The 132,836-nt window shown below is 43.6% G+C and overlaps 1 protein-coding gene across 1 annotated transcript; it reads right to left on the bottom strand.

Annotated features, from left to right (window-relative positions):
- Positions 1-12,002: 12,002 nt before the first annotated feature.
- LOC135226954 (probable E3 ubiquitin-protein ligase HERC1) lies at positions 12,003-105,401 on the bottom strand. The gene is made up of 7 exons (XM_064266637.1): positions 105,357-105,401; positions 102,591-102,716; positions 86,192-86,372; positions 72,708-72,930; positions 61,861-63,751; positions 37,550-37,702; positions 12,003-12,188 (listed from the first exon to the last, which is right to left on the bottom strand). Exons 1-7 carry the CDS (start codon positions 105,399-105,401, stop codon positions 12,003-12,005), a joined length of 2,805 nt encoding a protein of 934 aa, XP_064122707.1.
- Positions 105,402-132,836: the final 27,435 nt, after the last annotated feature.

The following is a 132,836-nucleotide window of genomic DNA, read 5'->3' as shown; positions in this document are numbered from 1 at the left end:
CATCACCTGTCAGCTTCCTTTGTAAGCTCATTTAAGGACAAACTGCAGATACACTAAAAAAAATACAGGTTCTGACAAAGGAAAAGCCTATTTTTGATAGCTGCTGTGAGTCCTCAAACCCACCCATTTTCCCTCGTGAAAAGGCATGGGACCTGGCATGTAATGAGAAAGACAGACAATATGTGATATTGTTACATCTAAAGGATGAAGAAAATAAGGAAATTCTGAGGTAGTTGCTGAATGGACATGAGATAAGAGCCCTCTTGTCCTGAGTCCTTTATATTTTATCACCGTGCCAACATCCATTATTCTGACCAAGAGCAACTGTAAGAGAATTATTTGACATTGGTTGATCTGTTTTATGGAGCCCTGGGGTAACCCTGAGAGTTTAATTCCTTTGAGGTTGAAATGCAGTTACCATTACCAAAATTAGGTTTTTCCTACATCAAAATATGTTTTCTGGGCTCGACCTGTGTCGCCCGGTGAAATGTCCCTATAGCACTCATTTCTAGGTATAAATAAATGCTAAATATACCAGAGAAAAAATCCATATGGAATGCTGGAGTTACTACCTCCAGCTCGCTCACCCTCATAGGGTGTCGGTATAGCACAGGGGCGAGTGGAAGCCACTACCACAGATACTTTGCCAATTAGAAGTCTCCTCTCTCAAAATCCCTCTCTAGAGAGGTGCCGTTACAACGTCTACCTTCCGCTCGCTACTACTACCTCTGCCAGAAACCCTCATTCCTGAAATAGCACTCTCGTGTCTGCACGCGCCGCTTTTGCTGTCTCCAGGAAGTGTTTTCTGCGAAGCATCATGTCTTCCCTTGATCAAGAAGCTTCTTCACTTAAGTTGAGTATTCCATTTATTGTTTTTCAACACGTTGGGGCAACGATGCATCCATATTTGGCCCTTATTTTAAGTCTCTTGTTCTTGGGAGCCGGGTATGACGCTCTTACAATCCGCCATTTTGGATGCATGGTTGGTGGCGTGCGCGATTATATAAATTTTTATCTCGCTGTGTATTTTATTCACCGTTTAGCACTTCCCTGTATAGGCTACTGTTTTCGTATTCTTTATCATCATTCTCACTCCTTACGAATACTGAGTGCCTTGTTTTTACGGTTTTATCCTTACGTTTTTAGCCTATTATAGGGCCCGTCTCGCTCCTGACGTATACTGAAGCTTTGTTTTTACGATTTGATCTTATGTTATTAGCCTTTTTTAGGGCATTTTTCATTATCATCAGTCTCTCAGGAGCGCGTTGGTTCCCTTTAGTGCGTACGGTGATATGCTTCATACTACGTTATGTGCAAGTATTGTGTTTTAGGTGTCCTAGGCTAGCCTAGCGGTACGCCAGTTTGTTTTTAGAGGTGAAGATTCCTCATTCATTTGCGGTGCTCATGCATGTATATTTCTAGTTTAATTTTTGATTATAATCTTGTATTGCTATTTGATGAGGTTGGAAGTTCTTCACGATGTCCTTCCCTGGCCTATCCGACCAGACCTAGGCTAGGTTTTGGAGGGTAGGCTAGGCGGGCTGAGTTTATCCCACCACCCATAGTGGCTCCCTGTACCGCTAACCCGACCAGGCAGAAATGTTTGCTTGGAGGGTGGCCCAGGACTAGAGAGATCCTCTCTTGTTACGTATGTAGGGGCTAGGCCTATCTTACCTGACCAGATCGGTACATTCGATTTTGGAGGGTTGAGTTAGGTTCTAGGCGTCCTCTTCGTGACGTCCTTATAGGAGCCATCCTAGTCTACCTGACCGGATCTGTACCGATTTCGGAGGGTTAGGCTGGGATCTTTGCCAAGTGCGGTTTTCTCCCCTTTTTCGTCAGTACTTCCAATAATTCCTCATCAATTTTATGATTAATTTTTGTTGAGTGTAGCCTGGGCCATTGCTCCCTTTAGGGTGTCAGTTGGCCTACCGTCTTCTGCCCCCTTTAGTAGTAGGCTAGTTAACGGCTTCTCGAGAAGTGGTATTCACTAATCAGTTCTGCGGCCAGGCGATCACGGCTCCTCCACTTTCCTCCAGACATCCCCCCCCCCCCCCCCCCCCCCCCCCCCGACCCCCCCCCCCCCCCCCCCCCCCCCCCCCCCCGTTCCCGGACTCGTTTCAGCGCTGCTCTGTTAGCTCTCGGCACAAGTAATCCTACCGATGAACTACCGCTAGAGCGTAGAGCACGGTCCTGGGGATTAGTCGGAGGAAATTGGGGGATTAGTAGATTAGGTATCTCTGTTGGTATGTCTCCGGCACTGTGTTTTTACTGACGAGGTGTGGTCTACCATCACATACGCCAGGAGGCTATAAGCCGGGATTTACGTAACGCTGCTCCGCCGCTCTGTTTTTCGTACTTCTCCAGTGTTATCGCTGCTTCCCCACTCCAGTGGGGACGGAACTAGGCTTAGAGATGCGTTTCTAATTAACTTGGAACTGCTACTCTTCTCCGGTGCGATCAGACTCAAGCTTAGGTTTTACCTATTTTCCCTGTTCTGCTCATATCAGTCCAACCCCACCAGTTATAGCTATTGTGATAACGAGATTATGGATTCTGGAGTAGGCAGAGACATTCAGAGGTTAATTTTAAGAAAATTATTATGTAGCCTCTGTTGGTATATCTCCGAGCCTGTGTTTATTCCGGCGAAGTGTGCCCTACCATCACATGCGCCAGGATGTACACACCGGAGTTCTACTTACTGTTGTTCTCGCCGCTCTGTTTTCCATCTTCTGTGTTATCGCTGCTGCCCACTCCAGTGGGGGCGGAACTGGGCTCAGAGAATGTGCTTCCAATTGGTTGGGAATTACTACTCTACTCCGGTGCGATCAGACTCAGGCTTAGGTTTTGCCTTGTTTCCCTGTTCTGCTCGTATCAGGCCCATTCCGCAAGCTATAGCTTTGGCCATACCCAAAGTATGGATTCCGGAGCAGGTGGAGACATCCAGAGCTTTATTAATAACAAGTAAGTTGAAGATTATAGTTATTACCTTTACCTGGTTAAGTAACTAGTTTAAGTGTACACATACCGCCGGAAATAACTCCAGTGGCATTATTTGACAATACTCATGTATCTTTCCAACTTACAGATGGTTCGCTGCCAGGAGGTGGTGGTGTGCCCAGCCGTCCTGTATAAACCGTATAGGCATGAGGTCTGCCAGTCTCATGCCAGCTGCGCCATCCACCTGGAGGGATGTGTGGTCTGGCACCCAGAAGCCTGCATGGTGTGTTACGGCCTAGTTAGGAACGTAAAAGATGAGTCGGTAGGTAGTATCCTCGCCTCATTGTTACTCTGAATTCTATGTTACGCATATCGGTTGCGAATAGTCAAACTAGATAATGTGGAAAAGTCCCCGACACTGGGGAATCTGATTTGATTATCTCTTACAGGTTGATCTGACGCTCAAGGCCTCCTCGATGTCGACCCTTATGGCCTGGGTAGGGGGGGCTTGGGAGGAACAAGGGAGCCGGCCAACCCTACGTGCTGTCGGAGGAGATGTGCTCCCTCCTCTACCCGAACGCCAAGGTTTCAGCAGCAGTAACAGCGGAGGTAGCGGCTCCCATCATCAAACGGATCCGCCAGGAGACCCAAGCCCCCCCCAGAGGACCAAGAGGGCTTGTGCGATGTCATGACGGAGGAGGTGGCGGCCATCAGCCTCCACCGGGAGCCCATGGCCATCGAGGACCAGGAGGAAGGTAGGGAGGTAAGTGAGGCAGGTTGTCATGGGGCTAATGTTCTCTCTTTCAGCCCAACTCCTTCTTCTTCTTCCTTTCAGGGCTTCCCTGGGAAGTCCACGACCCTTTGGAATAGGTCGGGCTCGGTAATCCCCAAGGTGAAATCCTTGAAGACGAAGTCTCTGCCAGAGGCAGTTAGACCAGCCAAGCCTTCACCGGCAGGCTTTGCCAGGTCGTCATTGGCTCCCAAGCCTTCGACTTCCTCGGCCAAAGCTACTCCCCCACCCAAGGGGTCGAGAGCTAAGTCTTCTAAAGCCAGACCGACGGAGTCTGGCTTTGACCAAGAGGCTTTCGCCACTCTTCTCATGCAGAAGATGAGCGAAGTAGTGGACTCAAGACTTCAATCAATGTCCACTCAACTCGCCTCAGGTCTAGACATATCCGGACAGTCCATCCTGTCTCTGACCCAGAGATTACAAGCCCAAGAGGAATTGGTGACCGGATTTCTCCAGTCCAGAAGCACACCGCAGTCCTTTGCGGTGCCGGACGCATCCAAGCTCCCACCTTTTGAGAATAGCAACCCGTGGCGGTTGGCTCTACATGCTCCATTTTCAGAGGGCAGGCTTACAATTGAGGGTTGTGGAACCCGACCCGTGGAAGACTATGAGTTCTTCCCGCCAAGCCTACAATTTCCCTTCCCGGGCTATGCTAGACTAGCCGAAGAAGCGTTGGTCAGGGTAGACAAGGTCCCGAAAGAGACAGTGATCTACCCTAGAGATCAGGCTCAGTCGGCATGGGTCCGCACCCTTACGGAATGGGAGTGTGTCAACACCAAGTTAACGCCCCACAAAGGTTGCTATACCATGTTTGTAGCGCCGGATAGCGTCCCGACTCCTTGCACATCAAAGATCGCAGAATTGACACTCAAAGCCGGAATGGAGGATAAATCCATGCCTCAGCTAAAAGAGACGGAGGCTACCTCTTTGCTCTTTCCCGGAGATCTGGAGTGTTGGGCTGGCGCTCCGGCAACGTTCACGGAGGGCAAACTCGACCTGGAGTGTGCCTCCACACAATTCAGTGAACGTTTGCCTAGAATTCCAGATACCATGATTAAGGCGGAATTCGAAGCAAGATGTAGGCTGAGCAGGTCAATTAACTCAGTCACCACTGCTGAGTTGACAGCTTCTTTGTAGAGGAGCCGCTATTCCGGGTCCTGACGAAGTCGCTGCTGCAGGCTTACCAATCGGACCTGTATGATTTCATAGTGGCTAGACGAGCCTGCAGGAAGCATGTCTTTGCTAATGTCTCCATCAGGCATGAGCCTAACAAGCTCATAAAGGCATCGATCTGGGGGGGCAACCTCTTTCCTGAGGATGTAGTTAACAGTGTCCTCAGCGAGGCGGCTAGGCCTAACCAGAACCTTCGTGTCCGCTGGGGACTTCCCTTCAAAAGGAAGTTCGAGGCCCCTGGACCACAAGCCAAAAGTAGGAAGAGGCCTAGGAAGTATCAGCCTTTCCAGACCTCTCGGTCTCAAACAGTGGTACAGGCAGTTCCTGTCTCCCAGATGAGCAAGCCTTCAACATCTAAGGCACAACCACAACAGCAGTTTGTTCTGCTGCAGAGTCAACCGACTCAACAGCCTTCGAGTTCGGCTGCTCTCGTGACTTCCCCAGCCTTCAACGCCTCCTTTGAAACACAAGGGGCGTTTCGAGGCTATAATAGGCACGCAAGGGGTAGCAGAGCCAGAGTTCTCTCAAGAGGCAGAAGCTTCAGAGGAGGCAGAGGAACTAAGACCGCAACCAGTCAATGAGTCTCTGCAGGTAGGCGGGAGACTGTACCTCTCCCGGGACCATTGGACCTTCAGTATGTGGGCCCACAGTATTGTATCAAAAGGTCTGGGGTGGAGATGGAAGAAAGGGCCTCCTCCACAAGTCAGTTTCCATCAGATTCCAACGACAGTCCTTTTAGACTATGCCAAAGACCTTCTTCAAAAGAAGGCAATAAAGAAAGTCAGTCACCTGAAATTTCAAGGACGTTTGTTCAGTGTACCGAAGAAGGACTCTGACAAACAAAGTGTGATTCTGGACTTGTCCCGTCTCAACTCATACATTCAATGCGACAAGTTCCGCATGCTAACCGTCTCCCAGGTGCGGACCTTACTTCCCTGTGGGGTAGTCACCACCTCTATGGATCTTACAGACGCTTACTATTATGTGCCGATAGCAAGATACTTCTCTCCATACCTAGGATTCAAACTAGGAAAACAAGCTTACTCGTACAGAGTCATGGCATTCGGGCTCAACATAGCGCCCAGAATATTCACCAAACTAGGAGAGACAGTAGTACAGGAACTAAGAGCTCAGGGGTTGATGTTAGTAGCTTACCTAGACGAATGGCTCATTTGGGCAACCAACGACGAAGAATGTTGCAAGGCAACGGCCAAAGTAATAAACTTCCTAGACTACCTGGGTTTCCAGATAAACAAGGAAAAGTCCCGTCTCATTCCGGCATCTCGCTTTCAATGGTTGGGAATTCAATGGGACCTAACCACACACAAACTATCTCTTCCGCCAAAGAAGTGCAGAGAGATAGCGAAAGCTACGAGACAATTCCTCAAGAACAAACGGGCTTCTCGTCGTACCCAAGAGAGAATCTTAGGTTCACTTCAGTTTGCTTCAATAACAGATGTTCTGTTGAAAGCCAGACTGAAGGATATAAATCGGGTTTGGCGGAAAAGAGTCAACAACAAGTTCAGAGACAAAATCTCCTTGATTCCGCCAATACTAAGGAAAAGACTCTACCCAAGGACAGAAGTCTGGAGTCTTTCCAAATCAGTGCCACTACAATTTCCCCCGCCGTCTCTGATAGTCCACACGTATGCCTCTCTGAGCGGATGGGGCACTACCCTCAGTACAAGAAGGTTCAAGGAACGTGGTCGACAACATTCCGCCAGTTCCACATCAACGTACTAGAGGCAATGGCCATTTTTCTGACCCTGAAATGACTAGCTCCGGCCAGGAACATTCATATCAGACTAGTCTCGGACAGTGTAGTGATAGTTTATTGCATAAACAGAGGAGGCTCCAAGTTGAGCCAAATAAATCATGTGATGATTGCAATTTTTTTGTTGGCAATGAAACATCATTGGCACCTGTCAGCTACTCACCTTGCAGGAGTACGAAATGTCATCGCGGACTCACTGTCCAGAACAACTCAGCTGGAGTCAGAATGGTCCTTGGACACAAAATCATTCCATTGGATTTGACAACAAATCCCCGGCCTTCAGGTAGACCTGTTCGCCACGGAGTCCAATCACAAACTTCCGTGTTATGTGGCTCCCAATCTGGATCCTCTGGCTCACGCCACAGATGCGATGTCCATAGACTGGAACAATTGGCAGAAGATTTACTTATTTCCGCCAATAAACCTCTTGCTGAAAGTTCTACACAAAGTCAGATCTTTCAGAGGACAGATAGCATTGGTAGCACCCAACTGGTCGAAGAGCAATTGGTTTCCTCTTCTACTAGAGTTGAAACTCCGTCCCAGACGGATTCCCAACCCAAAACTGACTCAAATAGTACAAACTCGAACTGTGTCAGCTTCCTCAAGAATTCTGAATGCCCTAACTTTATGGACTTCATGAAGTTTGCGGCACAGAAGGATGCTAGTATTGACCAACTAAACACCCTGTTCGTGGAGTCAGACAAAAGAGAATCAACACTCAGGCAGTATGATTCGGCAGTAAGGAAGCTAGCCATCTTTCTAAAAGAATCAGATGTCCAGAAGATGACTACGAATCTGACAATTTCATTTTTTAGAACTCTGTTTGAAAAAGGCCTAGCTGCTAGTACCATTACTACGACTAAATATTGATTTAACAGATTCGTACTTCTCGTCTATCCCTAGAGCATGTGCTCGTCTGAGACTGGTAGACCGCCCTTACACGGTATCCTGGTTTTTAAATGACGTACTCAGGTTGGCTTCAGATACTGATAACGAATCATGCTCATATATAACCCTACTCAGGAAAACATTATTTTTAATGAGTCTGGCCTCAGGCGCCAGAATATCTGAACTGTCGGCTCTCTCTAGAGAACCAAATCACATTGATTTCCTCCTGTCAGGAGAAGTTCTGCTCTCTCCAGATCGAAAATTCTTAGCAAAGAATGAAGACCCACAAAACAGGTGGTCTCCATGGAAGATTGTCCCTCTTCCACAGGACCCATCATTATGTCCTATTATTACATGAAAATCTTATCTGGGCAGAACTTCTAAAAAGTCTTCAGGTCCTCTTTTTATTAGAGAGAAAGGTGGAACCATTTCCTTGAAGGCCATCAGACAACAAATTCTTTATTTTATTAAACAAGCCAATCCGGATTCAGTCCCTCATGTCCATGATATTCGGGCAGTGGCTACCTCAGTTAATTATTTTCATCATAGGAACTTCAAGGATCTTAAATAATATACGGGTTGGAAATCCCCGACAGTATTTAAACGCCACTATCTGAAAAATCTAGAGGCCCATAAATATTCGGCAGTAGCTGCAGGGAACATTGTCTCCCCTGATACGGCCTAGTTATGTAACTCTATATCTGTATTTTATTATTTTGCTATTATGTTTTGGTACTCACTCTCACCTACCTGCCTTGCTTGTAATCCCTGCCTTTCTGCCTTTTGTTCTGGAATGGATTGCTCATCAACCCACTCCTGTACATGTACATAGTTCATTATTATATTTGTTTTTATGTTCATTACCTGTTGCTTTTTCCCAGGATAGTATGGATTTGGTCATATTAGGTGCTTTTTACCATTTGTAATTTGTTATTCTTACCTTGGTTATTAAAACAATAATTTTAAGAAAATTTTTATTTTCCTTTCATATAAATTTTTTGTTTACCAAGCTTGTATGACCAATTCTCTGCTACTATTTCACTGGCCGACACAGGTCGAGCCCAGAAAAGGGATTTTGACAAAGGAAAAATCTATTTCTGGGGGAAGACCTGTGTCACCCAGTGAACCCATCCCTCTCTGTTCCTTTTCCCCACCTTTTAGCTGGCCCAAGCTTGGGTGCGTATTTCAGGAATGAGGGTTTCTGGCAGAGGTAGTAGTAGCAAGCGGAAGGTAGACGTTGTAACGGCACCTCTCTAGAGAGGGATTTTGAGAGAGGAGACTTCTAATTGGCAAAGTATCTGTGGTAGTGGCTTCCACTCGCCCCTGTGCTATACCGACACCCTATGAAGGTGAGCGAGCTGGAGGTAGTAACTCCAGCATTCCATATGGTTTTTTTCTCTGGGAAGTTGGGGTCCACTCGTGTTGGACAGTGGAGGAGAGGCTAGAGGAGCTTCTCTCAGCCCAGCTATAATGGAGTCCTGGGAAGTAATCCTGTCCGACAGACGAGAGATCATTTGCTCCATGCTACTCTTTAAGGACCCAACCAGGTCACCCACCTGTTGCAACAGGCCAGCATTGGAGTCCAAAGCCGGAGCTGCTGCGGAGGTGGAGGGGAGGCTCTGAATCGGAACCAAAGGTAGCGGAACTGGTGATTCTGCCGGAGTGCGAGATCTCTCTCTGGAGGATTTACTCCTCGAGGACTTAGAGCCGGAGCTAGAAGCTTTAGACCTGGATGCTCCGGGATTCCCAGCCGGAGACTTACGGGAGGAGGATGAAGCCGAAGTCGTCTTCTTAGACGACGACGACGTCTTAGTCAAAGTCATCACCTTAGACTTGACCTTAGGTCTAACCGAAGCACCAGGAGGAGAATATATTTCGTCACCCGTAAAGCCTTGGAAGGATGGAGAGGTTGCAGGAGTAGAAGAAACAGTTACGCCCAAGGGTGACCCTTGGGTGTCCACCGTACCTACCTCGACCAACAGGTCGTCTATACCTACCATAGGTTCAACATTAATATCTAGGGTCGCGACATCCGTAGAGATATCCTGGTCCTGATCAGTTAATGAGGTGGCCAGCTGTTGTTGGATGAAGGCGATAGTCGGATCCGCTTCTACCGGGTCGACGTATCCTGTCGCCTTGCCTCCGGGGAAGATTAGTAATGCCAACCGCTTCTCTAGGATGTAGGGCTGTCCCTTGGCGGCGTTTTTCCCAAAACCGCGACCCAGGCCCGCAGGGTAGCCAGTGCGGTATCTCTTACCGCCGGAGCCTGGAAGAGAGGGCGTAGTTTAGATTTAAGAATCACTTAAAACTAAAACTTAAAGTATAACTTAAATTAATTGCCTTAAGTTAATATGATGAAAACTTAAGCGCTAAAAAAGAAGCGGAGCAGCTACTGGAGATGTAAAACTTACCCCTTCCAAAAGCTGGCTCACCAGATCGTAACATATGGTACACGTCTCATGGTACCAGACCTGGATGTCCCCGAGCGGAGTCGCGCATGGAGCATGGGACCGGCAAACTTCGTGTCCACAAGGGTCCTGAAGTGTGGCGGAACATCCCGGATGCTCACAGTGGTGGCCTGTAAGTGGGGAGACACATGAGTATCTTAAAAACATCACTTACAGTCTAAAGGACAGAAGAGCTCCGATGCATGCCGGAGCTCGGAAAAAATTTGGGCATAACCCCTCCCTGCATCGCCTGAAATAGGCTATAATCCCGGAGAGATCCGGTAAGATATGTAAGGGAGGGGGATGGTTTAAGGTTCTTAAGATAAACTTAAAGATAACTTAAACCTAACACACAAGCAACCCGGACTAAGTCCAGTGCGTAGCGGAGTGTAGTAACTCAGCAAAACGGTAAGGTTAGTAGAGACCCACTGTATGCTCCGGTCCACCCTACTGGGTGGACTAACAACTTTCCGCTGGATACCAGGACTCCGATCAGGAAGGAGCCCTAGTAAGATGGGAAAGAGCGAGAACAAGACACATACCAGGCTCAAGCTAGCCCGGAGCGACAAGGTAGCGCGGAGGGTGGGCAAGGCCAGTACCCCCCACTCCGTACCAACCGGACCGGACCGAGAAGCCGGAGAGGTCGAGACCAGTTCTGGGTCTTGTCCCGAACCCGCCCTAGCCCCTCCGCCTGAGGGGAGAGAGGGAGGCAGGCTCGGGTATGAGGAGCGAGCATGGGCAGACCGACCCGCCCCCGCCCGACTCTATGGAAGAGCGGGAGGGGGGGGGAAGAATGACTGGACAGGCGTCTGGCTGGCCCGTGATCACGAAGTGACCACTAGGCGGTAAGACCAAAAACGACAACTAAGCCTAGGACAACCACTGATCAGGGAAATGCTATCGGGAAGCATACTGAACTGAAAAGCGGAGGCAAATAAGCCCACTGGGCCGAACCAACTGATCAGAGAGATGCTATAGGAAGCAAACCGAACTGATGAGCGGTAGTATAGGCTCAAAGAGCCAGGACCTAGGCTAAGCCAGACGCCTAACTAACCTAACAATAATAAAATACACAGTTATATAAATAAATGAAATGAAAGAAAGAAAACAATATAGCAGGAGAAAAATCCAGGAGTGTACGACTAACCGAAGGCAAGTCTACCACTCAAAGCTAGTCAGAGGCCGATACTAAGAACCTGACTAGGGTCTGGATAGAAGAAGCCTACGTAAGGTAAATACATGCATGCATGACAAACTGAGTAGACCGTACCTAAGTAAGACGGCGGATAATCATAAAGAGCGAAGATAAATAAGGGGATGTTCTAGGTATGGGAGACCAAGAACGAACCCATCACGAGGCAGAACCATGCTGCCATGCTTCCGACCCCGAGATCGTATTTATACCTAAAAAACGGCAAATACTGTCTCAGGGCCGGAAAAAACCAACTAACCGTAAATACTGAGTACTTAACTTAGCTGCTGCGATAGCTGCACGCTCCATAATAGAAAATCCAATGAAAGGGCACAAAAAACACAGGGAGGAAAAATATCACAACCGACTCGTGTGTGCTAACTTGAAAGGATGTCACCAGAGGCGCAGCAGTCGGCAGCATGGGATGGAGTAGTAGTAGTACGAGCTGCTCACTCTGTGGGTCGGCTCCCCTCTTGGAGGGATTTTGTAGTGGGAGATTTCTATTGGCATTTGGCTCGTGGTAGTGGTCTCACTCGCCTAGTGTTCATACCGACACCCTCCTGGAGGTGAGCGAGTCAGTTATACTGACCTTTTTTCTTTATTTTATTTATTCTCTGGTATGTGTGACATTTTACCCTAGAAATAATAGATTAAAGGATATTTCGCTGGCGACACGAGCCAATCGCCCAGAAATAGATTTTTCCTAACGTCAAAATCCCTTTAACCACAACATTAGTAATAGTATATCAGTAAATTTCCCTTACAAATAATTAAACCATGACAAAAAAAAATTAAGATTTAGATTTTTACATACATTGTATCTTTTCGAGGGCTGGAGGTATGTGATGGGCCTTTAGAGTTTGCTGTGGTGCTGGCTTTAGACTCTAAGTGAGATTGGGGCAGATGTGGAGATATAAGGCTTCCAGTTGATGAACTCTTCAATTCATCAGTCTCGTGATTATAAACAACTTTGGGGAACTCAACCTGTAATTAAAAGATTTAGAATGAAGTATGAGGAACAGACTCTCTCATTTACATAGGTTACCAATAAACAAAATAGCTGTTTCAGCTTTCCTGTCACATTAAGAGGCATAAATTTTTATATCTGATATTTTATCGCATTAGCCAGTGTTAAAGATGCACATTACACTAATCTATTCTGCAGTTATGGTAATACTGGGGTATGCCGACAGTGAAAACCGCCATTAACCAAAACTTGGCAATTTATGGCGCCATAAGAACCCTTAGGCGCCAATAACCGGAACGCGGCCAGTTATGGCGTCATAAATCGCCAATTTTATGGCGCTAGACAAGCCCCATAAAACTGGATTGCAAATAACCATACCATGTCTGCCGATAACCGGGGACTGCCTGGATAACACTTGTTAAGTACAGAAAATAGCCCTTACAAAGACTGCAGCTGTTTTAGTGAGTTACATACTAAAAACAATGGGTTTGAAATTGTAATACTGTTTATTCTCAGAAAATTTTATATTGGATCTCAAATCCTAAACCTGACTTTAGTAAAAGCAAGAAAACAAAATGTAAATGCACTTGATATCCTGCACAAGACTAAATTGTCTTGTAAAATGCATTTTTCCGAGATATACAAACTTTCAACTTATAAAAGAATAACCTTTAAATGAAAGATGGTTTGGTGTGGCAATTATTATAACTTAAAGTTTGTATATCTATGAAAAATGCAATTAATAATTTTTAAAAAAGTGGATATCTGCTCTTACAAAGAATAAAAACTTCATCTTATGTCAGAGTCACTAATTAGGTGGGAGTATTGCCTTATGGAGGAATTATATGATAGTTACATTTGACACCGTCTTTGAGAGAGAGAGAGAGAGAGAGAGAGAGAGAGAGAGAGAGAGAGAGAGAGAGAGAGAGAGAGAGTGGCTGGCTATTTGGTTGTTGTCTCGTTAGGTTGTTTGTGTTTGTATGGGTAGTTAATGAGTGAATTGCTTGTTGGCGGGCGGTTATGTTCACCTGCGGATTCAGTTGCGAGTCCGTCTGTGACGATGAATCTGTGTTTGGCAATCAGTCAAGTAAGGCAGTTTTTTGGACAGAGATAAGGCAGAGTCTATTGATGGTCAGTTGTTGTTGTGTGATTTGATTGATTTTGGCATTGTATAGTTGTTAAGGATGTGTCTGTCTGGTTGTTGTTGAACTGAAGAGTGTCTGTTGTTTTGATTTTGTGTTCACTGGTATCTGAGAGAAAGGGTGAGGGAATGCTTGGAGGAAAAAAACTATTATTCCTCCAAGGGGGAATGCAAGAGAAAGATTTCTTGCTCAGCCATTAGCTAAGACGGAAGGCTTTGCCTCACGCATTTGTGATGTCAGCGCAGTGTGTATGATGATCAGTATCATCACCATCATCATGCATATTATTCAGATCTGCAAAGTGTATTCTGAATGATCGGTATCATTATCATCGCCATAGGTATTATTCAGATCTGCGAAGTGTATTCTGAAGGCTTCTGCTCAGCCATTAGCTAAGACGGAAGGCCCCGCCTCATGCATTTGCGACATCATAGCGCAGTGTTTATGAATGAACGGTATCATCATAATCGCCATATGTATTATTCAGATCTGCGAAGTGTATTCTGATCATCTACATCATGTATGTATGCATGTGCCTAGAAGTCGAAGAGGAAGACCTATTTTCTCGAAACTAAAAAGCTTGCCCTCAAGTCAAAGACGAAGGAAGGAGCAACTTCCATTTTGGCAGTAGTCAACAACTTGAAATCCGTCATTGCTGAACAAGGAGTAAGAATTTTTTTTCTAGGTTAACTTGTTTTGACTAACTTTTGGCATTTGATCATTTATTTTTTCTTTTGTTGAAATAGGGTTGATGAAAATGACTAGTAAAAGTGATTAACAGCGAAGCAGATGTGTTTGAGAGAGAGAGAGAGAGAGAGAGAGAGAGAGAGAGAGGAGAGAAGAGGGAGAGAAGACGAGAGAGAGAGAGAAGACAGAGAGAGAGAGAGAGAGAAGAGAGAGAATCGTTCGATCTAAACTTTTCAAGAAACTGTCATTTCATGTTGAATTTTGAATTTTGATCATTTCTTTTTATGAAATTGTAATTTCATATCAAATTTTAAATTTTCATCAGTTCTTTATTGTAGAATAAATTTATATAAAAATGATTACATAGTGAACATGCCGGACAAAGAGACTGAGATATGCGCTCATAACCAAATTTTGTTAGGCCTAACAGGAGTGAAGACACGCATGATCGGCCAGTCCCCGAAACCTCAAATGGTTCACAAAGCCTTCCTTCAGCAGAAGAACTCTTCACGGAGGAAGAGATAGAGGAGTTTGGAGTTTGAAGGTTTTCTGGCAGAGGATAGGTAGAGGAAATTCCATCCAAAAGGTTTTTTAAAGGAAATGACTGCATCATGCAGTAAACTTGCACCCAATGGTGGCATTGTTTATGTGTGGGAGATTTCACCATCCTGTGTGTAATTTTAAACTTTTTCAAGTTATTAAAACCTTTTTAATGTTTTATTTATCCATAAAAACAATTTCATATTATAAAAAATTACAGTACAGTACATAAAAAGTATTGAAAATGGGCAGTATAAAAAAGTTTGATCGGGTAAGTTGCCGTTTGCCTCGGCCCTAATGGAATTATTCCCATAAGGTATATGTTTCGAAATCTGCGAATTTCCAATTCTGTGAGGCCGTGGATCGACCAAATTCTCCCGTAATTGGGGACCGTACTGTATACACATTCATGTGGTTCTAGGAGTACTGAAAGGCATTCTCCATCATAACCCTGGGATCTAAAACTGATGATAAAGTGCCAAATAGGTTGATCACCGGTTTCCCAAAACTCAAAGAGCCCTTTCCTAACATGAAGATGTAGGGACCACTCAGTCCTTACTGCTTGCCCCCTGAGATAGTTGATCCACCATCATAACTCTCCTGCCCAGAATTTACATATCTGACAGTCTGATGGTTTGGCAATCTGCCCATTCATGCATATGGTATGCCAACTCACAAAGGGAAAGGGAGACTGTCCTATCCATAGTTGCTGAGGTGACACCACTACGTGTTTTCACTCACCAACACCAGTGAGTAAACCTTCAACCTGTCTTGGAATGCTTGCTATAATAACACTGTTTTCAAATCTCATGGATATTAATGTAAAGATTTAGTTTGTCTACAGTACAGTCCTCACTCCCTAATTGGCCAACCCTCCAAGTGTGTGTGTGACATCCCTTCCTAAATGTTTCCAAGAACAGATAACCTCTAGAGGAGAAATTTCAACAACTCCCGCTCTGATGGTCATGTCTTCCAGACGATCCCCACCTCCAGGTTATGGGGCAAAGGTTATGGGGAGTAGGGTGTCTGAAATGAGAGGTCCTGCTACTTCAAGCACCTAACAGGTGAGTGACTTGTCAAAGCCAAGCTGGTGAGTCCTGTCAGAACAAGGATAGCACTGTGACCTCCCTGAGCAAGCTGATTTGACAGCCTACATGAAACTCTTGCTGATCCCAGATCTATCACCAGGCCCATGTACTTCATCTAATGTTTTAGCTGGAGGTCCAGTTTATCAGAGTTCATTATGATCCATAGACCATCATTGAAAGTGAGAAGAAAATACTAAACCCTTAAGTAACTGCACCTTCATGGTATCATAACAAGTGAATTACCCTCAACAGGTCCAAGCCAACAGCAACATGAAAACCAAGTGAATTCCAAAGAGGCCATGACCAGTCTGAAGTATAGCACCTTGAACTGAAATTCAGTCCTTCCACTCATGAAGGAAAGGTATCTCCTGAAGTTCTGATGAATAAGTGTCTGAAAATATGCACCCTTTCACCTATAAAATTCATGAAGGCACTTGTTCAGCAGACAAGTATCTAGCATCGAGTAGTTTTTTTTTCAAAATGGACCTTATCTCAACTGACAGCACCTGAAATAAGGGCATTCCTCATAGGCAGGCCAGGAAATGGATAAACTGAAGAGTTAGGGGGTGCACTGCAATCACTGAAAGATAGTCTATGACCATCTGTAAGACAGAGACTACCCAGTGCTCCAGCCAATCACTAACATGTTGCAAATGGCATATGCATCCTGCAATTAATTGCAGTGGGAGATCAATAATAAAAGAGGAGGGAGGTACTGAGAAAGCAGTGAGACAGAGTGAGAGAGGCATGGTAAAAATGGAATATAGCCACCCACACAGACTTGGCTATTATTACATCCAAAAGCTAACAAAGGCATCTTCAAGTGCACCATACAATGGTTGATGAAGTCCTGAGTGTCAGTCTTCCTTTTCTCCCCTAGGGTCTCAACCTTGTTCTTCAAAATGATCACAGCAGAATTTAGAAGCAACCATTTCCACATCTGGGGAGGAGGCTAGTAAACAACAAAGCTCTACAAAACCAGGCTGTCCCTCTGGTTCAAGTATACTTACCCCTAACACCAACGGTCTCCAAGACTTTGTCATGTGCTCCGAGGAGGAACTAGACAGAGCTGTCTGCCAATACATGGAGCCAGATGTTCAACCACAAGGTTCAATGGAAAGTGGCCAAGGCAATCAGCTCCATGAATGTGGTTCCAGTAAGAGACTGTTAGCCAACCCACAGACTGATATATCCTATGGTTTCTGAGTACTCCCATACATAATACTTCATCTTATGCACCAATGGAGGAGACAAATGCTTTGAGGGCTTACTGGAGAGAGAGAGAGAGAGAGAGAGAGAGAGAGAGAGAGAGAGAGAGAGAGAGAGAGAGAGAGAGAGAGAGAGAGAGAGAGAGAGAGATTTTTCATGTTTAGAGACCAGAGAATTTACTAACTCTAGCACCCCACAAAAAGGGAATAGGGCATCCAAAGAGATGGCAAAGTCTCGTACAGCAAATGCAAAAAATTGACCAACCACACAGACTGTGTAAACTGGGGTTACCATGAGAGCCTCCTTAAGGCTATTACACTAACAAATGAACTTGGTGACTTAAAAGAAGTTTCTATGCAACTCTACCTAATTTGGTCCATCAGAGAAGGGCCCTCTAGACCAACTGGTTTCAAACCTGAAATAAATGGCCCGTCCACCAGAATTAAGGGGCAGCTGCACCAGACCAACCTGGGGAAGGTTTGTAGGAAAGAGGATAGCAAACCAATGCCCCCAAAATTAAATTTTTATAATAAAATTAAGTTATAATTACACTTACCAGTAATTAAATAGCTAAGCATTTCACTTGCCTGGCAGTTAAATTCTAAAATTTGCGGGTCGTGCTAATTTTGCTTTGTTTTGGCTAGGTAACAAATGACCCAGCCCACTTTCAGGGAGAGAAACCACTTGGCAGAGAGCTCAGTTTGTTTTATGCCCTGAAAGAGAAGTCAGCTATTTGGGTCACATAGTTCTGAGAAGAGGAGACATTGGCAATCCTGCACCACTCTTTGAAGATCTTCCACTTACTCTGATAGACATCATTAGAGGATTGCCATCTGCATCTAGTGACTGCCTCTGCAGCCACTTTAGAAAATCCTTTCTTTCTAAGGAGATTCTTGACAGTTTGAAGCCTGTCAGGGCCAGAGAAGACAGACCTTGGTGGAACCTCTGGAAGTATGGTTGTCTGCAGCTACCTCTTTTGAGGAAGCAGCCTTGGGAAGTCCACTTGGTGGTTGATGACATTGGGAACCATTCCTTAGCAGCCAGAAAGGTGCTATCAGAATTAAAGAGACATTCTGGTGTAACAGAAACTTGGTTAACACTTCGTCTTATCAAATTGAATGGGGGGGAAAGGCATAAAAATCTTTGTTCAACCAGTCCAAGAGAAAAGCATCTACTGATGAGTCCTGGGGATCTGGTACTGGCAAACAATACAGAGGAAGACAATGGTTCCAAGACAAGGCAAATAGGTCCATCATCGGTTTTCCCCAAATCTTACACAGGTCTAAGCAGACCAGTGGATCCAAGCTCCATTCCGTCGAGAGGACTTGTCCCCTACGGCTTAGCTCGACTGCTAATACATTAATCCTTCCTTGAACAAACCTGGTAATTATTCCAGTGTCGTTTTGGTCTGCCCAGAAGAGTTCTCTCACTACCTTTTACAGAGAGAAAGACCAAGTCCCTCCTTGCTTTGCTATCTAAGAGAGCGTTGTCATGTTATCCAAGGGGACTACAATTGTCTTGTTCTTTACTTCTTGAGAGGAGGACTGAAGGCCTAAATGCACAGCCTTTAGTTCTTTCACATTTATATGAAAAGACTTTAGTTCCGGGGACCATATCCCTGACGCCTCGCTCTTCTCTAAAAGAACGACCCATCCCAGGTCCGATACATCTGAGTAGTAGTTCAGGCAGGGGCTCAATGGAAAAAGGGACTTTTCTTGCAAATATCTCTCCTTGAAGTTCCACTGGAGAAGGTCCTCCTTTATTCCTCTTATCACTGGACACCCATACAAGTCTGGAAGGACCTTCCTGTTCCAGCTTGCTTTTAAAAAGTACTGTAAGGGTCTTGAGAAGTAATTTGCCCAGGTGTACGAACTGTTCCATTGACGATATAAAACTGAGAAGGCTCATCCAATTGTTGGTTGAGCATTCTTCCAAAGAAAGAATCTCCTGGACCTTCTTTAGGCAAGATTCTATCCTTTTCGGTGTTGGAAAAACCCAAAAATCCTGAGATACTATTACCATCCCCAAATATTTAATTCTCTGAGAGGGGATTTATTTGGGTTTCTGGTGGTTCACTAGAATACCTAATTCTTGTAATAACAAGAGTGTTCCTGAGATCCTCCATGCACTGACTCTCCAAATGGGCTCTGAGAAGCCAGTTGTCCAAATACAGGGAGATTCTTATCCCCTGTAGGTGCAGCCACTTTGCGATAGGAGCCATCACTCGTGAAAACCTGAGGTAGCGTCATAAGACCGAAGCAGAGAGCCTGAAATTAATAAGTCTTACCCTCGAAGACAAACCTGAGGTACTTCATTGAACTAAGATGAATAGATACATGGAAATACACATCCATTAAGTCTAAGGACATCATCCACTCTCCTGGGTGAATGAATGACAGAACTGACTGGTTTGTTTCCATCTTGAATTTTGTTTTCAAGACAAAGATGTTGAGAGCGCTGACATTCCAAGACGGGCCTCCAGCCCCCTGTTGACTTGGGGACCACGAACAGACAGTTCTAAAAACCTAGAGAATGAAGGTCCTGCACTGGCTCTATTGGGCCCCCTTTATAGAAAGAGAGAGAACTTCTGCAAGCTCTGAAAACCTCTCTGACCCTTGTGAATAAGCAAATTGACCAAGGGAGGCATTTTCACAAAGGGGATGATGTAACCTCCTTTCAGAACCTTCACTATCCTGGCTTCTGCTCACTTTTTCTGCCTAACTTCCCAAAATGAGAGAAGTCTGGGTCAGACTCGCACACGGAGAATGGTCTCCTCACTTGTGAGAGGGACCTTTAGCACAAGTTTTCTTGACTGCATTCAAGGCAGAGCGAGTACTTCCTCTTAAATGGGAAAAGGATCTTGGTCTGGACTGAAAGGACTGCAAGCTCAAAGGAAAAGACTGCTTCATACTTACAGCAGGAGTCTCCTTTGGTCTCCTGGAGGACTGAGCAAGAAGATCCTGACTGCTTTTCTTCTGCAACTCAGAAACTATGTCAAGGACTGTGGACTGGGGAAACAGGTTCTTTTTATCCAACGGTGAACACAGGCAGTTCCCTGGTTTTCTGGGGCTTGTCTAATGCCATAAAATCAGTGATTTATAGTGCCATAACATGCCATGTTCCGGTTATCGGTGCCATAAGGCACTGATAATAGAGTTATGCCATAACATACCTAACATAGGCACCATTAACCAGTTATCGGAGCCATAAATGCCATAAACTGCAGTTTCGGGTAATAGTAGTGGTTTTCACTTATCAGGGACTGCCTGTACAACAACGCCGATCTTTGGGTCACCATAACTCCCTAAGAGGTATGCAAGCACCAGAGCTGCCTCTTCTTCAGAGTGCCCGACATACAAAGGGAGGAAGCTAGCTCATGGGAGCTGTCTGTGATTCCTGTCAATACAAGCCAGAAAGTTCAATACTTCAAACACTTTGAGGATGTTCTTCAGGATATGCGCTAGTTCTGAGGCCGAAAACAAAATCTTCGCCAAAGAATAAGCAGAATGTCCAGCCGAATCTACTAACCTCGAGAAGTCTCCTTGGGAAGAGGCACAGACACCCAAGGAAGGTGCTTCCTTAGTAGTATACACGAGATACCTCCACCTTGATATCCTAGAGGGAAGAAAACAACAAAATTTTCTCCCTTGATCCCTCTTTTGCTAGTCAAGCTTGTATGTCCTTCAAGGCTTTCTTTGCCAAAGGAGAAAGAACCATTTTCAGTATGTTGGAGGAAGCAGAAGAAGGTATATCCATCACTAAAGTCGATGTGGGCAATGAGGGAGTTGTAAACGAAAAAAAATATGAAAAGAGGCCAAAAGGAACTTCATTAAGGCAACATACAGTGAAGAGGCAGCTTCATCGTCTACCTCTTCCTCTTCAGATGAAACAGGAGAAAGACCTGGTGGGAGCCTGAGTCATATCTGCAACCAGAGGAGCCTGGGGTCAGAGCTACTATGTTTGTTCGTATGGTGTTTGTATGTTACATGGAACCAGTGGTTATTCAGCAATGGGACCAACGGCTTTATGTGACTTCTGAACCACGTCGAGAGTGAACTTCTATCACCAGAAATACACATCTCTAACTACTCAATGGAATGCCTGAGAATCGAACTCATGGCCACCGAGGCAGCAGGTCAAGACCATACTGGTCATGCCACTGAGGCACTCAGAGCTACTATGGGTGCCTGAGGAGGTTTCACACCTATGGGCACTTGCAGTGTCCTACCCACTACTGGCACCTGAGCCGAAGTGGACGCTTGAGACATCGTGAGTGTTTGAGGCGTCGAGGGAGCTTCAATAAGTAAAGTCAAAATGGTATCCAGTTTCAACTGAATAGGGTCCACTTTGGTTGAAACAGTGGGAGCTACCGGAGGAGGAGGCGCCGATGGGCGCTCAGGCACAACAGCACCTTGCTGTGACTCCACACAAGCAGGCTACCTGGCACTTGTTGATAGGACTGCTTCCGACAGTGCAGGAGCCTCGAGAGCTGCAGGAACAGGAGCTGCAAGTACTGAATCCTGATGTTGGGCAGTTGAACTACGATGAGTCTTGGGAGCTGGAGGAACATCATCTTATGAGAGGCAATCAGAAAAAAATTGCTCTAAACTGTCCCACTGGCTGCAAGATGGGTGCGGTACTCTATACCTCTTTACAGGAACCACAGGAGGCACTGCTACATCTGTAGGGGCCCTCTTAAGAGCCCGAGACTTACTGCTTGAGCGCCACTGACCTTTCCAGTGGTTCCCAGTTGCAACCTGGTTAACTACAACAGGTTGAACTGAAAGGGGCAGACCCTACCAATCTCCCTTGGAATACCAGGTCATTGGCATACTCCCCAGTACATGGGAGTACTGGGGAGTATGCCAGTGACCTTAGCCTGGGAGAGTCGATGGGACAAACAGCCACCTCCATCACTAACACTGCACTGTCACTTTTTGCCTTGTCCATCAGGATTTTCACTGATGAACCAAGTTGCTCCATCATCTGAACTAACAGTGAAGAGCATTTTTCAAGCTTTCTTCTAGACTGGCGACGGGGTTGGGATCTGAAGTGTGGGAGCCTGAAACTTGAGAAGGTGGTACAGAAAGAGAACTGGGAACTGGGGCTAAAGGAATAACAGGAACATTCGAATCTAACGATCCCTGACTAGTTGATTTTGAACTAGCTCTAGATAAAGCCTTTCTCTTTCTATCTCTATCCAATTTTCTTAAAGGAGATTCTAAGTTCCTCCATGTTCTCACATCCTAATCAACACATTCATTACATCTTATATCCTCAGAACATACTTGTTCACAAGTTGAACACCAGGTGTGTGTATCGTAAGACTCTTTGGTCAATCTAGTCTTACAACCATTCACACAACACCTAGAAAAGTCGGTAAGCAAAGAAAAAAAAAAAGAAAAAAAAAAAAAAACCAGTTCTTCAAGTAAAAACAACCTAAATCTAAATAGATATCACCGAACTGGCCAACACAATGCAAATAATACTTCACCAAATGGTGATAAACAAAAGGAAAAGTCAAGAATTCCAGAGAATGCAGCTGACAACCAATGCAGCCATTAGCCGGCAAGTGGTTCCTCTCCCCAAAAGTGGGCAGGGTCATTGTTACCTAGCCAAAACAAAACAGAAAATTAGAACAACCCAGGAATTTCTAAATTTAACTGCCGGGTGAGTGAAACTCTTAGCCATATATTTACTGGGTAAGTCCCATAATTAAAAATGGGTGAGTCTGCCGGTCTAAAGGCCTAGAACACCAAGACCAAGTGATCTCATTTACCACAAAGGAATCAGCTACAGAAACAGCCCAGCCAGAACTGGTAATAGATGCCAGACAGCCAAATCTAGATGATCTTTGCCCCTCACCTGTTGCAAACAGATCCGCCTGGCCAGTAGGGATGCAAATGCAATGTATGCACCTAGGTACAGGGGCATGATGATTGACACCACAATACAGTGGACCCCACATACTTCCGGTCTCCGGATTCACGGACTCATTTATTCGCAAATTTTTCTGTGTGAACCCATCTAAAAATTATTCATGGAGAACTCACCTAAGCAAGTTTTTTTTTCAATAATATTCACTAATTGATGTATTTTGATGTTATTTTCATGACTAAATACATTTTAATGATACAAAAATGATTTACTAATTTTCAAATACCAATACTGATTAATAGTATTAAGTTTAATAAGACTAAATTATATTAAATAATAAAAATAATCATTCTCTATCTCTCTCTCTCTTACTGAGATGATGTTTTTTGTATGATGAATCAATTATTTACTAATAATAAAAATAAAAATAATAATAATAACAATAATTAATAATAATAATAATAATAATATAATAATAATAATAATAATAATAATAATAATAATAATAATAATAATAATAATAATAATAATAATAATAATAATAATAATAATAATAATAATACATGCAGTAAACCCCAGTATTCATGGACTCCGGATTTGCGGACTCACGTATTCGCGGATTTCTCTCTGGAACATATATATACCCCCATTTTTTGGGGTAAATTCACTTATTCATGGTATTTTTCTGCGAGAAATATCCACAAATTCCTGGGGTTTTTATAGCTTTTATCATGAAATATAAATTTTCATAAAATTTATTATTTGGATACTTACCCACTGTTAAAGTTAGCTATATCTCCACACCGATTAGGCGAGTCAGCACTCAAACACAAAATTGAATGGCTGCCTGGATGACTGTCTAACTTACCTGTTCTCCACCAGGTGTGTTTCAAATGTTTTAACCCTTGTCTGAATTCTCCTTGACAGCCCACTAAGTTGTGGGGAGGTTTGGTGGGGTCTACTTCAACAGTAGGTAAGTATCTAAATAATAAATGTTATTATGAAAATTTATATTATTTGTGATGAATCTTACCTACTGTTAAAGTTAGCTGATTCCCACATTAAGAAGAGAATGATGGGTAATGCAGCTAGACAAAAATCCTCTCTGCCATTTGAGCTAAAGGTTTCTTGTATGAAACCCAAAACATTCTCACCTGATCTGGAATCCTTTCAGGATTTTACTACCACCAGAAGTTGGATTCCATTCAGGGAGCAATGCTCTCATACATGTGCAGAGCAGCCTTGCAGAGAAAATTGCTACAATTCAGCCAGAATGAAACAGAAGCAGTATGGGGGGGACCCCTGTGCCTGGGTCCAAAAGCCCTATAAAACGAGTCACTTAAAATAAATACCTTTACAATATTAAGGTACGCTCCTACACAAAATTTGTACCTTCACACTCCCCAAAATATTAAAATCCCGGATTTAAACTAAAGACCCCAAAGAAATGCTCTTTCTTCGGTTCAAGAAAAGACTACCCACTACCAGTAGTGGTCTGTTTTCAAACATGATTCTATATACTTAAGGTAGTGAGCGGGTAAAACCAAACTGCACTTCTACTGAGCCGTCAATCCTATTCTGAAGCGACAAATTGACTTAACACTAAATGAAGTTACAACTCCTGCTCACATTATTAGGAGGGGACATTCTAACATCTCTAAGCAATTAAGGAGATGCATAAGTCTGAATTAGGCCAAATTTAAGAAATCAACCACTGCTCAAGCCTAAGGGCCATCAAAGTAGTAGTAATTGTTCAGGTGTTCCTGTTCATCTACATGCTAGTAAGTCTAAATGAGTGCTCCTTAAACACCACAGCAACTGCCAAACTTACAAATGTAAAGGCCTTAGTAGGGAGTTTGTTCTTTCTGAATCCCCAATTGCCAAAACACTGTCCTTCCATACAATGAATGCTCAAACCAATATTTGTTCATTTCACTAAAAGCAGCAAACTTTCCACAAAGACTTTGTTTCTGTTGAATATTCTATGATGCATGAAAATGTAACGACACAAGTTGAAACTCTTTGTTTGTGTTACACAACAAAGGGAAAACCAAAACCTGGACTTAGGCTTAAGGGGGCTGGCCGGAACCCCTATATATGGTGGTATAGGGCGAAAAATGCAAAGTCATGAAAAAATTCATGGAGCTTCACATGGCAATTGAGAATACGTATACGAAATATTTCGTCAAAATTCCTCTTACTTTCGTAGTTACAGGGTAATTAGTTATCGTAACTCAATAAGCCTAAAACATTGATCCGTACAAGAAAATGCAATATTTCTTCTATTATCGTAAATTTTGATAATTATTGACAAAGAAATTGGGAGAAATGGCATCTGTAGACATTCCCTGAGTTGAGAAGGAGACTTCAGGCTCAGCTACCAAGTCCAGTCCTGATTTAGTGCGATCACAGACTTCAAGTAGTCTACACGTTCCATTTCACCTCTGCCATTCGCCCGCTTTTACATATGTTTATGTATGTTTCGGCAAGAATTTCATCATGCCAATGAGGAAAAGACAAGGAAAACATCTCGCTAACATACAGACGAAGAAAAATCGCTCAAGTATTATTACAGAATATCATAATATATGCGTAGTTAGTGAAGAGAGAGGGGAGGGTTGCTTAGTAACGCCCCCGTCTTGCTTGACAGCACACGTCACACTATGCCCAAGGCTATGATCTTTGAGCAAAGAGATCTTCATTTATGATAAATAACAAAGTTTTGGTTTTTCAATACCCAAAATGGAATATGAAATTCATAATAATCATGATTTATTAAATTGTCTTTGTAAAAAAAGAGTACGCCTTCGAGTTTCACCTCTTGACATTCTCTTCCATTTTACGTTTGTTTATCTTTGTTTCGGGCAAGAATTTCATCATGCCAAAAAGCATCTTGCCTCAAGCAGTGCCCCAGGCTGCGATATATGAGCAAAGGGATCATCATTTATGATTAAATTATGATAAATAAAATAGTTTTGTTTTATTAATACACAAAGAAGAAATATACATTCATAATAATCATTATTTATTAACATTATCTTTATAGAAATACGAAGGAAAACTTTGAACGCCCGTATCTCAAAACTATACTTATTGACCTTCAAAATCTATCTTCTCACTTAGTTTTAAAGCTATAACATTGGAATTTGGTATATAACTCAGAAAGACATTATAGAACAATCAAATAGAGCCCTTTTTTCCAATTTTTGTTTCGTATTTTTTTTTTATAAATTTTTTTCTCCTGATTTATAGGGTTTATTTTTTTACCATATTGAAAAATTCATATCTAGCAAAAAAATGACTTTTAGAAAAAAAACTCTTCATTCGATTGGAGGTCTACATCAGGTCTATATATGGTAGTAATTCCAGGTCTTAATATTAAATATCAAGGGAGGAGATAGAATTTGAAAAATGGTTATTTTCGGGATAAAACGCCCTGGCTTCACAAAACCGAAGGTCAGAGGCGAAAATCATATGCGGTTTGGAGATGTCCCAAGTCACCTTATCAAGTGGTATGAATATCAAAGTCCTGTCCTTAAAAAAGGGCATTAGCCGGCCGGCCCCATTAAGAACAAAATGGGCAATTCTTGGTTACGGATTCCTTCCTATAGTCTGGGAGGCAAAGATGGTTCTGGATTACTTACAAATTTAATGAACATTATTTGTAAGTTGTAATTCTTATGACGAAACTGTACATTAATTGAGCATGATTACCTGAAAAAATCCCCAGTGAGGCCATGTTTCCTAATAAGGAAAAGCCCTTACCATATAGGATGTTTCCTTCAGGCCTAAAATTCTTCAAGAAGCACGAGCCTATTCATCTTTGACTGACAAGCATGCATAATTAAGCATCATCCCCACATTACTAGATAAGAATGGGGATATAGAGAATTTAAAAATATAATGCATAGAAATTGGGCCAGAAGAAGCAACAGGGCTTTGGAATACTGTTGACAGAGCTGGCCAACTTGAATCATTGATTCAGTAAAAGAGTGTCTTGCTCCTTAGGTCGACACCTTCCACCAATGGGCAACAGAGTCCCTGACAAAACTTATAGAGGGTTGTACACTAACCCAAACAAAATGTACAGAATAGCAATACTTTCTTGTAAATATATCTTGAAGGAACTTCTGTGACTAAGGATGTATTAGTAAGTGGAATACATTCTGCATGTGTACCACAAGTCTGACCGTCCTTTGGAAAGTCGCTAAAACCATGCTAGAAAACCAAAAAGTATGTGAGTGGACGCTTCCTGTTATTCAGTCTCAAAATGTCCAAGAATATCTCCAGTTGCTTATGGAGCTCGTCCTAGAGAAATACCTCATATACCATCATTCCCTCTATATACAACCTCCTACTAAAAAGAGAGAGACTTTTGAGAGATTTCTGCTGAAGAAGACAAAGGAAGCTATAAGAGGGAGATTAAACCAGTGGAGGACAACCAAAAAAGAATCTCAACTCCCCTTCACTGTCTCCACCATGTAAGGTACTGGTCCTAAGTCTCTCCATGCATGTCAGGAGGTTGCAACAGTCCATATCCCAGAACCTGAGGTCTGCACTTATCCCCGAAAGGTATAAAACAAGACTACCAATAGTTACTCCCTTATTGCCTTAACCTGAGCTGCATAATCAGACAGGAAGCAAAAGTGTTCTCACTTCTTCCAAACAGAGTGAGTACAAGCATGAAGACATTCAAAATGAGTTAACTCTCTTCCTTGCTCAACTCCCACTAGCGCCAAACCCTTAAAGCTCACTTCACAAACTCACTGGGTTGGCGCCTTCACTTCTCTAAGCTGAAGCAGAGACGAAACAACATAGTTACTGAGTAGTAAAGGGTAACAACTCAACAAGCTAGACTGAAACTCCATAAGCATGTTTGTCAGTCTTGAGTTCATTTCCCCAACAAGAAAGAGAAAGAAACTGAACCTTCCATTATAGATGGTTAAAGCGCCATAAGCGTTTGTATCACAAGAGGCAGTCTTTGGCTCTCCACAACTTTGTAAGAAACAATACAAGTAAAGGCAGACCTAAAGGGAGATTTGAGCATCCGAGAACTAGAAAAGTTACGGAATGCACTCAAATAAGAGAAAGCGTTGGTTCTCTTCTCCAATATTTAGAGAGCGCCGAAATATGCTAAGACAAGCAAGACATATTCTCTATGTGGCCTTTTTCCTCAACTAAATGAAAATACAGCAAAGTGTAATGCTGCAACAAACGCCAATCATACCAAACATGTTCCTCCAACTCCATTTCAAAATTCTTCCACCAGCGGGCGACAGGAGGAGACAGCTGCCAACAGGAGGTAAACAAAAGAGCTTAAAAGATTGCTCTTTCTTCGCAACCCTTGGCGACAGAAAGGGACACTTGTTGATGGGGGCGACAGCAGCCAAGTGCTGTATCGCATGCACCACGACTTGATAAAAGGAAGACAGTCTTAAGCGACTCAGGAGTCAGGACTCAGCTAAGTCCACATGAGTCAATTACGTTCATACAAGTCAACAATGTCTCACGAGTCAACTACGGGAAAGAAAAAGAGGCGCAAGAAAAGGGGAAAGATTGGAAGGCGGTAGGAAAGGAGTTACGACGACTCTCCCGTCTCGTCTAAAAGCAAATGTACATACTTTAAAGCATTAAAAGCAAACGTACATACTTGAAAGCATTTCTATACTACACATCACTAGAAAGCTCTGAAGCTAGAATAATATCTAACTTGGAGAGAACCGAGTGCTGTATCGCATCCACCACGACTTGACAAAAGGAAGACAGTCTTAAGCGACTCATGAGTCAGGACTCAGCCAAGTCCACATGAGTCAACTACGTTCACACAAGTCAACAATGTCTCAAGAGTCAACTGAGGGAAAGAAAACAAGGCGTAAGAAAAGGGGAAAGATTGGAAGGCGGTAGGAGAGGAGTTACGACGACTCTCCCGCCTCATCCAAAAGCAAACGTATATACTTGAAAGCATCAAAAGCAAACGTACATACTTGAAAGCATTTCTATAAAACACGTCACTAGAAAGCTCTGAAGCTAGAATAATATCTAACTTGGAGAGAACCTCAGATTCTATAGACACTGTAGACTTGAAAGAGAAACATTAATTGAAGCCGCAGTAAGAGATTGGCTAATAGCTGAAGAAAAAGCAGGCAAAGAAAAAACAAGCATTACGAAAAAAGAGGAATAGGATAGCCGACAAGAATTTAGAATACCCAAAACATGAGTGATCGGTTAAACAGTTGACTGAGTCAACATAATATTGGTATGTGTAAAACTCACAAGATACATTATCTTCTCAATAACTGTCTATACTTAAATTATATATTAATAATCCTATGCATGCTAACCCCTCAAACTAGGTGTTGATGATGGCAAAATGTGCCTATGAAGCGAGGATTAACATTTACCAAATCGATCCTTAGGTGAATGCTTTAAACGAGATTCAGACTATGAAAAGGGCAAAGCAGGAATTGGAGTTGGAGAGCACCAAACCCCGTCATCCCGAAAACAGACCATGTTGCCTGGCAGCGAACACCACCGTTGCAGGGCAGTCCTAGGCTGGGGCTACATACAGATGAGGAAACCAACACCTTACTTCTAACAGGGGAACACAAAACAGATTGCACACTATTATGAACGGATTCAGAACGTTCCCGTCACAAACTCAGTTCAACTTGTATTAGAACTAAAAATAGGTTTGATGTTATGTTCTAACTTCTCGATACGCTTTTCCTGAACCGATTGGGGAGCAGAAGGCAGAGCTACAAAGGAAGTCAATACTACCACTACCAAACTGCCTAGTAGCAGGGATAGCTGCAGATGAAGGGATACTAGGTAGGATAATTCTGACAGGTTTAAGTCCTGACCTAACTAATTGCTTTTGTAATCTATTAGTTTCCCTTCTTTCATATATCTGACATATTCAGGCATAAATTTATCAGAAAAATTCCCTACATTCTTCACACTGATTTCCAAGATCACACTCGGTACTAACCTTGCAACAGTACAAACCGAATGTTGATCTACTGCAAATTCCAACACCCTGCTGACAACAAAATCATTCCTACATAGCCTGATGTTATTGGTTTTTCCTCCAGTGAAAGATATCCTAGGAAAATGAAATAACAATACCATAAACAGGTGTAAAACTTCATAGAATACTAACAATCGCCTAACCGCAATGGCGGCAAGAAGAATTTGACGAGCTGAAACACTCGAAACACACCTGGTGGAGAACAGGTAAATTAGACAGACATCCAGGTAGTCATTAGATTTTTCGTTTGAATGCCAAGTCACCTAATTGGCGTGGAGATAAAGCTAACTTTAACAGTAGGTAAGATTCATCATAAATAATATATTTTTGTGATAAAACTATTAAAAAACAAATAGGCAGTTTTAAGCGATTTTGATGGGGGTTTCAACTATTCGTGGGTTCTAGCTATTCGCAAGTGGTCTGGTACCTATCCCCCATAAATATGGGGGAACACTGTAATAATAATAAGTGCCTAAGAAGAAGGACTGATAAAAGTAGACGAAGACCCATAAATAAACAGGCACCCTCAAAGATATTGTCAAATGCAACTACCATATCACTCTTCCATAACAGCATTTTTCAGCCTTCCTTTGAACAAACACTGGGCTCCTTTACAGAGAGGGGAGCAGATATACCCTCTTTCAGGGTCTAAGAATGCATGACAGTTGGTGCCATAAGCCTAGTTCTTTTTGACATACGTATTACAAATTGAGCTATGGATGCCACTAGGAACTGAAAATCTTATTACATTTTAGGATGAACAGTACAAGAAAAAGGATAAGGATGGAGAGAAGGGTAGGAGGATTGTGTGTATGCACCAGTGTGTAAGGATGCTCTGGTGTTCCCATCAGGAACACTTATTGACTACTTGTTCCACATCAATACTTTCACTAAATACTTTTTGTTCCTATCTACAGTGAAACCCTCGTATTCGCAGACTCCGGATTTGAAGATTTCTCTCTGGAACATATACCCCCATTATTCACAGAGAATTCACCTATTCGCTGTATTTTTTTGAGATATCAAAAATCCTGGGGTTGGTTTTCTTATCAATTTCATCATAAAATGCAATTTTGTGATAAAACTATTAAAAAACCAGGTATAAACTTTTTTAGTGGCTTTTTCTTGAGTTTTACCTAAAAAAATAGGCAGTTTAAAGCATTTTTAAAAGGATTACAACTATTTGTGGGTTCTAGCTATTTGCTGGGGGATCTGGTACCTATCTCCCATGAATACAGGGGGAACACTGTACTTCTCTCCTATTCCTATGCTTAATATGATATTGTTATGATTCAATAGTTTTGTCCATACTTACCCGGCAGATAGTATATTCTTAGCTATAGTCTCTGATGTTCCAGACAGAAATTCAAATTTTGCGGCACACGCTACAGGTAGGTCAGGTGATCTACCCTCCTGCCGCTGGGTGGCGGGACTAGGATCCATTCCCGTTTTCTAATCAGATTTTCTCTTCCACCTGTCTCCTGAGGGGAGGCTGGGCGGGCCATTAATCGTATATATCTGCCAGGTAAGTATGTACAAAACTTTATTGTATCATAACAATATCATTTTTGTACATGCAACTTCCCCGCCAGATATATACTTAGCTGATTGGCACCCTTGGTGGAGGGTAAGAGACAGCTAAATAGTATAAATATTAAAAACAGGAAACAACACAGTTGTAGGTCAAAGACCTTGGTTCTTACCTGATTGGGCAGAAGACTTCATGGATACTGTCTATGAGTCTGCTTTGCCTCAAGAGTTTCAGTGAGGTAGTGACCTATGACCGAAAACTCTTCTGGATCTTGTCAATGGGGCTTCCCACTTACATGACAGAACCGTGTTAGGATCTTGGTCAATGGGGGCTAATCCACTTACATGACCAAACCTTTGTCTGCAGTACAATCAAGGAGCACAAAACCAATCCCGACCACCTGACCATTTCTAACCCGTGTTAGAACTACAATTGAAAGAGGTTCCCCAAACCTTCTTTCAAACAACAATAAAAACACACCACCAAATTAAAATACAACTAACTAAACCTAACAAGGATTAGTCTCAGCTCCCTGTCCCAGCCCCGAATCTGCAGATACGTAGGGCCCCAACGAGAAGCACTTATCGTCAGTTACTCTTACGTCTCTTGAGTAGTGAGATGCAAATACCGAGTTGCATCTCCAGTAAGTAGAGGCCAGAATGTCGTTCAGAGACATGTTTTTCTGAAACGCCAGAGATGTCGCAATGGCCCTTACTTCATGCGCTTTCACTCTCAGGTGTTTAAATTGTTCTTCATCGCATGTCGCATGCGCTTCTGTAATGATGCTTCTCAAAAAGAACGCTAGAGCATTTTTAGAGATGGGTCTACTAGGGTCCCTGACAGAACACCAGAGACTATCCAGGCTTCCCTTAAGTTTCTTTTATCTATCTAGGTAAAATTTAAGTGTTCTGACAGGGCACAGGGATCTCTCTGTCTCTCTTCCCACTAAGGGTGAGAGACCTTTTACCTCGAAACTTCTAGGCCATGGTTTCGAGGGATTCTTATTCTTTGCTAAGAATAATGGTTTAAAGGAGCAGATTGCCGAATCCCCTTTAAACCCTACTCTCGCATCCAGCGCTTGTAACTCGCTGACCCTCTTAGCCAGAGCTAAAAGAAACAGAGACTTTCTCGTCAGATCCCTGAAGGACGCCTGTTGAGGAGGTTCGAACCTTTTTGATACCAAGAATTTCAAGACTACATCCAGGTTCCAACTAGGAGGTCTAGAGCACTTTCTCTTGGTAGCTTCAAAAGATCTGATCAGGTCATGCAGATCTTTATCCTCCGCAATTCTCAGGTCTCTGTTCCTGAAAACTGCGGATAGCATACTACAATACCCCTTAATCGTAGAAACAGCTAGGTTACATTCCTCTCTTAAAAAGAGAAGGAAGTCGGCAATCATGGTCACAGAGGTATTGGATGAGGATAGCTTCTTCGACCTACACCATCTCCTGAAGACTTCCCACTTCGATTGGTAAACTTGCAAGGTTGATGACCTGCGGGCTCTGGCGATCGCGCTAGCAGCTTTGCGCGAAAAGCCTCTCGCTCTGACGAATCTTTCGATAGTCTGAATACAGTCAGGCAGAGAGTGGGGAGGTTTTTGTGAAACCTGTCGAAGTGGGGTTGCCTGAGCAGATCTCTTTTGAGAGGAAGAGATCTGGGGAAGTCCACCGTCCATTCCAGTACCTCTGTGAACCAATCCTGAGCGGGCCAAAACGGAGCGACCAGAATAAGTTTTGTTCCTGTTGAGGAGACGAACTTTCTCATCACTTCCCCTACGAGTTTGAATGGGGGAAACGCGTAGGCATCTACTCCTGCCCAGTCCAGAAGTAGAGCGTCTATTGTTCCAATTCGTGGCAAACAGGTCTATGTGTGGTCTGCCCCGAAGGTTCCACAACATCTGGCAAACGTCTAGATGGAGAGTCCATTCTGTGGGTAGGACTTGATTTCTCCTGCTCAGTAGGTCCGCTCTTACGTTCTACTCCCACTGAACGAATCTGGTGAGAAGCGTAATATTTCTTTCCTCTGTCCAAAGTAGCAGGATTCTTGCTGTCTCGTACAGGGAGAAGGAATGCATCCCTCCCTGCTTACTTATGTATGCTAGGGCCGTGGTGTTGTCCGAATTGATCTGGACCACCGAGCCTCTGACTTCTGGCTCGAAACTTTTCAGAGCTAGAAAGACTGCCAACAACTCCTTCTTGTTGATGTGCCAGTTCACCTGGTCCCCCTTCCAGGTGCCTGACACTTCTTTCGCCCCTAGTGTTGCTCCCCATCCCGACTCTGACGCGTCTGAGAACAACACTAGGCGCGGGTTCGGTTTTAAAAGTGACAAGCCTTTGTTTCTCCTGAGTGGGGAAAGCCACCAACTCAGATCCTTTTTCACCTCTGTTAGGATCAGGAAGGAGTCCGCAAGGTCTCCTGACCTTTGATCCCACATCTGTTTTAGATAAAATTGTAGGGGTCTCAAGTGAAGCCTTCCTAGAGAGAAGAACTGTTCCAGCGAGGAAAGTGTCCCCAGCAGACTCAGCCACTCCCTCGCGGAGCTTCGTTCTCTCTCTAAGAAGGTCGTCACCTTCTCTATGCCCTGTTCGATTCTTTCCGGGGATGGAGACGCTAGAAAACCCCGAGAATCCATCCGAATCCCCAGATATATGATGTTCTGGGTGGGGATCATCTGCGATTTCTAGTGGTTGATTATCAGTCCAAGGGGGACTGGGCCATTCGTAAAGTCAAATGCATGTCCTCCAGACATTGGGTCTCCGACTTGGCCCGAATAAGCCAGTCGTCCAGATAAAGAGATATTCTCACCCCTTCCAGATGCAACCATCCGGCTACATTTTTCATAAGCACGGTGAATACTTGTGGAGCTGTCGACAGACCGAAGCACAAAGCCCTGAATTGAAAGATCCTTCCTTGTATCATAAATCTTAGGTACTTCCTGGAGGATTGATGTATCGGTACATGGAAGTACGCGTCCTGAAGGTCCAGGGAAACCATCCAATCTCCTGGACGGAGAGCAGCAAGAACCGAAGAGGTTGTCTCCATGGAGAACTTCCTCTTCTCTACAAAGCGATTCAGAGCGCTTACGTCCAGAACCGTTCTCCAACCCCCCCGAGGCTTTCGGCATGAGGAACAGGCGATTATAGAATCCTTGGAAGTGGGGATCCTGGACTGGTTCTATGGCTCCCTTCTCCAGTATCTGATCTACCATCAGAAGAAGGGTTTGTCGCATAGCGGGGTCTTTGTAATTGGCTGCAAGTTCCCTCGGGGTTGAAGTTAAGGGAGGTCTTTCCATGAAGGGGATGAGATACCCTTTTCTTAAGATCGAGAGGGACCAGTTGTCCGCTCCTCTCTGTGCCCAGGCTTCTGCGAACTCGAGAAGCCTGGCACCTACAGAAGTCTGGAGGAATTGAATTCTATTTAGCCCTCTTGAAGGGCCTGATAGAGGATCTACCACGCTTATCCTGATATCTTCTTCTGGAAGGGGGTCTTTGTGAAGGGGCCCCCTCGAAAGGGTGCTTGAGAAGGAAGTTTCTCCTTCCTGACGGAGGAAGCAGTTGGTCTAGCCCTCCTTGCAGACTGTGCCAACAGGTCTTGAGTAGCCTTTTCCGCCAGGGAGTGAGAGATATCCTTAACCAATTTGTTCGGGAACAACTGGTTAGACAGAGGGGCGTAGAGCAAGGACGCCCTCTGGACCTGAGAAACGGATCTGGTAAGGAAAGAGCTATAGACTGCTCTCTTCTTCAAAATTCCAGCCCGGAAGAGAGAGGCCAACTCCCCCGATCCGTCCCTGACTGCCTTATCCATGCAGGACAGAATGCTTTTAAGTTTTTCAGGTCCCAAAAACTCTGGATCCAGAGTCTTCCTGGCCAGTGCCCCAAGGGACCAATCTAAAAAGTTAAATACTTCTAATACTCTGAAGAGTCCCTTGAGGAAGTGATCCAGTTCCGTCATTCCCCACGTTGTCTTGGCCATCGGGAGGGAATACCTTCTTGTGGAATCCACTAAGGTAGAGAAGTCCACCTCGGCCGATGAGGGGAGTCCCAACCCCGTTGGCTCTCCCGTCTCGTACCATATCCCTTGCCTGCCAGAGAGCTTGGAGGGAGGACAGGAAAAAACTGTTTTGCCTGACTCTTCCTTAGACTTAAGCCAATCGCCCACGGATTGCAGTGCTTTCTTCATCGAAATGGTAGGTCGCATTTTGAGGAAGGAGGAGCTCTTTGAAGTCTTCGTGCTAGAGAAAAGAGACCGAGGAGAGGGAGGAGCAGCTGGGCTAAGAGCATCGCCGAACTCCTGTACCAGCAGGGCTGCTAAGGTCTTGTAGTCGGAAAGAGCTGCAACTCTTGGGACTTCCTCTTCCGATACTTCTTCGAAGTTTTCTTCTAAGTTAACACAAGGACGTTCGTGTGAAGCGACTACCTTCTCTGCACATCTGAAAGGGGAGACACGTTGAGAAGAGGCCGAGAGTTTGGCGGGAGAAGGACGTCTGGTCGGAGAGTCGCTTCTCTATGCAGAAGAGCGCCTACTAGGCGCCAAATGTCTGTCTGGCGAGTTGCGGCTGCCGGAAGGAGAGCGCCTGGATGGCGAAGATCGCCTGGATGGCGCTGCGCGCCTGGCTGGTGCTACGTGCCTGGCTGGCGCCAAGCGCCTGGTCGGCAACGAGAGCCTACTAGGGGAGGAGCACCTGCGTGGAGAATCGCGCCTGCTGGAGGACGAGAGCGCAGCTGGCGCCTGCTGCCTGGTTGGCGCCGAGAGCTTGGCTGATGCTGCAGGCCTACTTGAAGCCAAGGGCCTACTAGGAGAGGCGTGTCTGTGAGGAGAGCTTCCCTCCTGCGAAGATCGTTTGAGAGGAGGGTATAGCCTAACAATTGTAGAGCATCTGTCAGGCGAAAAGCGTCTATCAGGGTGAGAGCATCTGACAGGGGAGAGGCGCTTGGAGCTTCTTGGTGAAGGGCTCCTGTCCCGAGATGCACTCCTCTTGCGAGGAGGGAGCCTAGACTTCTTAACCGGGAGCACAACATCCTTTTTGCGGGAAGGGTCGCTAACCAGAGCGCCCATCAGGAACGAAAGTTGTTCCTGCAGGTTTACCAGGAATTGTTTGGTAGTCATCTGATCGTCCTCTGAAGGCGGCGAAAGAGGCTTAGAAGAGGAAGGAAGAGCTGTACAAGAAGCAGGACTGACTGGAGCTCTCCTGGCTCTCTTCCTGTCCAGAGGGGACTCCTCTGATTAGAAAACGGGAATGGCTCCTAGTCCCACCACCCAGCGACGGGAGGGTAGATCACCTGACCTACCTGTAGCGTGTGCCGCGAAATTTAAATTTCTGTCGGGAACGTCGGAGACTATAGCTAAGTATATATCTGCCAGGGAAGTTGCATGTACAAAAATGTGCTTTAATATCATTAATATATCAAGTGCTATGCTCAGCACAGCTATTTTCATAATCACAAACTTTACCCATATGGATATGTTGGTCACTTCATGTGACTGTCGTGCTCAGTCCAAGACAAATAATGACTGCACTGATCATGACAGCAATATCTACTTTCAGAAATTACCTTAATAGATGACAAAGAAATTCTATAAAAAAAAATTAGGACAATGCCAAACATTCAGCACTGCACATGATAAAATATCCAAATCTTTCCCAAAGAGCCAGTGGTCTCAAATTGGTGTGTAAACAAACTACAAACAAGGAGAAGTCACGCTATCACTGCCTAAAAGAGGGAGGGTACACATTAGTGAAAACAGGTGGGTGCAACCATTAATTATTTTTTCAACTGCTGAACAAGACAAGGCTTGAAAACAGAGGGCTATATGAATGTTAGGTAAGATTCATAGAATTAAAAATAATAAGCCTGAATCTTCATCCAGATATGGATATACCTTTAAATCCAGTTAACTCTTCCTTGAACCAGAACTCACCCTTTCACAAAAATTCAATACTTTTCAGAGACATCTTGTGGACAGACCCAAACAACGATAGAAAAACAAACTTGGTGAGTCCAAACTGATTGTCACCAGTAATGAAAATATAAAAATAATCTAACTCTATCTGAAAACTATTCTTTTTTATAACCAACTTCAAGTACTGAAGATTATTCTATCTATTCAAGAAGAACTCATTGTATTCATAATTACCAAATTCATAATGATCAATCTGTAGCACTTACTGTTTTCGATTTATTCCTTTTCAAAGCCAACAACACTATCTGAAGGTGTTTATTAAGCCTAGCAATCTCATAATAAACAAATAAAATGTATGACCCTTTCAGAAACAAACCTCCTGTGTTAGTCCTGCTAACCGCATAATCTGTGTGATAACTTGAGCGGTGATGCCAGTCATCTTTGACACATCAAAAGGTACAGGTTCAACTGGTTCCAAGGAGGACACAGGTACATCACTAATACTTGTGTCCCAATCACACCACTGGACCTGAAATAAAATTGGAATTTGAAACTTCAAAATATTACTTAAAAATAAAAATAAAATACTGTGAGATAAAACCACACAAAGCTCTCCATTAATGGGTTGCTTAGAGTAAGAAGAATGGGAAGAGTATACAATTGTGATGTGCAAAAAAAGTGGTGCGCTTGAATTATGGGGAGTGCTGATGCCATAAGGCCCCATTATAAAGGAAGTGTGTGTTACTACTTTATGACTGAAGGGATTTGCTTCAAATTTTTACCACTTATTCTACAACTAATAATGAAAATTCTCTCTATTGGAAATATAAAAATTCAACCTCTAAGATCATTTGTTTTGCAATAGAAAAAAATCATGTCACTTTTCAAAATTAATATGTAAAACTCAAAGTTGCATAGAAAAACAATTTTCCCCAAGACACAATTAAGATATTAAGATATTAAGTTAATATGAGCAAAAAGTCATTACTGGAAACAGGCTCATTTTTGGAAGCCAGGCCCTAATGCTATTCAAATGCTAATATCTCTAAAAGTATTGAAGATAAAAGAAATATTCTTTCAGCAGATAAAACCTTACATCTTTAAATTTCATCCCATACAAGATTTATCTTTAAAATATCATAAATTCACATTTAAATGATGTTTTAATTAGTGCATTATAATTTTCTAAAAAAGGGATTTTGACGTAAGGAAAAATCTATTTCTGGGCGATTGGCTCGTGTCGCCAGCGAAATATCCTTTAATCTATTATTTCTAGGGTAAATGTACTAACACATACCAGAGAATAAATAAAATAAAGAAAAAGGTCAGTATAACTGACTCGCTCACCCTCCAGGAGGGTGTCGGTATGAACACTAGGCGAGTGAGACCACTACCACGAGCCAAATGCCAATAGAAATCTCCCACTACAAAAACCCTCCAAGAGGGGAGCCGACCCACAGAGTGAGCAGCTCGTACTACTACTACTCCATCCCATGCTGCCGACTGCTGCGCCTCTGGTGGCCATCCTGAAGTTAGCAGACAATCTTGGGCGAAGGGATGGGTAGGGTGGGATTTCGCTGGCGACACGAGCCCAATCGCAGAAATAGATTTTTCCTTACGTCAAAATCCCTTTTCTGGGCTCAGCTCGTGTCGCTGCGCGAAATCGTACCAGAGAAATAGACAGAAATTGTAAACAAAAGTAATAAAATAAATCAGAATAGGTCTCAAATAAAAGATAAAATAAATATAAAGGGAATATAATTGCTAAAAAGATACATATACACAGTGATATAAAATAGAAATATGCTTAAATTACGCTTAATTCTAATCATGTTTCTTAACATAAGGTAATTTACATATATACAGGTAAAATGGCTTACATGTATCAAATGATATCTGTGTAAAAGAATGTATCAAAACATAATAGCAATTAACATAAACAGATAAATAAAACAATCAACCATGATAATATATAAAGGAATGTATATGACTTAATATACAAAACCCGTAACCATTATGATATGATGTATCCCCTAGCATAAAAATAAGGGGGTAACATCCATGAGATCAATGTTTATAATCATCTGTGAGTGTCCCTAGCAAAACAAAAAGGGGCACCCACTACACTATCATAAAAGCAGCTAAGACACAAGGTAAATGCAAATGAACAAGGCAGGAATAGACGAACTGTTGGGTGAGGCAGGTAGAAAGGAGGACTGAATCTTCTACTACAAATTAGCTAGAGTCAGGGGAAACTATGTTACCCGCTGCTACTGCTGGGAATTTCAGAGCTTCCAAGGACTTAAGGTAGTGACGTTTGAACACTGTCGGCGATTTCCATCCGGTATACTTTTTCAACTCATCGAAGTTCATATTTGTTGGAAAATATTAATTGAGGTGGCTACTGCCCTGACATCATGTGCTTTCGGGAAAGAGTCAGGATTGGCTTGCTTAATAAAGTACAGGATTTGTTGCCTGATGCCTTTAATGGATAAAGTTCCACCTTTTTCCCTCTTAAAGAGGGGACCCGATGAAGATGAGGAGGTCCTGGACAGAAAGGCTCCGTAAGGTTGAAACGGGTGGCAAAGGGATACATCTTGTGGAAGGGGTAGTACCTTCCAAGGTTCCCACCTCATCAAAGGATCTTCATTCTTTGCTAAAAAGCTACGTTCCGGAGAGAGTAGGACTTCCCCTGTGGGAAGGAATTGAATATGATCCGGATCCCTGGATAAAGCCGACAGTTCTGAAATTCTTGCTCCTGAAGCTAAGCTTAATAAAAATAGGGTTTTTCTTAAGAGCATTATAAACGAGCATGTGTCATTATCGGTTTCTGAAGCCAGTTTTAGAACATCGTTTAAGAACCATGAAACTGACGTAGGCCTTACAGAAGGCCTAAGTCTAGCACATGCTTTAGGAATAGACGAGAAGTAGGAGTCCGTCAAGTCTATGTTGAATCCAAATTGAAATATCTTTTTCAAAGCTGACTTGTTTGTCGTAATCGTGCTAGCTGCTAAACCTTTTTCAAATAAGGATCTGAAAAAGGATATAGCTGAATTAACTGTCATGATTCTAATTATGTGGATTCTCTCAGGAAGATTGCTAACTTTTTGACAGCAGCATCATACTGTCTCAAAGTTGAATCCCTTTTATCGGATTCCAAGAAGAGAATATTCTGAGGGTCAATATTTGCATCTCTTTTTGCCGCAAACTTCATGAAATCCATAAAGTTAGGGTTTTGAGAATCCCTGAGGAAGCGAACACAGTCTTCGTTTGTACTGACTGGGAGAGCCTGGGACTGGGGATCCGAAGAGGACGAAGGCCCAGCTCCAAAATTAGAGGATACCAGTTGCTCTTCGGCCAGTCTGGGGCTACTAGAGCCACTTGACCCTTGAATGTCCTGAGTTTGTTTAATACTTTCATGAGAAGATTCACTGGAGGGAAGACATAAATCTTCTTCCAGTTGTTCCAGTCTAGAGCCAGGGCGTCCGTGGCATAGGCCAGAGGGTCCAGGTTGGGGGCTACATAACACGGTAGTTTGTGGTTCGCTTGAGATGCGAAGAGATCCACCTGTAGCCCTGGGACTCTTTGAAGGATCCATTGGAACGAACTGTTGTCCAGTGACCATTCCGACTCTAGGGGCACTGATCGGGATAGGGCGTCTGCTATGACGTTTCTCACTCCAGCTATGTGAGTGGAGGAAAGATGCCAACTGAACTTGTCTGCCAGGGAGAAGATGGCTATCATGACATGATTTAGATGACGTGACTTGGAGCCTCCTCTGTTTATACAATGCACTACCACTGCGCTGTCCAGGACTAGCTTTATGTGGGAGTACTTTGGTGGGCGCAACCTTTTTAGAGTCAAGAACACTGCCATTGCCTCCAGCACGTTTATATGGAACTGACGGAACTGAGGTGACCAAGTCCCTTGAACCTTTTTGACCTGGGAATACCCTCCCCAGCCGCTTAAGGACGCGTCTGTGTGGATGGTGATCCCTGGTGGAGGGAACTGAAGGGGTACTGACACTGACAAATTCTTGACTTTCGCCCACGGCCGGAGTCGATTCTTTAGAATCAGAGGCACTGAGGATAGTTTGTCCCTGGACCTGGCATTTGCTCGCGAGCGCCAGATTCTGGTTAGGTCTTTCAGTTTGGCTTTCATTAAGACGTTCGTCACTGATGCAAACTGGAGAGAACCCAGGATCCTTTCCTGAGCTCTCCTTGATGCTAGTTTGTGACTTAGAAATTGCTTGACTGACTTCGCTATTTCTTTCCTTTTGGTTGATGGAATCGACAGAGTGTGGGAGGATAGATTCCATTGAATGCCCAGCCACTGAAAGTTTGACTCTGGAGTGAGTCTTGATTTGGTCCTGTTTATCTTGAAGCCTAGATATTCCAGGAACTGAATCACTTTCAGTGTAGCTCTGTTGCATTCCTCGACTGTTGGGGCCCAGATCAACCAATCGTCGAGATACGCTACTACCATAATCCCTTGTGATCTGAGTTGTTGCACTACCACTTCCGCTAGCTTTGTGAACACTCTGGGTGCCACGTTGAGTCCGAAGGGAACTACCTTGAAGGAGAATGTCTGGTCTCCTATCTTGAAACCCAGATACGGACGGAAGTGTCTTGCAATAGGGATATGATAGTAGGCGTCTGTAAGATCGATAGAGGTGGTGACGGCCCCACGGGGAAGTAAGGTCCGCACCTGTGAGATCGTGAGTATCTTGAACTTGTCGCAGCGGATGGCTAAGTTTAAGCGGGACAAGTCTAAGATTACCCTTCTTTTTTGTGAGCCTTTCTTTGGCACGCTGAACAAGCGACCTTGAAATTTTAATCTCTTGACTCTCGCTATAGCTCCTTTCTGAAGGAGGTCCTCTGCGTACTCTGTCAATTCTTTGGAAGGAAGTTGACGGAAAGGTCTGGCTGGAGGTGGGTTCGTCAACCAGCTCCAACCCAGACCTTTTGACACTATGCTCTGAGCCCATTGGCTGAAGTTCCACCTGTGGCGAAAGTGAAACAGCCTCCCTCCTACCTATGAAGTTCTTCATTGGTTCTGGTAACCGCCTCGGCCTCCTCTGAAGTGCCTTCCCCTATTAAAGGGGCCTGCCGATCCCCTTCCACGAAAGGACCGCTTACCTCTGCCTCCCTTACCCGAGCGGTCATACTTCTGCGAAGCTTGACTCTCGAAGGCTTGATTGTAAGCTGGAGAGATGGCGTAAGAGGTGGAGGGCTGAGGCTGAGGGGATATCACATAAATTGGCTGTGATTGGCCCTTAGAAGTGGAAGGTTGGGCTGTCTGCACTAATGGCACCGCTGGAACTTGCTGAGGAAAGCGTGGTTGCTTTTTCTGGTAAGGTTGGAAACGCCTGGGTTTCCTCTGTCCCTTACCTCTAGCTGTCAGGTCTTGCCTCCTCTTAGCCGTAAGGCCCCAACGGTCCTTAAGGCTCTGGTTCAACCTCGTAGCCTCTGCCTGGACTTCCTTTACCATAGCTTCTGGGAAGAGATCTGCTCCCCAGACGCTAGACGAGAGTAACCTATTCGGCTCATGCCGAATGGTTGCCTCTTGAAGGACATGCTTCCTACAATTCGTTCTAGCAGTGGCAAACTCAAACATATCTGACTGTACCGTTTGAGTCAGGGCTTTGGTCATGAGCTTAAAAATCGGTTCCGATCCATATGCCATGGTTGCTACCTCAGTCATAGCTATAGAATTAATTGATCTGGCTAGACGCGATTTCGCGTCAAATTCAGCCTGAATAAGGCTATCTGGGAGCCTGGGTAGCTTTTCACCAAACTGCTCCATAGCACAGTCCGGTTTGAGTTTGCCAGCTGAGAATGTGTTCGGCAAGTCTTCCCACAAATCTCCAACTGAGGGGAGTAACGGAGATGTGGGATCTGCTTCCTTTAACTGAGGTATGGGTTCCCCCTTCTGGGCCGCTGGGATGGTCGACCTCGCGATCTTGGTCAGGAACGGGAGCGGGGTACTCTCATCCATTGTGAAAATGGTAAAGGGACTCTTAAAAGGTTGTATCTTGGTATTAGAACAATCCATGTCCTCTAAACACCTGAGCCATTCTCTCTGAGCCTGGTCTCGTGAATAGAGGACTGTCTCCTTTGGTACCCTATCGTCCCGAACCATAGCCGAAGGTGTGAGCCTTGCGTAGCCTATGAACGGAGGCTGGAGGTCTTCCGGGTAGAACTCGAAGTCCTCTATTCTTCGAGTCCCAAACTCCGGAATAGAGATGAGACCGTCCTGTAAGGGGGCGTATGACGCTACTCTCCATGGGTTGTTCATAGAGAACGGAGGTAGTGAGTCATACGGAGGGAGCTGAGTTCCACTTGTGTTGGAAAGTGGAGGAGAGGCTAGAGGAGCTTCTCTCAGCCCGGCTATAATGGAGTCTTGGGAAGTAATCCTATCCGACAAACGAGAGATCATTTGTTCCATACTACTCTTTAGGGACCCAACGAGGTCGCCCACCTGTTGCAACAGGCCAGCATTGGGGTCCAAAGCCGGAGCTGCTGCGGAGGTGGAGGGGAGGCTCTGAATCGGAACCAAGGGTAGCGGAACTGGTGACTCTGCCGGAGTGCGAGATCTCTCTCTGGAGGATTTACTCCTCGAGGACTTAGAGCCGGAGCTAGAAGCTTTAGACCTGTCTGCTCCGGGATTCCCAGCCGGAGACTTACGGGAGGAGGATGAAGCCGAGGTCGTCTTCTTAGACGACGATGACGTCTTAGTCAAGGTCATCACTTTACCCTTGACCTTAGGTCTAACCGAAGCGTCAGGAGGAGCATATAATTCGTCACCCGTAAAGCCTTGGAAGGATGGAGAGGTTGCAGGAGTAGAAGAAACAGTTACGCCCAAGGGTGACCCTTGGGTGTCCACCTTACCTACCTCGACCAACAGGTCGTCTACACCTACCATAGGTTCAACATTAATATCTAAAGTCGCGACGTCCGTGGAGATATCCTGGTCTTGATCAGTTAATGAGGCAGCCAGCTGTTGTTGGATGAAGGCGATAGTCGGGGCCGCCTGTGCTGGGTCGACGTATCCTGTCGCCTTGCCTCCGGGGAAGATTAATACTGCCAACCGTTTCTCCAGGATGTAGGGCATACCCTTGGCGGCGTTCTTCCCAAAACCGCCGACCCAGGCCCGCAGGGTAGCCAGTGCGGTATCCCTTACTGCTGGCGCCTGGAAGAGAGGGCGTAAATTAGATTTAAGAATCACTTAAAACTAAACTTAAAGTATAACTTAAACTAGATGCCTTAAGTTAAAGTTAATGATGAAAACTTAAGCACTAAAATAGAAGCGGAGCAGCTACTGGAGATGGAATACTTACCCCTTCCAAAAGCTGGCTCACCAGATCGTAACATATGGTACACGTCTCATGGTACCAGACCTGGATGTCCCCGTGCGGAGTCGCGCATGGAGCATGGGACCGGCAAACTTCGTGTCCACATGGGTCCTGAAGTGTGGCGGCGCATCCCGGATGCTCACAGTTGGTGGACTGTAAGTGGAAAGACACATGAGTATCTTAAAAGGCATCACTTACAGACTAAAGGACAGAAGAACTCCGTTGCATGCCGGAGCTCGGAAAAAATTTGGGCATAACCCCTCCCTGCATTGCCTGAATAGGCTATAATCCCGGAGAGATCCGGTAAGACATGTAAAGGAGGGGGGGGGGGGGGGTGGTTTGGTTTAAGGTACTTAAGATAAACTTAAAGTTAACTTAAACCTAAAACACAAACGAACCGGACCAAGTCCAGTGCGTAGCGGAGTGTAGTAACTCAGCAAAACGGTAAGGTTAGCAGTGACCCACTGTATGTTCCGGTCCACTCTACTGGGTGGACTAACATCTTTCCGCTGGATACCCGGACTCCGGTCAGGAAGGAGCCCTAGTAAGGTGGGAAAGGGCGAGAAGACATACAGGCTCGAGCTAGCCCGGAGCGACAAGGTAGCAACGGAGGGGGGGAAAGGCCAGTACCCCCCACTACGTACCACCCGGCCGGACCGAGAAGCCGGAGAGGTCGAGGCCCGTCTGGGTCTGTCCCGACTCCCTAGCCCCTCCACCTGAGGGGAGAGAGGGAGGCAGGCTCGGGTATGCGGAGCGAGCATGGGCAGACCGACCCACCCCCGCCCGACTCTATGGAAGAGCGGGAGGGGGGGGAAGGGTGACTGGGCAGGCGTCTGGCTGTCCCGTGATCACGTAGTGACCACGAGGCGGTAAGATCAAAATAAGACAACTAAGCCTAGGACACACCAACTGATCAGAGAGATGCTATCGGGAAGCAACTGAACTGAAAAGCGGTAGAATATAGGCCCACTGGGCCAAAACCAACTGATCAGAGAGATGCTATAGGGAAGCAACCGAACTGATGAGCGGTAGTATAGGCTCACTGAGCCAGGACCTAGGCTAAGCCAGACGCCTAACTAACCTAACTATAACAAAATACATAGTATAAATAAATAAAAATGAAAGGAAGAAAGCAATATAGCAGGAGAAAAAATCCAGGAGTGTACGACTAACCCGAAGGCAAGTCTACCACTCAAAGCTAGTCAGAGGCCGATACTAAGAGCCGGGACTAGGGTCTGGATAGAAGCAGCCTGCATAAGGTAAAAGACATGCATGCATGGCAAACCTGAGTAGACAGTACCCTAAGTAAAGCGGATAATAATATAGAGCGTACATAAATAAAGGGATGTTCTAGGTATGGGAGACCGAGAACGAACCCACCACGCGGCAGAACCATGCTGCCATGCTTCCGACCCCGAGTTCGTATTTATACCTAAAAAACGGCAAATACTGACTGAGGGCCGAAAAGAAACAACTAACCATAATTACTGAGTACTTAACTTAGCTGCTGCAATAGCTGCACGCTCCATTATAGATAAATCCAACGAAAGGGCACAAAAAACACAGAGAGAAAAATATCACAACCGACTCGTGTGCGCTAACTTGAAAGGATGGCCACCAGAGGCGCAGCAGTCGGCAGCATGGGATGGAGTAGTAGTAGTACGAGCTGCTCACTCTGTGGGTCGGCTCCCCTCTTGGAGGGTTTTTGTAGTGGGAGATTTCTATTGGCATTTGGCTCGTGGTAGTGGTCTCACTCGCCTAGTGTTCATACCGACACCCTCCTGGAGGGTGAGCGAGTCAGTTATACTGACCTTTTTCTTTATTTTATTTATTCTCTGGTATGTGTTAGTACATTTACCCTAGAAATAATAGATTAAAGGATATTTCGCGCAGCGACACGAGCTGAGCCCAGAAATTGATGATTTCAGCACCAAATCTGCTAGTTTTCCAGAATACTAGGATTAGTTAAACCAATTCTCACCTCTGCTACAAAGAGGCATTTCACATTGTATTGTTTGTCATATTATTAGCAGTTTGATGTTAGATGACTATTTGAAATGCAATTAACGATAACATTTATGTACTAGAGAGCTCCAAGATACCTCATTGACCCTTTGATGGTTCAACTTGAAGCTTCACAAGTTATCACCTTTAGGGCACCCTACTGTTATACGTACTACACTCTGTAAAAAGTTTCACTGAATTTGGTTCAGTCTTCTTTTAGGAACAAGAATTTATTTTTGAAAAAATTACAAATTTTTTTAATCAATTTGTATTTTTCATAGCTAACAAACCTGAGGTCTTAACAACAGGATATTCCCAAGCACTAGCTGGTAACTGGTTAAAACTAATCAAAGATTGTAAGCAAGGAATCTGTGAGATCTGGCAACTCCTGCGCATACGAGGTACTAGCTGGTTAGAGACTGTGCACCGCCTCGTGATGTATTTAGTCTTTCCCCAACCCAGGAACTATAAGAGAGAGAGGGTCGGCTAGAGGTGGGCAGTAAACGTGAAGACCTCAGGTTTGTTAGCTATGAAAAATACAAATTGATTAAAAAATTTGTCATTTGTTCATATGTGGAATAAACCTTCAGTCTTAACAATAGGATACACTTACACTTTGTGGAAGGTACAAGTATCCTAAACTGGCTGGGAGTTAAGCCACCTGACCACCCCTCTTATAAGAGTGAATTCTAGAGAAGGTGGTCTCATGCCCGTGAGAAGATAGATAAACCACTATCTAACAACTCAGCCGTCTGGGTTGAAGTACAATGATATATGAGCAGATTCATTGCAACCAGGGAACCAAAGAGGATTCTGACTGTTCAAGTAACAAACTATATACTCACGGGGTTTGTTACCACTCCTCACTCTCCCTTGCTGTAGAGAGAGGAGTATTTTGCTACTGAATAGAGGGTTTGGCATTTCAAAGATAATAAACACACCAACTTTCAGTATGGCTACCTTACTCACCTGTATCAGACCAGTCCAACATATGACGTGTCTATTCCTCAACCTGCTAGTATGAAGAAGAAAGGAAAAAGAGAAAGAAAGAGACCAGCCAACTCACTCATTCTCTCTTCCACACAATCATCATAGGTAAGATACAAAATAACCTATTAGGGGTAATTGATGAATTACATAACTTGTTGGGCAGCCACCACAGGACCCAAGGAAAACGTGTCAAAAGATCTGTGCACAACATCTTTCAGGTAAAAGGAAGTGAACGTGGACTGGTGCAACCAGAAACCAGCGCTTAAAATTCTGTGAACCCGTTCATGTATGTACTTCCTCCCGCGACCGTGTACGTGTTTCACTGGCATACATGTACGTGATCCAGTACGCTGTTTGAGTCGGGACAGTGTATAAGTGTCGCTGCGAGATGAGTTTTGAGAACCTTCGGTCTCAGTGTCTTCCAGTTTTAGACCATACACACCAACCAATATTGTCCAGAATGTTGTAATTCCTGGGGAAGCTTCATCAGCAGTTTTACAGGAGGAGGAGGATACTGCTAAACCATCTTCTTCACGTCATCGGTTGCCTGTGCTGGAGCAGGAGGAGGGAGATAACCAAGAGTTTAAGTCCTCATTCGCAGAGGTTGTTGATCTCATTCGTGAGCTCAACAATCTTGAGGGTAGGGCGCAAGCTCAATCTTCTATCACCGAAATGGGTATAGAGGCCTTACTGGGTGCTAAACAGGACTCTAGAACCTCTTTTGAGCTCCCTTGTTGGGTCACGCTCAGTCCATCCTACAACATGTGAACGCTTTGGTGTCGAACCAAGATGGCTCTCTGCGTTCTAGTAGGTCATCTGAGCTTCTTCCCCCTCCTCTTGTGCAGCATAGGAAATACTATTCCATTAATACAGTTCAATTGATGCCCCATCACCATAACCTGGATGTGATCCGTCTTAAACCTGGCCTAACTCTCGAACAGGTTAGGGCTTAAGGCCCTTCCTTCTCTTCACAAGTTCTCAGCTATGGAGACTACTGTGGCTTCCATCTTCCAGACAGTCTCCCGGCTGCTCTTGTGGTTCACCGCAATAGCCAAGATTGCTTCAGATAGGACTGAGGGAGGTTTAATGAGTTCTTCCTCCCTCAATAGACTGTTACAGTCTGGAGCTGAGGCAATTTCTTACCTGACACACCTTAGCTCCAACCTGTGGGCCAATCACCTCCTGGCCAGGAGAGATGCAAAACTGTCCAGATGGCAAATTCAGTGGACTCTTGAGTCTTTGTCGTCTCTCAGAAAAGGGATTTTGACGTAAGGAAAAATCTATTTCTGGGCGATTGGCTCGTGTCGCTGCGCGAAATATCCTTTAATCTATTATTTCTAGGGTAAATGTACTAACACATACCAGAGAATAAATAAATAAAGAAAAAGGTCAGTATAACTGACTCGCTCACCCTCCAAGAGGGTGTCGGTATGAACACTATGGCGAGTGAGACCACTACCACGAGCCAAATGCCAAAAGAATTCTCCCACTACAAAATCCCTCCAAGAGGAGAGCCGACCCACAGAGTGGGCAGCAACTACTACTACTACTCCATCCCATGCTGCCGACTGCTGCGCCTCTGGTGGCCATCCTTTTCAGTTAGCGCACACGATTCACACGTGCCCTTTTTCACTCAGTGTTTTTTGTGCCCTTTTCGTTGGATTTATTTACTATGGAGCGTGCAGCCATCGCAGCAGCTAAGTTAAGTACTCAGTGTTTATTGCTATTTGGTTTTTTCCGGCCCTGAGCCCGTATTTGCCGTTTTTTAGGTATAAATACGTACTCTAGGTCGGAAGCATGGCAGCATGGTCCTGCCTCGTGGTGGGTTCGTTCTTGGTCATCCATACCCAGAACATCCCCTTACTTAAGTACGCTCTATTTCTATTATCCGCTTTGTTTAGGGTACAGTCTACACGGTTTGTCAGGCATGCATGTCTTTTACCTTATGTAGGCTTCTTCCATCCAGACCCTAGCCACGGCACTTTGTATGGGCCTCGGCTAGCTTTGAGTGGTAGACTTGCCTTCGGGTTAGTCGTACACTCCTGGATTTTTTCTCCTGCTATGTTATTTTCTTTCTTTTGTTATTATTCATTTGATTTATTTATATCATATTTGTTTTGGTTAGTTAGGCGTCTGGCTTGCTTAGCCTAGGTTACGGCCCATAGGGCCTATATGCTACCACTCTTCAGTTCGGTTGCTTCCCGATAGCATCTCTCTGATCAGTTGGTTATGTTCTAGGCTTAGTTGTTTGTTGTCTTACCGCCCCGTGGTCACTACGTGATCACGAGGTAGCCAGCCGCCTGTCCAGTCACCTTTCCCCCCCTCCCGCTCTTCTATAGTGTCGGGGGGGGTGGGGGGGGTGGGTCGGTCTGCCCATGCTCGCTCCGTATACCCGAGCCTGCCTCCCTTTCTCCCCCCAGGCGGAGGGAGTAGAGGGACGGGACGGACCCAGACTGGACTCGACCTCTCCGGCTTCTCGGTCCGGTCGGGTGGTAGCGTGGGGGGGGGACTGGCCTTTCCCCCCCTCCGTTGCTACCCCGTCGCTATCACTTACAGGCTAAAGGGCAGAAGAACTCCGTTACATGCCGGAGCTTGGAAAAAATTTGGGCATAACCCCTCCCTTATCGCCTGAATAGGCTATGACCCCGGAGAGATCCGGTGAGACAGGTAAGGAGTGGGTTGGTTTTAAGGGTACTTAAGATAAACTTACTAGTTTAACATAAAAGATCTTAAACCTAAAAACTCGACGTACCTGACTACGTCCCGTGCGTGGCGGAGTGTGTAACTCAGCGAGACGGAGTGGTTAGAAGGGACCAACTGTATGTTCCGGTCCACTCTGCTGGGTGGACTAGTCTCTCTCCCCTGGATGCCAGGTCTCCGGTGGTAAAGGAGCCCTAGTAAGGAGGGAAAAGAGCGAGAGGACATACAGACTCGGGCTAGTAACGGAGCGACGGGGTAGCAACGGAGGGGGGGAAAGGCCAGTCCCCCCCTCACGCTACCACCCGACCGGACCGAGAAGCCGGAGAGGTCGAGTCCAGTCTGGGTCCGTCCCGTCCCTCTACTCCCTCCGCCTGGGGGAGAAAGGGAGGCAGGCTCGGGTATACGGAGCGAGCATGGGCAGACCGACCCACCCCCCCCCGACTCTATAGAAGAGCGGGAGGGGGGGAAAGGTGACTGGACAGGCGGCTGGCTACCTCGTGATCACGTAGTGACCACGGGGCGGTAAGACAACAAACAACTAAGCCTAGAACATAACCAACTGATCAGAGAGATGCTATCGGGAAGCAACCGAACTGAAGAGTGGTAGCATATAGGCCCTATGGGCCGTAACCTAGGCTAAGCAAGCCAGACGCCTAACTAACCAAAACAAATATGATATAAATAAATCAAATGAATAATAACAAAAGAAAGAAAATAACATAGCAGGAGAAAAAATCCAGGAGTGTACGACTAACCCGAATTGAGTCGCAGTTCCTGTTTCCTGTTGCCTAGCTCCTGACAAAACTGAAGAAGACCATCTCTGTCCTGAAGCAGTTTCTCCCTGGAGCTTGCTAATACAAGCCAGTCATCGAGGTACCTTGACAAGCGAATCCCTTGAGCGTGTGCCCATTTCGATATGAGGGCAAAGACCCTTGTGAACACTCGAGGGGATGTGGTCAACCCAAAGCACAGGACCTTGAACTGAAAGATCTGCTCTCCCCATGAAACTTTCTGGACAAAGGGTGACTAGGGATCTGGCAGTAACCATCTTCTAAGTCAATCGACAGCAAGAAGTCGTTGTCCTTTATCGCTGCCAACACTGTTCAGGGCTTTCCATCTCGAACCTTGTCTTCCTGACAAAATGATTCAAGAGAAAGAGAGGAACAAAAATGGCTTCAATATGTTTATGGCTTTAGGTTCATGTGATGGGAGGAGGGCAAGCTACAATCGTGTAATTATGTACTTGGTAATCATGTATAAAAATAACTTTTTATAATAAAATTAGATTTTATATATAATTACCAAGTAATTGCCTAGCTATAGTTTCTAGTTTTACTGGCAGCTTTAAATTTAAAATTAGTAATAGCGCTCTATTATTTGCTGGTGCAGGTTAGTGCACCACCCACATTCGGGGGAAGAATAGGTACTATGTAGCTAATAAGCTCAGTTTGTTTACACTCTTTGTCCATTACGTGGGGAGTAAGAAGGGCTCTGATTATATAACACCTTGGTAAGTATATATAAAATCTAATTTTCTTATAAAAATTTAATTTTTGTATAAGCAACTTACAAGTAATTAATAGCTGAATCCCACACTGATAGGAATGGGGCTCATGGACATGCACTACGTACTTTAAAGCATTCATAAATGAAAATGAATTGAAATAGACAAAAGCTAGCATTTTGGGAATGCTTGTTGTAACCTTGCCTGGTGAGAGAGCTAGAGCAGGAAGATACTTGCCTCCAGTTGTTGTTCATCTCGACCTGTAGGGACATGACTGTAGTATCAGTTGTCCCTACTTCAGTGGGAACTTTGCAGTCAAGAAGTACTAAGATAACCCCCAAAGTACTAAAGACCAATGCCCTTGCCCTGAGAATTTATCATCAAGCCCAGCTCTTTGGCTAACAACGGTTTTTTGGAGGTCCTCCAAACACTTCAACTCTGATTGGGGATTCACTGTAATTTCATCATGGCCGTTTCATTGCAGTAATTTCATCATGGTAATTTCATTGCATGGTAATCACATATTAGACATTTTCATTGCAATAGAATTATGTTCCAGTACATTAAAGTATATTACAGTGTCAGTAATTTAATCACTTGTTTTTCCATCGCCCAGTAAAAACATCACAGAACAATATTTTGAAAAAATATAATGATATTCAAAGGAAAAAATCAGATCTCAAGATATAAAGAGGGTACAAAAAGGTGATATTCATAAAAAATTATTTATTCATCTACTAATAAAAACTAATACATGTTATGTAAAAATATGTAAAGAAATGCAAAGGTAAACTGAAAACAAAAAAATATTCTACAAAAAGACATTTAAATGATGTCATCAATACTCAAAAATACAAATCATGTGCAATCCCCTTAGCTACCCCTGAAGATTTTCTAAGTTGCTGACTATGTGTTAGATTCTTACAGTTCTACCCTCAAACATTTTTTTTTAACAATGAGGAATGTTTGAACCAGCTGTATACTGTTCCATTATTGCTTCATTTTATTGATGTTCTTTCTTCAAAATTTCTAAAAATTCCCAGATCATACGATGACATGCACCAATCAATGACAGCCTTCACAATATTTGTTTGTTTTAAAGGCACCTTACTTGGTATTGTGAAAACAATTCCATAAAATATGATCAAATCGAAGAAGTCAATGCGCTGAGCAACTGTTTGGCTGTCCAATTCACGTACCCTCTATATAGGTAATCTAAGACAGGCTGGGGTTCTTCAGGATAACATTATTAATGATTAAATATTTAAATGAGCCTACTAGATCTAAGACTGGCATAAATGCAATTGCTGCAATCGTACACATTTTTAATGCAAATTCAGCATCAGTTTTGTACAACTGTTATAGACCATTTGATTGAATTGCTCAAAATAAGCATTCGGAAGCATGAAAAAACCCACTTTTTAATTTTATTGTGAAAAATTACTCTGAAAGCATAATTGCTGTGCGTTCAAAATTAGTCATTATTGAGTTTGGTGATAAGGCTGGCTCTAAGGCTTTTATTTCTGAATAAAGCTTCTTGTGACTCTCCAGTTTGTTTCGCCATTAAAACATAAAGAAGAGGTAAAACATCACCATTCACGATACCATGTATTGTGTACAGCTGCTTGAATAAAGGGGGTACTACCCTGAAAGTCCCATCTGCATATCAAATGTTTGCACTGGATAATACTTGTAGATTTCTTTGAGTTGAAAATAGAAAAATTTGGTCTGGTCCACTGTCGGACAGAAGAAAAGGTTGACTTGCATGTGTTACCTTGTAGTCAGGAGGCATGCTTAACTGGAGTAAATATACTGGATTTGCAGGGGCCTATGGATTATTTAATGGAGATGACTCAGAGTTTTGAATTGGCCTGTATGAACACATGGTTTCAAAAGTTAGATAAATGCTTGATAACTTATGAAAGTGGAGGAGTGAAAAGCCACATAGATTACATCCTGGTTAACCCTTAAATGCCTATTGGACGTATTTTACGTCGAGATAAATTGTCTTTTGGGTGCCGACCAGACGTAATTTACGTCGACATAGAAAAGTTTTTTAAAAAATTCACGGACAAATACTTATAGGCCTACCAGCCTAAAACTTTTGAATCACGTGCCTTGGGGGATGCTGGGAGTTCACGGATCAAGGTGTTGTTTTGTTTACAATCGTTACGCAGGCGCGCAAGCGCGAATTTCTTTCTTATCGCACTAAAAAGTATCAGTGACACATCTCGGAAATTATTTTGTCACATTGACATAATTTTTGCACCATTTTAAATTAGCCGTTACATGGAGCATTATATATGAAAATGTGTGCATTTTCAAGTAGAATACAACAATAATATATTCATGATTGTAGCTTTTATCAGTTTTGAAATATTTTCATATAAATAATGATAAGTGCCAAAATTTCAACCTTCGGTCAACTTTGACTCTACCGAAATGGTAAAAAAACGCAATTGTAAGCTAAAACTCTTATATTTTAGTAATATTCAATAATTTAACTTCATTTTTCAACAAATTGGAAGTCTCTAGCACAATATTTCGATTTATGGTGAATTTATAAAAAAAACTTTTTCCTTGCGTCTGCGCGGTAACTTCTGAAAAAATCATACATGCGATTGTGGTAATGTTTGCACCATTTTAAATTAGCCATTACATAAAGTTTTATATATGGAAATGTGCGCAATTTTGTGCACAATACAACTAAAAACAACCCATGGTTGTAGCTTTTATCAGTTTTGAAATATTTTCATATAAATAACGATAAGTGCCAAAATTTCAACCTTTGGTCAACTTTGACTCTACCGAAATGGTCAAAAAACACTATTGTAAGCTAAAACTCTTATATTCTAGTAATATTCAATCATTTACCTTAATTTTGCAACAAATTGGAAGTCTCTAGCACAATATTTTGATTTATGGTGAATTTATGAAAAAAAAAACATTTTCCTTACGTCCGCACAGTAACTCTTCCGAAAAAATCATACGTGCGATTGTGGTAATGTTTGCACCATTTTAAATTAGCCGTTACATAAAGTTTTATATATGAAAATGTGCGCAATTTCATGTAAAATACAACCAAAAATAATTGAAGGTTGTAGCTTCTCTCATTTTTGAAATATTTGCATATAAATCCCAATAAATAGAAAAAAACAACGTTCGGTCAACTTTGACTCTACCGAAATGGTCAAAAAACACAACTGTAAGCTAAAACTCTTACAGTCTAGTAATATTCAGTCATTTATCTTCATTTTGAAACAAATTCGAAGTCTCTAGCACAATATTTAGATTTATGGTGAATTAAAAAAAAAAATTTCCTTCCCTCCGTGCGCGGATTCTCCGCCGCAAATCTCCGAAATGCGTATGTCGCATTCTCGGAATATTTGCTCAGTTTCATATTAGGCATTTCATAGAGTTTTATATATGAAAATGTGCATAATTTTATTTAAAATACAACAAAAAATAGTTGAAGGTTGTAGCTTTTCTCATTTTTGAGATATTTGCATATAAAAAAATATATATATAAAAAAATTTGACATTCATTCAACTTTAACTCGTCTGAAATGGTCGAAAACTGCAATTGTAAGCTAAAACTCTTACAGTATAGTAATATTTAATCATTTATCTTAATTTTGAAACAAATTAGAAGTCTCTATAACAATATTTAGATTTATGGTGAATTTTTGAAAAAAAAAATTTTACATCTGCTCATTACGAATTCATGCATCATTTTGTGATAATATTTTCTCTGTGTTGCTTTGATCGTTTTACAATGTGTTATATACCAAAATGATCGCAATTTAGTGTACAATACAACGAAAAAAAATTTACTCATTAGCTTTAACCGTTTTGCTCACAGCGCGATTTGAATACAATTATATATGAAATTTTGTTTTCGCTCTATCACTTATTGCATCATTTTTACATGATAATGATATTTTTTTCATTTCTGATGGTTGCATACTAAACTTCAGGCAATGACAAAAAAAGGAGCCAAAAATGAACTCTTTAATCTTGAAAACTAAGAGCTCTGTGATTTTTTGAAAAAAATATTTTTTCCGCTTCCGCACTCACTTCAAGACCCCCTTAGGCATACGGGAGACGATATTTATTATACCCCTTAGGCGTTTAAGGGTTAAAGGAGCCGACAAAAGCAATGTGACAAGCTGCAAAGTGATCTTGGGAGAAGCGAGTATTAAACAGCATAGGCTGGTGGTGATGGATTTTAAAATGAGAGGTAGAAAACCCGAGAAGAGAAAGGGAAGATCTAGAATTAAGATTTTGGTCCTTAAAGGAGAAAAGGGGGAGCAATTTAGGAGGACTGTGAGAGAGATGGCTGGAAAGGGGGAACATAGAATTTGGACAGGGTAACAGAGTGGAAAATATCTGGGCAGACATGAGAGAAATATGTGTGGGGGAGGCAGAGGACTTGGTGGGAAGAACCAGCAGATATGGATGGTTGAGAGGAGAAAAGTGGAGGTGAAATGGAGAGGTGCAAGAATCAATTAAAAGAAAATCAAAAGCATTTAAGGACTGGAAAGTAAGGCACGCACAGGGTGCAGAGGAAAGGTACAGAGAAGAGGAGAGAGAGCCAAGAAGGAGGGTAGGTATGGCTATTGGAAGGGCGGCAGAGCATTTAAAGGAAAGACTAGGAACAAAAGAAGGCTAAAAGGACACCTATAAGATTTCAAACTTGAGGACAAGTCAGAGACAGGATGTGGGTAATTGGGTGTCATTAAGGATAGTGATGGAAATATATTGTATAGGGATGGCAACATTAAGAAGAGATGGTGAGAATATTTTGAACAACTGTTAAATACTGACAATGAGAGAGAGGAGATGGGAGAAGCACAGTGGGTGGAGGGACCAGTGATGAAGATACAGGATACAGAATGAAGAGCATTAAGGAAAAAGAAGAATGGTAAAGCACCAGGTCCATCGGAGTTCCAAATTGAAATGATCAAATTATGTAATAAGTACAGAGTGGGAGAAAGGGATGCTGAATTTATTAAAAGCTATATGTGAAGAGGAAGAAATGCCAAGGGACTGGGAGGAGAGTCTAATGGTATATATATATACAAGCAGAAGGAGTGACATGGCATGGATTGTGGTAACTACAGGGGAATTAAACTAACAGAACATGGATTGAAAGTTTTAGAGAGAATACTGGATGAGAGATTAAGAGAAATTATAAAGATTGGGAAACAGCAGTATGGATTCATGAGAGGAAGAGGGATGGTAGATGCCATCTTCATAGTAAGACAGCTACGGGAATAGAAGCTGGAGGGAAACCAGGAGCTCTATTGTGCATTTATAGACCTAGAGAAAGCCTAATATAGAATCCCAAGAGAAGTGATGTTTTGGTGTTTGAGGAAAAGGAAAGTCCCAGAAAAGTTGGTTAGGCTGGTCGAGATGATATATAAAAGAATGAGCACAAAAGTAATAACAGCAGTTGACGAAGCAAAACTCTGAAGTTAGTGTTGGATTACACCAAGAGTCAGCATTAAGCCCATTTTTGTTTGTGCTGGTTATGGATGTTAAGTGAAGAGATCAGGAATGAAGAGCCGTGGGAGTTATTGTTTGCCAACGATCTGGTGATTACTGCTAAAAATGAGAAGGACCTACATAGAAGGGATTGAGAGTGGCAGGAGTCTTTAGAGAGGGGTGGCTTAAAGGTGAATGTGAATAAAACAGAGGTTTTGCTGAGCAGTAGGGGAGATAAGAGCCAGAATAGTAATACAAGAAAGAAGAGGCTCGATTATAAAACAGAATCTACTTTAACCTAAAGTTGACAGTAGGATAAAAGCTGCATGGGGAAAGTGAAGAGAGGTAGCTGGAGTAGTATGTAATAAGAAAATGCCAATCAAGCTAAAAGTCAAGATCTATAACACAGTGATAAGACCAGTGTTAATGTATGGAGTGGAAACATGGGCTCTAAGAAGAAAAGAGGATGTAAAGCATGAGAGAACAGAGATCACAATGCTGAGGAGGATTATGGGAAAATCGCTGCTTGAAAGATTGGAAAATAATGAAACAAGAAGAAGGGTAGGCTTAGTAAAGATTAGAGGTGATAACAGTCATGGCAGAGATGGTATGGGCATGTGTTGAGGATAGATGAAGAGGTGGGAGTGAAGAGGGCTTGGGAAGAACCTGTTAGAGAAGAAAATCGAGGGAGAGACAGAGAATTAGATGGCGAGATAAAGTGAAGGAAGATATGGAGAGAAAAGGTTTGGTGAAGGATGATGCCTCTGACAGGAGTCAGTGGAGAAGGCGCATCAGGCAACCAACCCCGTAATGTAGGGATAACTGTGGGAAAGAAGTGGTGCATATTTCTAACATTTCAAATATTCCTTCTTAAGTACTGGAGGGTTGGTACCTGACCAGCAACTGCTTGGGATACCCCAACGTATGCCTGGGTTGCGATGCAACGTGTTGTTTCCCCGAGTTGAAATGGCTTTTTCTTTTTGGTATTTCTCAATCTAGTAACTTTAACTAACATGATCATCACTGCCTGCGTGACAGTGTTCTCCAAAGCATTTTGTACTAATGGATTCTCCATCTTAAGAACTCTTTGTGTGGCACTTTGCTGTATAAACTTCCAAATAGTATTTTCTCCACGTGTCCTCTCTCTCACAAATATAGGTTACTATAATCAATGAGCTTTTTCTATTTTCTTTTGCTTAAGATGTATTGAACAGTCCTTTTGAAGGTTGTGAGTGTGTTCTTTTTGAGAAAAATAGCAAATAAAATCCAAAAACTTAAGAAACAAATTACTTATATAGATAAAGTAGTAACCAGGACTTGAGCAAAGCAGCAGGTGAATTTGAATGGTTTAGTAATTAGATAATTGCAAACTGCTGGATGTAAATTGTCTTTTATGGGCAATTAGATACCCTCGTCAACGACTTCAAAAGTTGTGAACTACTGGACTATCAAGGGGAATTGCCCATAATTTGTTTTATTGAGTATTCGAATGCTTTAGTAATTAGAACATCGTGAACTACTGGACTATATACTGGGAACTGTCCATAAACAAGCTTTTTTAGTTTACCTTTGAATCTCTACTTTTTTTAGAATAAATATTATTGTGTGATGGTTTTATGCTGCGATGAAAAAACAAGCGATGAAATTACTGATGATGTAATGTATTGCAACATACTATTTATACTGAAATGAAAACATCTAATATGTAATTTACCATGCAATGAAATTACCACGATGAAATTAAGGGACACCCTGATTGGGCTCGAAGTAGCCAATCTTCGAGGTAGAGGGTTATCCTTCTCCCATTATATGCAGCCATTTGACAAATGGGGCAAGACCTCGTGTAAACACCTGTGGTACCGTCAAAAAACCAAAACACAGTGCACGGAATTGAAACACTGTGTTCCTGTAAACAAATCTTGGGGACTTCCTCGATTCCTGATGTATTGGAACATAGAAATATGCATCCTGCATATCTATGGACATTATCCAGTTTTCCTGGTGAATGGATGACAGAGGGATCCGGTTTGACTCCACGCTGACGTCTAGGATGTGCCTCCAGTCCCCTGACCTTTGGGCATTACAAACAGGCAATTGTAAAAGCTGGGGGAGTTCACATTCTCTACTACTTATATTGGCCCTTCTTCTTTGAAGGGGATAGGGTACTCCTCCCCAAAGATGTTGACTATCCATGGCTCCACCCCTCTCTCTCCACTTCTTCCAAAAAAGAAGTCTGACCCAGGGCTGTCTCTAGCTTTGTGGCGGGCCCTAAGCAAGATGCTGTATGGGGGGCCCTAGATAGATAGGGAGGTAGGTACTTCATTCATCCCTGAGGGGTTTGTCAAACTGTGATGAAGCGATTCCTAGCCTTTCAGATGGTCTACTAAGATGCAAGAAACAATTACGCTTCACATTTATTTATTTCACATCTATTTCAAAGTGCAATGATAATAAAAAACAAAACTTAAAATAATGCTTAATTAACATCACAGTCACACACTTACCAGAAAAACAACTAATAATTCACATTATTCATAGTAACAATGTATTGTCCTCAAAATGTCTGCTTCCTGGCTTTTTTTACTCACAAAGTCATCAGTGATGTCCTCATATGACACCTGCTTGCCCACCTCATGGTTGATGCTGATTATTGCAAGACCAGTGAGTCGATCCTGTCCCATGTAAGACCTTAGATAGGTCTTGATGAGCTTCACCTTTGAGAAGCTCCTCTCTGCTGAGGCCGCCACAGTCACAGGCAGAGTGTAGGCGATGATTCTCAGGGTAACCCACAGATTGGGATACAGTTCCTCCAAATGTTTTTTGTGGATAAAGGTGAGGAGCTCAAGAGCAGTCATTTCATCTGAGGGTAAGCTTGGCAAGGTTTTGACTTCCACAGCCAGTTCCTTTCCATACATGTCACTTTCACTTCCAGTGTTTAATGTCATGCAGAGGTTGTCACACTGGTTACTCAATGTCTGATCATCCAATTTTTAAATTTTCAAATTTAAAATTTTAGAATGGAAATTTAAATTTTTCATTGGGGGGCCCTAGGTGGCTTGGGAAATTTAAATTTTCCAAGCTACCCTGGTGGGCCCCAGTGGCTTGGGGGCCCTAGGCAATTGCCTACCTAGTCCCCCTGTGGCTAAAAATGGCCCTGGTTTGGCCCCTGCCAGAGTTCTGAGGACGGGATCTTCACTTACGTCCTGAAGCTTTGGATGATGATTTCTTGATTGACTTGGAGATGAAACTGCTTCCAGAGCGAGACCTAAAGAGGGATCTTTATTGACTGCCATGAATGGGCTGCATCTGAAGGGGAGATGGTGTCGTCCTGGACGGGTGTGTCAAAACTTCCTTAAGACACCTAGAGGATTGGAACAGAAGATCCTGTGTGTTCTTTTTCTTGAGATCTAAAGAAATCCCCAGAACTACGTCCTACGGAAAAAGATGTTGACAATCCAAACGTGGGAAAAGAAGGGCTGACTTCCAAGACAAGGTCATGCCATTAGAAGTGTAGGAACACCAAAGTTCCCTCTTCTTCCACATACCCATTGTATATAAGGAAGCCAACTCTTGTGAACTATCCCTGACACCTTATTGATAAACAGCAGGATCCCTAACTAGTCTGATGAAAATTCATCAGTAAGGACAGGGCAGTCCTTAACCTTAAAAAGAGGGAAGCAAAATATGGCTTTGCCCTGAGCACTCTTTCCAAAAGGCCAACCATCAATCTCACTCAGGAGCTGTCTGAAGAGAGGGTGAGTGATGAGCAGAAGCAGTAGGTGGAAGGCCAACTGAAGCAGCTCCACCTACCAAATTTCAAAATTCTAGCTGCTGATTCTAGAAACTTTTAGCTGTGTAATTACTGGGTAAGTTACTTATAAAAAAATGAACATTTTTACAATAAAATTAATTATTTGGATACTTACCTACTGTTAAAGTTAGCTTATATGTTCGTGCCATTAGGTGCGATCAGCATTCAAAAATAAACAAAATGATGTTTGGCTAACCTGCTAGGACTGTCTCTCTAATCACCTGTTTCCCACCGAGTGGCATTGAAATGTTTATGTTCGTCATAATTCATGATAACCACCAAGATGTGGGGAGGCTGGGTGGGTTCCAATTTAACAGTAAGGTAAATATCCAAATAATTTTCATCCTCTCATCAGATTACTTACTATCTTCACATCAAGAAAACCACACTCGTGCCTCAACAGCTAGGCTAACACATATGGTCACCATGCATAACCAAAACATTCGGTTTCCATAAACTCTTTCATATAAAGCCTGTTGCTTTCATTTCTACTTGCTGTAGATGACATAATGCAAAAAACAGAAAACAAGCACAATACCATACAGGAGAAAATTAGCCAGAAATAGTCAACATTGTCTACTGCTGTATCACACTGTACATATAAGGACACAGCATAAAGAATTCTGACTTTAACATAAACATTCCAATGCCACCAGGTGAGAAACAGGGGATTACAGAGACAGTCCTACTGGGTTAACCAAGTGTTATTTTGTTTTATCTTGAATGCTGCTGCACCTAATGGTGCAAGAAGCTAATTTTGACAGTAGGTAAGATTCATTCCAAATAATATGCAAGTATTAGTAGAGAGATAAATACAAGAGACTGAGTAAATTTTACCTTTACTGTTGGATGTCCATGTCTCAATGCTCCTAAAACCATTGCTCTTCGACCACTTCCCTTCTGAATACACTGGCTACCCACACGGAGGCCACTATCAACTCCTCCAATAACAGCTAGAGCTGGATATACCTCCTTACATAATTGTTCTAGGTTCATCTCATGAACAAGATTCTGATTACCCGATTTTCCTTTAGTGATATTTGCTTTCACATCTGGACTGTGGCCTTGCTTGTTTTCTGTGCCCACTCTGGGAATATTTCTGTTATCTTCGTCAGAACTCGAACTAGTCTTCTTTTTGTGTCTTTCCTCTTGCTCCAGTCTTTCATCTAAAGTCAGAACAAGTTCTTCCCTTGGAGGAATTAGTGGCTTCATATTACTATCACTACTGTCATCTGCACAAGACTGGAATTCAAATGCAGCATCTTCAGAATCTGACTCAGTTTTTGATGCAGTGTCAGCAGCACTTTCATGACTAATGTCCTTTGGTTGAGGAATTAATTCTTTAGTTTGATTGAGACGTTCTATAATGCAATCATTTACTTGCTGTGTCCAAGTGGAAGATTCATGCAGCTGTCGTAGCAGTGTGATATGAGCTTCTGCTAAAACTGCAGCTTGCGGTGCACAGAAAGGATCACCGGGATCAAGATCTCGGGGAGATCCACGCACTTGCATGTCTACCATCTTCACCTTCTCACCAGGATTTGTACTATAAAACATCACACATGGATAAAGTTCAGCAGCTTCAATATTTTCAAAGGCAAGACGGGGTTCTTCCCCATTTTTTCCAAAGCTGAGAGTCCGGGCTTCCATATCAAGCACAACCATTATGTAGTCACCCTGTGTGAAACCAGGAAGAGAAACACTAAGCTCACCATTATGATATAAATTTCCAGAATAAGCTCTATACAGCCACATATCAGATGATGTCCTGTGACTATAATCTCGTACAGGATACTTTGAAACGCCAACACATGTACCTTCATTGCCTCGATTCTCTTTAACAATCAAAAACTTCCACTGGTAGCACCCTGAGGTGATAGGTGTTGACCCTAAGCCATAACCCCGGCCACCTGGACCATGAACCAGAGTATGACCTCCTTCAACAGAACAGCACACAGACTTATCTGGGTCAAAACCTATTTCTTGCACAGGTAAGTTATCATCTGGTGAATCTGGTCGTGACCATTCATCACTGATTTCTGGGCTTGAAAGTCTGACAAGGTGTCGTTGAAGTTCAGTAAGCAACTGACTTGCTTTAAGATGAGCTTGAGCTGAAGGAATGACCCACATATTAGCTGCCAGTTGCATAAAAAGCTGTCTTACCACTTGTTCACGTGCTTCTAAGTCAAGGTCAGAATGAGGTAACGTTGCACCCAGCAAAGTTAATGCTAAAACTCTAGTACGTACACTAATCACCTGTGGAAGGTGTGTTTCTGCCTGTTCACCTGTCACCAGCAATAAAAGACGTACCCAAGGCTGGCGTCCCACAATTTCCCGGACTCTTCCATTAACACAAAGCCTACGGACAAAAACTAATATATTGCCTAAAGTCACTTCTAAATGTCTTCGTTTCCTAGCATCTCCAGTATTATTAGAATGATTACCACTAAGCCCAGGAAGTCTCAATTCCAGCTTTCTTTGTCCAGGTTTTTTACTTTTCATTGCTTCAACCTTCACCAATTGTTCTTCTGACTCAAATTCCTCTTCCTTTTTTCTTGGATCTATAATTTCAGGTTTTTTATCATGTGAGGACTGGGTCTCATTCAAACCACTCTTCCACATTTCCTCATGTGTTTTTATAATATCCTTAGCAAGATCTTCTACTTGCAAATAGAGCAAATTCATAACTTGTCCAAGAACCAGCTCACTGATATCTTCAGCATAATACCTGCAATAAGAAAATAAAATGTTAAGATTCCCACAAAAACTACCACAACCACCATCACCTCACAAATGGTATAAAAGTAACAAATATAAAACACTAACAGTTTAAGATGATCTGTAACTAAATTCCACAATCCAACTCTACAACCTGAACCCCTTGTGCAAAACATAACAGAAGTTTATGTAAGTAATTAATATATTTTTGATCTGCAAGCTCACTTGCACTGTACTGTATGCATACATGTCCCTAAGATCACCATTAAATACTAATACATCAATACTTCTCCCAATGTTGATTTAATTGCTAAATAAAAATCTGCTGGCATGGAACAAAAATATAAAAAGCTGAAATAATATTTATCATTCTTGAGAATAGAACCCCCACCCCCAACCCCCTGTTAACCAGGGACTGCCTGTAGTGAAGTTGTAATGTCTATTAATAAACTAGAGGCAAAAAACTCTAAACATGCTGATTGAGTAGTAACTTACTCAAAGACATTTACTAATGAGCAACGTAAGAATGTACCCAATGTTTCTGTCAATCATTCAAATTTACCAGATCTGCTTAACATTTAAAAAGATAACTTTGTTAAATTGTAGCAAGAAGAAAGTCGTTTGAGTGGTTTGTCTGAAAAAGCTGTACAGAAATCTAATATTGAGAAAGTTCCTTGCTATCGTATTAAGAATGGAACTCATGCTATCGTATTAAGAATGGAACTCATGCACTTATATCAGCCTGCCAAATTGTCAGTGAAAGAATCTTGGGTGGACTATGAGCTGGTTACAATTCTATCTTCACTCAGAGGATTCTTGAAATAGATCACTGTGCTGATTCTCATTTAGGGGTAAGTAAAACATATCACAGATACAGTGGTCCCCCCGTATTCGCGGGGGATGCGTACCAGACCCCCCCGTGAATAGTTAGAATCCGCGAATGTTTGGAACCCCTATGAAAATGCTAAAAACAGCCTATTTTGTTAGTTAAAACTCAAGAAAAACCCACTAAAAATTTTCATACTTGGTTTTTTAATAGTTTTATCACAAAAAGTGCATTTTATGATGAAATTCATCAAAAAAACCAGGAATTTGTGGATATTTATCATAGAAAAATACCGCGAATGTGTGAATTTTCCGCGAATAATGCAGGGAAACGTTCCCCAGAGAAATCCGCGAATGTGTGAGTCCGCGAATCTGGAGAACGCGAATACGGGGGGTCCACTGTAATCTTGCAATTTCTATTGACCAAATTGAATTATGTAAAAAGCTTTGTACAGTGTTGCCATATCTGCACCACTGAAAACTATTGCTATTCTACATGAGGCATTCAGTTAGGTTGTAATTGATTGTGAAGGACCTTTGCCTAAAACCCATAAAGGTAATCAGTATCTGTCCAACTACAAGATTTCCAATTGCCATTCTTTTAATATCATCTCCAGCAAACGGATCATAAAAGGCCTTGATGAAGTATTTACTGCCTTAGATTTTCGTACAGAATTACAATATGAGAGAGGAACAAAGTTCAAATGATGTTTTCCACACTGTCTTGAAAGAGCTAAAGATTGGGATGAAGAATCTGGATCTTTTGATTTTCGTCATACACAGTGTCCCAAATGAGTCCATTGGGGTTTCTCTTTTTGAAGTGCTTTTTGGAATAAAATCTACAGATAGGCTAAGAGCTGTTAAAGATAATTCAACTGGTGAGGTTGAAGTAGTCACTCCTGGTTCAGTTACTAAGTAAGAACAAAACATGAAAGTCAAATTTGACAAAATTCATTAATTTGCATCTGATAATTTGAGTCATACAGAAAAAATAATAAAAAATAAAGGGCAAACATTCAAAGTTGGTGGCAATGTTTTAATGTACTTTCTGATTTCAGGAGCTCCTTTACAGCATAAGTTCTTGTGACATACTGGGTTACAAAAGTGATTACAGTAGCCGGACTGTGAACTTAGTCCATTCCAGTAGGCTGGTCGAAATGCTATTTGTTCAAAATAGAAAACAAATATCCCCATGTGAAATACTGTAAAAGGAATCAGGATACAGGTAGTCCCCAGTTATCGGCGGCCTCGGTTATTGGCTATCTGGTTTTGTGGGGATTGTCTGGTGCTGAAAATTAGCAAAAATCAGCGATTTTCAGCACCGAAAATACACAGATTTTCAGTTATCGGCTCCAATGATTGAGTACTGGTGTCAATACATACCTAACACAGGCACCAATAACCGGTTATTGGTGCTATACAGTACCGAAAATTGCCATTTTTCAGTTATCAGCAATTTCCATTTACATATCAACAAGCCATTGGAACGGAACCACGGCAAATAAACGGGGACTGCCAGTAGTTCGTTCTAGCCCACCCAAAAAGTCTCACTTATAATATTTGTTCTATTATTAATGTGTTTAAAAGTTAAATTAAGAGTGTAAAGTAATAAAAGAGTATACATTATACAACTTAAAATCTTCGAAAAATGTTGTTTCCATGTACAAGCTAAAAATTTTTACGAACTGTTTGGTGAAAAAGGCAAAAGTTAATGACACAATCAATTATGTAAGTGATTACATAATAAAAATATGGAATGTTATTCCATATATATAAAAGACTAAAACTAAAGAGGTCAACCAGATTGCTTGCAGGAATGTGATCAGACCAGAGACACTAAGATGACGTATACAATTAAGTAGGCTAAGGTGACGTGCCATCACCTGCAGTCATTCATTTGTTTGAAAACATTAGTCCAAGCTTCCTCCTTGAGACAACTACCGCGACCCATAATTCAAACGGCCTACGTGATCTGTAGTGTGTCTCATATGTATGTATGTTCATATGTTCGAGCTACTATCTGCTTCCTTTATGACTTGTAACCGAGATGGTAGTTGAAACAGAACAGAATTAGCCATCATCATTGGCAGAAGCGATCAAGCCATCGTCATTAGAAGACCTGTACAATCGTACCTGATCTTCACCATGTAATCTCAGAGAATATAAGTATTTTTTATACTTCGTGTTTTCTACTAGAACCTCACATCAGGAAGAAATCATCATGAGTTTAACACATCATCGTCATAACCAAAGAAGATAATACCGACTTCATAAGTGATCTACAAACCCCGAGACACTCCAATGAATATGGAAGTGCATAACCAACCAACTTAGCGTAAGATTATCGCAAGTCTAACATTACCTCATAGGGCGCCTTATTATACAAGGCAACAGCCCTAATAATTACAGGCAGTCCCCGGGTTACGATGGGGGTTCCATTCTTGAGACGCGTTGTAAGCCGAAAATCGTCGTAAGCCGGAACATCATCAAAAATCCTAAGAAAACCTTACTTTTAATGCTTTGGGTACAATAAAAACTAAGTAAACTGTATTGTTATTGTATTTTTCATCAAAAAAACCTTCAAATATTGATTATTTTGCATTTTTGGTGTCATATTTCTTCTGCCAGATGAGTGTTGTAGGTGGCCTAACCCTGGAACATGCATCGTAACCCTGGAAATAATTTCTGATGGATATAATTGAAAAGCGCCTTAACCTCGGAACGTCGTAAGCCTAGCCCGTTGTAACCTGGGGACTGCCTATTCACATTTGCAAGACTACTCAAAGGAATTGATAGTATGTATGCATCTGATTGTGTCTGTGGGCATGTATATGAGAGAGAGAGAGAGAGAGAGGAGAGAGAGAGAGTGAGAGAGAGTGGGATAACTGTGTCCGGCAATGATTCCCCACGTGTTTATGACTGTTGATGTGTTTTTTACACTTGGATCTTGGCAAACAGCAGAATTTAAAAATTATAATTTAATAAACATGAGGATTTTGCAAACAAGTACATAATAAGTAAAGAATGCAAGTGAGAAAAAGAGGAGATCAAATAACTTTTCACAAGGAATTCATTTAAACAAACAATCCAAGGCACTCAGAAGCTGAACGCGGCACCAGTGAGTTTCCCGAGGTGGAGGCAAGTTACTTTTACACTGCTCAAAGTCATAAAAAGCAAGTGTCACTCAACAGGTATTTTACCATAACAAAAAGAAGTAATTCGGGCGAATTGAGTGAAAGTGAAAGGAAACGGGTGAGATGTAATGAAAGAAAAATCTTCCAATCCTGGTACAGCTGGGAAGTCCTATCCCCTCCCTCTCCTGAACACTGTCAAGTAAGACTCTTTCTATTTTTTTATTATTACCATATTGCACTTGACTGTTTTTATATCGTATGATTATGTAAAATTTATTGTGAAATTCCCTTCTTTTGTTTTTTTATTCGAATTGTTACTGCTTTTATGTACATACAGTACAGGCAGTCCCCGGTTATCACTGGCCTTGGTTATTGGCGATCCGGTTTCATGGGGATTGTTTAATGCTGAAAATGGCTGAAAACTGGCCATTTTCAGCACTGGTATGCACTGATTTCTGGTTATCAGCACCAAAAATAGAGTATTGGAGCCAATACATACATAACAAAGGGCCATTACCGCCAAAAATTGCTGATTTTCCATGATTTTCACTGATCATCAAGCCATCGGAACAGAACCCCCCTCCCCCCCATTAACTGGGGACTGCCTGTAATGTTTTTACTGTCTCATCTTCTCTCCTCAACAATAGAAATTCTTGCTGCCTCTACCTCAAGTCTACTGTGCGTCAATGCGGTCGCATATGATTTTGTTAATCTTTTATGTCAAATTTTATTATGAAATACTTTATTCTTTTATTCATTTCATTGAATTTGGTTATCATTAAACTATGTATGTATTGTGCTTGTGCTTTATGTACATACCTGTAAGGGAAAAAACATGAGGGTTATTGTCTTTGTTTTTCTGTAGGGCATGGTATGATGTCGAGTACAAGTATAAACAAGACAATCAGCTGGGTCGAAGTACGAGTATTTGTTCAACAAATGACACATAATTTCTTTGAAAATTTAAGTTGAAATGAAATGTTTGACAAAAGAGGTAATATAGTGAACGCCTGCTTAATTGCAGATTCAGTTACAGTGGCCTCCACTTTTTTACGCAGGAATAGGTTCCGGAACCTACTGTCTAAATACCTAATCTGCGGAAATGCAAAAAATCCCCTCTAACAATACATACACTAACTGGCTTATTATTGCCAAATACCTAGTACCCCTAAACTAATATGGTCTTAACTGCCTGTTTTAACATTTCACTGCTTAATTTGATAGTTCAAAGAAAAATAGTATACCTTAAATTATCACACTGAAACAATTTAATATACACGTAATTTTAAACAAAAATACACCCCAAAACCATCATCCAAAAATACCCAAAGTAACCTTACATTACAGTACCCTCCTACTACTGTTACTCTTAAGCGGGCTAAATACACTCCTAAAATGCTTAAAACGTGACAAATTTTTCAATTTGTATTTTTCATAGCTAACAATCCTGAGGTCTTAACATTATGATAAATCTTCTGATGCCAACTGGAAATCAGTTCAAAAAATAAAAAATTGTATATGCAAGGGATCTGGGGCATCTGGCATCCAATAAGTAGCTAAGGTGGAAGCGAGTCAGAGACCACGCTAACTTGTGATGTATTTAGTCTTTCTTCCAACCAAGGATAACACATAAGAGGGGTGGATATAGGTGGGCAGTCAATGCTAAGACCTAAGGTTTGTTAGCTATGAAAAATACAAATTAATTAATTATTTGTCATTTGTTCATACCCGGAACAAACCTTTGGTCTTAACATTAAAACACACTCACACTTGGAGGGAGGTATGAGAATCCTGAACTGACTGGGAGTTTGGCACACCTGACCATTCTTCTTAGAAAAGAGGATTCTAGAGAAGAGGTCCTAAGCTTCTGAGCTGTTAGATATGTGGGTATCTAACACACAGTCCACTGGGCTTAAATATAATGTAACATGTCTGGCTTCATTGCATATATTGAAGTCAAAGAGAACTATACATATCTGTTTTAAGCAGCAAACCATGTCAGCCACATGAAATTGGTTTGTCACCACTCCTTGCTTCCCTTGCTGATGAGGGGAGTAGAAGCTACTGAGAAGCAGTTTTACATGTTGTATGAAACATAAAAAGTGCTGTAACAGTATGACTGCAATACTCACATGCATCAAGCCAGTTTCAGTGCATGATGTGTCTATTTTTCAAACTGTCCATAGGTAATAATAAATGAGAAAAAAAAGGGAAAGAAAAGAGATCAGTCATCTCACTCATTCTCTTTCACACTATCATCTTAGGCGAGATATGAACTGTACTGCCAGGGGCACTGGATGAGCTACGCAACTTGTTAAGCAGCCAGCAGCAGACCTAAGGGAAACGTGTCCACGGTCATGTGGGCAATATCCATCAGGTAGAAGGAAGTGAAAGCAGTCTAACAAGCCAGGAACTAGCATTCAAAATCCTATGGAGAGGCAAGTTGTTAAATGCCACAGAGGAACTTATTCCTCTAATGTCATGCTTCTGCATGCACAGTACTGGTGACAGAACTTGACGATGAGGAGTAGATTTGCCTAATCACCTCACAGAGCCAAAGGAAATGATTTTCTTGGACACCTCTTTCGTGGCTAGGTTCATGGTAACAAAAGTCTGTGAAACCTAGGTATTAGGTGACAAGTCCTTTTTAGATAACAACATAGTACTCTGATGGGGGCCAAAGAAGTAACTTGAGGGTCATTGTTAACAAACTCCTTAAGGGAAGGGATGGAAAATGAGGTAAATCTGTCATCGTGAACTGAGTAATTGTGAGTCTTAGCTACGAGTTCTGAGACAAATTCAAAAGCTACTGACCCCCAACCCCTGGTGTGTTTTACATCATAATCTAGACCATGAAGCTCTAAATTTTTTTTAGGAAACCAAGGCCAGAAGGAAAACCATTTCAAAGTTTGGCACAGTCTCTAAAATTGCTAATAAATGCTTACTTCTAGAGTTTGAATACTAAATATGACCCTAATCATGCTCCCTAAGTATTAAGCTAACTTTTAAATGAAATTAAAGTTACTGTAATTTGATGTAAAAGTTAGTTTAATACATTACCCTTAAAAAGAAATAACTGGTTGGCATAAGAAGTTACAGTAACTACGTACTATGTACATACTTTCATACATATACTAACATTACCCCTAATTCATGGGATGCCATTTTCTTTATCCATAGGAGTAAAAGTTTTCTTTACATCACTATGTAAACTTCATAAGTCAGTCATAAAGAATCAACATAATTCAATAAAATAAATGTTTGCAGAGGGTGAAGGTAAAGTTAAATCAATTTAAAATCATGAACTAGTGTGAAAGCTAACTATGAATGAGAGAGAGAGAGAGAGAGAGAGAGAGAGAGACGAGAGAGAGAGAGAGCCGAGAGGTATAAAACTGAAGAGGTATCATCTTTAAAAACTGCGAATGGGATCGCACCTTCTGAAAGTGCATGAACTGTATGTGCTGTAATTATACAACATAGTACATAAAGTTTGTACCAGCACTTTTCTCTTAGGTTAAGAAAGTAATTTTCACAGATCAACAACTCTGATATGTTTTACTAGTTGATCATGGAGTTGTTATATAGTGACAAACACTGAATTATGTACTACTGTCTTTGTATTATTTTCAAAAATATAAATAGCATATACAAAATCTCTGTACTGATTTTACACTTAAAAGCATGACAAATTTTACTAATTGTAGTATGTATACTATTATGTACTTCAGAAATTAAACAAAGTTTCTGAAGGGATATCATCTTTGAAAAGTGCAGTAGCTTTGTGAGCGGGTATCACATCTTATAAAATACGTACGTACTTATATGCACTAACTGTAGGTGGTGTAATTACCTTTGTACCACATTTATGCAATGTACAAAAATAAAAATAATACATTTTTAATAAATATTTCATACAGAAAAGCTTTAAAACTTTAAAATTTGCATAATAAATTAAACAACCACTTTTGCATTGTTTGGCACTGTTTCTGGAGGATTCACAAATGTTCGCGCTATTGTGAAGAACTTGCGTATGATAATTAGTTAGGTTCCAATGAAAAGTTTGTGCTATTGTTAATTCGCGCAAATCAAATCGCTTAAGTTCGGGGTATTACTGTATTTACAGTTATTAAGAATTTGGTTTAACGTGTTGCATTAAATTCTCAGGAGCTGGTGTTATGTGTAATTATATATCTCAAATATTTTTCATATTTCATTTATGTTCCTTGTTGCTTTGGTTATTGAATATTTCCAAGCATCTACTTAATTTGTGTAAAGACTCCTCACCTACTCCTAGACTATAACTCATAGGAGATTGTTACAAGCTATACACACTTCTGGAAGTACTATGGATAGCCTTTTTGTGGTAATATGTACTTCCAGGAAGTAAGTACAACTTTTTTGCAGTTATACACAGCCCACAGATGTGTATAGCTTGTCAGTGGATACTGCAACCTCCAAACAAGCAGGAGGGGTACAGCTATAAGTGGCTCATGGCCTCTCTTGCAAGAGAGGTGCAAGGCCTGAAACAGCTTTATACATGATAGAGCACAATGTGTACCAGTGTTTGGCTTTGGGTCCCTCCTGTTTTTCAGAACTAATGTCAATGTATCGTCACTGGTCACTGTCTTCAGCTGTAAAAGAATCCTTCTTTTCTTTGTCCACTACAAAAGTTCTCCTTGTAATATAATGTAAATATCAGCTTCAGAACAAATGGCTCTAAATGTGGCCTACCAAAGCTATTCAATAAAGATGAAAACAAGAATATCGACCAAGAAACAAATATTCTATAATAAATAAATAAATAATCAAACACCTAAGTCAAATAGCCTGAAATATTTGGTAAATAGGTAATTAATTTGCTTTGGAATGCAGAAATTACATGAAAAATACTGTGCAACTTCATAAAAATATTTCTTAAGTTTTGAGTCATGGCATGGTCTTAATTCACTAAGACAATATACATAGAGAATCAAATCATATAAATAGCAACACATGTATAACTTTTACCCTGTTAGAATGGTAAGTATCTGGAATAAAGTGTGAGTAGCATGGGGGAGAAGATCTGCTGGTGATGGGTGGGGAGTGTGCCGTAGGGTTGGGGGGTCATATGGGCAACACATGCGAACTAAGGCATCCAGGAGACCACTTGAAACAGCCAAGCTAAGATCTGCAGCTTCATATCGTACACTTAGGGCAAACACTGTGAGAAGACACAGACGTTCTCTAAGACCTGTGGAAAAAAAATTTATTTATTACAAGAACCAAAGAAAAAGTTCACATTTCTGCTATATAAGGTGAAGTAAAATTTTCATTTCCCAGAAAACAATATAAAGCTAATAAAAGAAAATAAACATTTTTTTTTTTTTATAAAAGTGCATTAGAAGGCACAAACAACTTAAATTTCACTACCTTAACATGAAAAATGCTACACAAGGGCCACTTCTCAGTAACTAAGTGCCTTTAAAAACTGGCTAAAATATTACTAAAACTTAGGTAATAAGGTATTATATGTCCTCACATTTCATAAAAACCATAGCCATCAATCTATTAGACAAGCATAAGGTCAAATAAAAAAGTATAATTTGCCTTGTATAATTAAATTTCATGTGGTTTATATCAAGATGAGTAGTGTTCTTAGAATTTTGGGACTAATTTTCATAAAAATAAGTATTTTTAAGAATACTAATAACCACTACAAATGTTTTGAACTAAAATATGTAATAATATGCCTTCCAAAAACACCCAGCATTTTTCCATAATAGAATGATTTATATACAATCTCACAAAGCACTTTTAATCATTGGGTATCTAGTAAGTTCAATAGTAATAAATGTATCTTTTTAAAGAAAAGTAAAACTGAAGAAAGAGACATCAATGATGAGTAAATCATTCAAAATGCCTAAGGTGCAATTTAAGTCAAAGGATGTCTATTAAAAGACAACTATACCGAGAAAACATTTGTTGGATGGCTACCAACATAAACAAACCACTATAGTAAATTCTCCATTAACCAAGATAACTCAGTGGATCTGAAAGGAAAATATACATAGTTCAAAAACCTTCCTAACTACTTTACAGCCGCCACCCTTTTTAAGCACATCCAACTTATGAACATTCAGATACAAACAAACAGGATCACATTAAAATTTGCACTCTGCACCTATTCTGCTAATAAGAATTTCTGCAAAGAACAGAAGAACACAAAGAGGAAGAAGAACCTGTTCCTTTAACTCCTGCCCTGATTTTCCTGAGCATTCTCATGATTAATTACCATGTAGAATGTTTGGCACTCAAGAGCAAATGTCAAATCTCGAGACAAGTTGTCAGGCATCCCGCCGATTCTTCGCAAGCATCTCCACCCCTGGGTGGAGACCAAAAATCTGTCCAAATCAGTTCCTCTCCAATTCCCTCCTCCGGTGTTGGTTATCCATACGGATGCCTCTCTGAGCGGGTGGGGAGGATACTCCCAATTCAAAAAAGTTCAAGGGATTTGGTCGCCTCAGTTCCGCCGGCTTCACATAAATGTACTGGAAGCCATGGCAGTATTCCTCACTCTAAAAAGGCTTCTTCCAGCCAAGAATTCCCATGTCAAGCTGGTATTGGACAGCGCAGTAGTAGTACACTGCATCAACAGAGGAGGATCCAAATCAAGACATGTGAACCACGTCATGATAGCCATCTTCTCTCTAGCAACCAAGTACAAATGGCATCTTTCCTCCACTCACCTGGCGGGAGTAAGGAACGTGATAGCAGACGTTCTGTCTCGCTCAGTTCCTCTAGCATCGGAGTGGTCCCTGGACAGGCGCTCATTCCAGTGGGTATGCCAAAAGGTCCCAGGCCTCCAGGTGGATCTTTTCGCGTCACAATCCAACCACAAGCTCCCTTGCTATGTGGTCCCCAACCTGGACCCTCTGGCCTATGCCACAGACACCATGTCCATAGATTGGAATCAATGGAGGAAGATATACATCTTTCCTCCAGTGAATCGTCTATTGAAAGTCCTGAACAAACTCAGGTCGTTCAAGGGACAAGTGGCTCTAATAGCCCCGGATTGGCCCAAGAGCAATTGGTACCCTCTCCTTCTGGAATTGGGTCTCCAGCCTCAAAGGATTCCGGACCCCAAACTCTCTCAGTCAGTACAAATGAGGACTGTGTTCGCTTCCTCAGGAACTCAAAACCCTAACTTTATGGACTTCATGAAGTTCGCGGCTAAGAGAGATGCAAATATCGATCCCCAAAATATCCTTTTCTTAGAATCGGATAACAGGGAATCAACATTGCGCCAATATGACGCAGCAGTTAAAAAACTGGCAAATTTCCTGAAGGAAACGGATTCTCGAACCATGACAGTTAATTTAGCTATATCCTTTTTCAGATCTCTGTTTGAAAAAGGTCTAGCAGCTAGTACTATTACAACCAATAAGTCAGCTTTAAAGAAAATCTTCCAGTTTGGCTTTAAGATAGACTTAACAGACTCTTACTTTTCGTCTATTCCTAAAGCTTGTGCTAGGCTCAGACCTTCAGAAAGACCTAGTTCAATTTCATGGTTCTTGGATGACGTTCTCAAACTGGCTTCAGATACTGACAACGATTCATGCAATTATATGATGATATTAAGGAAAACATTATTCTTACTAAGTCTGGCCTCAGGAGCCAGGATATCCGAACTGTCGGCCCTTTCCAGAGACTCTGGACATGTGGAATTTCTCCCATCAGGAGAAGTTCTATTATCTCCAGATCGTAGTTTTTTGGCTAAAAACGAGGATCCCTTGATGAGATGGGCCCCTTGGAAGGTCCTCCCTCTTCCTCAAGACCCTTCTCTATGTCCGGTGACGACCTTACGAGCCTATCTGTCCAGGACATCACCTAGGTCATCAGGTCCCCTTTTTATAAGGGAAAAAGGTGGCACTATTTCTTTAAAAGGGATCAGACAACAAATCCTATATTTTATTAAACAAGCTAATCCTGATTCATTCCCCAGAGCCCATGACATCACGGCAGTAGCCACCTCTATTAATTACTTCCAGCACATGAATTTCGATGATTTAAAAAAGTACACTGGCTGGAAATCGCCGACAGTTTTCATGCATCACTACTTGAAATCCTTGGAATCTCTTAAATTTCCGGCAGTGGCAGCGGGAAACATAGTTTCCCCTGACACTGTCTAGTAGTTGTAGTCGAAGATCCAGATCTCCTTTCTACCTGCCTCACTAATATTTTCCTTTAACCCTACCGTCAGGCTCAATCCTGTTTTGAGCCTTAGCTGCCTAGAAAGGCTACATATCGTGAGGTGTCCCTTATTTTTTTGCTAGGGTCACTCACACACGTAAATAGCATTGCCATTTGTGACTATTTTGTGATGTTCTCCCTTATTTTTATGCTAGGGAGACTCACTTGTATATACTAATATTGAATAAATTCTAGTTTTAAGTTATCATGTTAGTCTAAGAGTAATTTTAAGTTCTACTACATATTTTAAGACTAACTCACATTATGTTAGCTATACTGGTTTAGTTTAAGTATGATAACTTTGTAACTGTTTGAAAAACTAGATTATAATTATTTTATTTTACTTTTGTGTTTTCTTAAGACCTTCCATAATTTCTTTCTCAATCTTGTGCTAATTCTCTGGTAGTATTTCACAAAGCGACACGGACTGAGCCCAGAAAAGGGATTTTGACAAAGAAAAAATCTAATTCTGGGCAAGGGTCCGTGTCGCCCAGTGAAATCCCCCCCTTTTTGTATCCCACCCAAGATTGGTCCTCTAACGTCAAGGATGGCCACGAGAGGCGCTGTTGTCGGCGTGGGTGAGTGTGTAGTAGTAGGTGCTGGCGCCGGCTGTGTACCAGCTCTCTCGAGGAGGGGGATTTTGGTGAAGGAGAATTCTAAATGACAAGAGGTCCGTGGTAGTGGTCTCACTCGCACCAGTACCATACCGACACCCTCTTTTATTTAGGGTGAGCGAGTCAGGATACTCTGACAACCCCCTCTTTAATGTTAGCATTATTTACCTTAGAAATATGAACTAAAGGGATATTTCACTGGGCGACACGGACCCTTGCCCAGAAATAGATTTTTCCTTCGTCAAAATCCCTTTTTACTGTTGGTTTCACACCGATATAAGATAAATAACGTAAAGTTCGTATTTTGATTATATAAAGGAGAATTGCGAACGGAATCACATAATTTTTTTTACGCAATAAACATGCCACCAACGTAATCTGTTCATGAAAAAAAAGTAGTTCACATTCACAACGAGACATATTCAATTCATATTTCCACCTAAAAACACATTGTAAAAGGAAAAATAACCTTGTCTCATATAAGTCAAGTATCTCTAGATATTCGTTTATGCTAACTAGAAGGAAGAGAATTCGCTCAGAATTGCATTAAATATGGCGAAACAAACTCGTATTCGCCATCAGCTGATTTCAAACCACAACATTGGCCGCTCCGCGGAATACTGGCTTAGATTTGCCGTAGTATTTTATAATACAGTAATATGAGAATACATACAATATTATTGGATACAGTGAAGTAATGTATGACTTTTCAAATGATTTATGGAAAAGATGCTAATTAATAAAATAACACCATGCATTTTTCCGAACAGTGGCGGACAAGAACAAACATGAAAAAACATCCCCTGACAACGTCGAGCGTAGTTACAAAGGCTGCCTTAATTTGTATCATATTTATGTACAAAAATAAAAATACCCCATACAGTGGTCCCCCCGTATTTGCGGGGGGATGCGTACCAGACTTCCCCGTGAATAGTTAGAACATGCGAATGTTTGGAACCCCTATAAAAATGCTAAAAACAGCCTATTTTGTTAGTTAAAACTCAAGAAAAACCACATAAAAATTTGCCTACATGGTTTTTTTTAAAAGTTTTATCACAAAAAGTGCATTTTATGATGAAATTCATCAAAAAAACAGGAATTTGTGGATATGTATCACAGAAAAATACCGTGAATGCACGAATTTTCCGCGAATAATGCAGGGAAACGTTCCCGAGAGAAATCCGCGAATGTGAGAGTCCATGAATTTGGAGAACGCGAATACGAGGGTCCAATTGACACATCGATCGCTAATTTGCACTCTTTTTAACTATATTTTTTGGAAGAGCGGCAGACAGCGGCTTACAAGAAAGAACATGAAAAAACATCGTATTTGATAACGTGTGAAGGGCAGTTTCGAAAGCTGCCTTTTTATCAAATTTCTGCACAGAAATAAAAATACCCCATACGTAATACACTTTCATACAAATTTTAAACATAAAAGCATGAACATTTATAAAACCGACACATCGATCGCTAATTCCCACTTCTTTTTTAACTTCGTATTTCGGAAGAGCGGCAGGTGGCGCTCACAAGAAAGAACATGAAAAAACAATGTATTTGATAACGTGTGAAGGGCAGTTTCAAAAGCGTATCATATTTCTGTGCAGAAATAAAAATACCTTATACATAATACATTTTCATAAACATTTTAAACATAAAAGCATGAACATTTATAAATCGACACATCCATTGCTAAATTTGCACTTATGTAACTTGATATTTTCAGCATAGAACAGTGTTGGAGGCATATATTTTACCCTAATACCTATGTAATAACTCTCCATAAAATTTGTGATTATAATTTGCATAACCTTTATGGTCTGAATGGCATTTCTACAAATGCATGAACTCATTAGACAACGGCGCTAGCGGCGCTGTTAACTGAAAATTGTGCCGTAAAAATACCTTATTTTTTTAATGAATATTTTTGACGACCCCCGTAAAACCGATTCGCCGTTGAGCAATTGCACCATTAACCGCGGGCTGGAAGTGAGGGAGCCAGGTGCAAGAGCAAGTGGAAAAAAATTAAAGGGGTAGTACAGGAGAGAAAAGAATGAAGGAGTTAGTGCTGAGTGCTACAACCTAACAGCTCAGGAGCTGACAGATGCTAACTAGATGTTCAAGCTGTAGATGGCACCAGGCAAGCTCAGTGCCAGATGAGCTAGTAACTCGGAAACTCGTGGGCACTTTCCATTGAAACATGAGCTGGTGCAAGGGTGTAGATCTCATTAGGTGAGCTAATAGCTCTTTGTGTAGTTTCAAATTCAGCATATGTACTGCCAAAACAAGTATACCGGAATTGGAACTAGCATTCACGCATGGCTCTCGGCTGTTGAGACTGTCTTCTTGTAAATCCCATCATAGCTAAAAAAATTCTCTCCTGTTACACTGTACCCTTACATTTAAACAATTCTGTAATAGTGAACAAGTGACTGCAAATTCACTATGTAGCAAAATGACATTTTTATAATAATATAAAGTTTCACTTATACTTACCCGGTGGTTACATATAGCTGTCGTCTCCTGACGTCACGGCAGAATTTGAAATTCGCGGTAGCGCTAATGGTTTGACAGGTGATCCCTCTACTCCCGCCCTCTACCGGGTACCGGGAACCATTCCAACCATAAATCAGAAGTTTCATGCCTACCTGTCCATATGAGGGGAGGAGGGCGGGCTTCGTTATGTAACCACCGGGTAAGTATAAGTGAAACTTTATATTATTATAAAAATGTCATTTTCACTTATATAACTTACCCGGTGGTTACATATAGCTGATTGACACATTTAGGTGGTGGGACAATGGCAGCTAAAATAACTGTTGGAATTATCCGAAGATATAGGTTCCTTACCTTTAAAGACCGCTGACTCAGTGGTTACTGCCTCTGTAGTCTGCTGGCCTTTATTATACCGACAGGATATATGGATCCGTGCGTCGGACACAATAACAAGTACTTGCCGTTGAGGACGTGACCGTAACGGACAAGACTATAATGCCCCTGCTCAGGGCGCAGTACAAATCACCACAAAATACAATGAAAAACGAGGGATCACCACAACCGTTTAAGAAATACACCAGACATTAAAAGACTGAAAGATACTCAAAAAACTCCCTGTATCTTCAGACAACCTTAAAAATACAAAAAACATAATCAAGGAGAAAAGTTAGTGAGGATGGGATAGATCCTTCTCTCCCTCACCCAATACCGTGTCAGTCACAATGAATGGCCCCAATGTACTGCAATTTTCATATGTGGTTTGCAAATCTGTCAGATAATGAGATGCGAAGACAGAATTGCTTCTCCAATATGTAGATTTAATGATGTCTTTCATAGACAGATTACGTCTAAAGGCCATAGACGTAGACACTGCTCTAATTTCATGAGCTTTGACTTTAAACACTTTGATATCTGAGTCCTGACATTGTCCGTGTGCCTCAGAAATCAAATTCCTTAAAAAGAAGGAGAGCGCATTTTTAGAAAAGAGGACGAGAAGGATCTTTCACTGAACACCACAGGTTATCACTCTTACCTCTTATACCTTTGGTCCTTTGCACATAATGTCTAAGTGCTCTCACTGGACAGAGAAGACATTCAGGCTCATTAGGCCCCACTAACTCTGAAATGTTCTTTATAGAGAAAGAACGAGGCCAAGGACGTGAGGGATTTTCATTCTTAGCCAAAAACCCCAGCATTGATGTGCAAATGGCATTGCCTTAGCGAAATCCAACTCTTATCAATAGCATGCAGCTCACTGATTCTTCTAGCTGATGCTAAAGCACAAAGAAAAAGGGTCTTCCTGGTCAGATCTCTAAAAGAACTAGAGGAGATCGGTTCGAATCTATCTGACATCAGCCATTTAAGAACTACATATAGACATCAGCCATTTAAGAACTACATCCAGGTTCCAAGCTACTGTTCTTGACTCCTTTGTCTTGGTCGTATCAAAGGAACGAATCAGGTCTGAGAGGTCTTGATTATTAGAAATGTCTAATCCTCGATGTCTGAACACAGAAGACAACATAGCTCTATAACCCCTAATCGTCTGGGTAGAAAGCTTCTTATTCTTCACGAAGAAAAAGAAGGAAGTTAGCTAACTGAGCTATAGAGGTCTTAGAAGACGAAATTCCTTCTTCTTTGCACCAAGCTCTGAATTGGACCCACTTAGCTTGGTACACTCGATCAGAGGATTCTCTCTGGGTTCTAGCAATAAGCCCTTGAAGCTCTTTGAAAATGGAACGCCACTTAGCTGGTACACGATCAGTAAGGATGTCTCTGTCTGGGGTCTAGCATGCCCTTGAAGCTCTCTTTGAAAATCCTCTTTTTCTGAGGAGATGCTCGACAGTCTGAATGCGACTAGTCGAAGAGCGGACAAGTTGTGATGGAACCTCAGAAAGTGGGGCTGTCTGAGTAGATCCTTCCTTAACGGTAACTCTCTTGGAAAGTCCGTCAACAGCAGTAGTAGATCCGGAAACCATTCCCTGGCCGGCCAAAAGGGGGCTATCAGAGTCATCCTGACGTTCTGATGACCTCTGAACTTTGCCAGAACTAATCTTATCATTTTGAAAGGTGGAAAGGCATACAGATCCAGATTTGACCAGTCCAGAAGCATGGCATCCACTGTAAACGCCTCCTCGTCTGGAACTGGGGAGCAATACAGTGGTAGACGAGCTGTCTTGTTTGTGGCGAAGAGATCCAACTGAGGACATCCCCAAATCCCCCAAAGCTTCTTGCATACTTGAGGATGTAACGTCCACTCTGTGGAGAGGACTTGTCCTCTCCTGCTGAGAATGTCCGCCTTTACATTCTTCGAGCCTTGAATAAATCTTGTGCTCAAGACAACCTTGTTCTCTTTCGCCCAAATGAGTAGGTCTCTCGCCGCCTCGTACAGAGAGAACGAGTGTGTCCCCCCCTGTTTTTTTATGTAAGAGAGAGCCGTGGTGTTGTCTGCTTGAACCAACACCACTTTCCCTCTTACCTCTGTCTTGAAGTGCATTAGAGCCAAATGAATCGCCTTCAACTCTTTTAGATTTATGTGCCAGCTTCTCTGATGAATCTGCCAAAGTCCCGACACTTCCTTTCTCCCCAGAGTAGCTCCCCACCCTTTGTCCGATGCGTCTGACAAAAGCGTAAGGTTGGGGCTCAACTGGCTTAGAGACAAGCCTTCCTCTAGCCTTCCTTCTGATTTCCACCAAAGTAGGTCCTGTTTGATTCCTTCCGAGATGGGGAACACGAAGGAGTCTGGGAACTTCTTCCTTTGCCACTTCTGCTTCAAGTAAAATTGAAGTGGTCTCATGTTGAGCCTGCCCAGACTTACAAATTGCTCTATTGAAGCCAAGGTTCCTAAAAGGCTCATCCACTGATTCGCCGAGCAAGTTTGTCTGACGAGAAATTCGTCTATTTTGTTCAGGCAAGAGTCGATCCTTTGGCGAGACGGAAAAGCCTTGAAAAAGAACTGAATTCAGTCTCACTCCTAAATAAACTATCTCCTGAGAAGGAGTGAGACATGACTTTTCCTTGTTTACTAACAAACCTAGGCTTTCCGTCATCCTTAAAGTCTTTTGTAGGTCCTCTACACACTTCTGTCTGGACCTTGCCCTGAGAAGCCAATCGTCTAGATACATGGATATTCGTATCCCGTCTAGATGAAGCCACTTTGCTAACTTGACGACAGAACCTCTTGTGAAAACTTTGTGGAGCTGTCGACAGGCCGAAGCAGAGGGCCCTGAACTGAAAATAAATGCGGCCCTGGAACACGAATCTCAGGAATCTTCTCGATTCCGAATGAATCGGAATATGAAAATAAGCGTCCCGAAGGTCTATGGAAACCATCCAATCTCCAGGATGAAGCGCTGCTAATACCGATTGGGTCATTTCCATAGAAAACTTCGTCTTCAGGACAAAGACGTTCAGGGCACTGACGTCCAACACCGGTCTCCAACCCCCCGTGGTCTTCTTTACCAGGAAAAGGCGATTGTAAAATCCTGGTTCCTGCGGAGAGTCCACTAACTCTATGGCCCTCTTTGCCAGTAAGGCGAAGAACTTCTTGATGGAGGGCAGCAAAATTTTTCGGAGTTCTCCGAGTAGGCTGACAAATTCACAGGAAATTCTGTGAGAGGGGGGTGCTTGATGAACGGAATGGTGTATCCTTCTTTCAGGACCTGGACCGTCCAAGGATCCGCTCCAAGATGAAACCAGGTCTGCCAGAAAAGGTGTATCTGGCTCCTACTGCTAGGGTGTGGAGGGAACTTAAACGGGCCTACTTCTTGATGGAAGAGGGAGTGGTTTTAGAAGAGGCTCTACCTCTCCCACGAAACCTGGAGGAAGATCGAACGGAGCTCTCCCTCGAAATGGTTTAGGAGCTTCCGTGGAGGGAGCACTCCGAGAAGCAGAAAGAACGGAGTATCTTCCTCTGGGCTTCTTCACTGACTGTGATAAAAGATCCTGGGTCGTCTTTTCTGTGTTAAAGATTGAGCGACTCGCTCACAATCTCTTTGCGGAAAAAAAGGTGTTTCTTGTCCAAAGGAGAGAAGCAGCAGGACTTCTGGTTCGATGAAACCCCTTTCGACAAGAAGGAGCACCAAAGCTGTCTCTTCTTCAACACTTCCAGAGGCGAAAATGGCAGCGAGCTCCGAAGCTCCATCACAGATGCCTTTATCGATACAATCCAGTACCGAGGCAAAATCCTTCAACTGCTCCTCCGAAAGTCCAAGTGACTTGACTTTCCTGGCCAGCGAAGCAATGGCCCAATCCAGGAAGCTAACAACTTCGAAAAACACGGAAAACACTCTTGCAAAGATGCTCCAGTTCATTTGTTGAAAAGAAAATCTTAGCAGTATTAAGGGCTGCTCTGCGGGAAGAGTCCACGAGACTAGAAAAGTCTCCCTGAGCGGAGGCAGTCACACCCAGGGAAAAAACTTCTCCAGTGTCATACCAGACACGGCTCCTTGACGAAAGTCTCGAAGGGGGAAGACAAAAAACATTTTTCCCCTGTTCCCTCTTCTCCAAAAGCCAAGCGTTAACTTTCTTGATAGCTTTCTTAGCCGAAATCGAGAGGACGAGACGCGTGAACGAGGACGAGGAGTCAGGCTTACTGTCCGTTTTTCCACTGCGAACTAGGAGAAACTGGAACGGAAGGCGCAAAGAATCTCCAGAGTTGTCAACGAAGGATCGGTAAAAGGAGTTTATACCCCGACAAATGCTTGTCTTTTTCTGTAAGTCCTTCTCTTTCTTCCTCCAAATCCGAAGCTTCCTTCGACGAAACTGGCGAGCATTCCATCGGAAGAGGAATCCTGTTCGGCGAAGTCACACCCTGACGCGTCCGAGGAGGGTGTGAGAAAGCAGGAGAAGACGTCTGAGCCTGTACTGAGACGTATCCGGGCGGCTGAGCTGGCGGCTGCATTGGCGGCTGAGCTGGCAGCCGCGCTGGCGGCTGAGCTGGCGGCTGAGGTGGCGCTCGAGCGAGAGCCTGACGTGGCGCCATAGACGGAGTCAGGAAAGGAGTCCGACCAGGCGCCATGAAGTGGCGTCTGAAGAGGAGTCACATGGAGAGTCTGAGCCTGAAGAGGCGACTGCAAAGGAGCCCTGCGAAGAGGAAACTGCCACAGTAGTCTGCGGAAGATGTAAGGCGGTCGGGAGCGCATTCGGGGACGAAAGAGACTTGCAAAAAGCTCCAAGAAACTGCCTAACTTGGCATTCATCTGTTCAAACACCGAAGGTTGAGGATCCACCGACGTAGAAGGCGCGGGAGGTGTAGAAGGATGATCCACAAACACGTCTGGAGCCGCAGGAGTTATCGCTTGAGGAGGCTCTGGAGAAGGCTCCGAGGGAGTGTGCGTGTTCGGCTTCTCCACTTCTATAAGAGAAGGGCGATAAATCGAAACCCGCCGGGAGAAAAGCTTCAGGCTCCTCCCAAAAACTACAAGAAGGTTCGGCAGCCGCCACCTTCTTGGGAAAACGCAGCAGGCGCTTTAAACATCGCGCGACCTTTTCAGCGGTCTAGAAAGTTCTTATTACGCCAACCTCTATAAGAGGAAACATCTGAACTAGAGTCACTTGACGAAAAACACTTCCTCGCAACACCTTTCCAATGGTGAGCGACAGCATCCTGGGATACGGCTATAGGATTGCTTGAGGGGGCGGCTCGCTCGGGAGCAGGTCCCGCTCGCCTCCCTTCGGTTTTTTCGGCATGCCTCCCTCCCAGATCTGGGGAGTTTTGAACAGGGGCCTAGACCAAGGAGAACGAACGGGCCGAACAACCACCTCCTCCACTACACTTGCACTAAGTAATTTATCACACTTAACTACTACTTCTTGCACTGTCTCACCCATTTTCTGCATAGTGGTGAGGAAAGAGACAAATTTCGAGTCCATATCGGCTCGTAATACTGACACGGGATCGGGATACGGAGATCAGATTCGAGGACAGGAGCAACCACTACGGGTAATAGAAACAGGCTAATAGAATTCAGAGGAATATCCTGGCTACTCACTAAATAGAAGAAGATCTCTGTGAAGCCTTTCTGATTCTATCTTTTTCTAACTTTCTCATATACTTTCCCAGTGCCTTCCACTCCTGAGATGTTAGAGACTTACATTCTCTTCACACGTATTCTCAAAGAACATTCACGTCCCCATACAACTAACACAAGTAGAATGAGGATCAAGTGAAGCTTTAAGAAGTCTAGTCTTACACCACTACTACACACCCTATACTGAACATAGCCGGGGTGTCAGACATCGTGAAGAATTCAAAATAATTCCTAAAAAGGACAAAATATCAAAACACCAAATAACTATAGCGCTAGCAAAAAAGATCAGTAAACTCAAGGTACATCACCAAAAGGAGAAAACCAAGATGATCAAATCCAAATTCCAACCAGCAGAGGAACCGTGTTACCGGTTCCGACGGCAGGAAACTTCTGATTTATGGTTGGAATGGTTCCCGGTACCCGGTAGAGGGCGGGAGTAGAGGGATCACCTGTCAAACCATTAGCGCTACCGCGAATTTCAAATTCTGCCGTGACGTCAGGAGACGACAGCTATATGTAACCACCGGGTAAGTTATATAAGTGAAAATATATGATAAACTTGAATCACAACTTAACAAAACCATTACCAAAAATATTGGTTCGGTAGCGTTAACCAGCTGACAGCAAATTCGCTGTAGTATCAAACAACTGATGTACTCGACTCAATAATAAGAAAACAAGGAAAAACTCATCCAGCTGCAAACAATGTTTACATCAGGCATGACAGAAACTTGTTAGTGGGTGGGACTAGTCACCTACACAGAACATCGGAATCACTATGGCAAAATTTGAATTTCAGCTGCTGTGTTAAGTGAAACATATAGCTATGTAATTGCTTGGTAAGTTACTGTATAAAAATATATAATCTATGACTCCCAAGTTAACTTGAAAATGTAGATGAACAAAAATTATACGCTACATATTTAAAAACCAACATACGAACAATTCAAGATATGAACAGCCACCTGGGCATGTTATCATTTCTATTTTGTAAGTAGGGTAGTGACTGTAATTTTTTAGACTTACAGGGCAAATAATAAATTGACAACATCTACATATTTCTACTGACAGCTATTCAACAACTATAACACTTTCTTAGAAGAATTACCACTATACAAACCTCTGTCAGGCTGTTCATGTTGCAACAAAGATGACACCAAGTGTCTGTAGATAATATGGACAGTAGTAGCAATCTGTTGTTGAGTTGGCTGACTGGCTGCTCTAATACCATCAAGGTAATTGAGTTTTGCCTCCAATAAAGGAACGCACAAGTGAGTAACTACTGCTACTCCATAAACTCTCTAGACCAAAGCAACCAGTCATGACTTCATGGTATACCTAGAAAATGAGAGGCCTTATGAAATCTTCTAGTTACATCTTCATTATCTCTACATTATCATACACTAAAACTTTGATAACTTGGAATGCCTAATAACTGCTCTTCTCGGGCTGGTTAAGCCTTTTCATATTCAAGTTTTCCACTACTTCACCATACAAAATACTAGTAAAGGAATGCCCCTTTCCAATAAATGAAAACCAGTAAAATACAACAAGTTTTGGGTAATTTCAATTTATGTTAGGTGAAGACAGGGTATCATAAAAATCATAAACATCAATGGAAGCACAATGTACGAAGCTAATCTCCCATTTAGAAATTTGTGGCTATGAAATGAAAAAAATGCATACATCCCTATTGACAAACATATCTTTGTTCATACGTGAACAAACCCTCGGTCTTAACAATGGGATAATTCCTAGCGCCTAGCTGGATCCGGTAAAGAAGTAGATGAAAGCAAGGAATCTTGTGGTATCTGGCAACGCATGCGTAGATCGGGTGAAGAGTGGTCAAACGCCGAACATCTATGCCAGTCTTTTTCTTTACCGCCTTGGGACGAGAGTGGGTTTTTTTCCTCTCTTGGCCTTTTCCCGGTTTTTGCCCATTTCGTTCCTTTTGTGTGTTTGAGTGTTTTTGCCTGTTATCATGGCTTCTTCTGCTCCTTCTCGACATCAGTGTTGATGCCCCGAAAGTCCTGGATTTCCGTGTTCCCGTCTCTTGGCTTCGTCAGCGACGGACCCACACATCACTTGCAGTAGGTGCCGTTCCAATTTTTGTACGATTACGAATCCTTGTACGGAATGCCGGGCATGGCCTTTGGAGCAGTAGAGGAAGTTTTATGGTAAGAGGGAACATCGGAGAGACTCCACTCTTCCTTCTTGGGAGGGCTTTACTCCCTTCATTCCCTATGTTTCTCGTCTTCCCGCAGTAGTCAATCCCCATAGTAGCGTTGCCCCTGCTTCTCCTTCCTTTTCTTCCATTGATTCGTCGATGGCAGTATCGGGAGGTGGCCAGGGTATTATTTGTAATGTAGCCCCCTCTTCTTCGGGAGTTTTTTCGGTTCCCGAGAAGGGCGAGGTTTTTTCATCATTCTCTTCTCTTCCAGAGACGGAGGCGTCCAAAATGGGGGCGATTTGGAAGACGCTTGGGCTAGGGGGTACCCGTCCTTAGGGGGGTTGCTAGCGCATTTTGAGGAGGCTCGCACCCCCCTTCCCCAGTCCAGCCAGGCCATCCCCTCCCCCCCCCCCCCTCAGGGCCTCGTCTCCAGGGCGGGAGGGAGCAGTCAGCCATCTTGTATTGCTCCACCGGCTGCCGCCGCCTTGTCTCGGAGTGATGCTGCGGCGTCAGCCCCATTGTTGTTGTCACGGGGCCCATCTTTGTGTATTCCTCCACCAGTGGCGTCTCTTTCCCCCTCACTCAGAGGGAAGGTCGTGACGTCACCACCGCTTGTGACGTCCCTCCCATCGATGACTTATCTTCCAGTCACCTCCGAGCCGCCTCTCTTAGACGTGACGTATCTCTGCCGCCCAGTTCAAAACATCTCCCTTCCTTGTCTTTGGAGCCTTCTCTGGCACATCAGTCCGAGCTCATATGCCAGGCGGTGCTTCAGAGACTGGACTGTTTTAGATGTGAAGTTGGCTGCCTTATCGGTTAGGAGGACTGGTAGGAAACGTGTTGCTTTGTCCTCGCCTTCCGAGAAGAGTGCACACAAGAAGCTGGTGCTGTCTCCCTCTCCCTCTTCCCCCTCTACGCCTCGTGGGCGTGTTAGGCATTGGAAGGCTAAGGACCTCGCCCTTCCTTCGCCGCCGAGGGAGGAACAGCACGGACGTGTTCCCGAGAGTGCTGTGGTTTCGGGCAGTGTTAGTGATGTGTGTTCTGCAGGGGTTGCTTCCCCGCCGAACCTCATACGTGCAACCACCCCACCCCGTCCTTGCACATCGCGAGCGTGTGGCAACCTCCCCTGTCCGTGCACATGATGGTAGTGCCCCTTCTTCTCCCAGCCCTATTCGTCGCCGTAAAGACCTGAAGGCGCCTGTCAAGAGGTCGAAGGAAGTGAGCCAGAGGTGGTGCAGCCGGAGTGTTTGCTTGCTTCCAAGTCTTCCACTATAAGGGATTCTCCGTCAATCTTAGAGTGCTCGAATTCCCCCCTTCCCCCCTTCTCACGTACGTACGGCCGCCACGACGCCCGTGTCCGTTCATGGCCGTCTGGAGTCACCAGTTGAGGTAAGTGATGTGCCTAATGTTTCACTGGGTCCGTCTCAGAGGCTGACGCTTGGACCCAGCCCAGATAGGCTAGTAGAGATTTCAGACTGTTTACCTATTAACCCTTCTGTGATTTTTGGTGAAGAAAACGCGTTAGTGGAGGCTACACATCCTTCTCGTCGTCGGTCGCCGGTGCCAGAGCAGGAAGAAGGGGACACACAGGAGTTTCTGTCTCCCTTTTCGGAGGTTGTTGATCTCATTTGTGGGTTCAACAATTTGGAAAGTAGGACTCAGGATCAGTTGTCCTACACTCCTTGCTTGGAAGCCTTGGTGGGAGCTGCTCAGGACCCCAAATAGTCTCTCCAGCTGCCGTTGTCAGGGCACGTTCAGTCGGTCTTGCAGAAAGTTAACGCCTCTGTTTTCTGACCGGGACGGTTCCCTTCGCTCTAGAGGCTCTACCAAACTCCTAACCCCACCTCTCACAAGACATAGAAAGTACTATGCCAAACGAGCTCTGCATTTTTGTTGTCACGCCACCTTAACCCAAACGTCATTCGCCTGAAGCCGGGTTTGACATTGGAACAGGTGAGGTCAGTGGCTTCGTCCTTATCTCCGCAAGACGCCTTAGCCTTGGAATCTATGGCGGCCTCCATGTTGCAGACGGTTTCTTGGCTGGACCTCTGGTCTGTGGTGATTGCCAAGATAGCTTCTGACAGATCCCCTGATGGGTTGGTGAGTGCCGCCTCGCTTGCCAGTCTTTTGCAATCCGGGGGCAAGGCGTTTTCTTATTTGGCTCACCTCGGTGCCAATTTATGGGCTAATCTTCTTCTGGTTAGAAGGGATGCTGCTTTGTCTAGGATGAAGAGGTCGCTCGACACAGTCTTTGCTGGCCTTGAGGAACGGTGACCTGTTAGAATCGCAATTTTTGTTTCCACGGGCCAAACTCGACAATGCAATAGACCGACGTCGGGCTGACACCAAAGACCGTCTGGTGCCCCAGGCTGTGTCTAAATCAGAGCCACGCCCAACCTCGCAACTTTTGGCTCCCCTCCTCCCCCGGTCCAGCAGCAATCAAGGAGATAGTCCCCTGGTAGGTCATCGAGGACCTTGAGTTTGGCAGGGCCTTCCCGTTCGTCACAGCCCAAGTCTCAGGATCAACGCCCCTTTCGCACTCGTTCCTTTAAACCAAGAAGAGGCCCTAGGAGCAGAGGTCAAGGGGGCCGTCGGTAGGTTGGGCGCCTCTCCCTCTCCTGCGCCATGGGTGGGGGGGTGCCTGGCTGGCCATTGAGCCAAGTGGCAGTGTTACGGGGCGGAGAAGTGGGTGGTAGATGTCCTTCGGGTGGGATACCTTTTGCCATTCGACTTCTCTCCTCCTCTGTCGGACAAGCCGCAGCTCAGGAAGATTCTGAAGTTTTTGGCTCTTCAGGAGGAGGTGCAGAAGATGCTGGACAAGGATGCGATAGCGGAAGTAGTGTGTCCGTCACCATGGTTTTACAGTCACATCTTGGTGCCCAAGGCATCTGGAGGGTGGAGGCCTGTGATCGACTTACCCACCTTGAATAGCTTCATCAGAAAGACACGGTTCAAGATGGAGACCCCGCGCTCGGTGTTGGCAGCCGTGAGGGAAGGTAACTTCATGCTGTCGATGGACTTGAAGGACGCATACTTCCAAATCCCTGTTCATCCCACGTCCAGGAAGTTTCTTCGCTTCTCTCTGGCAGGCAAGATCTTCGAGTTCAAAGTCTTGTGCTTCGGGTTGACCACAGCCCCTCAAGTGTTCACAAGGGTCTTCTCTCTCGTGTCAAGTTGGGCCCATGCTCAGGGGATCCGTTTGCTGAGGTACCTCGACGATTGGTTGGTCTTGGCAGTTTCCAGGGAAAAGCTGCTGCAAGACAGGGATCGCCTTCTTCAGTTCTGCCTGGAACCTGGGTATTTTAGTCAACCAGGAAAAGTCGAACTCTACCCACTCAAAGGGATTCTCTACCTGGGCATGGGTCATCGATATGACAGTGGCAAGAGTTTTCCCGTCAGATCAGAGACCGGAGAAGTTGCGGGCTGTGGCGCACAACTTCCTCTCAAAGTCGCATCAGTCAGCTCATCGGTGGCAGGTTCTTCTGAGAGTCCTATCTTCCCTGGAGAAGCTGGTCCCTCATGGGCATCTTCATCTTCGGTCTCTGCAAATGGAGACTGGGGGAATTCTGGTCCCTCCCAGCAGGGGACTCTCCCGTTTATGGTCCTACTGTCTTTGAAAGTGAGAGAAGACCTTCGTTGATGGTTGGACGACCAGAATCTATTGAAGGGCGTCCCTCTGCGCTCTCTCCCTCCAGACTTCCTTCTGTTCTCGGACGCCTCCTTCGCAGGTTGGGGCACACACTTAGGCGGCCTCATCACTTCAGGCATTTGGGGTTTAGAGGACAAGCAGCTGCATATCAACGTCTTGGAGTTGAAGGCGGCTTTCCTGGGTCTGAAGGAGTTTCGGGGGATGGTAGAGGGTCACTCTGTCGTTCTCATATCGGACAACAACACGGTGGTAGTCTACGTGAACAAACGGAGGCCTAGTTTCTCAGCAGCTTCATGCCTTGACTGTCGAGCTTCACCAGTGGGCAATCAGCAATTCGCTAGAGCTTTCAGCCAGGTATATCCCAGGGAAACGGAACGTGGTCGCAGACGAACTCAGTCGCCGGGATCAGATCTTAGGTACAGAGTGGTCCCTTCATCAAGTGGTGGCAGACAGGCTTTTCCAGATTTGGGAGAGACCCATGCTGAACCTTTTCGTGACACGTTACAACAGGAAGCTGGAAGTGTTCTGTTCAGTGGTCCCAGATCCCTTGGCATTGGCAGAAGACGCATTCCAACATCCCTGGGACAACCTGGAGGTGTATGCCTTCCCTCCATTTTGTTTGATCCGTCAGGTTCTGAACAGGCTGTTGGGTTCACAGGGTCTCAGAATGACTCTGGTGGCCTGTGGCCTCAGGCGGAATGGTTTCCAGATCTGCTATCGTTGTTGTCGAAGATTCTGAGGGAGATTCCCCCTTGGCGGCATCTCCTGTGTCAGCCCCATGAAGAAAGGTTCCACCAGTCAGTAGAATCCCTGTCTCTTCACGGTTGGAGGCTATCAACTATCTCCTCCGAAAGAGAGGCTTTTCTCAGAAGTCAGCTAGGCACATGTCCAGCAATCTTAGGAAGTCAACCTCCGTGGTTTACCAAGGCAAATGGGCGATCTACTGTGCTTGGTGTCGTAAACGAGGTTTTTCTCCACTCGCGACCTCTATTCAGCGAATAGCAGACTTCTTAACCTTCCTCAGAGACGAGAAACGTTTGTCTGTGTCTGCTATTAGAGGCTACAGGGCGGCTCTGAGTTTGGTGTTACGCCTGATGGGTATCGACATCTCCTCTTCCAGGGAACTTTCCCTGCTAGTTAAGGGGTTTGAGCAGTCGTCTTCTCCTAGAGAGCTCAAGCCCCCAATGTAGGATGTTTCCTTGGTGCTTAAGAGCTTGACTAAGAGCCCATATGAGCCCTTACGCCGCTCATCTGATAGGAACCTGACGCTTAAGACAGTTTTCCTTTTGGCTTTGGCATCTTCCAAAAGGGTAGGAGAGCTCCACGGTCTGAGTTATGAGGTGAAGCACACCAGGGGTTGGAAGTCAGTGTCCTTCAAATTTGTTCCGGAGTTCGTGGCCAAGACCCAAAATCCCTCGGTGCATGACGACAGGTTCGCTTTGTTCTCCATTCCCTCTCTGACTAATTTTGTGGGTGGTGATGCTCAAGAGCTTTTGTTGTGCCCTGTCAGGGCCCTGCGTTACTATCTTAAAAGGACTCGGCACCTTAGACCAGGCTGCCGCAGGCTTTTTGTCAGTACAGGCCGTACGAAGAAAGAGGTGTCTAAGAATACTATCTCTTTTTGGATACGGGAAGTCATCAGACAGGCATACTTGACTCTTGATGATTCCATCGCCACGTCTGTGCAGGCTAGAGCACATGACGTTAGGGGTATTGGTCCCTCTCTGGCTTTAAAAAAGAACTTGGCTGTACATAGTGTGCTGAGCATTGGTACTTGGTTACGCCAGTCCACGTTCACCTCTTTCTATCTTAAGGATGTTGCCCACAGATCTATGGACACATTTTCCCTGGGTCCTGTGGTGGCTGCCCAACAGGTTGTGTAACTCATAGTTGCCCTTAACGGGGCACCTTTGTATCTTACCTAATATGATTGTGTGGATGAGAGAATGAGTGAGTTGGCTGGCCGCCTCCTTTCTCTTGTACCTTTCCTTCTTCCTTCGGGCGGTTTAAGGAATTGACACATCATTTGCTGGACTGGTCTGATACAGGTGAGTGAGGTAGTCATACTAGTAGTGTGGTCGTGCAGTATTCAATATCTTACCCACTATTTTGTAGCATACGCTCCGCTCCTGGGTAAGGAGGAGTCGGGAGTACTACAAACCTTAGTGCCCTGGTTTGTTTTTTGGACAGTCAGAGTTTTTCTTTGGTTCCCTATACAATGGTTATCCCATATATCATTGTATGTCTCTCAGGTTCTGAGTGGTTAGATTTTAGTGTATCTAGCTTTTCAACGGGCTTGTTCATGTATGAACAAATGATAAATTTTCTATGACAATTTGTATTTTTCATAGCTACAAACCTGAGGTCTTAACATTACACTGCCCGCCTCTAGCCGCCCCTCTTTTTGTTAAGTCATCCTGAGTTGGGAAAGACTGGCGTAGATGTTCGGCGTTTGACCACTCTTCACCCGATCTACGCATGCGTTGCCAGATACCACAAGATTCCTTGCTTTAATCTACTTCTTTACCAGATCCAGCTAGGCACTAGAAATTATCCTATTGTTAAGACCTCAGGTTTGTAGCTATGAAAAATACAAATTGTCATACAAAATTTGTCATTTTGTGACAGCTCAAAACAATTTTTCATTTTCTGGGCTCAGCCCGTGTCGCTACATGAAATGTCCCTTTAGCACACATTTCTAAGGTAAATTATTGCTAACATACCAGAGAAAAAAGCTAAAATGGAAATGTCAGAACATTCTGACTCGCTCACCTTACATAAAAGGTGTCGGTATGGTTTCTGGGGCAAGTGAAACCACTACCACGGGTCTCTTACCATTTAGATTCATCCCTCTTCGAAATCCCTCTACCAGAGAGGGCCGATGTAAGGCCCGCTCCCAGCTACGACTACTACTAGCGCCCCCAACGCTACCACCAGCGTCTCTACCGGTCATCCTTGGAGTTAGCCTGTCAAGCTTGGGCCCAAGGGTGGGGAAGTAAAGAAGGGTGGGATTTCACTGGGCGACACAGACCCTTGCCCAGAAATAGATTTTTCCTTCGTCAAAATCCCTTTTCTGGGCTCAGCCCGTGTCGCTACGTGAAATAGTACCGGAGAATTGGCCACAAGCTTGAGGAATGAACATAATAGATATTATAAGGATCAAATAAAAAACAATTAAGGTTAATTATTATAATCTAAAATAAGCTTATGAACTAGAGATGGTTATAATAAAGGCTTAAGATTAATTACAGTAACTTAATATTAACCTTAAAGATAGATACAATATCATAAAATATAAATTATGTGTGAGTAATCCTAAAATAAAATTAAGGAAACATCACAACTATGTAAAACATGTGGCATCTAAGGCATAGGAAAGGCTACATGGTGGCAGAGCCGCAGGAAGGACGTCAGTGAGGCAGGTAGAAAGGAGATCTAGATCTAAGTTACTATTACTACTTAAGCAGTGTCAAATCTACCACCAGCGCCTCTACTGGTCACCCTTTTCGTTAGCACCGTCCAGTTCGCACATGTTTTTCTTCGATCTGTGTTTTTGTGCTTTCTTTCTGGATTTATTTCACCATGGAACGCCAAGCCATCGCTGCATCTAAGTTAAGTACTGCTAGAATTGTTTCACCTGTTTTTAGCCGGTCAGAGGCCCGTTTAACCAATTTTATTTAGGTTATAATAAGACAGCGTCCCCGACGGCTTTGTTGCCGAGTCACCTTGCGCGGCTCGCTCCACGTGTTTCATTATTTCGTGCTTCTTCGGTCCCCTATACCGATGGCGCTCGAATATTTTAGCAGTACATACTTTCCATTGTGATTTTGCAGTTTTGACGTATTATTTTTATGCTTATCTTTACATGGGGGTTCCTTGAGCTCTCACGAGCTCGTAGCCTACATCGCTCCTTAGCTCAGAGTTCATGCATGCATGCATGTTCCTTTGTATTTAGGTCTGTGATAGGCTCCTTTAGGACATACGTCCTTCCTTTTAGTCCTGACCACCGCCCTACGTTCCTACGTATCAGCCTAGGCCAGCTCCTTGAGTCGCTAGTCGTCCTCCCTTTTTGGTTGGCTCAGCCTAGCTTCTCCAGGACTATGCTTTCTCTTGTCCTATATATTTTTCTTCTCCCCCCCCCCCCCCCCCGTGTTCTGTTAGGATATTTTTGTATTCATGACTTCTGAGACGGTTAGAGGTAGCCTAGGCCACCTCAGACCGCCTGGTCTGTCTTACCGCGTGGCTCACACCACGTTCGCGACGAGGCCGGGCGATCGCCATGAGCCACCCTGCGTCTGTTCCCCACGCTTCCTCCCCCCTCTAGGGGGGGGGAGTACTGCTCGTTCCCGTTGTCCCTGGCAACCATCCACTCCAGCGGCTTGGGGCTCCGGCTCCGCCAGGCCCCAGGTTTGGTGACTGTAGAAGAGCTCTGCCATGTATATATTTTACTGTTGCATGTTTACTTTTATTTCATTTACTGGTTGTATACATCCTTTATATTTGCTAAGTTGGCGGAGACCCCGCTCACCACCCGGGTTCACCACCTACTTATTTTGATACCTTTTTACGGCGGAGTCATCCTCCCCGCCATAATTGCTGGTCCCCGCCTGCTCCTCCCCCGCCGTTCTCGTACTCCTCGTTTCGGCGTATAGATTAGGTAACTCGGTTTCGGTGATTTTTCGTCCTCCGGCAACACTGGAGATGCACTGACTCTAGTTTTACCAATTCTATCGGACACCCACCACTTTACACGGCAGGAGAGCAAGTAGAGCCCAAGCTTTAATCTATCAAGTAACTCCAGTGTACTCCGATGTTATGATATATCACTTCTTGGACTTAGTCCAACAAGTTAGTGTTGATACTCATGTATCTTTTCACTTATAGGCCACCCACTGCCAGGAGTCAGGCTGCAACGCTGTCCTCCAGGACCCCTGTGGGCACGAGGTCTGCCGGACCCATGCTACCTGCGCCATCCGTTTTGGGGAGCTAGCTGTCTGGCATCATGAGAGCTAAACCATTTGCTATGAATTGGTGGACCAGGTCTCCTCCGGAGTAAGTACTTTGCCAGATACCAGGTTTTCTCATATATGATTTTGGCCTATATATACAGATCCTTCTGAGTGATATATCATTGCAGTTAATAACATAAATTAATCCTAAGTAGCTTAAGTATTTATACTGACCCTCTCTTTCAGACTGCTCAAGCGGTCAGGGACGCCGCCCAAACCACCCTGAAGGCCTGGGTCGGTGGATTCGGAAGGAACGTGGCCAAGGGGCAGCCTTATATCCTAGATAAGAAGATGGCTGCTCTTGTCTTCCCCGGCTGCAAGTCGACTTCATACGTCGACCCAGAAGCGGCCGTCCCTTACATCGCCACCATCCAGGAGCAAGTTGCCCAAGCTGTGAAGGAGCCAGGCAGTCAGGAATTCATGCAAGAAGTAACGGCTCTCAATTTGGACCTCGAGCCCATGGCGGTAGAGGCAGCAGGTAGGAGGTTGAGTGAGGCAGGTTTGGTAGGGGCTCAAGGTTTACCCTTGACCTCTAGATCTTCTTCCCCTGTTTCTTCTTCTTCTTCCTTCCAGGGATTCTCCGAGGATGGGCAATCGGTTAGACCGAAGTCCACCCAGGCGATCTCTAAAGTTAAAGGGTAGCGTGAGGTAAAAACGCTTCATAAGACTCTGTCCAAGAAGTCTGGTTCGGGTAGCTCTCAGAGATCTTCGGCTCACCATCCCGGAGGAGAGAAACCCAAGACTTCTTCTTACTCAAAAGGGTCCAGAAGAAAGTCTTCTAGGGACAAGGCTCAGCTCCTACCTGACCCTGAGCCTTCAACCTCAACAGGAGCACGTCCTAAGACTCCCAGGGAGAAACAGGAACCTACTTCCTTTGACTCGGACTCATTTACTGCAAACATTATGCAGCAAATGGGTAGTCTGGTAGGGAACTTGGTTCAGGACAAGTTCCAAGAGATGCTTTCCCACACCTCTTCTTCCTTTGAGGAGTCAGGCCAGTCAATCCGGGCCATCTCGGAAAGGCTGGCCAACCAGGAGAACCTCATAGCAGGTCTCCGGGAGAACCCTACGACAGGTCTTGCTCAGCCTGGTATGGCAGCCCAAGCCATGCCGGACTACAATACTCTCCCTCCTTACACGGCGAGCAATCCCTGGAGGATATCGTCATATGCCCCCTTCAAGGACGGGATGCTGACGTTGGCAGACTGTGGAACTTGAAGGCTTGAGGACTTCGAGTTCCACCCAGCAAATCTGCAGCCCCCCTTCATTGGTTACACCCGCCTTACGGAGGCAGCCATGAGGAGAGAGGATAAGATCCCTAAAGAAACAGTAATCTTCGGCCGGGATCAAGCCAAACGAGACTGGCTAAGAAGCCTAGACGATTGGGACTGCGTGAATACCAGGATCCAAGCGTTTAAGAGCGCTTTCACCATGTTCGTAGTGGACGGAGAAAGACCCATCCCGTTCACTACGAAGGTGGCGGAGCTGACCATGCAGGCCGCTATGAGGGACGAGCCAATGCCGCAGCTCCGGGAAACAGAGCCCACATCACTCCTCCTCCCTGGTATGGAAGATCTATGGGCAGATCTCCCGGACACCTTTTCGGTCGGGAAATTGAAACCAGACTGTGCCATCACTCAGTTTAGTGAACGGCTACCTAGACTTCCAGACAGTCTCATTCAGGCCAAATTCTATGCCCGAACGAGACTATCCAGATCCCTCAATACTCTGATCATGACAGAGGTTTCAGCCGTTACATATGGTGATGAACCTTTGTTTAAACTGATAGCCAAATCACATTTGCACACAGTACAATGTGATTTGTACGACTTCATCGTGGCAAGGCGTAACTGCAGGAAACATGTCCTGCAAGAAGCCACCATCCATCACGAGCCAAATAAGTTACTGGCTGCTTCGATCTGGGGTGCTGACCTTTTCCCAGAATCGATTGTAAATTCAGTGCAGTGTGAGGCTACAAGACTCAACCAGAGTCTTAAAGTTCACTGGGGACTCTCCAGCAAAAGGAAACCTGAGTCGACTTCTTCATCCAAGAAGGCAAAGAAGCCTAGAAATTCCAGCCTTTCCAGGCTCCCCAGCAACAACCAATGGTTCAGGCGGTTCTGGTCTCTCAGGTGCCGCAACCATCTACATCAAAGGCACAGCCTCAGCAACAGTTTCTGCTGCTGACGTCTCCTCAGGGTCAAGCCTCCACCTCCTTCGCTGTCTCCCCGGCCTTCAACCCAGTATTTGAAGGCCAGTCGTTTCAACCTTTCAACAGGTTCGGCAGGGGTAGCAGGGCTAGAGGTGCCTTTCGCCAGAGAGGCGGCGGAAGAGCATCCAGCCAGGGTAAGTACTTACGAGGAGGGCAAGGGACACGCCCTTCCCCGAGCCAGTGAGAACCCTCAGGTAGGAGGGAGACTGTTCCTCTTTCGTCACAGATGGAGGTTCAGCAGCTGGGCACAGAGCATTGTGTCCAAAGGCCTAGGATGGAGCTGGACCAAAGGTCCTCCTCCATCCAAAATCTTCTATCAACAACCGACAGCGGAATTGATAGAGTATGCCCAAGAACTCCTTCAGAAAGGAGTAGTGTCAAGAGTCAAGCATTTAAAGTTTCAAGGTCGCTTGTTCAGCGTGCCAAAGAAAGGCTCAAACAAACGAAGAATAATTCTAGACTTGTCCCGTCTAAACTTATTTATTCGTTGCGACAAGTTCAGAATGCTATCTCGCAGGTGCGGACCTTACTACCCTTTGGGGCCGTTCACCACCTCTATAGATCTTACAGACGCATACTATCATGTTCCAGTAGCAAGACACTTCTGCCCGTTTCTAGGTTTCTGACTAGGGAACCAGGCATTCTCCTTCAAGGTAATGCCTTTCGGGCTCAATGTAGCCCCCAGGATTTTCACGAAATTGGCGGAGACAGTGGTTCAACAACTCAGGTCTCAAGGAATAATGTTAGTTGTGTATCTGGACGATTGGCTCGTTTGGGCCACAAACATCGAAGAATGCCACAAAGCAACGGTCAAAGTAATTCAGTTTTTGGAACACCTGGGATTTCAGATAAACAAGACCAAGTCCAGGTTGACACCGGACTCTCGCTTTCAGTGGCTGGGCATTCAGTGGGACTTGAACTCACACACACTATCAATTCCGTCGTCGAAGAGAAGAGAAATAGCCAAAGCAACCAGACAATTTCTCAAGTGCAAACAAACGTCTCGGAGGAGCCAGGAAAGGATCCTGGGCTCTCTTCAATTTGCCTCAGTAACGGACGTTCTGCTAAAGGCAAAACTCAAAGACATAAACCCGTCTGGCGCTCAAGGGCAACCAACAGATCCCGGGACAAGCTGTCCGCTATCCCGGCGATACTACACAAGCGCCTCCGCCCCTGGGCGGAGGTCAAGAATCTGTCGAAGTCAATTCCTTTTCAGTTCCCTCCGCCAACATTAGTTATCCACACGGATGCTTCACTAGGCGCCTGGGGAGCATACTCTCAGTACAAGAAAGTACAGGGGACTTGGTCCCTTCCATTCCGCCGGCTCCATATCAATGTACTGGAAGCTATGGCAGTATTCCTCACCCTGAAAAAACTTCAACCAGCCAAGAGATCTCACATCAAACTGGTGCTGGAGAGTGCAGTAGTAGTACACTGCATCAACAGGGGAGGCTCCAAGTCAAGCCATGTGAACCATGGCATGATAGCCATATTCTCTCTGGCAGCCAAGAACAAATGGCACCTGTCCGCCACACACCTAGCGGGAGTAAAGAACGTGATAGCAGATGCGCTATCTCGCTCAGTCCCACTAGAATCGGAGTGGTCCCTGGACAGACAGTCATTCAATTGGATCTGTCAACAGGTTCCAGGGCTCCAGATGGATCTTTTCGCCACAGAGTCAAATCACAAACTTCCTTGCTATGTGGCTCCCAACCTGGACCCTCTGGCTTATGCAACGGACGCCATGGCTATAGACTGGAATCAATGGAAGATTTACATCTTTCCTCCGGTGAATCTTCTTCTGAAGGTTCTGAACAAACTCAGGACCTTCAAGGGACGAGTCGCTAGTAGCCCCCAATTGGCCCAAGAGCAACTGGTTCCCACTTCTATTGGAATTGGGTATCCGACCTCAATGGATTCCCAATCCCAAACTATCCCAACTAGTACAAATGAAGACTGTGTTCGCTTCCTCAGGAATTCTCAAAACCCTAACTTTATGGACTTCATGAAGTTTGCGGCAAAAAGGGATGCTGATATCGATCCTCAAAACATCCTATTCTTAGAATCGGATAAAAGAGAGTCGACCCTTCGCCAATATGACTCAGCCGTTAAAAAACTAGCTATTTTTCTGAGGAAGACCAAATCTCAAACCATGACAACCAACCTGGCTATTTCCTTCTTTAGATCATTATTTGAAAAAGGTTTAGCAGCTACTACTATTACTACTACTAAATCGGCATTAAAGAAAATCTTCCAGTTTGGTTTCAAAATAGATCTAACAGACTCTTATTTTTCATCTATCCCTAGAGCCTGTGCTAGGCTCAGACCATGGTTCTTAAATGATGTTCTCAAACTGGCCTCAGATACTGATAACAATTCATGTGACTTTTTACCACTCCTGAGGAAAACATTATTTCTTTTAAGTCTAGCCTCAGGAGCCAGGGTATCTGAACTGTCGGCTCTATCTAGAGACTCAGGTCATATAGAATTTCTTCCTTCAGGAGAAGTATTACTTTCTCCAGATCGTCAATTTTTAGCTAAAAATGAGGATCCACTAATGAGATGGGCCCCTTGGAAGATTCTCCCACTTCCTCAGGACCCTTCTTTATGTCCAGTTACTGCCCTAAGAGCATATCTTAACAGAACGGCCATAAAATCCTCAAGCCCTTTATTCATGAGGGAAAAGGGTGGTACCATTTCCTTAAAGGGAATTAGGCAGCAAATATTATATTTCATTAAACAAGCCAACCCAGAATCATTCCCCAAGGTACACAATATTAGGGCAGTAGCTACCTCAGTCAACTATTTTCAACATATGAATTTTGATGATCTGAAAAAGTATACAGGCTGGAAATCTCTGACAGTGTTCAAACGACACTACCTCAAGTCCTTAGAAGCTCTTAAATTTCCCAGCAGTGGCAGCGGGAAACACAGTTTCTCTCCTGAACTCGCTTAAAGTTAGTAATAGTAGCTTAGATCTAGATCTTTCTACCTGCCTCACTGACGTCCTACCTGCGGCTCTGCCACCATGTAGCCTTTCCTATGCCTTAGATGCCACATGTTGTACATAGTTGTGATATTTCCTTAATTTTATTTTAGGATTACTCACACGTAATTTATATTTTATGATATTGTATCTATCTTTAAGGTTAATATTAAGTTACTGTAATTAATCTTAAGCCTTTATTATAATCATCTCTAGTTCATAAACTTATTTTAGATTATAATAATTAACCTTAACTGTTTTTTATTTGATCCTTACAATATCTATTATGTTAATTCCTCAAGCTTGTGGCCAATTCTCTGGTACTATTTCACGTAGCGACATGGGCTGAGCCCAGAAAAGGGATTTTGACGAAGGAAAAATCTATTTCTGGGCAAGGGCCCGTGTCGCCCAGTGAAATCCCACCCTTCTTATATTCCCCACCCTTGGGCCCTAGCTTGACAGGCTAACTCCAAGGATGACCGGTAGAGGCGCTGGTGGTAGCGTTGGGGGCGCTAGTAGTAGTCGTAGCTGGGAGGGGGCCTTACATCGGCCCTCTCTGGTAGAGGAATTTCGAAGAGGGATGAATCTAAATGGTAAGAGACCCGTGGTAGTGGTTTCACTTGCCCCAGAAACCATACCGACACCTTTTATATAAGGTGAGCAAGTCAGAATGTTCTGACATTTACATTTTAGCTTTTTTCTCTGGTATGTTAGCAATAATTTACCTTAGAAATGTGTGCTAAAGGAACATTTCACTGGGCGACACGGGCCCTTGCTCAGAAATAGATTTTTCCTTCGTCAAAATCCCTTATCTAATACGTATGTTATAAGAGCAAACTTATTGCTATTTGCCGCATAAGAAAAACAAAACTACCAAACCTTTACCATAATAAAGATATTCCTACTATATTGGTTATGAAACTTCAACAATAATGTGCTGTACTTAAAGCAAAATTCCAACTTTGAATGTACAATTCTTTCATGGTGGTCAGCAACTTGAAAAATTTTTTTTTGATTGTGAAACAGATGAAACACTCATCAATGTACAAGTAATACACTGCTCAGCAAACTGGCAGGTGGCAAATGCCAATCTTGCATCATGGACTGAGTATTTATGAGCCATGTTAAACAAATTTATAAAAATCTAGTTAAATGTTAATTTGAAAAACCTAAATTCTGTACAGATTTCCAAAATTTAGAGGATTTTAAAATTAAGCTTTTTTCAAAATACCCACATGTAAAATAATGTACAACTGACCTCAGGAAATAAACATGCATGGACTCCTTCACAATCCCCATAAGATTCAAAGCAACAAAAATGCTACAGATTCACCATATTACATATCAACAAGGACAAAATTAGCAGCATGTAGATACAAATACAGTACTAAGACATTTAACAACTAACAAATGCCAAATAAAAAAATCCCTTTCATGCACATTAAAAACTGATTAAAAGTTCAATTTTAAAGTTGATAAATTGAAAAACTTACCGATGGTAGTAATGAACCACAAGCTTTCTCAATTGAGCCATACTGTTTGAAATCCTCCTCTGTCTTTTCAGCTAGTTGAGCAGGAGTTAACAGTGTCAGCATTAATTCTAAGGCCTCTAATCGTGACTGGAATACAAACACCAAACACTAGTATTCTGTATCATACAAAATTTGAACAACATGCAGCAAAACTGGACTTCTTAATAAAAAGAAACAGCAAATTGTGCACAGTGGACACCCATTACACTTCAGCAGTCATGTGAATTCCAAAGGATATTTTAGAACCATAAACCTAAATGTAACCTAGATATGTGATACACATTAAATGTGCTAACAACCAAAGAAAACAAAAAACTAAAACATGTTGAATTTTCACAATGAGGGGTTGTCATGACTTAAAATTAGTACTGTATTTGAAAAGTTTGATTTTAACCAAGTAAAAGGTGCTTAAAGGACTCAGTTGCCTTAAACTGCTCACAGAACAAAAAACTGTAAAAAAATTATTTGTATATCACACAAATAAACTTCAGGGATTACTAATATCAGTCAGCTTGTTTGAAAGACCAAAAATAGGATCCAACATACATAACAAGGGAACAACAAACCATTCTATTACCAAGTAATTCACTGAGAAGACTTTTTTAAAGGTAATTTCTCCAAAAGAATATTTACCATGGTTAACAATTAGCAGTTTCATTAAAAAATTGAGTTAAAATTTTTCTCTCTCATATTAATAGCTGTTATAAACATCTGAATGAAATTAAAGCTATGGCCTCAGTTTTCTTTACATTTAGTTGGGAGGGGGGAAGAAACGTGGTATAAAATTTAAGCATGATAAATCAACAGGGGGAGGCAGATCATCATGGAGTAAAATTTCTAGTAGTTTCTCAGTCTTTAATGAACGACTATACATGACAGCAAGTTGTGGAAGAGTCCATATAATACAATCAATGGTAGACTGAATGGCTTGTATTTGACCAGTAAGAACTGTTCCAAAAGGGTGTGAATACAAAATGATGTCATTTTTTCACAATTATAGCATAATTCACACTGTTAGCAGTCTTAGATCTTAGTAAAAATCATAAAGATGAACTTGTCTGTGTTAAATTTTGTTGTATTTAAGAATCAACACCCTGTAATATGTTTACTTAACAGTATTCATGAAGTGTACTACACATATAGACTAACAAGTATCTGAGGTAAGAGATGGGTAAGATAGTTAAAAATTTCAATGATTAATTAAACAAGCACTTAGTTCATAACAGAAGTGAGTTATTCCCATAAAACCCTCTTGTTAACTCTTGATTAATTAATGGATATGTATAAATTTTGTGATAGAAATTTAACAACTTCATTTTAGCTAAGGTTCTTTTCAAAAGAGACTATTGTTTCTTATATGTGTCTTTATGAGACAGTATATTTTCTTAGGATATTATTATTAGGGCATGAGACCAGGCTTTCTCTTGTTAAGTTCATTTAGTCAAGCTAACAGATGAATGGAAGGACCCTTGAGCTCTAATTCAAATTCTTCTATGCCATATTCAGGTCTACTGACATTATTTTTCTTTCAATTGGTCACAAAGAGGGAAGCAAATTTAACGTGTTAATGGTAGAAACCACTGAAGTTGGCTGATTTCTACAGGTCTGCAGAATTATCCTCTCTTATTCCCCATCAGTGGGATATGTGGAAATACTTGAAAGTAAGCAGAATATATAGTATATTGAATAGTCAAGGGAAGATTACCTGAGAGGAGAAATTACTGGAAAATTACTTTGCAAACAAGGTGCTACATCACTGAGCATATGCAGCTGGTATCAAAAATTATCAGTGAGACTAGGTGGTTGGATTCTGCTGTGTAATTACCATTAAGTTTAAGGACTTGACTTTACAAGGCAGCTTTAAAATGCCCTACAGGAGAAATTTGGCCTTTGTGATTTCTGCTACCACTTTCAATAGTTTATTGGTACCAGCTATATGGAAAGATGATTCTCCATTTGGTGTGCAGAAAGAGACACTGGCATCAAAGTTGAAGTCAAGCATTAGATCTCTTCTTTCCGTATTCCCCTTAACCTCCTTTTATTTCTAACTAATGAACACCATGTTCCTTGGATCTTGAATTTCAAGTCAATGGACCCTGTGGGTACTTATAACATGAATAGGGCTCATCTTCTGAATAATAATAATAATAATAACTAATAATAATAATAATAATAATAATAAATAATAATAATAATAATAATAATAATGAATAATAATAATAATAAGAATAATAATAAATAATAATAATAATAATAATAATAATAATAATTAATAATAATAATAATAATAATAATAATAATAATAATAATAATAATAATAATAACAACAACAACAACAACAACACCATTATAGACCACAGTCACGTTATTTACTTCCACTGATTTCTATTGTGTAAGTTGAAACTTCTGATTCTACCAATACCAATGTATTTGGGGAGAAGTGGAAGCTCAGATATCTATATAAATAGTCAATATAAGCCTTCTCTTCTGTGCATAAGTATCACTGTAGCACTACCATTATTGCACACAGACAACGATACTTTTGTATGCAGATTCAGTGATAAAGACAAAGAAATTCAATGGCCTAACAGACCTGTATTCCATTGTGTGCTGAGTATAATATCTAAGGTTGAGAACTAGAAGCGCCAATGTCATAAAACCATGTTTTCAGAAAAACGCATTTAAAATATTGCTTCCTTTAATAAAATTCAGGTAAGTACAACAAACGAAAGCTTTTTTGGGGGTGATTGCTAATCTTATAACATTGGCCATTATAGCACTGAAACAGAGATAAATTTCTAGTTAGTGACGGTCTTAACTACAATTGGCCATTTTTTGACATTGGCCCTTTTAGTTCTCAGCCCTAGATATGTATCAATGAGTATTATATAATGCATATAGAGTATTAAACGAATTAGTACTAACTTTAAAAGAGTATCTTACCTCAGCTCTGGTTTGCTGAGTAACCATAGATGACAATATGACATCAGGGCCTGGAGGTAGGTTAAGACCAGTTTTCACAGAGGCTAACTGATGTCTTCAGCCCAACAACCTCAGTATTCAACACAACGACCAATAACCAGGGCAGTCACTTCATCCAATGACCTACAAAATTTTAGTAACATTGTTAACTATCTGAACATTACAAAAACATTATAAATCTTAAATGTGTACCTTGCAAAACATTTTAGTTTTTGGAAAAAGTACCTTGCAAAAAATGAAACTTCATTTCTGGAAGAAATGTCTAGACCTCTGCAAAGGTTTACCTCCCATACATGATAAAATTATCATTGTCATACAGTTATAAAAAAGTTCCTCCATTAAAAATCTATACTATAAACAAAACTGTACATACTAATTCTACAGTAACTAAGAAATGGCAATGATATCAGCACTACTCAAATTACTGAAAGCCATGTTCTCTAAACTATTTTCTTCAACTACTTAATACCTGACTTAACAAGAAAATGGAATTACAATAAGTTTCTTTCAAACTACTTTCTGGGCTCAGCTCGTGTCGGCCTATGAAAGGATCCTTAATATCATTCTTTCTAGGTAAAATTAATCTAAAATTACCAGAGAAAAACAAAATTAAGAAAATGTCAGTAAAACTGACTCGCTCACTCTTAAAAAGAAGTGTCGGTATGGTAATAGGGGCGAGTGGGGAACACTACCACGAGACAATCACCAATTAGAACTTCCAATCAGAATCCCCCCAAGAGAGAGCTGATACCAACGGGCGATGCAGTCGCTACTACTACTACTAGAGGACGCCACGGACAGCAGCGCCCCTAGCGGACATCCTTAATTTTTAGCGCTAGCGTCAAGACGCAATTTTTCCTTGTGCTGTGCTAATTCCGGGATTTATCCTTTTCATCTAACATGGAACGCTCTGCTATTGCAACGGCTAAGTTAAGTAACTCATAAGTAATGTTTTACCACAATTTTATCTTCCGGGTACCAGTATTTTCCTCTTAAATAGGTCATATACGGTTCCCCGGTTGTCTCGTGGTGGCGCCATGCTGCCTCGTTAAGAATTCCCGGTCCTCCATACTGGGACTTCTTATACTTATGGGCTTACTATATTACGTTCATTGTCTTTTACATCGAGTTTTGGCTAGTTTTAGCCCCCTCCTACCATATCTCTTAGTTTGGTATTTAGGGCTATTATTATTATCCGGCCCAGCATCCCGGCTCTTGCTCTTCATCGGCTATCGCTGGCTCCGAGTAGGCTTCTGTTTCTTGGAACAGTCTGCCCTCCTCCTGGGCTTCTTTCTCTTTTACTAAAAGTGTCTTTTCCATCTTTTCGATGTATATTTATTGTATTTAGGGTGTTAGGCTAGCCTAGGTGCTTGTTCCTTGTATTGGTACAGCCTGGTTCACGTGGCCCTCTCACGGTTGTGTTGCTCGCGGCCTAGGCCACTTGCGGTCACGTGTTCCATCGCACCTTACCCTGCCCCTGCCCTCCCTTTCTGGTATAGGGAGGGGCTGGGGGACCCCTTGGTTGTCATGACAACCTCAGTCGCCTTCTCTCTCTCCCTCTCTGAGGTGGCCAGGGGTTCCTCCCAGCGGGGGGTATAGGGCGACCACTCATGAGGTACCGGGTCTCGCGAGCGGGTAGTCGGTGAGGCGGGGAGGAGTAGGCATCCCTCCCCCTCTCTCTCTCCCGCCGTGTTACGCCGAGACCTTCCCCCCCCTCCCCAGTTGCTCAGCCACCTCCCTCGCTATAACGAAAGGAGCCTTCCGTCGCAGCCGGGGCACCTTTGGTTATAGATTACTGGCTCCGCCCAGCCAGCGGGCGGGGTGGGCACTACTAGTTGGTCGGTTGCTTGCCTACTATGTCCTTACATCTCTCCCGCTACCGGAAGGGAGCTTGCTTCTTACCCGTGCACTCTTCTAGTAGACGGGTGGAGAGGAGGTTTTGTATTATTATTATTATTATTATTTTAAGGATATACCCTAATTTTACAATGAATTGTGTAATGTTATTATATATATCTACCATCCCCGCCATTTTCCGTCGTGGTTTCATTTACCACCACTCCTGGTTGGTTTCCTTTTGCGTCCCCGCCATCAGCGGAGCTATAGCCTAGACACAACCAACCTGGTTACCACACGTATTTTGGCGGGGCTTCTGGTTTAATCTAACTTTATAGCTCCGGCACCAGCGGAGCAATCTGTTAGACTGTAAGTGTTTACCTGGTACTCATGTATCTTTCCACTTACAGGCTACCAACTGTCAGGTCCCAGCGTGCAACGCGACGTTGTACGACCCCTGCGGCCACGATGAGTGCAGGTCTCACGCCCCTGTGCCACGTCATACAACGAGATGATCGTCTGGCACCCAGAAGCCTGCGCATCTGCTACGACCTAGTCGGTCAGCTGGGAGATGGGGTGGTAAGCCATTATAGGCTTCCTTATCATTTTACTAACAACTCTTAGTCATAAGTTTGTTAACCCCGTTCCGCCACTAGAAGCTCATCTCGCCTTTCTTTCAGGCTAACTGGTGTGAGGGAAGTCGCCCTGCGCCACCCTGAAAGCGTGGGTGGGCGGCTTCGGGAAGAACGCCGCCAAAGGCCAGCCATACATTCTTGACAAGAAGCTGGCCGTCCAGATCTTCCCTGCGGGCAAGTCAACTGGGTATGTTGACCCCTTGTCCGCGGCCCCTCTGATAAGCTCCATCCAGCAAGACCTCCAGCAATCCTTTGGGGTCGTAGCTTCCCAGGAGTCGGTCCCGGACGTCGCTGCCCTGGACCTAAACATCGAGCCCATGGTCGGTAGGGGTGGAGGATTTGTTGGTTGAGGTAGGTGTGTCGGGCGCCCAAGGTCTTTCCTTGGGTGCTCTCCTGGATCTTCTCCTGTCCCTTCTTCGAGTGCTTCTTTCCAAGGCTTTGTGGGATCTGAGATCCCTACCCGCTCTCCCGCTCTCTGTACCCCCAAAGGTGAAGGGACAGAGAGAACCGAAGACTCTGGCTAAGACAACTTCTAGGAAGTCGTCTTCGTCTTCTTCGGCTAGGAAGTCTTCGACTTCCTACGCCGACGCGGTGAAAGCGAAGCCGAGCTCTTCTCACTCAAAGAGCTCTAGAAGCAAGGCTTCTAAGGAGAAGGCTCGCGCTCCCGCCGAGCCAGTGCCTTCTCCCGACCTCCACCGCTTCCACTCCGGCTACGCCGGTAGGAGGAGCAGGGCCTAGCACCTTTGATCCCACTGCTTTCTCAGCAGTGGTGATGAACAGGTGGGCGAGCTGGTTGGCTCGCAAGTCTCGCCCTGGGGACGAGATTCGAGCAGATGTTCGCACAATTGTCGAGCACTCTGTCTCAATCAGGCCAGTCCGATACAAGATCTCTCTAACAGGGTTAGAGAGAATGAGGACCGAGTAGCGGGCTATCTCAGGTTCCTCTTCCAGTCTCCCCCCAGTGCCAAGCACTGGCATTCTCCAACTCCCGCCATACGACTCTCTGCCAGCTTTCTCCATGGAGACCCATGGAGAGTAGCTGCCTACGCTCCTTTTAAGGATGGGATGATCTCTATCCCGGAGTGTGGAACTCGGAGGATTGAGGACTTCGAGTTTTACCCTCCGGGTCTGACGCAGCCTTTCATCGGTTATGCTAGGCTGACTGTAACGGCTCTGACTAGGGAGGACAAGATCTCTAGAGAGTCTGTCCTATACAGTAGAGATCATGCTCAGCGGGAATGGGTTCACTGCCTTGAGGACTGGGAGTGCACGAACACTAAACTCCAGGCCTATAAGAGTCCCTTACTATTTTCGCGACGGAAGAGGAGGCTTCTCTTCCGTTCGCCACGAAAATAGTAGAGAAGTCCCTTCAGGCAGTCCTCAAGGATGAGCCCATCCCACAGTTGAGGGAGGCGGAGTCTACTTCTCCGCTCTTCCCGGCTTTCGGAGAATGTGGGAGAACTTGCCAGCTACGTTTCACGCTTGGTAAGCTCAAACCGGACTGCGCCCATGGACCAGTTCGGCGAGAAGCTGCCAAGGCTGCCGGATTCCCTAATTCAGGCAGAGTTTGATGCGCGAACCAGGTTTGGCAGGTCCCCTCAATTCCCTTATAATTACGGAAAATGGGCTGCTCTCTCTTATGCCACGGAACCGCTGTTCAAGATTTGGATCTCAGTTTCCAGAAGGTTCAGTTCCAGACGGTACTATCAGACGCTTTCGACTTCTTCCAGGCTAGAGGAATTGCCGAAAGCATGTTACTGCAGGAGTGTACTATTAGGCACGAGCCTAATAGACTCTTGGCTTCTAGCATGTGGGGAGCGGATCTCTTCCCAGAGTCCGCTGTCAACGAAGTGCACCGCGAAGCTGCTAGGCTCAACCAGAGCCTTAGAGCTAGGTGGGGTATTTCCTCGAAGAGGAAAACAAAAGAATCCGTCCCCACTGCTGGTAAGAAACCAAAGAAGGCTGGTAAGAGGTTCCAGCCGTATCAGAAACACCAGCAACAGCAGCAATTTGTGCAGGCTGTCCCGGTTACCCAACAAGGACAACCTGCTAGTTCGAAGCAAGAACCAGCCCATCCTCCTGTTGTCCCCTCAATCACAGCCGTCCACCTCCTACGCAATCTCGCCGGCCTTCAACCCTTCATATGAGGCTCAAGGCTACAAACAACCAAGAGGTAGGGCGAGAGGTTACTTTCGTCAGCGTGGCGCAGGAAGGGCAACAAGGAGCAGGCAGTTCAGAGGAGGGCGTGGTGGTCAACCCGCCCATCAACAATGAGGCTCCCCAGGTAGGAGGGATGGCTGTTCCTCTTCCGCCACAGGTGGGGGTTCAGCAATTGGGCACAGAGCATAGTGTCCAAAGGATTGGGTTGGAGTGGATCAAAGAGCCTCCTCCAATCAAAATCATTCACCAGATACCATCAGAGGAATTGACAGATTACGCGGAAGAACTCCTTCAGAAAGGAGCTATTGCGAGAGTCAAGCATCTAAAATTTCAAGGTCGCTTATTCAGCGTGCCAAAGAAAGGCTCAAACAAAAAGAAGGGTCAATCTTAGACTTGTCAAAGCTAAACTCTTTCATTCGTTGCGACAAGTTCAAGATGCTACCCTCTCGCAAGTAAGGACCTTACTTCCGCGTGGAGCCGTCACATGCTCCATCGATCTTACAGACGCATACTATCATATCCCTATAGCCAGGCACTTCCGCCCATTCCTAGGATTCAGGCTAGGAAATCAAACATTCTCATTCAAAGTGATGCCCTTCGGTCTGAATGTAGCCCCCAGGGTATTCACAAAAATAGCAGAAGTGGTTGTACAACAATTGAGAGCTCAGGGAATCATGGTAGCAGCATACCTCGACGATTGGTTGATCTGGGCACCAAACAGTCGAGGAATGTCTCAAAGCCACCAAAAAGGTAGTTCACTTTCTGGAACATCTGGGGTTCCAGATAAACAAAACGAAATCCAGACTTACCCCGGAGTCTCGTTTTCAGTGGCTAGGAATCCAATGGGATTTGTCTTCCCACAATCTGTCAATTCCAGTGGCCAAACGGAAGGAAATAGCAAAATCTGTCAGGCAATTTCTCAAATGCAAACAAACATCAAGGAGAAACCAGGAGAGAATCCTAGGGTCCCTTCAGTTTGCTTCGGTAACAGATATCCTCCTGAAAGCAAGGCTGAAAGATTTAAATCGAATTTGGCGATCAAGAGCAAACAGCAAATCTCGAGACAAGTTGTCAGTAATCCACAGATCCTCCGCAATCAACTCCGTCCTTGGTCAAAAAGTAAAGAACTTAGCCAAGAAGGTACCCCATTCAATATCCCCTTCCAGTGTTAACCATTCACACGGACGCCTCCCTGTCCGGGTGGGGGGGGGGGATACTCCCAGTTTCAAAACAGGTTCAGGGGACTTGGTCAGTTCAATTTCGCCAGCTCCACATAAACGTTCTGGAAGCAATGGCAGTATTTCTTACCTTGAAGAGACTGCTTCCCCGAAGAAGTCTCATCTAAGGCTAGTTTTGGACAGTGCAGTGGTAGTTCATTGCATCAACAGAGGAGGGTCCAAATCCAAGCATGTGAATCATGTCATGATAGCCATCTTTGCCTTAGCAAACAAACACAAATGGCATCTGTCTGCCACTCACCTGGCAGGAGTAAGAAATGTGATAGCAGACGCCCTGTCCCGGTCAGTTCCTCTGGAATCAGAATGGTCTCTAGACGACAGGTCATTCCAGTGGATAAGCCTGAGAGTCCCAGGTCTCCAAGTGGATCTCTTCGCCTCACAAGCGAACCACAAGCTCCCTTGCTATGTGGCCCCCAACCTGGCCCCTCTGGCTTGATGCCACGGACGCCCTGTCGTTGGACTGGAATCAGTGGAGGAGAATTTATGTTTTTCCTCCAGTGAATCTTCTCTTGAAAGTCCTAAGCAAACTAAGGTCTTTCAAAGGGATAGTAGCTCTGATTGCACCGGACTGGCCCAAGAGCAACTGGTATCCTCTTCTTCTGGAATTGGGCCTCCGACCTCAACGGATCCCCAATCCCAAGCTATCACAATCAGTACAAATGAGGACTGTGTTCGCTTCCTCAGGAATTCTCCAGACCCTAAACTTTATGGACTTCATGAAGTTTGCGGCTAATAAAGATGCTAATATTGATCCACGAATATTCTCTTCCTAGAATCAGATAAGAGAGAGTCAACCATTAGACAATATGACTCAGCTGTTAAAAAATTAGCATCTTTCTTGAAAGAATCGAACACTACAACATGACAGTTAATCTGGCTATATCCTTTTTCAGATCCTTGTTTGAAAAGGTTTAGCAGCTAGCACTATTACCACTCATAAATCGGCTTTGAAGAAAATCTTTCAAGTAGGTTTTCAGATAGATCTGACTGAATCTTATTTCACGTCTATCCCTAAAGCCTGTGCTAGACTTAGACCTTCCCAAAGGCCTACTACAGTTTCATGGTTCTTAAATGATGTCCTCAAACTAGCTTCAGATACTGACAACTCATCTTGTACATTCATAATGCTCCTGAGGAAGACATTATTCTTATTAAGCTTAGCCTCAGGAGCTAGAATTTCAGAACTGTCGGCTCTATCCAGGGATGCGGGTCATGTGGAATTCCTCCCATCAGGAGAAGTTCTACTTGCTCCGGATCATAGCTTTTTAGCCAAAAATGAGGATCCTCTTGCAAGGTGGGCCCCTTGGAAAGTTATCCCACTTCCCCAGGATCCTTCTCTCTGCCCAGTATCAACTCTTAGAGCCTTTCTATCTCGTACTTCTTCAAGATCCTCAGGTGCTCTCTTCATGAGAGAAAAAGGTGGTACTTTGTCAGTAAAAGGTATTAGGCAACAAATCCTTTACTTCATTAAACAAGCCAATCCTGAGTCATTTCCCCAAAAGCACATGATATCAGGGGAGTAGCCACCTCAATTAATTATTTTCAACATATGAACTTTGAGGATCTTAAAAAGTATACTGGATGGAAATCCCCGACAGTCTTTAAACGCCATTATCTAAGTCCTTGGAATCTTTAAAGTTTTCAGCAGTAGCAGCGGGAAACATTGTTTCCCCTGATACTGTATAGTAGTAGTAGTATAGATCCAGGTCTCCTTTCTACCTACAGCATCCAACATGCCTCACCCTATCGCCATGCTACTCGGATATCCTAGCCTTAGCCGCTGAATCATATAGTGGATTGTCCCTTATTTTTTTTGCTAGGGACATCCACTTGTACTGATAGTGTACTTCAGTGTACCTACCCTTATTTTTATGCTAGGGTAGGACACAATGTGTTTGTATATTTTGTAAATATTTTCAAGTAAATCCCTTTTAGTTTATATTACATGCATCACTGTAATTTACTATAATTACCATTTAAGTACTTTAAGATTACTAACGTTCTGTTATTTTACTGTTTAGTATACGTTAGTTTTAAGTGCTTAGTTTGTATGCTGTAATTGATTTACTTATATTATATCCATCATTTTACACTGCTTTTCATTTGTTCCTTTTTTCCCATCTTGTCTGTTTCTCTGGTACTCTTTCATAGGCCGACACGAGCTGAGCCCAGAAAAGGGATTTTGACGAAGGAAAAATCTATTTCTGGGTGATTGGCTCGTGTCGCCCTATGAAACCCCCCCTTTTTTGTTTTCCCCCCCTTGCAGGACAAGATGTTTTTTAATTAAGGATGTCCGCTAGGGGCGCTGCTGTCCGTGGCGTCCTCTAGTAGTAGTAGTAGCGACTGCATCGCCCGTTGGTATCAGCTCTCTGTGGGGATCTGATTGGAAGTTCTAATTGGTGATTGTTTCGTGGTAGTGTTCCCCACTCGCCCCTATTACCATACCGACACTTCTTTTTAAGAGTGAGCGAGTCAGTTTTACTGACATTTTCTTAATTTTGTTTTTCTCTGGTAATTTTAGATTAATTTTACCTAGAAAGAATGATATTAAGGATCCTTTCATAGGGCGACACGAGCCAATCACCCAGAAATAGATTTTTCCTTCGTCAAAATCCCTTTTTTGGGTACCATGAAATTCATCAATTTCATTTTTTTTTTGCAAAGAGCCTAACACCATTCAGATATAGTAATGAAAATACTTTAAAAATTGACCAAAAGTATCAATATAGCCAGTGACAGTAATAATTAAAATTGTATTTTCACCAAGGAAATATCTACAAACAATAGTTAGAGGCATATAAACACAAGTTATTTAGCCAGAGGGGCACGCATGCATGTTGTGGACATAAAACAGGTGGAAATTTAAGTAAAGAAAATTATTACTTATGAGGTCCAAAGCAAAATACAAAATATATTACTTACAATTCTGCAGACCCTTTAGGTAATAAAGGGGCTGGTTTTACAGCAATCAAAAGCAAAAGACTCTGAGTTACTATATGGAGACTGGCTTCCTCATAACAAACACCTTCCTCAGTAGCATCATGACCACTTTCATCAGCATCTGTCAAAAACAGTTTGTAATACTTGAAAATTACAAAAAGCACAATCTGATAATAGATAAAACACTAAAATGGACAATAATATGAATTCAAAAAGCCTAAAATGAAGTGGAAAACACATAGCCCAAGATCACATTCTAATCAGATTTAAGAAATGCAAATTACCATTAAATACCAATTTCATTCCCTCCAACAAAACATAAGCTTTCTAGACATCATGCTATTTTGATAGTTCAAACGCAAGAACAACCATCTAAAAATGCATATACTTGAATATCTTAATAGTTTTATCCCTAAAAGTATATTTAGTCATGAAACTGACATAACAATACATTACTTAGTGAATACTACTTCTCAGTCAAAAATACCACGTATAGTACAGGAAAATTTTCTGCAAATAACGGGTAGATATGTTCCACGTATCTTTAGAACATGAATACAGGGGGTTTAGTGTATTAGATAAAGAAATGCTTTACATCTTATTAAATTACTTCTTATTCTAATTTCTATTATTTCTAACTCAATAGCATAGGACAGATAGATTAATTGAGTACTACATAGACTTTCCAATACCGCTCATAGCATATGCTGCAACTCTACAGGAACTCAAAAAATTTATAAAGAGCTCTCTACCCATTATCTGAGTGTCCAATAACAAAGCTTGGGTTACTCATACTATATTCGAAGACTGGTTTTTCCATTTGCTGTGAGAATGGGATTTCTTTCAAGATTCTCTTAACCTGGATAATGCCCCTGGGCACCCACAGCACTTAGATGATTTCCATCTGGATGTGAGAATGTGTACCACCTAACGCAACTTCACTCCTGCCAATGGATCAAGGCATAATAGCCAACATTCAAGAATGGTTACACTCATTGCACTTACAGGAAGTGAATGAACCTGGTGTGACTTTGTGAATTTTAGAAGGGACACAACATTTATAACTGCATCAAGAATATTGATGCTGCATGGTGTGAAGCATAAGTATGGTCAATGTTAAAGGAACATGGAAGACTTTATGCCCACTGTTTGTCAACAACTACGGAGGATTTAATCAGGAAGAGGAGGAAAAAGGAATTGTTAATAGTCTACTGGACACAAGTGAAAGGCTACAGCTTGACTTGGGGGGAGAGGACCTAGAAGAGCTATTTGAGTCTCATTCAGATGAGTTAACATATGAAGATTTAATGGAGCTGAAAGAGACAAAATGAACAGAAGAACTTGAAAAAGAAGAACCTCTTCCTTTACAGAAGTTTGAATCGAAAGTGATGGCTGAGGGAATTTCTCTTATAGAGAAACCTTTAACTATTTTTGTGAATCAGGACCCAATTGCAGAGAGATTCTCAACAACCATCAACAATGGTATCCGTATTATTGTCTCATATATGATGAAAAGAAAAGAAAAACAATGCAAACTTCCTTAGACCAATTCTTCAAACCAGTGCCCTTAACCTCAAGAACCTCCCCAACACCTGTCCTGAGTCCATTATATTCTATCACTGTGCCAACAAGCACTGTTCTGGCCAAGATCAACTAGAAGAGAATTCTTTATCATTGGGTGGTCTGTCTTGAGGAACCCTGGGCAGGGCCATGAGAGAGTAACTCCTTTGATCACTAACAGTGGGTACCAAAAAGGTTTTTCCCAAGTCATTTATTTGAGTGAAATTTATGATTGCTTTCTTTATCTATGATCATGTTGTGTAAAAGTATACATATGAGCCCATCATCATAAAATGACAAATTTTCTCAGACAATTTGTATTTTTCATAGCCACAAACCTGAGGTATTAACAATAGGATACTTTTCTAGAGCCTAGCTGGATCCACTTAAATCGCAGATGAAAGAAAGGAATCTTGTGAGATCTGGCACCTCATGCGTATATTGGGTGAAAAGTGTTCAAGGACCACGCACCCACGCCACAGTGTTCAGCCTTTCCCAACTCAGGATGCCTTAGCCAGACAGAGGGGTGGCTATAGGTGGGCAGTAGAATGTTAAGACCACAGGCTTGTAGCTATGAAAAATACAAATTGTCTTAGGAAATTTGTCATTTGTTCATACGCGAACAAACCTTCAGTCTTAACAATAGGATAGACTTTTACTTGGGGGGAGGTACAGACATCCTCAACTGGCTGGGGGCCTACCCACCAGTCCCGCTCCAGAAAAAATAACTTCTGGAGAGGGACTGATGCCCATGAGAAGCTAGATACTTTGATATCCAACCACTCAGACACTGAGCGACGTACAACGATATATAGGAGAATCATTGTATAGGGAACTAAAGAGAAACTTTGCCTGTCCAATAACAAACCAACACACCAGGATTTGTTACCACTCCCTACTCCCCCTTGCCAAGGAGCGGAGCACATTCTACAAAACAGAGGGTTGGTTATTTGCATAACAAGCGACCAAACTATCAGTATGACTACCTTACTCACCTGTATCAGACCAGTCCAGCAAATGACATGTCTAATCCTCAACCCACCCGAAGGAAGAAGGAAAGGTACATGAGAAAGAAAGAGACCACCCAACTCACTCATTCTCTCACCCACACAATCATCTTAGGTAAGATACAAATGTGCCCTATTAAGGGCAATGATGAGTTAAACAATCTGTTGGGCAGCCACCACAGGACCCAAGGAAAACGTGTCCATAGATTCGTAGGCAACATCCTTAAGATAGAAAGAGGTGAACATGGACTGGCATAACCAAGTACCAGAGCTCAGCACTCTATGTACAGCCAAGTTCTTTTTGAAAGCCAGAGAGGGACCAATACCCCTGATGTCATGCGCTCTAGCTTGCACAGACATTGCAGCGAAATCATCAAGAGTCAAATACACGTATGCCTGTGTGATGGCTTCTCGTATCCAAAAAGAGATTTTTTGACACTTTCTTTGTACATCCCATGCTAGCAAAAAGCTTACGACAGCCTGGTCTAAGGTGCCGTGTCCCTTTAAGGTAGCAATGCAGGGCCCTGACAGGACACAACAAAAGCTCTTGAGCATCACTGCCCACAAAGTCATTCAGTGATGGAATGGAATAGGAGGTGAACCTATCATTGTGCACCGAGGGATTCTGGGTCTTAGCCATGAATTCCGGGACAAATTCAAAGGACACTGGCCCCCAATCCTTGGTGTGCTTCACATCATAGCTCAGACTGTGCAGCTCCCCAACTCTCTTTGAAGATGCCAAGGCCAGGAGGAAAACCGTTTTGTGTCAAGTCCCTGTCTGATGAACGACGTAAAGGCTCATATGGAGCTTTAGTGAAACTTCTCAGGACCAAGGAAACATCTCACATTGGTGGCTTGAGCTCCCTAGGAGAACTTGATTGCTCAAACCCCTTAACTGGCAAGGAAAGTTCCCAGGATGAGATGTCGATACCTCTAAGGCATAACACTAAACTAAGGGCTGCTCTGTAGCCTCCAATGGCAGAAACAGACAAACGTTTCTCATCTCTAAGGAAGGTCAAAAAGTCTGCTATGTGCTGAATAGAAGTTCCAAGTGGAGAAAACCCCCATTAACGACACCAATCACAGTAAATCGCCCATTTGCCTTGGTAAGCTGCAGAAGTGGACCTTCTGAGACTGCTGGACATATGCCATGCTCTCTTCTGAGAAAAGCCTCTTGCTCGGAGGAGATACTTGATAGCCTCCAACCATGAAGAGACAGGGATTCTACTGACTGGTGGAACCTTTCTGCATGCGGCTAACACAGGAGATGCCGCCAGGGGGGAATTTCCCTCAGAACCCTACCTAACTTAACTTAACCTAACCAAGGGGGAATTTCCCTCAGAATCTCCGACAACAACAACAGCAGATCTGGAAACCATTCTGCCTGAGACTCTGTGAACTCATCAGCCAGTTCAGGGCTTGAAGGATCAAACAAAACGGAGGGAAGGCATACACCTCTAGGTTGTCCCAAGGATGTTGGAACGCACTCTCCGCTAATGCTAGAGGATCCAGAACTACTGAACAGAATATCTCCAGTTTCCTGTTGAACCGGGTCACAAAAAGGTCCCGCATGGGTCTCCCCCACACCTGGAAGAGCTTGTCTGCTACTACCTGATGACGGAACCACTCTGTGCCTAGGATCTAATCCCGACGACTGAGCTTGTCTCCAACCACATTCCATTTCCCTGGGATATACCTGGCTGAGAGCTATACCAAATTGCTGACTGCCCAATGGTGAACCTCAACAGTGAAGGCGTGAAGTTGACGTGAAACCAGGCCTTCCTTCTTCTTCACATAAGCGACCACCGTGCTGTTGTCCGACATGAGAATGACAGAATGACCCTCTACTTTCTTCTGAAACTCCTTCAGACCCAGAAAGGCTGCCTTCAACTCCAATACGTTGCTATGCTGCTGTTTGTCCTCCAAACTCCAAATGCCTGAGGCAATGAGGCTGCCTAAATGAGCCCCCCAACCTGCGAGGGAGACGTCTGAAAACAGAAGGAAGTCCGGGGGGGAGAGAATGCAGAGGAACACCACCCTTCAAGAGATTTCAATCGTCCAGCCACCAATGAAGGTCTTCTCTCACTTCCAAAGACAGAGGAACCCTTAATAGGGACGAATCCTCCACCAGAGACCCGAATTCCCTCAGCCTTTATTGTACAGACCGAAGATGAAGACTCCCATGAGGGACCAGCTTCTCCAGAGAAGACGAAATTCCCAGAAGAACCTGCCACTGATGAGCTGATCCAACGGGAAAACTCTTGAAACCGCTGTAACGATAACCATGCCCAGGTAGAGAATCCTTTGACTTCTCTTGGTTGACCACAATGCCCAGTTCCAGACAAAACCGAAACAGACGATCTCTGTCCTGCAGCAGCTTCTCCCTGGAACCTGCCTAGACCAACCATCGTCGAGGTACCTCACCAAATGGATCCCCTGAGAATTGGCCCAACTTGACACAAGAGAGAAGACCCATGTGAATAATTGAGGGGCTGTGGTCAACCCAAAGCACAGGACTTTGAACTTGAAGACCTTGTCTCCAAGAGAGAAGCAAAGGAACTTCTTGGACTTTGGATGAATAGGGATCTGGAAGTGTGCGTCCCTCAAATCCATCAACAGCATGAAGTTGCTTTCCCTCATAGCTGCCATTACTGAACACTGGGTCTCCATCTTGAACCTCGTTTTCCTGATGTAATGATTCAAGGTGGATAAGTCAATTACAGGCCTACAACCTCCCGACACCTTGGGCACCAAGAAGATGTGACTATAAAACCCCGGAGACAGACGCACCACTTCCTCTATCGCATCCTTTTCCAGCATCTTCTGCACTTCCTCCTGGAGAGCCAAGAACTTCAGAGTATCTGGTGGATACACCCTCCTGAGCAGAGGCTTGTCCGAGAGCAGGGGAGAGAAGTCGAATGGCAGGAGATACCCCACCCAAAGGACATCTACTACCCACTTCACCTCCATAACTCTGCCACTTGGCCCACTGGCCCACCAGGCATCCCCCCCACCTGTGGCACAGGAGAGGGAGAGGTGCCTAACTCACCAACGACCTCCTTTACCTCTGCCCCTGGGGTCCCTTCTCGACTTAAAGGAACGGGAGCGAAAAGGACATTGGTCCTTTGACCTAGGCTGGGACAAACAGGGAGGCCCTGCCAAAACCGAACTCTTTGACGGCCTACCAGGTGATGACCTTTGTGACTGCTGCTGGGCAGGGGGAGGAGGAGGAGACGGACGTCTCCAAGGACAAGACTCTGACTTAGGCACAGCCTGGTGCACTAATCTGTCCTATGTGTCAGCCCGAGGCCGGTCTATGGCATCCTCCAGCTCGGTCTGAGGGAACAGAAATTGAGACTCCAAATGATCCCCATTCCTTAATGCCAGCAAGGACTCAGGGTCAATGGATCTTTCCATCCTGAATAAAGCTGTCTCTTTTCTAATCAGGAGAGGGTTAACCCATAGATTAACACTGAGGTGTGCAAGATATGAGAACACCTTGCCTCTGGACTGCAAAAAACTGGCAAGAGAGGAAGCACTCACCAACCCCTCTGGGGACCAGTCAGAAGCTATCTCGGCAATGACCGCCGACCAGAAGTCCAACCAAGAAACCATCTGCAACATGGAGGCTGCCATAGACTCCAAAGCTGAGGCATCCTGCGGAGACAAGGACAAAGCCACCGACCTCACCTGCTCCAAAGTCAACCCCGCCTTCAGACGAATGACATCCAGGTTAAGATCACACAACATCAAGTATGCAGAGTTTGTAGCATAGTATTTCCTGTGCCTCATGAGGGGCGGGGAAAGCAACTTGACAGAGTCCCTAGAGTGAAGTGATCCGTCCGGATCTGAAACAGAGGCGTTTACCTTATGTAAGACCAACTGGACATGCTCTGACAAGGGAAGTTGAAACCATGACTTGGGATCTTGCGTAGCTCCCAGCAAGGCTTCCAAGTAGGAAGGAGTGAAAGACAACTGAGTCTGAGTTCTACTCTCCAAATTGTTGAACCCATGAATGAGATTGACACCTTCTGTAAAGGAAGACAACAACGCTTGCGTGTCTCCCTCCTCCTACTCCAGCAACGGAGACCGACGACGAGAAGAATGTGCAGGCTTATCTAAAGTGCCTTCCTCATGTAAACCAACAGAAAAGCCAGCAGCCAAACATCCTGATACACCAACCACCCTGTCTGGGCTGGATCCAAGCACCAACTCTTGCATCAAACCAACAACAACACTAGGGACATCACTACGCACTCTTCCAATAGATGACTCTCGTACAAGGCCATGTATGTGCACGTGTGGGGTGGACGCACGTACATGCATAGATGAAGTGTCTCAAACACTCGTAATAGAATGAGAATCCCTCGGAGTCGAACCACGGGAAGTACCAGGGAGAGGGGCAGGCAAACACTCCTGCTGCACTAACTCCGTGCTCACAACCTTCGACCTCTTGACAGGTGCCTTGAGATCCTTACTGCAATGAATAGGCCCTGGAGAAGGAGAAGCAGAAGCATTTGCAACTTGTTCACAAACGGGAGAGGTTGCAACACGAGCGACTCGTTGCAGGGGATGAAGCAGCCTCTACAGATCGCACAGGGGAAGAAACACTAACACTCTCAGTAACACCAACACTCACAGGAACATGGGCACGCCGTTCCTCACTCGCAGACGAAGAAAGGGCAAAGTCCTTAGCCTTCCAGCCCTTGATGCATCAATGCGGCGAAGATGGGGGAAAAGGAGAGGAAGACAGCACTATCTCCTTACACAATCTCTTTGCAGGAGGCGGGGGCGATGCAACACGCTTGCTTCCAGTCCTCCCAGCCGACATGGCAGCAAACCTATCTTCTATTGCTTTCAGTCCTCCCAGCCGACATGGCAGCAAACCCATCTTCTAAAACAGAGTTCATTCTCTTAAGAACCATCTGGCATAAAGTCTCTAACGGATCAGCAAGACAAGGGGCCGACGACATGGAAGGGAGATGCAGCAAACTTGATGGCAGAGATGAAGTCCGGCAGCAAACGATGACGACACAGACAAGCTAGGCAGTGCAGTGGAGGCAACTCGGAGTGACGTCATCGATGGGAGTGACGTCATCGATGGAAGTGACGTCATAGGCGGCAATGACGTTGTGGCTTCCCCTCGATCCGAATGGGAAGCAGACGCCACTGGCGGAGGGATACAAAATGGCTGAGCCCGTGACGTCACTAGCGGGGCTGACGCCACAGCTTCCCTCTGACTCGAAGAAGCGATAATCATCACTGGCGGAGCAATACAATATGGCTGACCTCAGCTACCAACAAAGATGAGGCCAGGAGGAGGGGGGGAGGGGCTGGACAGCGTGAGGGGTGGCAAGGATCCATAAAGTGCATCAGCAAACCCTCAAAGGAGAGTAGGCCTTGTAGCCCATCTTTATTCCACGTGTGACAAGACGAAGGATTTTTACCTCTCTACGGCACTGCCAAATATTTATCATTTCATTTCATGTGGTACTAAGACGTGTGCCAACTGTATAACTTTTCTGAATTATTATTATTATTATTTAAGTAAATGTAGTTAATTGTTAATCGAGTATATGTAATTACACCTTACAGTAACTTGACAATGGGAAAAATCAACGTTATTATTCCCAGTCTTTCCATTCTTCTCAGTCTGTTTGTATTATTGTCAGCCATTTTATAGCAGTCAGTTGCAAGGTCTTGGCTGTCAAGTAACAGTGAACCTAAACAGAAGACTGCATTTGTCTTTTGATGTTGTAAAAATAAAAAATGAGAAAATACAACAAAAATATAAATGAGAATACCATAAAATATAAATTTAAAAAATCATAAGAATTACAGCATAAACCAAAACAAGCTGTAGCAAGTTCTCCGCCGCTATAGTCGATTCATTTAAGGTAGATTCTTGCACCTACGAGACGTTTGTTTGGCAGCCTCTGATTGGCTGGTACCAGGAGGTAGGCCGCTCGCTCAGTCTCATTATTTTCTACTGTGGCTTAGAAAACTAGCAATGTTATGTTTATATTTCTTCAATCAACTCATGCTTTGCTCAAGATAGGAAAATTTTGCTCATATCATAGGATTCGGTATTAATTGTACAACTAAGTCATCTTTTACAACTAAGTCATCTTTTCCTGAAATCAATAAGATAAAACACAAAGGAATTACAAAGGGTAAAAGTGAAAAGAGAAGCATTTAATTCTTTATACCTGTTTTTATTTATCATCGGATTTTGCATCATTAACGCGATTAAGATAAAATAAAACTTGTGTTTTCATACAACAAATTCACCTTGAATACGCTGGTGCTTTCAGATTTTGGATGTGTGTAAAATGTGAGGAAAAAATGAAGAATATGTCTTATTATGTTGCATCAGTAAATGATTCAATTTTGACGGTATTGCTGAGAGAATGAGATCTGCAAGGCGTCGTCGTTGCGTTTGTCTCCTCAGCAAGAGATTTGAGTTGCCAATTAGCAATATAAAAGGTTACAGTTTCGACAATATTTACCATGTTATAATATTACATTTTCTGAAAAGAAATACACAGAATTTCCATTATAACTGTCGAACATTTTAAATCCAATATCATATAGTATGTCTGGACATATCTGATAAGGAAAAAAATAATAATAATCAGATGGATGCAACTGGTATCGTTAGCTCAGACCCATGCGGGCCGCGGGGAATTCAATCCAGCAAAGAAGTTGAACTCGTGGAAAGACGACTTCACACTCTTCAACTCAGCCCAAACTTAAATCAGGTTGTTTCAAGATATTGTTTCTAATTTTATTTTATGAATATATTTTCAAATGAAAGAGACATCAGAGACTTATTTGAGTGATATGAAATAATAATCTCAGTGAAGTAATAAACAACAAATAATTAAGAAAGATTGACTTCCTATCAGGCTGAGTCAAGTACGGCTGCAACATAATAAAACATATTCTTCATTTTCTCTTCACATATTAGACGCATCAAAAATCTGATTTTATTGTATGAAAATACAAGTTTTAATTCATCTTGATCGTATGACTTATTAAAAATCCGATGATAAATAAAAATAGGTGTAAAGATTGAAATTTTTTCTCTTCACTTTTACTCGTAATTCCTTTGTGTTTTATCTAATTGGTTTCAGGAAAAGATTATCTAGTTGTACAATTAATACCGAATCCTTTGGGATGACCAAAACTTTATTATCTTTTGGAAAACGTGAGATAAATGAAGAAATATAAACATACTGCGTGTTTTCTAAGTCACAACGAAAATATGACACAATGAGCGAGCGGCCTACCTCCCGGTACCAGCCAATCAGAGGCCGCCAAACAAACGAGTGCATTCGTATGTACGCTAGGCACATGATTGCATTTATCTTTTGGGTATTGAACATGAAAAATGAGAAAATCAGTAGAATATAAATGAAAAAAAAATCATAAACATAACAGTATGAACAAAACCAGTTTGTAGCAAGTTCTCAGATGCCAGCGATGAGCTTGTGCAGTTGTATGTGCCTTATGCACATTATTGAGTTTATCTTTTGGGTTATATAAATAAGGTAAAAAAAGGATTTTGACGTAGGAAAAATCTATTTCTGGGCGATTGGTTTGTGTCGCCCTGTGAAATAATCCTTCAGTTTATTATTTCTAAGGTAAATTAGCTAACAAATACCAGAGAAAAAACAAATCAAAGAAGATGTCAGAATAACTGACTCGCTCACCCAAAATAAAGAAGGGTGTGGGTATGGTAACTAGGGCGAGTGAGACCACTACCACGAACCTCATGCCATTTAGAATTTTCCTATATCAAAATTCTCTACTAGAGAGCCAACCTACAGATCAGGGCGGCAACTACTACTACTACAACCCACGCCATGCCGATCACCGCGCCTCTGGTGGCCATCCTGAAGTTAGCAGGCAATCTTGGCGGCAGGGTAGGGTAGTGGTGGGATTTCGCTGGGCGACACGAACCAATCGCCCAGAAATAGATTTTTCCTACGTCAAAATCCTTTTTCTGGGCTCAGTTCGTGTCGCTGCGCGAAATAGTACCAGAGGATTAGCATAAGATTGAAGAAAATAAGAGGGTCTCAAAATAAAACTAAAGATTAAATCTACAATATTATAATTGCAATAAGAGCACATGTATATAAAATGATAAATGAAAATCATGAACATATTTAGATAATTTTCTAAATAGGGGCACTTATATCTTATAATTAAGAAAGTATTATTACACAACAGATATACAAGGTTACAAATCTTGAACATATTCATACATGATAGTGTGTGTAAAAATAACAATATAATAATGCAACACACTCAATAAATTTTATATACATAATTAATAACATTATACAAAGTATCAAACCATCATGATATGAGTGTGGGACCCTAGCATAAAAATAAGAGAACCACACTCGTAAGGTTATATACAAACATTATGTGTGGGTGCCCCTAGCAAAAAAATTAAGGGACACACCACTAAGCCATTCATATGAGCAGCTAAGGCTAAGGCGAAGTGTAGAGCAGTATGATAGGGTGGACGAAATGTTAAGTGAGGCAGGCAGAAAGGAGATCTGGATCTTCAACTATACTACTGTGCAGAGTCAGGGGAAACTATGTTTCCCGCTGCCACTGCTGAAAATTTTAGAGATTCTAGAGACTTTAAACAGTGTCGTTTGAACACTGTTGGTGATTTCCATCCAGTATACTTTTTCAGGTCATCGAAATTCATGTGTTGGAAATAATTAATTGAGGTGGCTACTGCCCTGACATCATGTGCTTTAGGAAAGGATTCAGGGTTTGCTTGCTTAATAAAGTAGAGGATCTGTTGTCTTATGCCTTTAATTGATAAAGTGCCACCCTTTTCTCTCCTAAAGAGGGGACCCGAAGAGGAGGAGGATGTCCTAGACAGAAAGGCTCGTAAGGTCATTACTGGACAAAGAGAAGGGTCTTGAGGAAGAGGGATGACTTTCCAAGGTTCCCACCTCAATAAAGTAGCACTTCTCCTGAGGGGAGAAACTCTATATGACCCGAATCTCTGGATAGAGCCGACAGTTCTGAAATTCTAGCTCCTGAAGCCAGGCTTAGCAAAAATAATGTTTTTCTTAAGAGCATTACAAATGAACAAGTTGAGTTGTCAGTATCTGAAGCCAACTTAAGGACATCATTCAAAAACCATGACACAGAAGTAGGCCTTACAGAAGGTCTAAGTCTAGCACAAGCCTTGGGAATAGACGAAAAGTAGGAGTCTGTTAAGTCTATGTTAAAACCCATCTGAAAGATTTTCTTCAAGGCAGATTTATTTGTAGTAATAGTGCTAGCTGCTAAACCTTTTTCAAACAAGGACCTAAAAAAGGATATAGCTGAATTGATAGTCATGATTTTGATGTTTGATTCCTTCAGGAAAGATGCCAACTTCTTAACTGCAGCATCGTACTGCCTCAGAGTTGAATCCCTTTTATCTGATTCCAGGAAAAGGATATTCTGGGGATCTATACCTGCATCTTTTTTGGCCGCAAACTTCATAAAGTCCATAAAGTTAGGGCTTTTAGAATTCCTGAGGAAGTGAACACAGTCTTCATTTGTACTGACTGAGAGAGCCTGGGATTGGGAATCCGTTGGGGGCGAAGACCCAATTCCAGAAGCAGGGGATACCAATTGCTCTTCGGCCAGTCCGGTGCTACTAGTGCCACTTGTCCCTTGAAAGTCCTCAGTTTGTTCAGAACTTTCAGAAGAAGATTCACTGGAGGAAAGATGTAAATCCTCTTCCACTGGTTCCAATCTATGGACAGAGCGTCTGTGGCATATGCCAGAGGGTCCAGGTTGGGAGCCACATAGCATGGAAGCTTGTGGTTCGCCTGAGAAGCGATGAGATCGACTTGGAGACCTGGGACACTCCGGCGTATCCATTGGAACGAACTGTTGTCCAGAGACCATTCTGACTCCAAGGGAACTGACCGAGATAGAGCGTCTGCTATCACATTCCTTACTCCCGCTAGGTGGGTAGAGGAGAGGTGCCACTTGAATTTGTCCACCAGGGAAAAGATGGCTATCATGACATGGTTTAGATGTCTTGATTTGGAACCTCCCCTGTTGATGCAGTGTACTACTACTGCGCTGTCCAGAACCAATTTTACATGAGAGTTCTTCGGTGGCAGGAGCCTCTTCAGAGTCAGGAACACTGCCATGGCTTCAAATACATTCATGTGAAGCTGGCGGAACTGTAGTGACCAAGTTCCTTGAACCTTTTTGAACTGGGAATACCCTCCCCAACCGCTTAATGAAGCGTCTGTATGGATGGTTATTGCCGGAGGAGGATATTGAAGAGGTACTGACATGGACACATTCTTCATTTGAGTCCAGGGACACAGATGGTCCCGAAGGATTTGCGGAATTGCTGACAACTTGTCCCGAGATCTGACATTTGCTCTTGAGCGCCAGATCCGGCCTATGTCTTTCAGTTTGGCTTCATCAAGATGTTTGTTACTGAGGCAAACTGTAGGGAACCTAGGATCCTCTCCTGGTTTCTCCTTGAAGCATATTTGTACTTTAGAAATTGCTTTACTGACTTCATTATTTCCTTTCTCTTGGCTACCGGAATTGACAGATTGTGGGAGGATAAATCCCATTGGATGCCTAGCCATTGAAATCGAGACTCCAGAGTGAGTCTTGATTTTCCCTTGTTTATCTGGAATCCCAGATACTCCAGGAACTGAATTACTTTCTTTGTGGCTTTCTGGCATTCTTTGACGGTTGGTGCCCAAATCAACCAATCGTCGAGGTATGCTACTACCATTATCCCTTGTGACCTCAGTTGTTGAACGACTACTTCCACTAGTTTCGTGGATACCCTGGGAGCTACATTCAGTCCGAAGGGCATCACTTTGAATGAGAATGTCTGGTCCCCTAGCTTGAAGCCTAGGTAAGGGCGAAAGTGTCTGGCTATTGGGATAGTATGCGTCTGTAAGATCGATAGAGGTGCTGACGGCCCCACGGGGAAGTAAGGTCCGTACCTGCGAGATGGTCAGCATTTTGAACTTGTCGCAGCGAATGGATAAGTTTAACTGGGACAAGTCTAAGATTACTCTTCTTTTTAATGAGCCTTTCTTTGGCACGCTGAACAAGCGACCTTGAAACTTTAAATGCTTGACTCTCGATATTGCTCCTTTCTGAAGGAGTTCCTCTGCATAATCTGTCAATTCCTTCGATGGAAGTTGAAGGAATGGCCTGGGTGGAGGGGGGCCCTTGATCCAACTCCAACCCAGACCTTTTGACACAATACTTTGTGCCCATTTGCTGAACCCCCACCGGTGCCGGAAGAGGAACAACCTCCCTCCTACCTTGGAGATCTCACTGCTGCTGTGCTGGGTGAGCTCCACGTCCTCCACGGAAGTGTTTTGCCTCTTGGTTTAAGGACTCTTCCTGATCCTCTCTGACGAAAGGCTCCTCTGGCTCTACTTCCCCTGGCAAACCGGTTAAAGTGCTGAAAGGCTTGGCCTTCATACACTTGGTTGAACGCCGGGGAGACCGCATAAGATGTGGAGGGCTGAGCCTGAGGTGAGATCAGGAGGATAGGTTGCGTCTAGGGGCCCTCGACGGTGGGCAAGCCCTGTCCTGGCTTTGGGTTGGACGGGGGGACGGCGCCTGATAACAGACTGAACAAAGTGTTGAGGCTTCTTCTGGTAAGGTTGAAACCTCTTGGACTTTTTCAGCTTCTTACCCGAAGCAGACGAATCCTGTTTCCTCTTGGCGGAGAGGCCCCAACGATCTTTGAGACTCTGGTTGAGTCTCGTAGCCTCGTTCTGGACCTCCTTAACCGCTGACTCCGGGAAGAGGTCCGCCCCCCAGATGTTGGAGGAAAGCAACTTATTTGGCTCATGCCGAATAGTTGCTTTCTGGAGGACATGTTTCCTACAGTTGACCCTTGCAACCACAAATTCATATAAGTCCGATTGGACTGTATAAGTCTGTGATTTGGTCAACAGCTTGAAGAGCGGTTCCGAAGCGTATGAAAGAGCCGCTACCTCAGTCATGACCATGGTGTTGAGAGTCCTTGCCAGTCTGGACCTCGCCTCAAATTCAGCTTGAATGAGGTTATCAGGAAGTCTTGGAAGTTTTTCACCAAACTGATCCATAGCACAGTCCGGCTTAAACTTTCCAACTGTAAAGGTGGCTGGCAAGTCCTCCCACATATCACCAAACGAAGGGAACAAGGGTGATGTGGGGTCTGCCTCTCTCAGCTGTGGCAAAGGATCTCCTTTTAGGCCTGCTTGCACCGTTACATTTGCGATCTTCGTCAAGAAGGGGAGTGGAATCTCCTCTTCCGTCGTGAAGATCGTGAAAGGACTTTTGAAAGCCTGGCGTCTAGTGTTGATGCAGTCCCAATCCTCAAGACAACGAAGCCATTCTCTCCGAGCCTGATCCCTGGAGTAAAGGACTGTCTCCTTCGGGATCTTGTCCTCTCTGTTCAAAGCTGACTCCGTCAGCCTGGCGTAGCCAATGAATGGAGGCTGCAAGTTCTCAGGATAGAACTCGAAGTCTTCAATCCTTTGAGTTCCACACTCCGGGATGGAGATGAGACCATCTTGGAAGGGACCATAAGATGCTACTCTCCAAGGGTTGCTCATGGAGAATGGTGGGAGGGAATCATGAGGAGGGAGCTGAATGAGACCGGCACTAGGTGCTGGAGTAGCAAGCTGCGGGGCCTGATTAAACCCAGACAAGAGGTTCTCTTGTGTGGACATCCTGTCCGACAGCTGAGTGAACATCTGCTCCATGCTGTTCCTTAACGATCCAACAAGATCTCCCACCTGCTGCATCATTCCGGCAGAAAATGCAGCAGAATCAAAGCCAGGAACTGGTGCAGGAGCAGATGGGGTACTCAGAGAAAGTACCTGCGAAGGAGGAGCGACCACCGACTCCGCCGGAGTACGGGATCTCTCCTTGGAGGACTTGCTCCTCGACCCTTTAGAAAGTGAAGCAGAGGAAGAGGATGCTTTCACCTTCTCTGCTCCGGGGTGAGAAGCCGGAGACTTACGAGATGAAGACGCCGAAGAAGTCTTCTTAGACGACGACGTCTTGGAAAGGGTTTTCTGAGCTCTGTGGCCCTTCACTTTGGGAACCACAGAGGCATCTGGTGGGCACTATACAGGGAGCTCCGCCCCCCGTTAAAGCCCTAGGCCTCGGGAAGGAAAGAAGAAGAAGGAACAAGAGATGAAGATCCAGAGACGCCCAAGGGAAGCCCTTGAGCGTCCAACGTACCTACCTCAACCAACAAGTCGTCCACACCTACCATGGGCTCTACATTTAAATCCAATGTGGCGACCTCCGCCGAGATGTCCTGGCCTGGTTCCTTCATGAACTGAGCGACCTGCTGTTGGATGGTCGCAATCGTCGAGGCTGCCTCAGTAGGGTCGACGTACCCCGTCGACTTGCCTCCGGGAAACAGAGGACAGCCATCCTCTTCCTCCCAGGATGTAAGGCTGCCCTTTGGCGGCGTTCTTCCCGAAGCCGCCGACCCAAGCTCTCAGGGTTGCGAGAGCAGTCTCCCTGACTGCGGCAGCCTGAAAGAGAGGGCGATTATTAGATCTTAGGGCTAAAGGTGAATCCTAACCCTTAGACTAAATCAAGCTTAAGACTAGCAATATCGGAACATACGAAGGTATCAGTATACCAAGTAAAACTTAAGCTTAAGCATATATCAGAGCTAATATTCCATGAATGTGCTGATAAGAAAAGTACTTACCCCGTCCAAAAACTGAGTCACAAGCTCATAGCAGATCGAACATGCCTCGTGGAACCAGACCTGTAAGTCGCCATGGCTGGTGGAGCAGGGAGCATGAGTCCTGCAGACCTCATGCCCGCAGGGGTCCTGCAACACGGCGTTGCACCCGGGGTGTTCACAGTTGGTAGCCTGTAAGTGGAAAGATACATGAGCATCGAGATTATACTCACAGGACTACCTTGGTACTCCGCCGCATGCCGGAGATTAATAAAATTTCGGGCATAACCCTTCCCCTAAGAACCTTATGCGATAAAAGTTGATACAGTAACTCCAGTGTAAGCCAGAGGAGGAAATTTCGTAAACCAGAGGTAAATATAGAAATATGATATATAACTATAAACGAAATTTCATAAGGGCAGGGGAGGGACCCAAGCTTAAGCTAACTATAAACTAACTTAAGCATAACTGAAATTAAAATCGGAAGACGATTCCGAAGCGCGGCGCTGTCCAACTTTGACGGAAGAATGCCCTAGGGCATACGCCGGAGATGAAGGAACGATGGAAAGCTAAGGACCAACAGAAAACGAATCCACTCCGTTGGTTGGCGGAGCCGACCACGACCCCTCCCCCGTAACTGAAGAACGCCAGGGAAAAGAGATGTAGTTCCGTCGTACGGGGGGGGAAAAGGCGAGGAGGGAAGAATTCAGTTCCTGTGTATACGGCGGAACACCGGAGCAACTAGGGAGGGGGGAGGCCAACCCCCCAACCTTCGTCACACCGAGGTACCACAGCGCACGAGGGAGAACAAGGTCACACCCAGCCTAACGGTCTGTCCAGACTCCCCTACTCCCTCCACGTAGGGAGAGAGGGAGCCAGGCCCGGATGGAGCGAGCGAGAACAGACAGCCCACCCTCCCACCCCATGTCAAGAGGAAGAGGGGGGGAAGCGACTAGGGCGGGCGTCTAGCTGTACCGCGATCACGAGTGTACCAAGGTACGATAACACAACACAACCGACTGGATCGGACGCCAAGGGTCAATTGCAACCAAACTGAGCAGGATGATGCAACAATATGTGATGCAACAAAACTGTAACAGGAATGGACCAAAGGACCATAGAGACCCAGGCTAGGCTACAAAGCTAGACGCCCTAGGCTAACCAAAATATACTATACATCGAAAATAAAAGTAAGGGAAAAAACATGGAGTGAAAGAGAAAGAACCTCCAGGAGTATACGACTGACTCGAAAGAAAGTCTATCACTCAGAGCTAGCCTAAGCCGATACGAAGAGCAATGGCTAGGGTCTGGACAAGAAACACTCGAATGCCTACAAGAGATAGAAGACATGCATGCATGACCTAAAACCAGGGGTAGGCTATCCCCTAACGATGTAAAACAGCATACATAAATGAAATAATAGGACATGAGCCACACGTGAGTAATAAAAGGGGGGAAAGGTTCCAGGTATTGGGGACCGAGAACCTAACCGACCATGAGGCGGGACCATGCCGCCATGCTCCAGACCGGGAACCCATATCTATACCTAAAAAACGGCAAATATAGGCACCTGGATGGAACGAAACAAGAATCAAACCTGTGTAGGACACTTAACTTAGCTGCTGCAATTGCTGCGCGTTCCATCTTGCAAAAATGGTAGGGATAATCCAAAACACAGAGAGCGAAACGAAAACACGTGTAGTCGAATGTCCGCTAACTTGAAGGATGGCCACCAGAGGCGCGGTGATCGGCATGGCGTGGGTTGTAGTAGTAGTAGTTGCCGCCCCGATCTGTAGGTCGGCTCTCTAGTAGAGAATTTTGATATAGGAAAATTCTAAATGGCAAGAGGTTCGTGGTAGTGGTCTCCATCGCCCCACTTACCATACCGACACCCTTCTTTATTTTGGGTGAGCGAGTCAGTTATTCTGACATCATCTTTGATTTGTTTTTTCTCTGGTATTTATTAGTTAATTTACCTTAGAAATAATAAACTGAAGGATTATTTCGCGCAGCGACACGAACTGAGCCCAGAAATGAGAAAATACAGTGAAAATAAAGGTGAGAATAGTGTAAAATATTAATTTTAAAAAATATGAGAACAGTGGTAAAATATACATAAAAAATCAGAAGTG

Source organism: Macrobrachium nipponense, chromosome 15 (assembly GCF_015104395.2).
Source record: "Macrobrachium nipponense isolate FS-2020 chromosome 15, ASM1510439v2, whole genome shotgun sequence".
In the NCBI taxonomy this organism is placed as follows: Eukaryota; Metazoa; Arthropoda; class Malacostraca; order Decapoda; family Palaemonidae; genus Macrobrachium; species Macrobrachium nipponense.
Note: the sequence above shows the minus strand (reverse complement) of the source record. Positions and strands in the feature narration are given on the sequence as shown.

What these genes read in the sequence shown, in the direction of transcription:
- LOC135226954 (XM_064266637.1), bottom strand. Translation starts at nt 105,401, where the DNA reads ATGGCCAATGTTATAAGATTAGCAATCACCCCCAAAAAAGCTTTC. An exon ending in TCACCCCCAAAAAAGCTTTC is followed by an intron (nt 102,717 to 105,356) that starts GTTTGTTGTACT and finishes TTTGTATTCCAG; the next exon opens with TCACGATTAGAGGCCTTAGA. An exon ending in ATGGACATCCAACAGTAAAG is followed by an intron (nt 37,703 to 61,860) that starts GTAAAATTTACT and finishes ATTTTATTTCAG; the next exon opens with GTCCAGTGGTGTGATTGGGA.